General features: G+C 40.6%; 2 protein-coding genes across 4 annotated transcripts; one reads left to right on the plus strand and one right to left on the minus strand.

Moving 5' to 3' along the window:
• The first annotated feature begins 15,413 nt into the window (after positions 1 to 15,413).
• Positions 15,414 to 75,950, plus strand: KIAA0930 (KIAA0930 ortholog). Of its 2 annotated transcripts, none has more exons than XM_065742401.1 (10): positions 15,414 to 15,754; positions 45,193 to 45,341; positions 60,902 to 61,009; positions 62,238 to 62,315; positions 64,263 to 64,364; positions 64,810 to 64,950; positions 66,729 to 66,923; positions 69,095 to 69,257; positions 70,776 to 70,931; positions 74,671 to 75,950. In XM_065742401.1, exons 1-10 carry the CDS (start codon positions 15,607 to 15,609, stop codon positions 74,709 to 74,711), a joined length of 1,281 nt encoding a protein of 426 aa, XP_065598473.1. In that variant the 5' UTR covers positions 15,414 to 15,606; the 3' UTR covers positions 74,712 to 75,950. The 2 variants fall into 2 exon arrangements, with proteins under 2 accessions (XP_065598473.1, XP_065598475.1); XM_065742403.1 differs by having other exon boundaries at positions 60,905 to 61,009.
• A 10,213-nt stretch (positions 75,951 to 86,163) lies between these two features.
• NUP50 (nucleoporin 50) lies at positions 86,164 to 98,134 on the minus strand. Of its 2 annotated transcripts, none has more exons than XM_065742400.1 (8): positions 98,017 to 98,134; positions 95,376 to 95,454; positions 94,142 to 94,225; positions 91,965 to 92,157; positions 90,444 to 91,157; positions 89,422 to 89,500; positions 88,088 to 88,206; positions 86,164 to 86,544 (listed from the first exon to the last, which is right to left on the minus strand). In XM_065742400.1, exons 2-8 carry the CDS (start codon positions 95,442 to 95,444, stop codon positions 86,342 to 86,344), a joined length of 1,461 nt encoding a protein of 486 aa, XP_065598472.1. In that variant the 5' UTR covers positions 95,445 to 95,454; positions 98,017 to 98,134; the 3' UTR covers positions 86,164 to 86,341. The 2 variants fall into 2 exon arrangements, with proteins under 2 accessions (XP_065598472.1, XP_065598471.1); XM_065742399.1 differs by having other exon boundaries at positions 97,900 to 98,134.
• Positions 98,135 to 144,179: the final 46,045 nt, after the last annotated feature.

Here is a 144,179-nt window from a genome sequence, read left to right on the forward strand (position 1 = left end):
CTGCTCTGAGCTGCTTATCATAGTAGGGGTATTAGAGTGGGAAGAACTTCCTGCACTGTCCACAGGCTGGGCTTACAATATCTTGTTAGAATGTGAGACAAATGCTGAAATATCACTACAAGGCAGCCATGGCCTGAAACTGGATACAGTTGACTTCAACTTCAGTACCATAAGAGCACGCTATATTTCAGTTTTCTTTGAAACAGTAGGAAAAGATGCACATTATCCTTTTCAAATATTTTTATCCAGAGAATATGTCTTGTCAAGGCCTGGCCTCATTTCTTGTTACTGTTTTCATATCGTAAGTTCTGATTGTAAATGCAGATAATAAGTGGAAGTGTGCAGAACTATCATCCTCTTTAACAAAAAGAAGTCCTGTGCGGATATGAACTGGTCTTGGTTATACCAGTCTGGTAACATTTTTCTCCAGAGAAATATGTGGTAGAGAGATTTCCAGATCAGTAATGTTCAGGTAAACTTGCCTAGGCAGAGCATCCTGCTAATGTAGTTGAGCCTGGACTAGCTTATTTCTAACTACTTGTGGTATCTCTGTGCGCCACTGTACATTGTAGACATACTATGAAATTCTGAAAGCTAGGACTATAAGCCAGATTCAGCACTATTCTTGTATTTGATTCGTGCAGAATAAACATTTAACAGATATTTTGACTTGTTGCTACTTTCTGTCAACCTTCCATAATGAAAAATTGTGTACAGAAATGATAAACCATGCTTTGTTTTCTTTCAGCTGTTTGTAAACCTAAAACCTTCATGCGTTTTTCTCTCAACTTATATGAAATTGTTTCCCAAATAGACAAAATTCCAAGTTCCAGGTTTATTTCCATCTGAGTCAAGTACTGTCGTAATGAGGTCTGTATATTTTTTGAGGAATTTTGTTTATTCACTAATATTAATCCAGAAGTCTGTAAAAGGAAAAATAGTTAACTATTTCTTTGATCAGGGAGAACATCAAATGTGTTTTTCTGTGTTTTCTCATGCTCTTGTAAATGCTTTCCCAAGCCTTGTGCTGACTCTCATAGCATCTTTTATATACACTCTACTACAAAATATGTTACCATTTTCTACAATTCACACCAGTCAAGACTGTTTTCAGCTGACCTTTCAGAATTTGCAAATCTCTATCATGGAGAGAGAAATATTTTTTCTTTCTTTTTTAGTACATTAATTTACTTTGATCAGGTTTGCTATAATATTTGCATCAGATTCACTTAACATCTTTCAGAGATGCTGTTAAACAGATGCTGTTAGCATCTTTCTAATTTATTTCATCACAGTAATGCAACAAAGTGAATATATTATGTCACAGAAACTAAGGAAAAGCTTATATATAAACTCAGGTTCCATATGAAATTCTCACATGCTTAATCTCACCTTTAAAGAAGTCTTCCAACTGGCTTATTATCTTAAATAAAGTAGATTCTGCAGGATAGCAATGCTGCATCTTCATAGGCCTGCTGGGACAAATTAATTCCACTACTGCAGTATTTCTGAAGATAACCATGCTAGAATTTTCTGTACTTTCTTTACTTTAAAATAGCTTGTGTTATGTTAGCAAGCCAACATGGGAAATCTGAATAGTCATGCACCATGGATTGTCTTTGGATATCTGTCTATATCATTCAGTAAAATTAACGCCACCAGTGCTGTGCTCATTTTTTTTGTTTTGTTTTGTTTTGTTTCTAAAATCTTCCTCATTGCAGGAGTGAATACTAATGAATTGTAAATAACTCCCAAGTTTTTTCTTCCACCTCAGAACACTACTTCTTCTGTCAAGTGTTTTGGTGTTTTGAAACCAAGTGGAAAATATTAATGTGATGGATTCTTAACTCTAGAAAAGGGATGAGACATATGGATGCTGTTGCTTGACTAATACCATTAACATCACTTGTCATTGTAGACTCATTGTGAAAGCCTAATATAAGGCAGACCTACTTTCTTTATGCTTTTGAAAGTAGTTTCAAATCTCTATCTTTTTAGAATGGAAGAAGCTATCTCCCACTCTATTGTTAATCACAGGTTGAGAAGTCAGATTATTTTCTCTTCACTAGATTTGCCCTTAAAGACCAATATAAAAATAGATTGGTAAGACAAGTATGGGAAAACCTGTGACAAAATTTCCTCATATATATAATTCACTTCTTAAATAAAGAACTTCCTTCTTTTAATATAGTTATTACAACAATGTCCAAAGAGTCTATCGTGCTAAAAGACCTATCATATCCATATACACATATGTGAAAAACCTTACTGCTTACTTGCAATAAAAGCTTGAGACAGAAAAAACTGGACAGGAAACACAGACACATGGGTGTGAACTGACTCATACAGGACTGACCAACAGGTCAGGAGCACAGCCAGGATGTCTGTTCTAGTTTTTCTGCATTCCTGCATTATGAAGGTATCTTCTGACCTTTGCTATGCATGGTCTGCAGAGCCTCTTGACTTTGCTGTAATACAAAAAGTAATGATCTTAATATGCCCAGCAGAACAGCAATTGCTTCTGGGCAGCCAGCAATACCTTGGGAGGACTAGAAAATTCATAGAACTGCAGAATCATTAAGGCTGGAAAAGACCTCTAAGACCATCTAGTCCAGCCACCCACCTACCACCAATGTTGTCCACCGAATCATGTCTCTTAGTACTACATTTACAAGTTTCTTGAACATCTACAGGGATGGTGACTCAACCACCTCCCCAGGCAGCCCATTTCAGCACCTGACCACTCTTTCAGGTAAGTTCTTCCTAATATCCAACATGAATCTCCCCTGGCACAACTTGAGGACATTCTATATCATGCTATCTTTGTTACCTAGGAAAAGAAGCTGACTCCCACCTCACCACAACCTCCTTTCACACAGTTGTAGAGAGCTACAAGGTCTCCCCTGAGCCTCCTTCAGGTAAAACAGCACCAGTTACCTCAGTCATACTGCTACAATAAGTGCCAGCATCAGGTGCAGCTGGATAGAATGTGTAATTTCTGTTCCTCATTAGATCTGCAATCTGTGAGTATATCTGCCCTGAATATTTGCTCAGGCTATGCTAATGACCAAAAGTAACCTAGTACTAACTGCAAATTCCAATATAGACACTTCTGGATGCATTGTGATTTGTTGTATCCATGCTATTGTTTTGTTTGTTCATTTTATCTTCTGCTTCAGCTAGACTGTATGTTATTTTACTTTTCTTCTTTGATTACTTCATTCTATTTTATTTCTGTTCCATTCTGGAATAACTACTATTATGATGTAGGGTGATGGCTCAAAATGAATAATATCCAAACAATATAATCAAGATGGACAGTATATAATTGGATAGATTATCCAGATGGTATAAAGGACCCAATAAATTAGGAAGGGCTCACTTGGAACTCAACACAGGAGGGATCTCCAACAAGAGATCTTTCCCCAGTGTTGGTCAGCCCTTAAATGGGGTCTGGGAGAGGTGGAGCCAGACTCCACCCCTTCCGGTCACACAGTGCATTGCCTTCACCTGTGCTCCTGCAGCTGCCTCAGTGCTCACCTCAGGTGATCCATCAGTGGTTCAGGCCGTAATTCAACAGTTTCCCTACATATGGTAATAAAAATGACAACTTTTTCCATTACAGCTAGTGAATTTACTAGTGTCTCTCTCAAAACCCTCTTTTTCTTGTTCCTTTTTCCTTTCCTTCACCATATAATTTTCCTTATATAGCCTCCCATTTTAGTTGCTTATAAAAGAGTTCAGGATCTCTCTCATTCAATCATTTCAATAATTATCTCAATCTGTGACATGAGGACAGGCTTTGAAATGAAAACGCATGTTTTCAGAGCATTCCTCAGTCTTTCAGGATGCGCACTTTCAAACGTGTCTAATGCCATCTTATGGAGCTATCACCAAAGCAGAAAATGTTGAATGCTGCTCTGATTGAAAGTTAATATTTAGGTTCTCCCTCCTGCTGATGAGAGTGGAGAGGGGGGGAGGAATTAAGGGAGTTTCTGTGAAATGTCAGCTGTCCAGAAAAGTCCAGTGCAGCCACAACAAAAAGAAATTAGAAAAAAAAAATTATCTGAGTAACTAAAAGGAACTCTCTCCAAGACCATAGACCGGTGAAGGATCCCCACAGGTAGCTGTTGTCACAGCTCTGAGATGGCTGGATGCTCTGCATGAGGAGGGTAGCTCTGGGGCATCCCTGTGGGGCACTCAGGGCAGGGTTCTCATCAGCCAGAGTCTGGCTCACCAACCCAAGCAGGGAGCAGAGGAGGCTTAGGGAGTGCCCATGGCAGACACTGACACAGGGTATCATGCAAGTTCATAGTGACAGGTTGGGAAATCAAGATCACATGTCTGGGCCAGGATCAGCAGGGTACATAGCCAGGCACAGCTGCCGCAGGGCTGCAGCAAAACTCAGACTACTAAGTGTGAGAGCATCAGCTTAAAAGCAGTTTCAAAGAGATGTAAAGGAGAGATCTTGCTGAAGCGTTTTGGCAGAGGTGTTTAGGGAGGTCTCTGCTGAGGCTGCTTTCTTTCAGGGTTACCACCTACATTAACTATAGCCTGGCCTTGAGCCCAGGCACCGAAGCCCCTAGACTTTTAGAGTAGCTTCTCAGCATTTTCCTCCCAAGAATACTCTCTGCCTCTTTTCAAGGTTTTGCTGAGCCACACTTTAGCCCCTCAAGCTGTTAAGTCTGTTCCAGTCTGAACCTGTCAAGCCTTCATTTGCAGCTGTTGCCTTGGGCTATATTGTCTACTTTGCATCTCTGTTTTGCTCTCCAACAGCAGCTGCGGATACTATGAGACTGCTCTCAGCCTCCTCTTTCACAGAATCACAGAATTGTAGGCGTTGGAAGGGCCAAAGCAAGCTCCCTACCCCAGGCTTTTTGCTAGACTAAGCCAGACCAGCTCCATAACCAATCTGTTATTATCCCAGCAACTCTCTGCAAGATCTACACTAGTTTCTCAGAGCCATTCTGAGGCGGGAGGCCCCAAAAGTGGACGCAGAAATCTAGGGACATCCTCTCCAGCAAGAAGCCAAGCGTACGGTTTTCCTTATTCATGAGGAGAACACGATGCTGGCTTCTGTTTAGTCTGGTATCCACTATAACTTCCAGGTTTTCAGCAGATTTTTTAGACTTCAACCTCTGACAATACCCAGTGGTTTTGGGGTATTATTTTTTGCTTCTTATTGTTTGTTGTGTTTTTAGTTTGTTTATTTGTTTTCCTCTTCAGTTCAGGTATTGTTAATTGGACCCTGTAACAGCTATCATTTGGGATAAGAAATACTTAATTGCCTGAAATCACACTGTACCTAATTCTATACACAGAGCTAACATAACAAGAAGATAAAGTATGTTATATCTCTGATATATTTATATCATACTTACATATGTTAATTACATTATACTACTGCTCTAAAACTACTTAATCTTCTCCCAGAAAGCGAACATTTTGAGAGAAGAAAAGACCCTAGAAGGCTGATCCTTCAGTCCTTATTTAATTTTAATTTTCTGTTGAGCTGATTTGAAGAATTGCACAAAAAATTCCGTTAAGATATCCCTATAAACATAGCCACTGAATTGTTGTATAAATAATGCGTGCCTACAGTAGATGTTATGGATGATATTTGTGAGGGAGCCTTGTAAATGGAGAGGCATGTTGTAAGACTGTTCTGCTTTAACATGATACAAGTTATCACAGTATAGTTAAGCTTGCTAATGTTCGTTGATGGATACCCCTGTCCTGCAATTTGTTGCAATAACAGAAATAGATGTGTCTCTGAACCAAGTAGATAAGGAAGTCCTGCTGAGTCTTTGTACCAAGGAAATAGGAAGTCCTGCTTAGAATGGGTCACTGAATATGTAATGTACCTCTCAGAAAACTTCTGAATATGTAGCACCAGTTATATATATAAACTGAAGTTTGTTTAAACTATGCATGATTGGAGGATTACCCCCATGCATCCAGTGCTGCCAATAATAATACTTGCTCAACAGTAATAAAACCTTTGCTGTGTTTAAGTCTCTTCATTTTATTCAGAGCCATTGCCATTAGTTGGCATTATTAAGAGTTTAAGCTATTTTACTTTGCAGCATTCTATGAAAGAAAGAAGTTAAGGTTTAAATCCCACAGATTCCAGATGAACTCCTTTATTCCCATCTTTTCCTTTAAAGTATGCTTAGATAGGACCAGACACATCTCACACATTAGCAGCTTCCCAGTGTTATCATAATTCTATTTAACTGTCCCACAAGTCTATAAAACGGAGAAAGATATTAATTCAGAACCCTGCTATTGTCTGTTAAAAAAATATATTCTTAGAAGAAAAATACTTGAAATACTGATCTCTCCTTTTTTTCTTTTTTTTTCTGCCTATAGAGATCATGTAAAGTTTCTTAATTACATTCTATGAGTCTGAAACTGAATTTTCCAGATAAACAAAACCTGTGGACAGATGTTAGCGTTATTAATTGATCAGTAGTAAAAAAGCAGGATAAAAGGACCATCATTGAATAAAATCAGCTGGCAGCTGTATAAGGAATCAGCCTTTTAAAATGTAGTAGGATACATACCTCTGACGAAATGTTCCAAGTAGCTATATATATATATATATATACACACACATACTTTTTTTTTAACATACATTCTTCCAGAATGAAACTGGCAGCCTACTTCCTTTAAATGTTTTGGTTAAAAATCAAGCCAACACTTGGATGAGAAAAAAATACATTAAAATGGGAAAGCAAACTATGTTTTCTGAACTTGCAATAAAAAAGAAGAGAGAGAAAAAAAGAAATAATAAGGAAAAAAAATAAAAAATGAAAGAAAGACTAAACAAGGTAAGGATATGGGGATACCTCAGTTCAGCCTTCCAGTACTTATAGAGATCTTATTAAAAGGAGTGAAATAAATTTTTAACATGGGTAGGTAGTGATAAGACAAGGGGCTTGGTTTTAAACTAAAGAAGGAGAGATATAGATTAGATGTTAGGGGGAAATTTTTCAGTGGGAGGGTGGTGAGGCACCGGAACAAGTGCACAAGTTGCCCAGAGATGCTGCAGATGCCCCATCCCTGAAGGTACCCAAGTCCAGGTTAGATGGTGCCCTACTCTAGTGCCTGATTTAGCGTTTGACAACCCTACCTGCAGTGGGAGTTGGAATTACATGATATTTGAAATCCCTTTCAACATAAGCCATTCTATGATTCCATGAAAATGAAGTGTTAAGTTTTAACATTTTCAAATAGCTTTGAATATTTTTTTCTAACAGTACAAATAAGAAATGTATTATCTTTAAAATATTTAAAAAGCTAGTGGGAAAGGATAGGGGACATTTTTACTTCCCCTTGGAATAACAGAATAATTGCAAGTTGAAGAAAAAATTATTACAACCTGGAATGTTTGTCAGCATTAGGAGTCTCATATATGATTAGATGATAATAAAAGCACGCAGTAAAGAGCATCACAAGGACTTGTGTAACATTTCAATTTAGGAAAATGTTTTTTATATATGGCAAGTAGTGCTAAGTACTTCTTTTTACTTAGGACCTGTTAGGGTAATATCAGTTCTAGTTAACAACATGTTCAATATAGGTCACTCCGAAAGTAATGCCTCCTATTTTTCCCCATGGTAACAGCAATACAGAACACAAAAACACTTTGTTGGAGCAAATTCTTAGCCATAAAACACTATTTTTCAATACACTAGCTATGCACTTTTGTGAGTGTTAAACAAGAACCAGACTTCTATTGTGCCCTTTATATTTGTTTTCATTTCTATGGTAATAAATAGGAGGCATTATTTTTGGAGAGACCTACATATTTTATACGAGCCCAAGATGATTCCACTCAACACAGCCCAAGCAAGCAAAAGGTTGTATGCCCATGGACTATTGCATTGAACAGGCCAGAGACCCTTCTCTGTCCAACTGTATGGGAACTGTTGAATCACGGCCTGAACCACTGATGGATCACCTGAGGTGAGCACTGAGTCAGCCGCAGGAGCACAGGTGAAGGCAATGCACTGTGTGACCAGAAGGGGTGGAGTCTGGCTCCACCTCTCCCAGACTCCATTTAAGGGCTGACCACCACTGGGAAAAGAGACTGTTCCTTTGGAGTTTCCTATGGTGACCCTAGAATGCAAGTGAGCATTTCTCTATTTCAATTGTCTCTTTTCCATTTTAATTATCTATAATTACACTATCTAAGAAATATCTCAGCTAACAATGCCATTTGATGTTATTCATGTTGTGAACTTCGTACCTTAAACTAACAAGTCACCAGCATGTGTAATTCCTCAAGCTACAGCAGGAAATCATTTCCCCAGACTATATCAACACTTGGCACTGCTACAAGAATGGAATTGCGTTCAGGGCCAACTTTGTGTCTGCTTGGTTTGCTGGTACAGATGTAGTGAAACATGTCAGAAATGAGTAGACTGAGCTGTAAATAGGTTTTCTTTCTCTCATTGGTTGCAGGATTTGTTTGATAAAACATTTGGAAAGGGTGTTTAAAAAAAAAAAAAAAGCAAATTGAAACGACCATGAAGTATAGGTATAGGTAGGCAGACTTCGGTGGATGAAGTGTCAGGTCACATCCAAGTTACAGCAGAGCATCCCAAAGATACTTTCATCATTACAGTATCTTCATCTTGATTGCTGCCAACTTTAATCTTTGATAGGCTTTGAAAGACTTCTGATGTCTAATTTCCAAAGCTTTATGCATACATAATTAATATAACTACTTTTTAATCTCTTCAGGACAGATCTCTTCCTTTGTGTATGCATAGTAGTAAGATCCCCACATCATTTAGAGCCTGTAGGTATTGCATGTGAGACTGAAACATTCAAAGTAATATGTTTGGTGGGTTTTTTTTTTTTCAGTTTAACTTCAGAAAGAAAGATTATCTTTAGTATTTGTTACATACTGCCCAACAAAAGAATATTGTCTTCCAAAGTGGAGTAGTTTACCTATCGCAAAAATCTGCAGCTGCATTCACTTTTCTGAACATGTGGGCCTTACACTGCAAATATTGACCTAAGCTTACCTGCAAAGGTGAAAAAAGGCACTGTAATGCAGCATGTGACAACAGAGCATCTTGATAAGAGAAACTCTAGCAGTTATCAATTACACTACTGAAACAAAGCATTTGTTCGACTAATATATAGTCAAGCATACACAGACAACAAAGCACTATCTAATTACCTACCAAGTTTTTCCATTTAATTGATTGACTTTGGCAAGAAGATTAGGCATGCAAATTTACCATTCTACAGGGACTTTCATTTAGAGACATTAGTTCTTCCTGATAGGAAATTACTTTTCTCTCATTATGTTTCCACAAGGAAAAAAAACAATAGCAAAACAAACAAACAAACAAAAAAAAAACACCTAGTAAGGTGCAGGAAAATACTTCTGTGCATTTGGCTCTTGGTATTCATAAAACTCCAGCAGTGACAATATGCAGCTAAGATTAGATGTAAGAGTTGTTAGGCACAGCAAAGTTCTCCACCCAGAGCAGCCATGGCTGTGCTCCTGTCATTCCTGACCTCCAAGTTTGATTAGAACAAGGGTTTCCCAGGAGAGAAGTTGACAACCACATTATCTGTTGGATGGATTGAAAAGATGTCCGTAACAGGAGACACTCACAAGATACTGTTGTTTTTGGTCTTAGGAGTCAAATTCATGTTTCAATGGCCTGCCTAGGGAGGTGGCTGAAGCACCATCACTAGCACCGTTCAAGAAGCGTTTAGATGAGGTGCTAAGGGATTTGATTTAGTAGCTTAGTGGGTAAGGATGGTGATAGGAGGATGGTTGGACTAGATGATCTTGTAGGTCCTTTCCAACCTAATGCATCTATGAATCTATGAAGAGGGAAAAGCTTCTTCCTGAGTTCATGACCTCAAGTAATCACTCACCTCAAGTAAACACTATGAATAATTAGAACTATGAAATTCAAATTTATGTTCTTTAGTTCATGCTAATGCTACAAGAAGTCCATAACCTCCTCCAATGTGAAGAGGCATTCTTCACTTCCTGAAGTGACCCTTGCTGCCTGTCTCTCTGTTGCAGTGCATCAGGAAAAAAAGGCCCATTGCCATCTGTCCAAGGTAAGCACATAAGCTCCCTAAATCTAACAAATGCCACTGCATTTAAGCTAATCTGAGGAGCACTTTTCTTTGTCTAAAACATTTATCTGAAGAACAACAATACTGCTTGAGAGAGTGAATTGCTGGAGAAAAAAAACAGAAATTGTGTGTTGGTTTAGACTATGTCAACCACCTCTTCTCGTTCTCTGCTTCAGCCTGACATCAGTCTAATTCTTCTTCTCTCCTAGCAGGCAGAGATGGGCAAATAATCACAGTGGAGAAGCAGGGCATTTAAATTCAGGTAATAAATTAGCCTGCACTTGCTTTGTTTTTACTATTAATCCTGGCAAAAAAAAAAAAAAAATCTTAGCATTCAAAACAAGTATTGATAAGAGTTCTCAGAAGTAATATTGACTTTGGCCAAGAAATGCTGTACAAGCCACTGAATAACAGCTGAGATCATTTTCACAGCTGAAGTCTATGGCTACTCTGGCTAATCGTATTTGTACAGTTCACCTAGTTCACCAGTAGTACATTAACTTTGTTGGGAATAAAGGTCTCATGCAGACCACTGAGCTGGCTTAATATTTTAGCATCTAAACTTTATATTTTTGCCTAGAGTTACTTAAAGATTTCATGAATAGGGCAATCATAAGCACCAACCTAGCAAAACGGCCGATCTTTCATGTTCAAAAGAAAGTTCCAGTGTTTTCACTTGTTTCCTTCCCTTCTCCCGCTCCTCACTCACACCCTGTTGACCAGAATATGGATCATTATGTTTTGATTTGAGAGAATAAACATTTATCCTTAACTGAAATGAGTCTTCAGTTTTTTTGTTTTGCTCTGTAAATAAAATAGGCATCAGAAAATTAGAGATAGAGCTCTTCTTATATACAAATTACTTCATGTCTTTGTTAAAAAAACATTTACAGTCTATGTTCTACTATTACAAAGTTATGTCCTGACCCCATTGGTACCTTCCTTTGCAAATTTGAGTCCAGGTTTCACCCAAGATCATCTGGTCACACGCAGTCTCCTGGCTTTAAAGTTTCTTTAAGCAGGAAAGGATTTCTCTAATTTAAAACTTGACTGCCCTTATCTATTATTTACTTAATATTTTACCATATAGATATTTGAGTACCAGCATATTTTGCAAAGGTGATTGAGTACCCTTAATTAGATGTCAGGGTAAGAGAGTCTGAGCAGAGTTCAGCCATGTGATCTAGAGAGAAACTTAGTCCTAGAGGTAAGAATATAGAAAACTACATGATTTGTCTTGAATGTAGTTGCATCAATCAGAATGCTTACTTAAGTAAATGAATCCAAAGAACTGTACTGAGTTCTTTATCTATGGCTATTGCTTCTGACATTTATTAGAGCAGTTCCTGTAATTCTACAAATTACAATCTTTTGCTCTCCGTTCACATGCTCCCTTTTGTCCATAATTTAAAATATCAGTTAATTTCCACCAAAATACTGAAATGCTAATATAACTGTAAAATATAGCATAATTAAGATAACTTATTAAAATAAAACAATCAAATAAAAACTAAATGCAAAAAATAAACTTTAAAAATAGTCCTTGTTATGGAATTCTAAAAAAAATTAAACATTCAACCATTATAATTTGTATTCATACGATCATTTCCCCTTTTCAAGTTTTATTTTGCTCTTATATTTCTAGAACTGTTCACAAAATCTGTCAAGATTTTAAAACACCAGTTTTTAATTAAAATATTTAGGATTTCCTGCTGAAAACTCAGTTTTGAATGAAGTTATTGCATAATTTTACAATAAAACTGTTAACCATTCTTCATAAACTGTGTGTGACTGTTCTCTTCTATAACCAAGTAATTCTTTAAAACTTTCTATTGCTGCCTGCTAAGATTTAACTTTCTTTTTAGAGTGGGCTGAAACCTATTCTGTCATTACAAACAGATTTCACAAGCCTCTGACATTATTAAATGTTGGCAGTAGGCAAGAGATCTCAGCAGAGGTAACGACATAGGTGCAGCCATGTGTTACACAAGGTCAGTTCACAGCTCTGACTAATATTCCTGAGCCACTGCAGATGTACCATTGGTTCTCTTTAACCAGACCCGTCAATTAGTAACAACACACAAGGAAAAGCTGGAGGTATTCAGCAACTATTTTTCTCAGAGTTTGCTACTGACTGCTTCACACATGGCCCTTGAGTGGATGGTTCAGAAGGTGGGAAATGGGGGAGCAATGCCCCTCCTGCTGTAAGCAAAGATCACGTTTGTGACTGCCTGAAGAACCTGAACATCCATAAATCTGTGGGTCCCAATGAGATGTATCCCAGAGTCCTGAGGGAATGGGCTGACATAGTCACCAAGCCACTCCCAATGGTATTTGAAAAGTCATGGCAGTCAGCTGAAATCCCTGGTGACTAGAACAAAGGCACTGTCACACTCATTGTTAAGAAAGGTAGAACAGAAGACCTGGGAAACTACTGACCTGTCAGCCTCATCTCTGTGCCAGGGAAGATCACGGAGCAGATCCCCCTGGAAGCTGTGCTAAGGCACGTGGAACAGAGGGAGGTGATGTGGGATAACCAGCATGACTCCATCAGAGGCAGATCCTGCCTGACCAACCTTGTGGCTTTTTACCATGGCATTAACTGAATCAGTGGACAAGAGAAGAGCCACTGATGTCATCTACCTGGACTTCAGACACAGTGCCTGCCTACCTGCCTTTGACACAGTTCCCCACAACATCCTTCTCTCCAAATTGGAAAGACACAGATTTTGTCTGGATGGAGATCAGTGATGAAATGTATCCTTTAGGGGTCAGTACTGGGTCAGGTGCCCCTTAACATCTTCATCAATGGCACTGACAGTGGAATGGAGCATATCCTCAGCAATTTTGAAGATGACACCAAGCTGTGTGGTGCAGTCATCTGAGGGACAAAATGCCATCCAGAAAGATCTAGACAGGTTCATGCAGTAGGCTCGGTAAACCTCATGAGGTTCAATAAAACCAAATGCAAGGTCTTGCACCTGGGTCATGGCAACCTCTACTATCAATGCAAGTTGGGGGACAAAAGGGTAAACTACATGCTGCTTTCTAAAACCACAGTTGAGTTGGAGATTTTTCTTCATATTTTGGATGACAGTCCCAAGCTGCCAGAGTTCAAGGAGCATTTAGACAATGCTCTCAGACTTAGTATTTGGATTTTGATCCTGGGTGGAGTCAGGAATTGGACTCAGTGATCCCTGTAAGTCCCTTCCAATTTGGGATTCTATATCTCAACAGATATTTGGCCTGTGCAAAGCTTCATGTTATCTCTGCTCTTGAAAGCAGCTTCCTGGTTATCTCATCTCTTTTAGCAAATCCCTGTTATCTGACTGCAAAGCCATCTTCAGACTGGCAGGAATTACATTCTTTTGATTTGGCTTTATTGAGGGACTGCCTGTTTCCTCTCAGGAAAGAAGAAGCTGTATAAACCCAAGACTTAATGAATTTCTTCATGGACTTCAAATGTGCTAACTGATAGAGGGCTTGGGGAGGGTTTGTAAGTAGTGATAGGATACAGTGATACAGTAGCATAGACAATACAGATACAGTTAAATAGTGAAACAAGGATTCTGTCAAGCATCTTATAAAACCCAGGAGCCTGCTGCCACAAAGGCTGTGGTACACATCTCAATCCAATTAAGATAATTGCACTCTCAGGAAGAGCACAGGAGTAGCTGAGAATAAAAGGCACAGTGCTCAGTGTTTTTTGATGAAGAGGAGAGGGATGAGATGAGCTCAAAGGCTGTTTGTATGAGTTCAGAAGTTTTCACTCTTACAATTCAAAGCTGAGCACCTCTGGCTTCCATTCAGCCTAACCCAAGGCAGTTAACTAATGGAAGTAGAGACAGGTATGACAAGAATAGTACAAAGAGGGGGCAGAAGGGCAGAGGAAAGCTGAACAGATCTCTAACTTCAGAAATTTTGTAATATTTGAAAGTATTTTCAGAAGCTTTAATTGTAGGCTTCATCTTGGGAAAAGAATTAGTCCTGTGCTGTACACTGTAAGGTTCCAAAAGTAATTTTGGAGCATATTCCAACCTGCCAAGTTTAACACATTTCATAATGGGAGGCCCAAAGCTGCTGTTTCCTGAGACTAAATGCCTTGATGTTGTTGGGTAGGAAATTAAAAATGGCAGAATTAATCTTTGAAAACACACTCATTTGAAGGCCCACTGAACGAAGTGCATGCCTGTAGCAGAGAACAGCAAAAAATAATAAAAAAGAAGAGGTAATGGAGTTATCCCCATATAAAACTAGGACATGGTTAGGATTTTCAAGCAAATTATTTCTTCAGAACAAAGCTGCATTTCATGTCTTGTATCTGTAGAGTTGATCTAATGTTCATTGCTGTAAGCAGCTACAAAAAATACTGATTTGCAAAAAAATAATAAATCAAGAAAAATATTTAAAAGTGAAGGTACTTTTCATGTCTATAACAGGTGAGAAGAGTATTTCAAAACTTCAGACTTACAAAGGGATGCTCTTTTTTTTCTGAAAAAGTGCATAGCTTGAAGTATCTAAGTAATTCAGATCTCTAATAGGCTGTGTATAAAGAAGCTCTGAGAGTGCTGGCAATGCAAGGTAAATATAGTATTGTCTCACCTATTAAAATACATTCAAATACATTAAATAAGCTCACATCTGCTGACTTCTGAACCCTTTTTAATTGCTAGATACTCTCTGGTGGTTTTGTTAACATAAACTGCAGGCAGACTCTATTAGCTGCTACTAAAACAGGCCCAGCAAGAAAAATGCAGACTTGCACATAGCTGGAACAAGTAATTTATGTAGGCGCAGCAAAGCTTAACCATTATCGACTTATTCAAAAGATGTGCTTTACAGTGTTAACTCAGCTAGTGCTTACTCAGTTTAAGTATTACATTACTTGAGATTTCTACTCTAACACAGTGATGCTTTTAGCTGTCTGTCTCACTGATCAATGCACAGCTCAATGCAAGAAACCCCAGTGATCCACTATGAGGTCTAGGGTGAGACGGTCACTGGAAGCCACAGGGGATCCCAGTTCTGCAGGACAGGACCCTTAGCAAGCTGCAGTACCTGACTGAAGGAGCAGGGCAGTCTCGAGGCCATTCCCTCAGGTACTCAGATAGCAGTGAGACAACCGACTACCGGACCCTAGTTAGCAGCACAGGGGGCGGGGAGCTGCCCTAATCTCCTCCCTCCGCCGCACCATTGGTTGGTGCGTGTCGGGGCGGTGCCCGCGGCGGCCGAAGCAGGAAGCGGCGGGGCCGGGCCGTAGCAGCAGGCAGGGCGGTGCCCTGGGGTTGGACCGAGTAGGGCAGAGCCCGGGGAACTCGCTGTAGGCAGCCGCGGAGCGTCGGGCTGTGCGAGTGGCTCGGCTCGGCTCGGCTCGGCTTCCCTGTCGCTGCCACGGAGCGGCCTCCGGCTCCGCCCGCCGCCGCCACCGGGAGAGCCGTGCGGGCGGCGGGGGCGGCCTGACATGAGATCATCGCCGGCAGCGGCAGCATGGCCTCTGCCGGGAGCGGCGGCGGCCGCGCCGCACCGCGGGACGAGGAGGCCAACGGCGAGCTGGACCGCTCCCTGCAGCTGATGCTGCGGGCGATAGCGGAGGAGCGCAGCCGCACCGGCCTCCGCCACGAGATCAGCGGCCTCGGTGAGCGGGCGGGCGGGAGGGCTGCGGGGCCGCGCCTGGGCTCCTGCTCCTCCGTTGTTTGGCGTGCCCTTGGGCCGGCGGCCGCGGTTGTTGGGAGCACGGAGGTGTCTCGCTGGGTTTTTCCCCGCCAGGCGGTCCCTCCCGCTCCTCCGGTGGGCTCGCACCGAAACGTGTGACGTCTGCTCGGGTCTGGGCTGAGCCCCCGTTGCAGAACGGGAACCGAGTTGTGCTCCGGTTGACTTGATGCCGCAGCTGCCTCAGCTAAGAGCCTTTGGGCAGGGGAACTCTTCCAGGAGGGATTATGAATAGAAAGCACTTGTTGTGTGCGATGAAGAGATGGTGAGGGCTGGGTTCTGCCTTGTTCACAACTGCTGTGTGCTCTGTGCTGGGTGGGATGCGTGCTCAGCAGTCCCTGCAGGGTCAGGGCTTTAAATTGGGAACACTTAAGCGAAATTGTTGTTTTTTCTTCTGCGTGGCCTTTATTAGTGGCTTATCCTTCCACTCCTCATCAACAGCTTCCCAAACATCTCCGTCTCCACATCTTACTTAAAGACTGTGAGGTTTACTTGGATTTTACTGGTTTCTGCAGTACAAGTTGGTGTTGAAAACACTATTGGTTCTCCTCCTGTCCCCTGTGTACCGGGTTGTCCCCCAGTGCTTGCTGGGGTCTCCACAGGGAGGGGTGGGCACTCTTATTTCTGCCTTGCGTATGATGAAACCTTCTTCAGACACAAAGCAATGAGTCTTTCTCATTTTTTTTTATGCTTTTTCTGATGGTGTCGTGTCCCCAGGCTATACTGGAATATAGAAGTTTTACAGTGAAGCAAAAACAAAAAAATGTTTTACAGCCAAGTAAAGCCTTATGGCAAAGAAAATGTAAACAAAAGGGTGAAAATAGAACAAACAACAACAAAATAAGCCCAGACGCCTGTGAGATTGGATTTCTGGAAAACTTATTGCCACCTTGTGTTTGGCCATATCAAGTTTGAGTGAAAATAAAAGCTTACAGGAATCGAAATACTAACGCTACTTTCTTCTACTGAAGTTGGCTGTCTAGAATATAAGAATGCTTCCTAGCTGCTTGTATTTAAACGTGTATCTGCTACAGCTCGTGCTACAGCATGGCTTTTGGATGGCTGTGCGAGCCTTTGGACAGTATTACACCCTCAACCCCCTCTCACCCAGGCAGAGATGTTAAGGAAAGCTCTAGGGAAATGGCTGAGCTCCTTGCACTGAGGTTAATTTTGGCTGTGGAGGGTCTCCTGTGTGTGGATGTGCCTGTTTGAAACTAGGTCATATGTCAGCATAGGAGTGCTTTGTGTGTTCAGTTTTTAGCATCCATCTGAACTCCAGCTGCAGATGCTGCTGTTTGCCAGCCTGTAGCTGCTTTGCCTTGCCTACCAGCATGTCCTGCAGGCAGAGGGATGCCGACATACCAAGTGGGGCTGCTCTTAGGATCAGGTTGGGATATGAACATTTAAATTGTCACATTTGAAACAACCAGCCTTGGAGCTGTTAATGCTGACCTTGGGCGAGTCCCATGCCTGGCTGCAGGACAAGCATATCTGCAGCTGATTTTAAGATGGTGGTTTGTCTTCTCATAACAGACAAATCCTTTCCAGCGGTGACAGGAGTCATAGTAGACTCAATCTGTTGTGAGTTTGTCTGAGTGCTCTTGAAATCAGCTGTCAAAGGCTTTGATCCTGTTAAACTGTAGTTTCTTTTCCGACTGCTGTTAACCCCTTTATGGTAAATGGAACTCTATGGGTCAAATTTGTGGAGCTTCTTTCCCATTGTATGTTTTCTTTAAGTTATCCTATGCTCCCTAGTTTAAGGAGGAAAGTGCTGCTTTTGCTGGTGCTGGGTTTTGGTGTGAGGAAGTGCTTTTTTTCAAGAATATCACATCAGCACTTAGACAAGTGTTGTTCAAAACTGTGAATCCCCTCATAGGGATTTTCCTTATTTTCCTCTGTGTGTAACGTAGAAAATACATCAAACCCGCTGACATCACACTTCAGAATAATGACTCATGCGTGACTCTGTACCAGGCTGCTTAATAGCAATGGTGATGCCACTATGAGACGTCTCAGCTGCATGTCAGTGTCATCCAGCTGTACAAAGCATTGCACTCACAGCTGACTGGAGTGCGGTTTGGTACTGCATTTCAATGCCTTAGGAATTCTTAAGGGAATTATAGAATTGCTTTATGACCTTTATAAGAAAGTTTTATATTCTGACAGGTTCTGTATAATGTTAATTGTGTGGTTGGGCATACTGTACTCTTCATTTTAGGACCTAGTTGTTAAAACATAAATAATGTGAGCTGGGAACTTCTCAGCTGCTTCTTTTCTGTTGGAAATCCCTTCCTGTGCTGTGCTTGCTGTCCTCAACAGTGTTGAGTGTAAAACTCTGAAGTTAAATTGGCCAAAGCCCGGACCTGGTAGAGTTTAGGTTAAACCTGAAACTACTGTGTAGTGTTGTACATTGCTTAACTTCTCTGTCTTTCATCCCTTCAAAGTTGAGTTGCTCTGTCTTCAGTGCAGCCTAATGCTCTTGGATGGAGGTGTGACTTGCTTCTGGACTTTATAATTAGTAAGAAATGAAAAAAAAAATAGGTCTGAATACCATCTTGAACCATAGCTGATTGAGAACAGAGATGCAGCCAGGCAAAAGTCTTGAGGCAGCTGGCTCAGGACTGAAACAGCTGTCAAAAATTGCTGTTAGTAGGCACTGGTGACAGCAGCTGTAGTGGTTACAGGTGCTGGCTGAGGGGCCAGACCCTGCAGAAGGCATGATAGTTTTATCGCTAATTAAATGTTCCCTGTGGCTTCCTGTTGGGAGAGGAGATGCTCTCTTGCTCATCTGACCCTCAGTAGGAGGAGGGCAGGGGGATGCATGCTTGGTAGGGGGTCAGCAGAAAAAGGAACCTTTTTCTTCACAGCCTGAGGAGTATGTGAACTTGTTTGTGCAGCAGTGATCTTCAGAGCTTGTCATGTGAGTAAAAGCCAGAGGATGATTCATGTGCCGAATGATCATGATGAATAAAAAAACTTGGAAATAAGTAGGTCTCAAACCTTCCTGAGAGAAGGGAAAGCAAGGTGGCATATACTAAGTGTTTATGGACGTTGTGAAAATAGGATGGGAACGTGAAGACCTGAGTGGGAAAATGTGGGCAAAAAGGGTTAAGGAGAGCAAAACAGATGTTTGGAAAGCAAACTAGGTTAAAATAAAAATTGAGGAGAACTAAAAATAATTAGGACTTGAAAGTATTAAAATCAGACCTTCTGCATAGAGTGGTGGTAATGTTAATTAAATTATAATATTCAAAAAGGATACATTTGCTTCTGAAACTCTGAAGAAAATGTAACCACTGAGTAGGTGGAAGGATCTGCTGAGGGTTTGCTGAGCTAGTTTGACAGGAGTAATTTGGATGTAGAAAGAAAATATATTCTTCGTTCCTGTTTGTTCCTGGAGTTGGCTCAGTGATTAGTCTAGTCAAAGGTGAGGGACGAGAAAATCTGGAAAGCTTTGCTTTCTCTTGAACTTTGAGTATCAAGGTCAGTAAATCACTTCTGTTCTTCTGAGAGCTTGAGGGGCATATACAAGCAGCCAAATTCACTGCCTTAGAGATAAAAATCACAGAATCGCCAAGGTTAGAAAAGACCTCAAAGATCATCCGGTCCAACTGTCTACCAGTCACCAATGTTGTCCACTAAGCCACATCCCTCAGTATAACATCTAAATGTTTCTTGAGCTCCTCCAGGAGTTGGTGACTGTACTACCTCCCTGGGTAGCCTGTTCCAGTGCCTGATTAGTCTCTTGGAGAACTATTTTCTGATATCCAACCTGAATCTCCTCCACAGGGGTCTGAAGCTGTTCTTTCTAGTCCTATTGCAAGTTACGTGGGAGAAGAGGACAACCTGTACCTCACCACAACCTGAAGCTGTCAGCTTCTCCAGGAGAATACTGTTGGAGACAGCATGGAAGGCTTTGTTGAAGTTTAGGTAGACTGTCATCAGTCTTTCCCTCATCCAGCAGGCATGTCACTCTATAACATGTTGGTCAAGCAGGACTTGCTTTTCATGATCCCATGCTGGCTTGGCCTGATCTTCTGGTTGTCTTGCACATGCCACGTGATCTCCCTTGAGATGGTCTGCTCCATAACCTTCCCTGGCACTGAGGTCAGGTTGATGGGTCTGTAGTTCCCCAGATCCACTTTACAACCGTTCTTGTAGATGGGAGTCATGTTGGTGAGCCTCCAATTCCCTGGGACCTCTCCAGTTGACTAGGAATGCTGATAGGCAAGTGGCTTGGCTATCACTTCTGCCTGCACCCTCGGTTCGATTCTGTCTGGCCCCGTGAATGTGTGGCAGTGCAGGTGGACTAGTAGGTCTCTGTTTCCACCTGAATTGTGGGAGGTTTGTTTTGCTCCCCAGCTGAGACTTCCAGGTCAGAGAGTGGAGAACCCTGAGGATAACTGGTTGGACTTTTAAAGACAGATGCAGAGGAGGCATTGAGGACCTCAGCCTTTTCGTTATCCTCAGTAATTACATTCCCTACCACATCCAGTAAAGGATGGAGATTCTCCTTAGCCATCCTCTTACTGTAAATGTATTTGTAAAAAAGTTTTTTGTTCTCTTTCACCCCAGTGGCCAAGTTCAGTCTGGGCTTTTGCCTTTCTAATTTTCTTTCCACGTCATAACAACTTCTTTGTACTCTCCCTGTGTTGCTCATCCCTTTATCCACAGAAGGTAGATTCTCTTTTTCTCTTAGAGCCTCACAAAGAGCTTGCTGTCCATCCATGCTGGTCTTCTTCCCCTGCAACTCATCCTGCAGCACAAGGGGGTAGCCTGCTCCTGCAAATTTGACTTCCTTCTTTAGGAGCGACCAGCCTTTCTGGCCCCCTTTACCCTTCAGGGCTGAATACCAAGGGACTCTTCCTACCTACTGGTGACCAGAACAGCCCAAAGTCTACACTCTGGAAGTGTAAGATAGCAGTTTTGCTGACCTCCCTCCAGACTTCACCAAGAACTGAGAACTACCATTTCACTCTGTCCAAGACAGCTCCTGACCTCCACATCTCCCACGTGTCCTTTTCTGTGAGCAGCAGGTCTAGCAGGGCATCTCCCCTGATAGGCTTTCTTACCAGCTGTGTCAGAAAGTGATCTTCCATACACTCTGAAATCTCCCAGACTGCTGCTTCTGTGCTGTATTGTGTTTCTAGCATATATCAGGGAAGCTGAAGTCCCCCATGGGAACAAGGGCTGGTGATCATACAACTTCTGCCAGCTGTTCGTAGAAAGCCTCATCTGTCTTTTCATCCTGGTTAGGTGGTATGTAGCAGACTCCCCACCAGGATGTCTGCCTCATTGGCCCTCCCCCTGATCCTTACCCAGAGAGTCAACCTTATTTCCACACCTGAGCTCAACAGCATCAAAAAGCTCTCTAAGCTGTGCCACCACCCTTTCTTCCATGCCTATGCATTCTGAAGAGCTTATACCAATCCATTCCAATGGATAACAATCCCCTGTAATGAGTTTAATATACCTTTGTTTCTAAATTAGTTTTCTTTTAATGCATTTAGATTTTTTGAGTTTGTCATCTTTTATAGTACCTCAATATTTGTACAAATTGCTTTCTCCTATTTATAAAACATTTTGCAGCTAATACATGTGAAATGTTCAAGAAAGGATGAATATTCAAATTCTGAAAAAGGATGCTTATGTAAGTAATTTATAAATAGTACAATTAAAAAAATGTGCATAGAGCAGCTTCCTAATGAGTAAAAATAAGACAGTGTTCTAGCTAGAGAGAGTGTGTATTTCCTTCTAGGAAAGGTTCTAGAAAGTAAAACACAAACCAAGATTTAAATAGGTTATTTGAGTTTGAGCTAAGGTAGGTGGCTTGATTTAACCAGCTTACCCTAGGTATTGAATTTCAGATTTACATTGGAAAAAGCAAGCCAACTAGCCAACTGCAAACGAATTCTGAAGATTTTTTTTTTTCTTGAAGAGAAAGATAGCGTAGCCAAGAGAGTAATTGGGCACTGGAAGGGGCTCCCCAGGGCTGTGGTCATGGCCCCAAGCTGCTGGAGTTCAAGAAGTGTTTGAACAACACTCTTACACACATAGTTGATTTTTCAGTGGCCCTGTCTGGAGCCAGGAGTTGGACTCCGTGGATCCCTTCCAACCTGTGGTGGTCTATGATTTTTTGTGATAATTTTAAAAGCTACTTTCCTTTATTTTTTTTTTCTTTTTCTTTCTTGTATGGAAAGCTGGATGAAACCTTTGAAATCAAGCATGCCTGTATACATCCAGTGTGCAGTTGAGTGCTTGTACAGCGTGGTGCTGGAACCTTTGCTGGAGCTGGCTCTGAGACCTCATGGCTTTGGTCCTGGAGTGGGAAAGGGTTTGTCCAGTAGCCCTGCACACAGGACTGATGAAGTGAGGCATTTGCTCAAAAGCTCCTGCCAGAGATACTGCTTTTGTCCCAGCAAAGCATAGTGGAGAAGCAGTAGAATGTGACTGCAGGGAAAGGTCCTTTCTGGCAGGGCTGTGCCATGTGGCTTGCTTTTTGTTGAGGTTGTATTCTGTTGCTATCGCAGAGCGATAGGCTGTGATTTTTGCTGTGGTGTGCTTCTGTGCAATGGTGGTAGGATCTAAGGAGGGACAATTGAGACTTTTGCATTGGAAGTGGGAGACGTGATATTGGGCTAGGCTCGTGTGTGATTATGGCCAGGCACAAATGTTTAATTTTGAAGGCTGGAGGGAAAATATTTGCTTCCAAACAAGCTCAAAGATCTTGTGCCTTGTAAACCAGACCTGCCACATGTTCAAGCCCAGAAATGTTCAGGAGTAACAGCTTAGGATCAAGTCTGTAACATGTGTTTCCTCATCTCTTTTTAATATGCCCCCTCAGGACTGTTGTGTAAAATAGCTCCTGGGCTCTCTGAGTGCTAGTTACTTCTCTTTGTTGTTTCCAGCTTCTGTGCTGTGGAAAATGGCAGTTTAGGGTACAACCCCAGGGCTGTGGTCTTCCAAGATAAATACCTTTATTACAGATAATTTCTTTATTTTTAACTGTCATTAGAAATGTTTTTTTGGTTGTTTATTACAACTCTTCTAGCACTGTTGTATCTAACAGCGTTTGAGACTTTCCATTACGCACCAGAGTTTTTAGGGGATTTGTAATTTGGCTATGGAAGTTAGCTTCTGGCAGGAGCTTGACAGACATCATCCCATATCAATAATGTGATCTCTTTATTATAGCTTTTATGTATTTTTGAGCAGTTGGGTTATTTGTTTATTCTTTCTGTTTAATGGAGATGGTTTATAGGATTTCTATGACCTGCAGAAGAGTATACATCTTTGAATTATAAGAGACAGACTGGAGATGCTGAAATATGGAGGCAGATTTATAAAAAAACAACCAACAACAAAATGAAACAACAGCAATAGTGGAACTACCCTCTAGATCACTGTTGCCCCAGTGAAATAAGTATTTTAGGTTTTTAAACATGGCGTGCTACTGTTCGTTGGTAGCTGCTTTAAAAAAAAATAATATATATATATATACATATAGTATACATATTAATCCTTAAAGGGATTATTAGTTACAAATCCGTTTTGAAGTCTGCATTCTGTTTTGTTCTTCTAAGATGGATTGGAGGTCTTGGATTAAAATACGTTCTATCATTACAGTTCAGGATGGATCAAAGGATTTAACAGTGTATCTGCTTGGATTCTTTCCAAAGAAATGAAAATTGAATGTCCTGGTGGGTGAGGTATGTGGTTTTCCACACTCATCTTCCGTTTAAAACTCGAAGGATGCGAACTTTCCAACAGTTGAAATAGACTTTGTTGCCTTAATCTGCATCTCTGGAAGAGCAGCCCCCTGCATTTAACTAGTTAATGCATGTTGCACCTAGTTATCCTTGTAAATGGGAGGCTAAACAGTGTGAAGAAGCAGGGCTGCACTTTCTTTGCAGGCTTCCACAAAATGAATTAATTACTTTCCTTCATGCATTCAGGATTCATAAAGTCCAGAGAAATCATCATACTGCCTCTTTATAGGAGTCCTGGTATTGTGAGCATGCTTCAACTACAGTTCAGCTGGAAGAGCTTGGTAAAATGCAGCAGCTGTTCTTAGTAATTTTTTTTTTCCCCCTAAATCTTTATCATTAAAGGTGTGAATACTACATGTAAGTAATTCGAGGGTTTTCTGTGATCCTGTTACAGAAACAGTTTTAAAACTGAAGCTCTTGTCATTCTCTCTGTGTGCTGGAATTAAACAGAAGTTGAACCCTGAAAGTAACAGTAGTTTTATCTTCTTCAAACATGTAGTGAAGGTGGAATGAAAGCAGTAGAACTGCTTTGTTAGGTTTTCCTTAAACATTTCATTAAGGTTTCTGAAGTCAGATCTTTGAAGTGAATGTCTTGCTTTGCGGGCAGATAGCATGTTCTGCCATTAAAAGGAATTCATTTTGGAGTTGGTTATTTTGTTCCACTACAGAATTGTCCCTCATGTTAGGAACAATATCAAAACATGACAGGGATTCTCCTTGTAGAACCTTTTTCTCTTCTCCTTTTCCGAAGATGTGGGACTGTGGATCCCATCATCCCCTATCATGGAACTAGGCCAGATCAGGTTGAACCGTGGCAGATAGGTTTGAAGCCACCTCATCTGTTGCACTGTTGTGCCCTTCATGGAAGATTGCATCACTGGACTTGGGTCTTTCCCCTTTATCTATAATGTGCTCAGTCAGACTGACTGAGACTGCCCTGGCGTTGATGTTGATGAGCGGGCGATGAAAATCTTTACAGCTCAATCAAGACCTAGCTTTTTGAAGCTACCATTCAGAGGAGAGAGGCCATATATCAATGACTGCTGGAGGCTTCCTCCATGCCTAGATTCTTAATTTCAGGAGGCGTGCATGAAGTTAATGCTTCCACAAACAATTTTGCCTACGGCGTTGTCTCAGCCTTTGGATGCTGGGTGGTACTTCTCTTGATCACATGGATGTGGAAGAGGAGATATTTCTAATCATCTCTACTTAGAAGTCGCAGATAGTTCTGGCTCTCATCTCTGTATGTCTAACTAACAAAAAACTGGAAGGAAAAAGTGTGTTGGGGCTTTTTGGGTCTGTCTTACAGAGCCCTGTGTGGTAACCTGGAATGTGGGCGATGGATTAAAACAATGGTGGAGCTAGAGCTGACTCTGCATGTGAAGGGTTCTGGTTGCCTGAAGATGCTGAAATATCCTCATGGTGAGGGAAAAGGGAAAATAGATTTATGGTATATTCTGCTAAGGTACATGAAAGGTTGCGCCAGAAACGTTCCCCTCCTTGTCTCCCTGATCAGAGACTAAATACAAGAATTGTTGAGTGTCTGGCAATGTTAAATTTTCAATGAAGATTATTTATCACCTTAAAGGACCTTGGGAGTTTTAAGTTACCACAAATCTCACTGCTCCATAGGGTGTGAAGAGGTCAGTGTGATTTAAGTAATCAGTCTTAAGGAGATGAGTTTAATACTTGCTAAGCATCGCTCCTGCATGACTATTGCCTGAATACATATTTTCCAAAACAGAGGAGCAAGCTTATCGTGGTATGTCCTGTAGATAAAGCTCTGTAAACCCAGCACGCTTCTTAAATAATCATAATCCAGCTTTATACATTTTGTAGGAATGCTTAATTTATTTTTTTGCTCACTTTTAATGAGAAGTTTAGTTCTGCCTATATAATGATGTGAATGGGTGACCTGTGTTTTTCATAACAAGGGTGACTAAATTCTCTGTAGTCAAAGCATCATGTGAATTGTTAATAGGCCATGTTTTATGTGAATAGAGGGCACTAATTTCATCCACTTTGATCTTTTGATGCTAAAGGCACAGATTACATTGTTTTGTTATTTTTGGCCTGATTTGTGAAATATTTATCCTAGATTCTTTTTCATAGGTGGTTTTTCACCTTTAAGTTAAAATTGTAATAGATGTGAAGATGTGCATGATGTGCATGACAAGTTTTTCAAATGTTCTAGGATTAGAATAACAATTGTAATGTTTTCACTTCTGTTCAAGAGCTGTAATATTGATTATATATGTATTTAATTCACAACATTGACTCTATGACAACCATAGGGTCAGTGTGGAAGGACGATGCCTTTAGTACTTGTTCCATATTTGGTTGTGGCTGTTCCAAGAAGCTGGTGGAATAAATAGTTCTATGACAGGCAGAGTTTGAGGTCCAAAGAAAACTTTAAAATCTTGTTGTTTTGCATAATAAGGTTTCTAGGTATCTCCAATATGAAGAGATTGAAACATTTGGACTTGCTAGACCTTCCTTGTAGAGGCTTGCTGATCTTTTGCTCAAGGGCCTTGTAAGTTGGGTTTGTAGGTGATACTGGAAATGTTGACATCTCACCCTTAGCAGATTCATGCACATTTCTGTGTACTATGCTCCCCTCTGAAGGGCAGCCTGCCCTATGTGGTAGGAAGGACAGGAGCAGCATCTTTAACCAGCGATATTTTAATATTGGAAATGTTTTTTCCAGCATTGCCAGGGAATAGAAGACTCATCTATTTGATACTTGCTTGAGGTTTTGAGTCCTAAAGCAACATCTGGTAAAAACAAAGATAATAGAAAATGTTTCCGACACTAAATAAGGAGGTGGAGGTGTGAGTCATTCTCTAAACTAGAGCCTAGTTGAAATCTAACTCAGAAGGTATGCCCAGAGAAAGAATATACCAACAATTAATGCAGACATTTGAAGATCTATATTCAGTGTCTGTGTTCTAAGTAAGACTTGTAATTTTGGGCAAGTTGGTGACACTCCTTGTGCTTGTGTTTCTCCTCATGTTATTGGGTAATAACAAGGCATTTTTTAAGAGGAAAAAACTCTCCTATGATTAACAACTCTTCTAATTTCTTAGGGACAAAGGTAGCACCTGAGCTCTTCCTGTCAGCAGCATGCTAGAGGAGTGGAATAGGGTACCAACGGTGGAGTGCACCAGGGAAGGCATGGATGACCTCGTGTGGACGGTCCTCTTTGATTCTGAATGGTTCATTAGGCAGAAAGACTGAGCAGTTCAGATTATCAAGGGAAACAAAAGGCTAGCAGGGCAGGTTGTACGTTGCAGCATTCAGGAATGTAAAGGCTTTTTTCTCCGTCTGAATAAGAATGCATAATTTTGCTTTATTAACAAAACCCTTAAACTTGGAGCTGTCAGTGGCTTTTTTGGAGTAGAACTTGAGTTCTGAGTTTTAAGATTCTTTTTGACCTGAATTGTTCTGCGTGCTTATGTGCGTGTCTGATATGAAAAAAAAAGTCCACATTCAGATTTTGTCTCATGGTGTTCAGAATTGGGATAAAAGAGCATATGAATCGTAGACGAGCTCTTCTTTTTAGTTCCCTGGCAAGGAACTTTTAAAATGCATCACAAATGTTTCTTCAGCAAAACGCTATGGCAAATGCAGCAGTTAATGAAATGCTCATCTTGTACTTGTGTGCCACCCTCTCTTAATCTAGAGGTTGAGGATGTTTTCTAAAATTTAACAGATCAAAAAAGGGCAAGAGGCAAATCTGTGTTGCTGGAATTGTATCTTGAACTTTTATGTGTCTCTTCAAAATTATTATCTATGCTGCAGTGCTGTGACAATTGGATGGAGGACTACTAAGGTGTATATCCTTTACTAATGGCAGTTTAGAAAGGTAGTGAACTGTGTAATTGAAATAACATAGCAGGGAATTTGTAATGTAACCATTGGCCAAAGGTAGGGATAAGCAGAATATGAGATTCCACCTTGTCCTGGGAAATTCTTTGGATAAGACCTATCTTTCTCAATTCATATGCTCCTGTTGAGACTTTGCATCTGTCCTGAGGTAAGAGGTGGAGATTTCTCAACAGATAAATGTTGCAGCTGTTCTTGATTTTAGAAAACAATTTTTTAACCATTTACTGTCTGGAGAGACTGGCTACAGGTGTTTGGAGGGAAATGAGATGGGTCAAAGAGAGACCCAGGCAGGGAGAGAGGGCAAGAGAAACAGAAGTGTCTAAGCATAGACATGTCATGGGGTCAGATGGAAAGTTAGTAAGTCTTTTAAATGTGTAGTCCCTATTCTCTGGACTCCACATTTGTACACTTGTGAAAGCCTTCTAGATCCATAGAATTTTGTAGTTGAAGAAAAGTGTCATCTTTGGAGAAGAAATCAGTGGTGATGCTGGTTAGCAATGGAAAAGAATGGCATGTTTCAGCAGCTAACATATTAATGGTGGGCTAAACTTCAATAAAATCTAATAGTATCTTTGCAACAGTTGCTGTCTATCTTACTGTAGGGTGCTGTCTTTAGAGCAGTTAATATTTTGAGTGTTTTCTGACTGAAGTTAGTATGCCGTTGATGTTACTAAAATTCCTCTTATTTTTTTCTTCCCCTTTCTCTATTTTAGTTAATAAGAACTGTTTGTCAGAAATGCAGTCTCTTCCTTCTGTAAACTGGTTGTCTTATATGTATGTCAAACAGACTGGTGCATGTTTTTGTTTTGTTTTTAAATCTTGACCACATGGTAGTTAGAAGTGTTGGTCATCAGCTTTTGGAAGCAAAAATAGGCTTGTGGTTGGGAATGGAAGTGCGAATTGCAGCTTCCAGTACGAAATTGCTTAACACTCAGCTGCTAGCAGTGCATGGTAAGTGTAGGAAGTCTTTCTGCTTCCCTACACATTACTGTTGTAGCAATTGCTCTTCCACTCCTTTTTGCTTCTTCCTCACTAGTGTGATGCTAGCTAGAAGCATGCAGTAGGGAAATAGGAGAGAAGATGCGTACATGCAAACTCTGCATAGTTTTGTAAAGCTAAAATTCTGAAAAATTCCTGGTCTTATCACATCAACAACAATAGTTTTTTAGTGCTTTGACTGTAATGTTTATTATGAAGATAGGGATGTTAGATGCACCTCATCACGCAGGCTGACATGATTGAGTCGGCGAGAACAAGAATGCTGTGTACATATGACATAGAATATGTTTGTTCTGCTATAGACAGATTTCTGTACTCATTGGTGCCAGCATGCTTTAGTAGTCATCAGATGATGCCCACAGGGTATGTTCAAGGCTTGGGATGTTTGGGACTGTCGTTGGCAGATACTGGAAGCAGTAGTAGGACACGTGTAGCCACTTGTCCCTCTTCCAAGTTTTTGAAGCAGTTGTGCCCAGTGGAGTTGAGACTGCTTCTGCTCAAGGAGGAGAGCTGCACCTACATAAACTTTCCTCAGCTGTGACAGTTAAGACATTGAAGTGCTTTCTCCATTAGTTCCTTATGTGGAAAGATGATGTAGATGAATCTTCCCATGTTATCCTAATGAGTAAATTAAATGAGAGCAAGCTGTGGAAGCAATGCTTTAATCCCTGCTGGAGTTGATGGAAATTTGTACTCTGGAGTGAGTGAAGTTTGCATGCAGCTTCTGAGGAAGGTTCAGGTTACTTCCAGTGATTTCCAGCCTACTACAACACAGAGCATCTGTAGTTTACAGTTGGAGTGGGCCAGATGAATCTTAGCTGTACATTGCAGACAGAACTATTACATGATGCATATGATGACTGTTGGATGAGAAGGCATTTATTACTTTTGTGCATTAAAGTCTACTAACAGATAACTGTATCCTACCAATTGTGTTGGCATTTGCTATAATAACATATTTAAAATGAGCTAGTAGATCTCTGTAACAGGCTGTCTTCATTTGATAATTAATAATGACAATTATTTCTTTCTAAATTTAACTTCTATGATTGCTGTGTTTCAATATTTCTCAAATAACTTGCAGTTCAGTTTGAATTCCACTCTTTCAAAGGTAATTCTTCAAGTTCTGCAGAGTGGCTTATACTTTGAAATTCTATGGCTTTTGATTTCACATTAACTAAAATGTTTTCCGCGGTGTATGCAGTAGTAGAATAGAGAAGACTGTCAGAAAAAAAGGTATGAGCAGCAAAAATATCATTTACAAGTGTTCTTGGTTGGTTTTTTTTGTTTGTTTGTTTTTTGGAGGAGGTTATGTTTGCATTCTCAGCCATCATCATATCCAGTAGTATTCTGCAGTTGGAGAATATGGACAATACGAGAATGGCAATAGAAAACTGAGAAATGAGGGTAAGAGAAAGATCTCTCTCCACATTCCTCTTCGGAATAAATCTATAAGCCATGGTAAGGAAAATGAAAGAGAGAACTGCAGTGTCTGGGATCTATACACTAGTATTACTTAATTCTTTTGTGTGGCTAGCAGTTGTTTTCTTTTGTTATTTTTGTTACCTTCTTGAAATGAAATAAGAAAGAAGCATGTTTTTTTTTTATTTTCTAGTGGTGTTTTCTTTTTCTTCCTTTGGTAACAGTTCTCTGTGAGAGTTGTCCTGCTGTTCTACTGTTTTCCCTGTAGTAATTTGACATTGAAATGGCAGTTAAGTCTGTGAAGAAATTTCTTTTTTTGCTGTGTATTATTCTCCTTTTATGTCTCCTTTAGGTGCATCTGTAATGTATACCCAAAATAGATAGCTTCTGCAAATTGCTTTCCTCTTGGGTGAAATTCAATAAAACAGAAAATAGCTGAAAGGAGTGGTCTGAGTCAGTTGTATATGGCCTGAAGAGTAACAGTGCAAGTGGGAAATGTGTTGGTATATTGCTCTTCAGCACTGTAGATGTTCCTCAGGTGGATCGAATTGTTTAAGTTACTGTTAGTAGTCTTTTATGAATTCAGTCTTAGCTCAACATTAACTGTTTTAATTTTCTTGCCTCTAGCTTTGCGCTGTCCTTCCCCTCTGTCTTATGCCTTACTAGTGAGAGCTCTTGGACTGATTTTCCATGCTACAAAGTTACGTGGCTTCTAGCTGTTGTACTTGGGCTGCATTTCACTTTCATCAAAGTTTGTTAATGTGTTTCTTGTGCAGGAGCAAATTTTTAGTCTTAATCATTGTTCATGGCTCTGAGTGAGAGTCAGTGCTGCAAATTTTGTCATGTTTTGCCAGTACACGCAAAGAAGTAGTTCTAGACAGCTGATGTCATTCGTGCTTACAACTGGAGTTGAAATAGGTCTCCAGTATCTTTCCTATGTTTCTGTTGATACTTTTATCTTTGCTTATGCTTCTTTAGATTTGCCATCTAGAAAAATTAGAACTTTCTTTTCTTAGTAGGAATAAGGAATAGCTTAAAACATGTTTTTTTTAACTACAGAATAAATGTTTGGAGGTTTATTTTATGTTCTCATCTGTCTCAGTGAAGGGGTGAAAAAATTGCCTCTGTCCTGATGGATGGAGTTGAGTCAGGTGGGGCTGTGAAGAAACTTACTCAAACCACAGTGAGTGAGTGGCAGGGGAGGGGACAACCCTCTTCTGGGGGGTTTTTGACCTAAACTTTTTCTGAAATATTAGCCTTTTTTGAATAAATCTCTGACCCACATGAAGGGCAATGTGCTTCATTCAATTTCTCTGTTAACATGTTTGATAATAGACTAGTTTTTTTATCAAACACTTTTTTTTTTCCTGCAAAAGTTGCATTTTGAGTAATGTTATAAAAGCAACACTGAAAGAGAGCAAATACCAGATTCAGTGCATTCCATATAGAACAGGGCCATTTTTGAACACTTAACTTAGATATTAAGTGTGTAAATGAGCTCCTCTGAATTGGTCAGGTGCCATAGCTGTTGTGATCTTATTCTTTTCCCCACAGTTTTGTTTGCTTTAGGCTGCAAGACTTCTCTCGTGATTTAAGTGTGCATTCTCACCCTCCCACCCCCAACACCTCTCTGTTTTGCTGCTTGTACTAAATTAAATGTTGCTAAAAGTCTGGTTCCTGGTATATAAGCACCTTTCTTCACTTAGCCCTGTGCAAGTTTTCAGAGCCAGAACCTCTCTCATTGTTTCTTGTCTTCCTTTTGGCCTTTGCCATGTAAGTTAAAACTATCCTGAAGTACTGTATTATTTGGTTGTTAACACCTGCTGAGACCTTTCTTTTCCCAAACTGAATGCTGCATTAGACAAACTGTGGGATTTGTCCTTGTCTGAGGATTTTCTTTGCCTTTTTCCTTCCCCTTCCAAAAGCCTTTGAGTCCAGTAGTCATAAATTCTTTCATTACAGTAGGGGAGACTTGCAATAATTACTGCTATATTCTTGTACCACTGTTAACATATTAAGGGGAGTGCATGGTGGCATGATGATAAATCTGGAAGCTGTGGTTTGGTATTCTTCTGTTGAGTTTCATGGAAAGGAAGCAGTTTGTTACAAATTTAAACAGCAGGAGCTGACAGGAAAAGGTAGGTAAAGAAATTGTAGGCATTAGATATAGGAGTAGGATGGCAAGATCAACTTCAACAGAAATGTTTGAAAATTGAGTAACCTGCAAGGCAGGACCTGAGGTATGTGCTCTGGAAATGAAATGAGGATAATGTCTAGTTATACATTTCATAGGTAAGCCTAGGTGCCAGAACCATGTTGAAACACTTTCAGGTAAGATGAATGGAACAAATCTACCACTGTTCTTTCTGTTGTTTGCACCAAGCATGTCTTCTGTGAGAAAGAGCTCACTGCTTTCTCTGTATTTGGAGTATTCATTTCTGGTACTGTAAATGCATCAGAAGTAATTAAGTAAGCTAAACGTCTGCTGGCTGCTGATGGAGTACAGAGACAGACAAAATTCTATGAATCTATGAAAAGCAGTTGCACTGAGAAATGGTGCCCAGTTTCTGAGGCACTGATTCTGTCATTGCTTTTCTTGCTTTCCAGAGTCTTAATTAGGAGGTGCAGAGAAGGACACATAATGCATTACAGAGATACTGTAATTGCATCTGTTAGCATCTCTGTGTTAGATTAGCACTGGCCAATCCCTGGTGGCTTTCAAGGCCAGGGCAACCTGGAAGTGTTTTGTCCCTCAAGTAATCTCTGTGTTGTGAGGGACAAATTGTGTATGACAAAGAATGACACCAATCTGGTGAAAGATAACTCCTCCACATCAAAAGTCAACCCCAAATCTATTAGTTGTCGGATGATTTTTCCCTTTACACTGGAAACTTAGAATGTTCAGAAAAAAAATAAAGTTTGTTTTTTAGTTATGTGAATTAATGTTAGTTTTGCTGACATTTAATGTGTTGACTTTAATGTGTTGTAATTTCTCAGTAACCCTAATCACAAGAATGTACAAAGTGCTTGTGCTTCTTAAGGGCAGTCTCTAAAGTTCTGTGTGATCTTGTGCATGTGCACCTTGGCATCTCCAGACAGACCTGCTGAGGTAGTGTTTGAGCCTTAAAAGCTGAATTGTTATTACTGGCCAGAGGGAAGTTAGAGTACTCCTGGTAATGCTTTTTTTTGTTTGTTCTTAGCTTTTCCATGATTTTAATTGTTCAGGTCCTGTTTTGCTTCGCTGTGTGTTTTTATAAGGAAAATTATTGTAATGAATCTTTGAGACAGGGTTCTGATGAAAATTCTGGTACAAAGGCAGTTCTTTCAGTGCACAGATAGAATCTATTCACATGATGTTGGCCAAGGTAATGCATCTGGGAGGTGTAGGTCCTTTCTTCATCAACACCATCCTGATGTCAGAATTTGTGAGACAAGGACCCTTTAAAATAAAACTGGTCTAGGATAGCTCCAGTTTGATGGAGTCATGAGGAGCATCCCTGGTTTGTTACATCGATCTAATGTTCTTCATGTGGTTCCCTTCACAAAGTCCAGCAATCCTTCAGTATTTCTCTACATTCAGCACCCATTGCTGATGCATCTGGGCCTGATGGTGTCACTGGTGCCTGTGAACTCAGCAGCAGAACCTGAAGGCTGAAGAAAAATGAATTATTATTTTTTTTAATGTTAATTATTTGTATTAGGCTGCTTCTACTCTTTCAGCCTCCCTTCCCATTCTGCATCAATCAATGTTTTGGTATTAAGCCACAAGCTTGGTTGATGGACTCTGGCACTGTGGGATGGCTTTGAATTTGTATCAATGCATTTATAGCATGGAGCATAGACAGGGATATCCTTGAAATTAGCCTTGTTTGGCTGCAGACAGATTTCATTTTCTTTTGGATTTCTTGTCTCATCTCCATCTGTTTTCTGGATGAGCATTAAGGTTTTGGCTGCTGGAATAATATTGAGTTGAACTTATTAATTTAGTGCTTTTAATTTGCTATCTGTTCTGTGAGCTCTAGAATAAAGCTTTATTCTGTATGTACTACTTGTCTGTGTTTCTACTACTTTGGGCTTTTAGAGAACAAGTGCTAAGAACTAATGTGGAAAAACATCTAGTATATAATCAGCAGGCTCGTGATGAGAAGATTTAAGAGGTTGCCATCCCTAGCTGTGTTCACCCTACTGTCTGCTGAAGTTGACTATCTACATAGCACGGGTTGAGGCACAGTCTCTTGGTCTGTTCATAAGGTTCTCATAGCCTGGGATACTAACAAAAAGAAATCAGTGACACATTAATACTCTGAACTTACAACAGCTGAGGTACAAATTCAGTACCTGTTTTGCAGTCCCCCCTGCAGAGGCAGTACTGTATGGTGGAAGAAGGAACTATCAACTACAGACAACAGCTTTTGATTTTTTTTTCCAATAACAGTTGTCTATATTCGAAGAGCTTCTTGCATGTGTTCCTCCATGTCTTCAGGTTACCTGTTCAAATCTTAAACACAAGCAACATCTCAAAAGAAAATGTGTGATCCAAATACTGCACTAGGCTATCTTCAGTCGGTGCTGTGTTAGACTGTAGTATTTTGTTTTGCTTTTTTTTCCAAATTTTCTTTTTTGCACATTTCAGTCAACTGATTGGCTGTGGTGTTGTCTCATGCACTGAAGTATCTTCTGCTTTGCAATTTATCATTCTGACACATTGGGTATACGAATAATTTGTCTTTATTCTAGGTATTATAATTGTCCATGCCAGTATTTGGAGAGATAATTTTGTATTTTGCTCATGACTGACTTTTTCATTCTCTGCCTGGGAATCCTCTTTTCACAATCAGTTCTGCTATTTTCTTTTCCATATTTTAATTTGACAGAAAATTTCTGACAAATGCTTTCAGATGTTAAAAAGGGCAACAGTAGTGATGTGAATGTTAGGCATCCTGACAGCTTGACAACTGATACACTGTGAAGAAAGCTCAGTTGTGTTGGTTTTTTTTTTTCCTGCAGGAAAGAGGCATATGTTGAAGGTATTGAGATGTCACATTTCTTACATAAAAGAACTGGATGGGAAGGCAGTTATGACTTGAGATGTTTAATCTGTGAAGCACAAGTGTTGTGTCTAAGTGCTTATTCTTTCCACTTCCCACTTTAGGAAATGGGAAGCTGGTTATCCCTATTCTGTCCTACTCATTCTTTCTTCCAGTAGCCCTATGTACCCCAAACACCAGCCACTTGTTTCATAACATGTGTTTGTTTGTGTTCTGTAATGTAACAAAGTTCTTCTTTCTAGAAGCTAGAAAGGTTAGGTTCCTTTTTTACTAAAAAGAGAAGCACTTTTTTTTTTTTAAAAGACTATAGAAGAATTGTGTTCATGGCTCCTAATACTAGATTCCTCCCTCCTTAAATTATTTTTCATGTCTGATCTTTTCAAATGTTTGGAATCTTGGCTGAAAATAATTGACTCAAGAAATGCATTTGTTCTGTATAGCCAGGTGAAGTTGTGTCAAAATAGAGTTCAAAACCTGATGATGGGTTCCATATTCTTCCAAAATATGTAGGAACAACCATTGATTTGGTATCTGGTGAGGAAAGTGGATATTAAAATGCGTGGAGTATAAATGGATTTAATTTTTACTTTGCAGTGGTGTCGTAGATCTGGGCTTTATCTTGACAAAGCCAACAAATTCAAGTTAGAAAATGTAAAATTAATCATGTTGCCCTTTTTACTGTTTTTGATGTACTCCTTTCTACTTTTCTCCCTAAGCTTATGTTATGCTTGCTGTAGTACAGCTTGCTTCAGTAGATGTTGCTGTGCACTCTAATGTGCATTTTGGCTACCTGACAAACAGACTTGTGTTCGAGGCTCTCCTGTGTCAATCCCCTGATTGCTGACACCATCACTCGTTTGTATTTTATTCATGCTCTACTTCGTCTTTTCAGAGTTTGTGTGCTTAGGTAACATTCAAGCAGTGTTCACTAAAATCACACTAAATCTTAGATTTCGGGACACTTACACAGGCAAAACCTGTAAAGAAAGCTTGTTTCTGGTCCAGTCTAATAGCCATAAAGCTAGAAGGAAAGGAGGGAAAAGAAAATCTAGGAAGATTACATGTTGATTTCTTTTTGCAGCCTGAGTGGAAGGAATTTTATGCGGACTGGCATGTCCCTCCAGTATCAGTGTTGTGCTGCGAATGGGAAACAGTAATTAGTATGCCCCAGCAACTAGGGACAGAACATGCAGTCATCTCTATGTTACATAAGCCTTAACCTGGCATGGGTTCTCAGTTACTGACATCTAGGTAAGTGACAAATAGAAAAGGCTGAGTAGGATCTTAACTTTTTCAGAATGGGACTAACGTAGGAATGGCATGCATCTTAGTTTTCTAGTCAGAATAACTTCTGCTGCATGTGTTACACTGGGGGAAAATTCAGAAACCATTAGGGAATTTCAGAGCCTTGAAAAAGAAATAACAGAACAAATGAACAAAAAAAGAAAAAAAACCCACCAGAATTCCAGCTGTATGTTTGTAAGTTTCATAAGCAATGCAAACTACAAGTACCCCTTAACTTCTTTTCCTGAGATAGCCAGAGTTACCTGTGACCAATGAGCAATGCAGCCCTTGCTGTGATGTTAGCCCTGCTTGTTATCATCTGTTGTTTTCAGGTGTTCTTTCTTTCAGCATGGCTCGTGTTAATGGAAAGTAAGATTTGAATTATAGCATCTGAAACTGGATCAGTGCGGCCTTTTATTAACATTGGAGAGCGAAGGTATAATTGCTACCTTCAGCTAGCTGTTTGCTTTAAATGTAGCCTTTTTTTTCCTTCCTGAGATGTATCAGTGTGAAGGATTCATAAACACTGGCAGAAAATGGCTGTTTTACGTCTTTGTTTTTTCTGCTGCTACATCTAAGCATTTTCTAAAGGATTGCATGTTTGCTGAAAGTTTTTATGGATTTTTCTTCTTCATCTTAACAAATAGTGAAGTCTTCCTAACACTTAGTTTAACCTTATGATGTAGGTTTTCACTGTTCAGTTTCCACTCCTGATCTCAACATGTATGTATTCAAATCTCAGTCCACTTGAAATTCCTATCTGTAGCCAGAGGGAGTACACTAAATGAAATAAATTGAAAAGGTTGTTTTTTGCACACTGGTAATAGCCTACTACTATATTATAAAATCTGCCACATAAGAACAAAGTTTGTAGCTACTAGAAAGGGACTAGAGTTTAGACCAATTCACGTAATGATGGCAGCTTATGAAATCTGGCGTCATCTGTGAAAAGCTTTGTCTTGACTCAGTAGATCTTTAGCATTTCCATTAGCCTTTCCTTGTATCGTGATTTAGTATTTTTTTTATCCAAGCTACTTTCCTTTGCACTTAATAAATAAATAAATAAGAGCAACCATTCATTTAATGTATGGAAAAAGTGTCTAAAATAATTTTTAATGGAGAAAGTAAAGGCTTTATGGGGGAAGGAAGTACCAGCTTCTTGTGAGTGGATGAATTGAGGTATTAAAATATTATTTTCCATTTAACTGTTGTGTCTTAGTTAGCTGTTTTGATAACCTGATTTTGTTCTTTGTTTTTTCCTCTGGGAGATTTAGAATGGGAATTAAAGTTAGCAGGGGAAAATAAGATCTGTAAAATGTTAATAACAATTGTTATTATTGTTATTATAATGTAAAAAAAAAAAAACACCATATAACAATGTAACACTTAGAAAGTGTGATGATTAGACTGCATGTGCTTGCAATTGCTTGGAAATTGGAGTTGGATTTTGAAGTTGTAAAAATATTTTTGGTATAAAATACATCTGTCTCCCATTCTTAAGTCTGTTTTGTTATCTTTGTGTAGCCTAACATGTGCTTGGTTTGTACCCGTTAGTGTCAGTATGCAAATGGTTATCTGTCACAAAACAATCTGGAGATTTTGGTGGTACTCTAAAGTTTGTTGTGTTTGTCCATAGATATTGCCCTGGAAATTGTAATTCTACTGTTGGCTGGTATTGCTAATCCGTTCCTGTGATGATAAACTAGTTTACTGTGAGCTGCAAGGGGGGTTTTGACTTCTTCTGGGAACATTCCTACTCTAAGTAGCTCTTTTGGGATGCCTTTTGTCAAAATGGCAAAGTTGGCTGTTGAAATGAGTACTGTCCCTTTTTCTTGTATTCTCTCACCAAGTCTAGCTGTATGTATTGTATGAAATCAGTGAAAAGGGGAAAAGGAACTTTTAATGAAGTGATAGATGAGAGTCAGAAGTCAGACTACATCTCTCAATTCTGATTGATATTTTGATAAAGTATATTTTGTAGTGGCACAGTTAATCATGGATGATTCTGAATTGGAAAGAATGTGTACTCTTGAAAACATAGATATGGGGAAAGTTATTTTCTGCACTAGGCAGAAATGAAGAAATTCATATGACAAAGTGATTATACATTAAAAAGTATTGTATTTATTTTCTAGGGAAGTGGGAGGCCAGTCATAGTTGACATGCGTGCTGTGCTGAAGAAGGTTCTGAATCGTGATTATGAAGATGTGCTGTCAGAAATTTCTCTGTTTAGGTGTTTGGAAACTGCTGTATTGTAACCAAAGCCTTTTATTTTAACACTTATGACACTGTCCCACCCAATGAAAGTGCTTGTGACTAGGCAGTGGTATGGTTATGGGGCAGAAAATCTTTATCTCCTAAAAACCATATGTAACAGGTATCCCTGGATGGAGGGAGACATTACGTTGATTATACAGGCTATTGGACTTGAGAATCTAGATGAGCTCTGTATCTAATTGTATGAATAGATATGTTTGCAGGATCTAGGTAGTCAGGAGAAGTGTGGGAGCAGTGGAGGGTCATTGCTGTGGGATGTCGAATATGCTTTAAGGTTGTATTTTCATACTGTGAATGAAAAGGTTTTATATTTTGGTGTATGTATATATATTTTTTCCTGATGAAAAATCCTCACTTTGCAAGTGCAGGATAAGATAGGCATGTGATTCAATTGGCAGATATTTTATAGTTGTGGGTTGTGAAGTTGAATTGCTACAGTCGTGGCTTGACTTCATGGAGTGTTTCAAAGTTAAATCTCTGGTGTGGGAAGCAAGCTTTCACTGAGAAGGGTAAACTAACTGTGTTTGGCTTTTAGAGTATAATGGCATCATTTTTGTTCAGTGTAATTTGTCTAGTCTGCTCTAAGTCATTTCTTTGCTTTGGGAAATTGAAAATAAGCTCAATTTCTCCCAATCTTACGTGTTTTAGACCTGTTATTTCATGGAATTGTTCACGTGCCTTTGTGTAAGACTTTACAGCATTCAGCAGTAAAATACAGTGCTTTTTTCACCTTCTCCACTTGAAGGACCACATTTGCATTTGATCCAAGTGGCTTCTTGTCTACATTACTTTCAGCCTTTCAATGTGTGTGCGCTGGAACTATATACTGATCCTGAGGCTCATAGTGGGTGTCTGCAGTTGTGCTTTGTGAAGGTGAGAAATGAGAGATGTAGTATAATCTCTTGGCAAAAGCAATTGGCCTAATTTTCTTTCTTGGCTTTCTAACATAAATGACCCAGTGCTCAAAGCTTAAGTTTTGTCAACTCCCATATAGATGTACTGTGAACCCAAGTCTAAATTATCACAGTAAGAGGTCTTAAGTAGATGTGTATGTGACAGCATGATAGTATGTACTTTGAAAGTACTGTTTGATCTAGACTGTCTTCATTCAGCTTCAGTCTATGCTCGATCTATTCTTCTCTTTAATTCCCCTTTGTTAGTGGAAAACCATGTGGTATAGCTGTTAATTAGAGATAAAAGATGAAGAAAACGTTCTGCTTATCCTCTTCATATTAACATAATAATAAAAATAATAATGTGGTAGAGTAGGGGAACAGTTATCTCTGTTTTAAGGTAAGAAAAGAAGCATGCTGTCTATAGCAGAGCAGGAAAGATAAGCCATGGTGTCTATCTTGTCCCCGTTGCTGCCCTTACTGTGCTACCTTACTTTTCTAGCTGGAGTTCTGCCAGAGAAACTTAACACTGAAAGTATGTTGTCTTTTCTGACAGATTGAGGACTTCTGTGCTTGCAGAAGCATACAGTGCTCTGTCATTACAGCTGGTGTTCGTGGAAGTGCTCATTTCACAGTGCAACAGCTTCTGAGAGGAATATGCTGCAAGGGTTTGTTCTGGGGATCTCAGTTGGTAGTGTGTTTCCTCTGTTGCCTGATTGGGAATGGTTGGGTACTAGCAAGCTTCTGAATACTTGCTTAAGTCTGTGTTTGTACAAGGTCAGAATCAAGGGTTTAGATGTTGGCCTTTCATGTCTGCATGGATAGAAGACTGAACTTCTGATTTTGTGATGATCTGGGGCGCTGGCAGTTATCACAAGACAAGAGGCACCTGTTCTGATTTTATGCAGTGTAGTCAAAAATATTTAATATCCAAACGTAGCTTTAATCTATGTGAAGCACTTCTCATATTGTCCTTACAGAGTACGTGAACAAACTCGAAGTTAAATTAGTATGAATTGCTCAGAACTCATTCTGGGGCTGCAAGAATCTGCACAAGCATTTGATTTAACCCCTAAACATCTAAAGATGCTCATTTTGCAGATGATTGCACTGTGACAAAACTAGATGAAAAGAGTTTCATGATGTTTCACAGTTGAAAGTAGCTCATGGCAGTCTGGAGGAGTAAAGCACAGTAAACCCTGTCTAGCTGAAATTGCTGCTTCTCTAAGCTCAGAGTGGTACATGCTGGAAAGATGATTATTCACCAGATGTGAAACTTTCTTCTGTTCCTTTGAAGCAAAATAATACAGTGACACACTCTTTATCCACTGATTCTTTGGAAAGCATTAATGTAAAAAAAAAAAAAATTAAAATCCCCAGCTTATGTCAATCTAGAGTCAGTTCCCTGAAATTAATGTTCAATATAAAAATCTTAATAGGTAAAAAATGATTTATTTCATAGCAGCTGGCATAAATCTTGTTTCTAATGAGGATAAAATCCATGTAAATGAATCATTACAGTAAATGGTTGTAATTAGGATTTATTCATTTCTAAGGTCTCATAATTACATAATCAACTTTTAGTGTGTTAAGATTTATATTCTCAATTCTTAATTCCATTTTATTCATTTAGAAGCAGAATTGTTGGGGGAGGAGTGCTTTTAGAAACTGCTTGCTCTCAACTAGAAATGGAAGATGATATTTGAAAAGGAGCCATCTCATTCTGATGTTGTGAAAGGCTCCAATTCTTCTTCAGCAAAAATAAACCTTAGCATTTTGAAAGCTTCCAGCTAGCTGGAGTCATTGTGCCTGTCAGCTTAACATTCCCATACACATGTATGTGTACATCACCTGTGCAAACCAGTGATGGACCAGTGTGACAGAAAGCTGTTGCCAACTCAGGGTTGTCTGGACTATTAAACATTGTCTCTCCTTTTTGTTTCAGTCCTTACCAAGTAGATAGAAGTAGCATTGACTATAGTACTGGAGAGTTAAGGTCAGCAAACTGATTGAGAGCTGAGTCTGTCTACTTCTTTAGTGGCTGTCGCATGATGGGACCAAAACCCCTCTGAGCCCTGCCATCTCTTGTGCAGCTGAGTCTCCTTGACAGGTAACTGTGACAGTCTGAAAAATTAAGGCCTCTTCTCTGTCCTCTTTATTGAAAACAAGGATTTTGTTTGCTCAGCCACCTCCATGCCATTACCTAAAACAATTTTAAAAGCAGTTTCAGAGTTGCTCCTTTGCAGAGCTGGAAGGCTTCAAGTGATACAGTGTAAATTACCAGAACACTTGTATGGATGTGGCTTGCTTTGAATTGTTGAAGGCAAGACTGAACAGATTTATTGGATCTGTCAGTTTATGGCTTGAAATTGGAATTGATTTTTGGTTTGTTGTTTCTTTTTCCCCTCTGTTGAACTTTAGGCAGAATTGCAATTACAAATTTTCTTACTTCCTTTTGAAAGTTAATGCCACTTAATAGAAAATTGTAAAAGCTATTTCTTCATGTGCTGCTCCCCATCCTTCCTGCTTCTACTAAAATTAAATAAAAGCAGCTGTACTGCTGTGGTTTGGCCCTTCTTGTCTTCAAGAAAAGTCCCCCGGCTACTGCAGTCAGAATAGCTAGTACATCTTCAGGCCACTTTTAATGATACAGTAGTGTCTGAAAATGCTTCTGAAGTTCAGAGGACAGCTTTCTCCAATCTTTTGCAGGTAGGGTTTTGAACTGATGGCTGTCCAACATTGCTGTTGGGATTTTCAGTTTCTTTTCCCCTGTAGCATTATGCTGCAGTGCAGAAATAAACTGCCACAGCACTTCTGTCCTCTGGTTTTCAGTTTAGACTAATAAAAAATTCATTGAATTTGTTTTGTGTTTTCCAGCAAGGGTAGGAGCACACAAAGTCTTGGTATTGTCCTCTGTTCTGCCATTCTCCTGCACATGTTAATGTTCTGATATAGCCACCCATAAATCATTCAGAAAGGCTCCTGTGTAAAACACATATGATGCTACCAGCAGCTCTTCTCAGAATTGTGCTAGTACTGCCAGAATCTAAAAATTATTTACCCCTCATTTATAATGTTGAATTTAAATAACATGATTCTTCTTGTCTAAGGTGTAAGTAAAAATTCCCACTGATAGAAAAACTCTTCATTATAAATTTAGCAGCATCTTGTTTAGGCTTGTTTTGTTTTGCTCGCGTGTAAACCAAAACTAAAGTATTGTACTTCCAAACATAGGTCATCTTCAGAGATGTCTGTTTAAAATCCTTTGGTTTTATCTTCATTTTTTCCTAAAACTCATGTGAATTCAGGGCAAACATATTTTCTGCTTTTCTCTACCCCTTCCTCCTGGGCCTCATGTCGCTCCCCTTTAAATAAGATTCTGAATTCAGGTACTCAAAACCCATGAGATTTAATAAGTTAGGTTGTTGGGGTTTTTTTGAGACCATTAATGAATCACGCTGATGCATGCCCTGTTTCCTACTCTTCACTAAATATAGAGGCAGGACTGGGTCACAGTGTCCTCTGTTGTCACTGGTACCACATCAATCTTCTTAAATAAGTTTAGCTCTATCTTTACAGCTGTAGGGATTTTTCCCTTCCCTGTTACTACTCGGGAGGCTGCTCCTGAGGCTTGTGGCCTGAATGCTTTGGAATATTCTGAGTGTTTGGAATGTACTCCTCCCTTCCAACCTAAAGATATGAGTATGTATTTTGGAGCTCTTTATCCTTGTTACAGCAGTACATCATTAAGCCTGAATAACTCTTCTTAGTGTTTATCTAGTAACATATTAATTGATGTCAATTCTGTCTTTTCACAGCCTAGCTGTGAGAGTCTGAAACATATCTGAGACTCCTCTGAATTTGGTAGGCTCTCAAATACAGCTGTTTGCCATGCAGTCCTGTTCCCTTGTACCTAGGGAAGGGCTTCAGATGGTGAAGGAACATGCTAGATTTTCTTTCTTTACTGGAAAAAGATTAAATACAGCGTGGACTTGATTTTTACAACTGCACATTGTTTTTTGCTGGCTTGAGTAATCACAATGACTTCAGCACAGCTATGCAAATTAAGCAACTGCAGCTTGGCCTGAAAGTAACCTGTGCTGGAAACTTTTTGTCTTGGCCTTTTGCTGCTCTTCCGTAGCTTTTTCATTAATACTTAGATAATAATCAGCTATATACATTTTTCTGAATACTAGGTGATATTGATTTATTCTTTTTATGTTCTATCAACAAAATTTCATTGTGTTTTCAATATTGCTTTTGAATTTACTTGGAAAGTATTAAAAAAAAAAATCTCAGTTACTCATTTGTCTGCTAAAAGTCTAACCTCCTGCCCACCATAATAATTAAAGATTGGAGGAAAGATTTGGCTTAAAATACTGCACTTGTAATGAAGTGAGAAGATGTGCTGAGTTACGCTTGTGGATGAAAAGGTTGATTGATTTGCTTCATAAAGCCCTGAAGTTAGCCGCCAGTGCCTAAGAAAAATCATGTTCATTGTTATGGTATGTCAGCTTTCTTTTGCAATTGTCTGTGTTTAAAATCTTTTAAAGCTTAATTCATATATCACTGTAAATAAAAGTCACTTATGCAAGGTTCATCTCTCTGCAGCACCATTTATTATACTCAGTGCACCTCTGGGAGCGGAATGTACCAGTGGAGATGGCTGCTGGGCTGGGGAGTGACATATGTACAAATCTGTCAGCCACTTGCATAGCTTTTGGGGAAATAAGTTGCTGTAAGAGATGGTTGCTGTGGAGGCTGTGCTGTCAGCCACATGTGTATGCATGTGCACGTGTCTCGTACGTAACCCTACCATCCATCACCAGTTTCAGTTTTTTCTGTTTCTCGGCAATGTAGGATTTTCAGTGCCATTCTCACAGGTTTCAAAGCAGCCAGTCAGTGCCTAACAGCAATTCCCACTCCAGAGGGACTCTCTGAATGGGCTAAGCAGTGCTGGAGAACTTCAGCTCCACGTCACCAGGTGTAGATCTGAGAGACTTCTCTCTTTCTTTGTGTGAATATTGGTCTTTAACAGTGTGCAGACAGCATGACAGAGTTGTGACACTTTTGCTGTTTTTATTATAGTCAACTATGTTGAAGAGTCCACAGAATGTGAGGTTGCCTTTGCAGTACTTCTTTTTCCTGGTGAGAGGCCAACTGCCATGTTCTTGATGCTTTAATTTGTCCCTTTCCTTTAATAAGACTTCCTTTCCCAGTGTTCCCCTTCTCCTCAACTGGGATTCATGACTTCAAAATACCTTGTTTTGTTGATGTGGAACTGATTTAGAGGGTTAGAGGGTGAGTTATGGTAGCTCCTACCCAGGTATGTTCTTGTTGCTGTGTTTTGATTTAAGGAAGTGAACAGCTGCTAGCTTCTGTGAGTTTAGCAGTGCTCCTTGAGAGTATACAATAAATCTGCTGATGGATTCATGTCATTATCTTGAGTATATATTGACATCATGTGCATTTGGAACTATTCCTTGAATGCTTCTGAGAAATTCTGATAATCTTTACTGGTCCTGTACTTCTCAGTGGTACAGGCATAGGCGGGACATGCTTCTTGGCCTTGATTTGAATTTCTATAGTAGGGGAGGAGTCAGATTTGAAGAGGGCAATTTTGGTTAACCATGTACATCTGAGAAGATATCCTTGGAGCTGTACAAGTTTTTCTCCTGCACTTGTGCTTGACTGCACTATGCGTAGCAAAGACTGTGTGTGTCACATTAGGCTCAATAAATACAACTCGTTTGATGACTCTTATTTCTCCTTTGTTTCCCTTAGGGTGTTTCAAAGATGACCGTATCGTATTCTGGACTTGGATGTTTTCAACATATTTTATGGAGAAATGGGCCCCTCGACAAGATGATATGCTCTTCTATGTCCGTCGAAAAGTGTCCTATGTTAGTAGTGATAGTACAGATGGGAAAAAGGTGAGTAATGATATGTACTTTAACTTGGGAAGTTCAAGTTAACATGCTATTTGGTGTTCTGCAGAACCTAACTCATCTGAAGAACTGTGGACCAATGATGAAAAAAGGGATCCATACTATCATTTTCCTTTTCACTGATAATATTTTATAAATTGAGAGTTTAAATCTATGGGAAGAGAGGAAAAAAGAGGAGAAATATTTATAGAAAAAGGCTTCCTAAGGTACCAGGGTGGGATACATGCAGACTGCTGGAGCTGGAATGAGTGATAATAAGTGGAGAAACTACTTTATTTTCATGCGTACTTAAGACAATTTTCATTCCTGTAGAAGTACCATTTCTTGAAAATGTGTAGTCAGGTATCTTATTGTTGCTGCAGAGGCATTTTCTGTTTACAGATAAGAGAAAGTTCTCAACATGTCATGGCAGTTCCTACCCTAGTTGAGGGAAACAGAAGCAAGAAAAATCATAGTTTTACTGCAAATGAAGGATATGATTATAGGGGGTCAAAAGAAGGAAGACAACTGTGATAAGAAGAGACTGGGATTAATTTCCATACTTATGTAAATAATAAATATGTGAATGAAACACAGACATATGTGTAAAGTGCGAATCATTTGGTTCTTTGGGCGAAAATACTGTCTCAGCCACCACTGTCACTTCCTTGAAAAAAAATTAAAAAAGGGATCCTAAGAGACTTTCCAAAGGTGTTTTTTGGGGGACATATGATTAATGCAAAGTGTTATCTTCCTTTCCCGTATGCCTCGAAGTTCTATCATGACAACCTTTAAGAACGGGATGATGGAATATTGATCTTTTCCTGTTCCTTACTCTTCAGCTAAGAATTCAGGATAACATACTCGTGTGTGTAAGACTTGGAGGAAACTTTGATTTTAAGTCATTTGACTGACTACAGTCGTATTTCTCCTTCATGTTAAACAACATTGTGGCTTTGTTTAGCTAATAAAAGCATGGGTCATTTAACCTCTTACTCTTTCCCAACACAGAAGGTGAACCTCAGAGGAATTCTGATTGCTTAATATTCATTCATTGACTCCAGTCAAATCTGTTTAACTTATATTAATAAGTTCAAACTATTTGAACCTCCCTTGGAGAGAGGAAAGTGAAATAACCCTTACATTTGCTATTAGAGCTTTATTTAAGCCTCATAATAACCTCATAGATAATTTTGATTTGTGAGCTTTATTGTAAGTAGTAGTTATTACAGAACCAGCATTAGTGAATTGTTTCCCATAACTGACATGGAGAGCATATGTTATATGTAGCTCGTAGTCAGTGAGGTTTATAAAACGCTGTTTTACACCTGTCCTGTTCAGTGATATGCTGGATACCTCAGATCTTTGAATTATTAAGTAAACAGCTTTTGATTTGACTTTTTAGTTTTGCTATTTCTTTTTTGAAAGATGGTATCAAAACACCGAAGTAATATCATTAAAAGAGAAAAAGCTAGAGACCAGTTGTTTTTTTAGCTCTCACACTGACTTCAGACATCTCTGTCATCCACCAAGTTGTTTGTTCCCATTAACATTCCCAAAAGTTGACTGAAAAGGTGGGGAATGTGAAGAGTTTGGGCTTGCCTGGGACCACAGTGGTAGAATCAGAGCTGTGCCACTGGCACCTGCCTTGTGTTTAAGTGGTGTCAAACTGTCACTGATGATAGCTGTCAGAAATGATGACTTTTCCACTGGCTATGCAGAAGCCTGAACATTGGATATTCATAGAACTGAGTCTGTGTAACTTGGGTGTATGATGAAGCAAGTTCATTGTAGTTTTTCTGTAGATGTTTATTTGCCTGGCAACTGTCAGTTTTGACTGATGAATGCTGGCAGAGGGACATGTGAGGTGAATTGTTGTCCTCCGATGTCTCAGAGTATTAGTTTACGTTCATGAGAATAATACCTGCACAGCTTTGAGTGCAGCATTCTCCTGTAGGACCAATAACAGTGATGAAAAAAAATAGATTCAGAAGAGTAGCTGTTTGGATACCAACAGTAGGGATGTTTGTTTTCTGACATAATGAGCTCATGCAGTATGTTCATATTACATACTATAGTGATGATTCTTATCAGCGAGATGCAAGTGATGACTTAGCACACACATGCGTCTTTTGTTTGTTGTCCTCTGTGTTTTAAGTCATTCTTGCTTACGCTTTTTTCTGTACTCACTGTAGCTGAAGGCAGTCAGCAAAAATACTTAATGTGAAGTTAATGTTATAATTAAAAAGCAGAGAAAAACTGTTATGATCGAGATCAGTTGGTGGCTCGTTTTTAAGACTGAATGAGAAGGGCTTTGAATTCAGCTTGAATAGTGACAAGATTGAAGTAATAAATTTCATAATTCTGTATCAGTAGATGCTGACAGTGAACTGCTATCTGAAATTTCATTTCAAACAGCCTTTAAAATGACCTGCTTCATAGACCTTACAGTGGAATAGACTTTCCATTTGCTTCACTGTTCTACTTCACCAATTTCTAAGCCCTAGGTATGCAGGTGAAGCAGCAATTAAGCTCTTAATATGGTCTCTGCCACGGCAGAACTGCTGTTTCTTATTTTGTATTATATCCATTACAAGTTCTTGGATCCCAGTGAAGTGCCTTCAACTCTGTTTTCTTTTCATGGCATTTCACAGTAAGAATCTTGCAGTTCATTGTGCCAAGTTTTGAAGATGCTTTTTCTCTCTGTGTTTTGCTTAAAGCAAAATCATATATTCTCTGTCAGGATCAGTGGCAGCAGGGCAATGTGGAATGTAGCTCTTCTCGAAGTTTAGTGATTTACTAGGTTTTTAAGGTAAAATCCCTTTAGCCTGTAGCTCTTTATGTGCTATTAAGATTAAAAAAATCTCTTCACTGCTGCCTTACGTAGTAGCTAATATGAGCAACTGGAAAATACAAGCCCTGATCCTCACTTACAAAGAGTCTTCTACGTTGCCAAAACCTTTAAGGTTATACTGATTTGACTTGGGATTCTGACTTGAAAATGGCTTTAGATCAGAATTTAATATTTCTTAATCTTTCCAACGCTGTAGCTATTTATAAAGGATTATGTTTCATTACAGTTGCAAGCTTCTGATCTTTCTGTAGAAGGCGGTTTTACCTTCTTTTTGGGATAAAGAAAAATGTTGCAACAGTGTTAACACAGATAACCTCATAGCAGGAAAACTAAGGTAAAACCTCAGAGAGCTCTATGTACTGATAGACCTAGGTTGTACTAACTCCTTCTGACATTGTCATCTGGCAAGGGTGCTGTATTTATGAAGCACAGATGTAAATACAAATGAGCTTGTCTAGATTTTGGAGTAGGTCCTGTTTTCTACAGCATCCTACAGTTGTGAAGTGGTAGAGTTGATGCCAAATGCATGTGGTAGTCATTCAGACTGTTAATTCTTCACAAAGCATAAGCTACTGATGTGGCTGTGGCTTCAGAAACAGAACTGAGCAGGAACAATGGTTTACGTATTTATGTGCGTCTGGACTACAAATATTGGCTGGGATGGGAGACTAGTTAGTTTCTAAATTATGTTAGGCACATGACACCCACTGAAATTCACAGTATTTCTTAGCTGAATATCTAATTCACATTGAATATCTGTCTGGCTGGAAGATTTGACAGCCTGAACTTAGCATCTAGCAGAAATGCAATGTTTTAAAAGAATCTTACTTTTTTGTCCCTCTTGTAACTCTCAGACCAGTACTTTTTGAACCCTGTAAATAGGATGTCTGCTGTAGAACTACTTGATAATGCTTCTGGCAGGTCCACATCACCATCTGAATACAACAGAGAAGCAAATGGCCGAATTCTGAATCTTACTTGACAGATAAATTGTCATCTTGTGCGCGTGGGAACAGAGGATGTTTATGACATATGCAAGTCAGCAGGAAGAAAACTGTTCTGTCTCAACTCTTGCTTTGCTAAGCTTCTAGAGGTGTTATAGTGAGTAGGAACAGGGGCTTCTGCAGAAAAGGAGAAGGTAAACACATTGCTCTCCTTTTGAAATGTGAAAGAGGAACACATTATCAGATTAATATTATGATTTCTTGTAGGGAGCTCAACGTTTGAAATGTAAAGGTTTGGCTTTTATTTATGATTAACCCTCCCACATTCCTTTTTTTTTTCCCCCCGTTATTTTGCTGATATTTGGTTCTCTAAGTATATGAACATAAGGAAACTGCTACTTGATAACCTGTGCTCTTGTTGCATTTTTATCAAGCTACCTCTATCCTGTGTGTGCTGTGACTGTCTCATTGACAAAAATGAAGTGTACCGTAATGTGGAACAATATTTTTTCCTCACAGAACTGTCTGTAAGCTAGGACATGCTTGTGGCATATCTGGCAAGCTAATGAGCGTTAGCTTTGGAGATGCTTTTGTATTATGTTTTTATTCCTGTGTAAATTTGTGCCTGAGAAAAGCAGTCATGCAGCTTAAGTATCTTGGGGCCACAGCTCAAAAAAGGAGCTTGTGCTGCACAGGTGTTTTAGATACATTTCTGGTTATTGTTTCATGCATCTGAAGAACTCTTCTTATGGAGACGGAACAGGTAACAATAAAGCAAGTATCACAGTGAAATGTGATGACAGACTGAAATGTGTCAACTCTGAATTTTGTGGTTGAGGAGGTGCTGTATTCTCTGTGACAGAGAAACTTCATCTGGAAGAGCACTGAAACCCACTTTCCCCAACTGATAAAGCAGTAATTAATAATTTACTATCTCAAATGCGGTGTAGCTAAGTCACCAGGGAGTTGAGAGACAGCTGAGCACTGCTTGGCTGGGCTGCTCAGCCTGGAAAAGGTGCAGTATCTGCTTGGAGCTCCATGAAAGCCTCATCAGGCTGCTGCTTCAGCAGGGCATGTAGACTTTGTGGCTTATGCAGGAAGTGTCAGCTTGTTCATTAGAGTTATGAAAATGTCTGTTTTCTGTGTTGAAACTATTGTGCAATCGAACTGAAGCTCTAGAATATTGTAATCAAGTCTCTAATGACACTAGTAATTAGGACTTATAGGTTAATCTACTAGTTTTTTCATGTTTTCTGTTCAGTAATCCAATTTATACATTTCCACATCCAACAGAAGTGGTTTGAAATGTGATATTTCATTAACATTCTCTAACCTTATTTTTCCTGTGACTGCCTGCTGCCTGAATTAATGATGAGACTTACCTTCCCTTTTTTACTTTCTGCAGTCAGCACACTGTATGTTGCTTCAGGTACTTGTGCCTTCCTGTAGAGAACTTCAAAGAGGCTGTCAAATACAGTAATAAGGTGCTGATAAGCAGCCTGTTGCATCCAAAAATATTGGTTACTCCATAGTCTAAGGCCACATTTGATAGTGCTTAAATAGTCACACTTATGTCTATCCTTTCAGTTCTTGAATGCTGGTATAGCAAATTTATTGAGTATTGAACTGGGGAATTAACATTGATGCAATTCATGGAGTACAAGTGTTAGGTAGCAGCTAGGATTACTTTGGCAGTATATCAAATATAGTGATTTCTTGACTTTCTGATTCTGATTGGTGTGTTTTAAACTCCAGATTTATCTTGCTTAGCAACAGTTAGAATGGCTTTTCAGTGCCATAGCTGTGCTGAGGGAATGTACTTGCCGTGTCCTGCACATGTTGTGATTTTCACGTTGTTTTCCCCTCAGTTGTTTGATAAACCTCAAGCATTCGGAGTGTTCCAATAGTTGGAGTGCTTTGCAGTTTTATTTCTGGATCTATTATCTGTATTTTAATACATCTGAATATGTGTAGATTTGGATCTATCTATACATCTTTCAGATCTATTTATATCTTTCTTGCTATAATTAAAATTGTAAAGAAGAAATGGACTTCATGTGTTTTTTGTTTTCTTTTTAATGTAAACTACATGGTTGAAACCAGCTTTCAGCTCTGTGTTCCATTAGCTTTTTCCAGTCTTCTAACTTACTCATTCCATTACATCAGATGCAGCTTATTCACATTCAGTATACAGATATAGGAAACAGTAAGGTGTATTGGCTTGTTAAGTCTTTTCTGATTTTGACTTGCTGATCCAGAATCCCTTGTGCTTCTTGAAAAGAACTTAATATATTTTGTAGGAGTTCCTTGTGATTAAGAATTATTTGTTACAAGAGCTATTATCAATTTTAAGGTGCTTCCTTTTCTACTGGGGTATAAATTATCCTAGTAATTAAGAGAGAAAATAAGAATCCATTGAGAAAACATCCTCTGTGCCTTCTGCTCCTGTTTCATAGGAGCTCAGTGGGGGTTTACTGTTCAATTTGGAACCAGTAGTAAAACAAGTTCAGTTCCTGTCCCAGGTGTTCTGTTGCGTTGAAGGAGATGATGCAACCAGGTTGAAGTTGGGCAGGCAACATTTGCAATGATGCTTTGTCTTTTCTGAATGGATTTGGAGTAATGAGCAGTGTAATTAACCTTGAATTTCAGGGGGTCAGACCCCACAAATTAAAGCATTTCTCACTCTAAGAGACACTAAAATGTGGACTCTGATGCAACCTTCTGCTATTAAGCTGTCATTTGCAACCAGATCAATATATGACAGGGGAGAGATTAGGCTGTAAGGAATTACAGCTGCACTAACACTGATTTGAGTAGTGAGGATAGCTCTGCAGAACTGAGTGTCAGGAAGAAAGGAGGTGGGAGAGGATGAACACTTCCGTATAGATTGACTTTGTTGTTTTCAAGCTCGGATTGCAAGTGAGTTTATTCAGTGAGGGAGTGTAATAAGTGAGCACATCTGCAGATACAGTTACCTTTTGTTATCCTCCAACCTCAGCCTTTCTGCATTTCTGCACTTTAATTAGTGGAAAATACCTGAAAGTTGTGTAATGGAATGGTACAAGAGTAGAATTTCAGCAAATCTTGCTACCCTTGTTTCTGCTGGGATATAATTGATTTTTTTTATTTTTAATTTTTTTTTATCCATAGCATCTGATATGATGCTATGTTTTTGCTCTGGGAAAGAATCAGTGTTCATAATAGACCCATGTTTTAGTTGTTGCTCAGCAGCTTCTTGTTCTGTCCTGCCAGTGCAGAGGGGTGATGGGGCACAATGATCTGGGAGGGGACAGAACCAGGAAAACTGACCTGAACTATCTGAAGGAATATACTATGTGATATAACATAATGCAAAATAACTTCTAAGAACAGAGGCAATTTGGCTGGCAGGCAGCTGCTGCTCGCTGACTGACTGGGTATCAGTTGGTGGGTGGTGAGCAATTGCGTTGTGCATCACTTGTTTTGGAGATACATATCGTATTATTATCATTACTGTTGTTTTCCTGTTCTCTTCCTCTTCTGTCTTATTTAATAGGGTTTTTTTTTTTGTTTATTTTTTTTAATCTCAGCCCACAAGTTATATATATTTTTTATTTTTTTATTTGTTGATTCCTTCCCCCATCCCACTGGGAGAAGGGAGTGACCAAATGGCTGTGTAGTGCTGGGCTGTTGCTGGGTCAAACCACAACACTTCATCAGGGCTTTCTTTGTGAAACATCTTGAACAGAGATATGAGGTATCTGATTAGACAGAAGGGAGAAGGAACATTCTTCTTCTTAGGAATTAAGTAAACGACCCATGTATTTTTATACCCTGCCTCTACCCTTTATCCTGTGTCAAAGAGCACTTCAGCAGCATAGTCAAAACACTAGTATGGCAAGGTACAAAGCCCTGCTTTGCTCTATGAGGCTTTGTCCCTAAAAAGTTGTTAGTTAAGCACAAGAAGAGGTTCCTAAGCCACCTGGTTTGTAGTCATGGTATTACCTGAAGTATTTAAATCCTGTTTCTGTGCTGAAAGAGTGAACAGTCATCCTTGTCATCTTGCTTTCTTGAAAATCCCAAGGTATCTATGGAAAAATGAATGATGTTCTTCTCTTTGTTTAAATGTAAACTTGAGTGATTCGGAACCATGCTAAACCTTATCAGATGTGGTGAAGTCACCAAATGGGTATTAACCGCCTTAACTGATACAATCCTTAGGAATAAAAAATAACATCAAATCATACGAGTGATTTCTCTTGTAGTGAGTTTCCCAGATGCATCTCTCCAGCTCCTTAGTAGAGTCATTAAGTGATATCAAAATATAAATTAATTTTACCATGTAGTATTTTACTGACACTTATTTTGTACCAAATAGAAATATTTTATGCAATCAGATGTTTTCTTTCAGCTTCCCCAGCACTTACTACTTCATTTACTTACAGTTGCTTTATATATTCCTCAGTCTCCTGTGAAGACTAATAAATCTTGCAAGGTCTGCAGCTTTTAGTGGCATGGCTGCAAATAGGGTGATAAATCTAGCAAATTAACTTTGGTCCAAAAGAAAAGGTCATGTGTGGGGAATCTTTCTATTAATGAACATCACATGTAACTATTCCTCTCTGAAATCTGATCGTAGTTTTAGTAGCTTGCCTGCTTGTTAAACGTTTCAGTCTAGATTATTGTGTATATAGCTTTCTGCAGGTAAGGCTATTGACTATATTGAAATGGTTGTGGCAAGGCAATTCTAAGTAGTATTAAAGTTCTGTTAAAAAATTTATGTTTGCCCGAAGCTGAATTTTGCGTCTTACACAGAGCAGTTCACAATCCCTTTACTGCAGTGGGCTTTGTTTCAGCTTTACAGTTCAGGTGCATGTCTGGTTGCCGTAACTCAGGGGTGTTATGCTGCCTTTTATGTGAACTCCAGGATGTGTTCCAAGAGCATCAGGTGCAAGTTCTAAAAAATTAATAGTAACTGGGAAAAGAGAATTGGAATCTTGTTTTGGAGGGTTTTCTTCTCATTGACTTCTTTCTAGAGCTGCTGCCAACGAACATTATGGTAGCTGATAAACCTAAGATGAAAACTCCATGTTACATTTGAAATAATCCTTCTCATTTTAGCACAATTGCACTGATAACTACCCTTGTCTCCTTTTAAATATTGTCTTGGATATAAATATTCTAGGCAAGAGATAGAATGTAATCTGTTGTTAATGTCATTGTCCGTTCTGTAGCTACTCTGTTTGACAGGACTGGGGACGCACCATTCCCATAGGGCTTCTCTGTATGCTCAAGCAAATGCCAGACTGCTTTGATTTTCTTTCCATTTAATAGAGACAGGTCTGTCGGTGCCAGGCGGATGAGTGAGCAGATGGATTTTCATGGGTGACTTGGTCAGATCAGCTCATGTTGTCTTATTGGATATATACTCCACAATGATGCTTGACTGCCTGTTAAGAAACAAAAAATGTTTATGTCTTCATGTACATGTCTTCAACTTTTCCTTTCCTGTTAAATACATGTGAAATAAAAATCTTCAGAAATGGGAGTAGTGACCTTCATTCCACACTTTGAGATTTCTTATTCTGCAAAAATCCCTTATTTCTGTGTCAGAGAGTCCTGGGATGCTGTCTGTCTTTCCCTTCTGAATTGTGTCATGTTGCTGATTTGTTGTTGCATGCTGACAAAGAAGCATGGAATGACCTGCATCTCTGTGCTTTGGAGGGGGCAGTGCCCAGAGATGAAACACTGCCATAAAGGCTGCTGGTTCCAGGCAGTAAGGAAGGCTTGGGTACATTTTGGCAGATTTTTTTGGCCTATCTGTGTAGCCAGCCTTGAGTCTGAGGAGCTGGAGGAATTGCTAGGGCCAGAGCCTTTGCAAGACTTTGGCACTCTGTCACCTTTCTAAGAGCAAGATGAGCAGACGTCTCTGCACACAAACCCTTTCCTGGTACTGAGCTTTGACTCAGACTGAATTTACTGCCGAATATCTGCTAATTTCAGTCATGATACTTTGTAGTAAAAATACCATGAAACAGACAGAGTGATTTGAATTAAATCAAGGACCTGGAGCTTACTGATTTTTGTTGTGGTGTTTTCTTGTTGTTGTTTGCGTGGTTTTTTAGGTACAGAATTCAATATAAGCCCTTTCTCTTCCATCACCATTATATTAAATTAGCTTGAAACTTTGTGATGCTGATTCAAAACTTTGGGTCCTGACATCTTTAGCTTTCAGAACCATTTAAAGAATGCATGCATGTATTTTGTTATTTTAGTTAAAACAGTTAAGAGCAAGTTTACTGGGATTTAAAGTATTTCAGAGGTACAGTGGAAGTAAAAATAAAAATTCTCATAGAAGTCATCTGCATTTCCTTATAGCATAGTGACATTAACTTCCATAAGAGCACTTGTGCTTGGATTTTGCTCTTGATGCCTTTTTAAAATTCATTCAAGTAGCTTATTACAGCTTGAGTGCTGTCTCCAAAGTATATTTGTAGCAATGATAAATATCAATGATAAAAATATAAATATCAACGATAAGAATATATATAAAAATATCAATGAAGTTAGTCATGGAGCTGATGTGGAAGTCCAAAATTATGTATGTTTTTGGAAACACATTGAAGTAGTGGTAGTGAGAATTTATGTCTGCATAATTTGGAGAAAAAACAAATTGCCTTTTTTTGGTGGAAAGATCTAAAGATGGCTCTTGCAACCCCAAAGCTTGTTCTTGCTGTCTGACTAATTTGTTCTAACAAGAAACAGCTAGAGCAACAAATTCTGTATCCCTTGCATCCATAAATTGCTCTAAATTTCCTTGCTATATTAACACCACTATGCTGTGTGAAATATTTCAAGTTACTTCTTATATACGTGTTCAAAGGGTTCGTGAGGAAAAGGGGTTTTAATGTTCTACCCAGCTTCGAATGTAATTAAACTTATGGTTACCTAACTGCAACATTTATGTAATCTTTTTTCTAACACTGCTTAATAACTGATTTAAGTGCTTAGAACTGCTTCTTTGTTCTTTCTTTTAGCTGATCTTTTCTTTTTATGGGTCTTTCATTCTACTGTGTGAAATGTTTTGTTGTCTTCTTTCACTGTTTTGCTGAATTAAAGCATAAGGAGGGAGCAGAGCAAACTAGGTCTGTTTTTGTAGAGTGAGGAGGGAGGAATCTGAAGCACAGGAGAGAAGGATGTAAGTTCCTATGGTCGGTGAATTAAGATTCTTCATTAGTGCGTGTAAGGCTCCACTTCAGAATTATGTGAGTTTGGTACAGGGGAAGCTAGTAAAGAAACAAACTAGGAGTGTTTCCTGTTCAGTTGTTCTTCCCCTGCTGCCCAACTAACAGCTTGTATTGATTTTGATTAGATTTCTTTTCAGGAGTTTTTCAAAGGCTTATGAGCTAAGTTGTGCAAATGAGGTGAAGTTCAGTTCACACAGGTGTCATCAAATAGCTCTAATGCATTGGCAACTGTGTGTTTTAAACAGAGATTTCAAGAAGATTCTGGTTTTCAGATGGGTTTTCTGGGTTTTATGTTGAAATACTTTAGTTGTTTGTATAAGTGTATAACTAAAGTATGTGTTACACTGGTTTCCAGAGTAAGACCTTTCTGTCACTTGAGTTGTCCTGCAAAACATACCAGACTGTATTACATCTCTGAATGGCATGTTTCTGTGAGTAAAACGCATCAGTGTTCACTGTTGGTAGATGCTTTGTTCCTTCTCACTTAGAATGTTCTTTTGTGCAGATCATCACTTCCAGCAGTTCCAGTAATACTGCATGTTTCCTTCTGCAGTAACTTCCTGCTAGCCCTGCCAGTGCCTCTGGTGTCTCAGCAGCATAGTCATAGGCACTGCATGAAATCCTAGAGATGGACCATAGCTTGGCTAACGTGTGAGAGATGGGCAAGATTTTGCCAGGATTGACAAAGAAACAGGGTGATGGGAGGATTCTGAAAAATGAAGTCAATAAAGTTGGGGAACAGACAGCAAATCAAGGTATTAGTGGAGAGGCTTAGCAGGGATCAGTGACCAGGAGGGTAGCATCAGAGCAGGTGCAGATTTCTAGATGACACTGGTTGTGCAAGAATTATAACTGGGTGTTAGACATTTTACCATTACTTCTTTATGTGATACACAGATGGTCATCCTAGCTGATGCAATTCCCCTTTCTAGCCTTAACTCAGTAGCTGAAAACTGTATGAAGGTGGCGTAACGGTTATCAGCTTGCTCAAACTGCGAAAGGATGTTCATTTTCATTTTGACTTGAATGAGGAAATTCAGGTTGGCTTTAGGATTTTGCTGGGAATAGGTAATTATTATTTATGCTGTTCTTTCAATTAACAGTTTTTTTTTTCACATGCAGCGAGGCATGTTTAAACTAAAGCCAGCCAAGAATCAGCAGCAGACCTGGAATAAGACCCAGCATCGCCTGGATCCCAGGCTGAGGTAGAGACGGTTTCTTGAGAGGACATGTCTGTCCCTGAAAGCCAGCATGTTCTCCAGTCTCTATCATTTCCTAACTCTGGAGAGCAGAGTATGATAATATAAACTAAAGTCAGATCACAGAACTGTTCATTAAAACCATGGGATCCTGATAAATTTTATATGTATGCACACACTTTGTAGGTCATATACGTATACACACACACACACTGTGTATATCCATATGTACAATTAGACATATTTATATTTGTGTGTTAAACAACAACAAAACAAAGGTTCATGTTTGCCACCCACCTTCTGTGTAAATCTGAGGCAAGTGTGTATCTTCAGTCATTGAGCACTGTGCTTAGCACTGGCAGCACAAACTTAGCTGAATTCCAGTAGTGATTTCTATCACTGGGGACCTCTTGAGATTCTGACATCTCTCCTGTTTGAATGCTTAGAGGTCAGAGCAGTGAACACGTTGATCTTTTGTTTACCATACTTTCAGTCCCAAATGTCTTCTAACAGTGTCACTTAAAATATTTTGCCTAAATACAGAAGATTAGTACTTACCCTCTGGTTTTTAGATTTTCTCATTAAATTAAGAAAACTTTTAATGCCAGTTGAAATGCAGTCACTTCTATAGTATTTGAGGTAGGATAACTGCAGTTTTTTTACACGTAAGTAACCTTACCAAAAAAAAATGGGGCCATTTGGGTGTTTCTGGCTTCTATTTTACATGCGTGGCATCTATGCTGCTGGTATGTAGTACCAGGAAGACAAGCATAGAAATGCTTGAGTTTCTTAAGGAACTGAACAAATTGGATCAACCTGCCAAAGAATTTACGTTGCTGATTTTAGACAACAGCTCATAGTGTGTATGAAACACTGAGAATTTGTGTTTAAGGTTCTTTGTGGGTTGTTTTCTTTTTTTGCTTTTCTTAAAATGAATTATTTATTTACATATTTTGAATATCTTCTTTCATAGAGGCTAATGCTGAACAAATGACTGCAAGGGTTCAAGTGAGTTCAGCCCCAGTCGTCTTTCCAATGCACTAGTAGCATTGGGGTGGTATGGTACAAGTTGATATGGGAAATAAATCTACAGGCTTAAATCCAGTGGCCACTGTTAACTTCTGGCAACATGGCAAAAGATGGAGATGAAGTTAATTTGTGAGCTGTCAAAGAAGACTGCCTGTGTCCTAGGTGGTGTGACCTTTCTGTGACCCATTTAGATGTGCTTTATTTCCCCAGCAAAAAAGAAAAAAGAATTAATCCACTTCCCCTAAATAAGTTTCCCATTACGTTATGGTGAAGCTCAAGTGCTAAACACCTGAAGAAGGAATTTGCTGTGAGCTGCAGTGTCCTGACCCAGAAGTTGTGCTGCTTGGAAATCATGCTAAATCAGTGGGGAAAAATCTCCCAAACCTGGGAAAAAAAAGAAGCCATAGCTGATTAGAGAGAGACCATTGCCTGTCAATATATATATCACGGGATGGGAGTGGTGTTACATGAAAAAGCTGTGGTCAGATGTCTCTGATCTACTTTCCCTAGCAGTGTGTGAATTCATTTTATGAGTAGGGAACATTAGTGGTCAACTTCTGTAGAGAGACATTTGGACTTCATCATAAACAGATGATTCTGCCTGGGTTTGCAGAGTGGGGGTAGAGCATTCTTGAGATAAAGGCTTTGCAGACGTGGGGGTAGAATGGACTGCGGTGGTCTGCTGTGTGTTTCATGCTTGACCTGTTGTTAGCTATACCTGGACTTTTACCCTTTAATTGTTCAATTATGTTCAGTTATGCTTGCCTTCACCCAGTCTTCTTTCTTTTCTAAACAGCCCAGATTTGTCTCAAGGTATTTATGGCATCTTGTGACTATGAAGTGTCCATGCTGTTAGGCACAAAAGTACAAATAACACCGTAGTTTATTTGGAGTTTGAATTTAGATGAGGTTATTGCCCTCAGCTGCTCACAGCTTGATCTTAGATTTTCACAGTAACTTGATCTGTGCAGTTATGGTACCAATGAAAAAAAACCTCAAAGGAGCTGTGGAAATAAATAACAAAGGATGTGTCTAGTATTTTTAGAAGACATTTGTAAGGAAAAAATAATAACAAAATAATGCATTTCAGTTTTTATTGTACCTGATGATGGTATCAGCCCTGAAATACTGCAATATTTTGTTAATATTTGGTATTTTTCAGTCTTGTAGCTTTGTTCTTCTTGGAGGATTTGAAATAAAACTGCAGTTACTATGAGGCTTAATTCTACTCTGATTTTGTTCATGTTGTGAGTGTTTTATGATAATCTGTTTTATAATAAGCTAGGTCTACTTTTTTTTGCTCTATCCAAACAAAATGGTTTCAGGGATTACCCTGTTTTTATCTGTGTTAAACTAGTCACTATATTCCAGATATCTCAACAGATATTTAAGAAATGTTAGTGTTAACTAAAAATATTTATCAAAAAGGAAGAAATACTTTTCCAGGTGTATCAGGATAGTACATAGCTTTGATATGAAAGTGTGCTGCCTGTCTCTCTCCTTTGTTTTATGCACCATTAACAGATAAAGCTGTCCTACAGATTTTTTGGTGAAACGCTGAACTTCTGTTTAATTGTGTGCACTTTGTCAAGTCAGGTTTCTTATTTCAGCTGCTTCAGTTTGTTAGCATTTGCAGAGTTGTTTCTACTTTATGGGATTTCTTAGGGTTTGTTTGTTCCTTTTTCCATACATGAGAATCTCATACGTAACTGGGTCCAACCAGTACTGTCAGTGTGAAACTTGTAGAAGTAGGATTAAAAAATAAGATTTCTGAGGGATTAATTAGTGAACTTCATCCTACAGTCCTCCCCCTGCACTTGGGAACAAGCTCAATTCATTCAGATTTGTTGGCTTTTGCTTGTTTGTTTGTTTTTATCCCTGATTGCATTCTGCCATTGTGGGATTTGTCAGAGAGCATTTTAGCTTTCTTGAGCTACAAATCTCAAGAGTATTCTTGAGATGAAGGTTCTCATTGCTGATATGGTGGCTTTGAGTTCCAGTTCTTGCTACAAACAGCTACTACCTGGACAACTGTGTGCATTAATCCAGTGTGTTTGGTTCCAAGGGATTATGTTAAGAGAAATACGTGTTAGTGTATGGATAGCAAACTTTATTTCACTTTTTCTAAAACATTCCCACACATAAGGGATAAATGAAGCTTTGCTTCCACAAAAAGTCTTGGTCAGCAAAATCTGATCCTCACAAAAACACGTCAGAAATCTATATTGGCAACGTGTAGTTTCTGGAGTCAATGTGAAGTATGCATTTGGTACTTTTAGATAGTATTTTTCAAAGAGATTTGTTATTTTCTTAGCAGGTTGAAGTTGAAGTTTATCGGAGAGATTCTAAGAAGCTTCCTGGACTGGGAGACCCTGACATTGACTGGGAAGAGAGTGTCTACTTGAACCTCATTCTGCAGAAGGTAGCAGTGATGCTTGCTTAATTTTCATGTGCTGTTCATGGTGGAGAGGCTTAAGGGAAAGCTTTAGTCTTCTCGCCTTTCCTCTCTAGCATTGGGGGGAATTGAACATCTCTGGAAAATGGAAACAAACCATTTTTTAATTTTGTTTATCATAGTTGGAATGAACAAAACCAGTAATAATTATTATTTTCCAGTAGAGTCTTAATAGCTTTCTTCAAAATCTTTGACTATATATGGTGAAGAACTGAATATTATCTGAAAGTTCTGCAAAATGGAAGGCTTTGTCAAGTGTAATAATTTTTGAGTGTGAACAAGACCATTAGACCAGCACTGATTTTGTTAGTTTGCAGTACAGCCAAGAGAGGAAACTGCTAAATGAAAATAGAATGGGATTTTTCTGCTCTATATGTCAGAACTTTATTAAGGCTTCTCTTTCTGTTGGTGGAAAGGTGAAACTAGCACATCATATTTTTGTAATTAACTCTTGTTTTCAGTTACTGCGTGTTACACTGGTGCTTTGAGAAGGCAAATGCTACTGGAGTTGTTCCAGGTTTCTGAAAAGATTTGTTGATTATGGTTTTTAAATGAGGCTGTTGGCTCATTGCACACATCCTGGAGAATAAATTTTTTATTCTCTCCACTTCCTCCCAAAACTGAAATCGCAGAAGTTCCCTGCAGGGAGTGGTTTCTGTATTTATTTGGTGTTGACTATTTTAACACTACATTCAGGATTCAGAGATGCTGCTGCAACTGGACATTGCACCTTCTAAGTGTTTCCAGGTTGTTTGGTAGGCAGCATTAATGCTTTCTGGTCTCTCTCGTTTTTCACTCGTGTTGATGATTATTTTCATTTTTCCCTTTTTGAAAGGAGGGAATGTATTTGCCATTTCTACTGCAAAGTGTTCTGTGCATCGTGTTCATTCTCTGCTTGACCAGTAACCTTAGTGTTAAATAACACTGACAGGTGTTTCTTTACCCATAGGTTGTGCACTCCAGCAAGCATCTATGTAGAAGATTAAGTATTGCTGAGTTAGCCCACAAATTTGTTTTGTTTTGTTTTTAATTAAGAAAATTTAAGGATGGTGAAGATATTAGCAATACCAAAATACTTCACTTCTTACCCAGAGAACTGAAAAAAGTGAAGATGGAAAGTGTTCTGCTGTGTGCATTTTATTTTTATTTTTCTGACTCTAAAACTTCATTTCTCTATCTGGTGTCCTTGCTTTAGCTGGATTATGTGGTGACGTGTGCTGTGTGCACACGCTCTGATGGAGGAGATATTCACATTCACAAAAAGAAATCTCAGGTGAGATTACCCTGTTTTTTTACTGTGCATAAGAGGCTGGCATCCAGGTCTGCCTGCTGGCAATCCTGCTAGCCAGCTAAGTGTGGGATCTAAATGTGCTTTTATAGCCCCTCTCAAAAAGCCATAAAAGCTTCTCTCTGCTCTCAAGATTTATGTCTGTGCTTACTGGGTTTGTGAAGATCTGGGAGGAGTGTCTGACTGTTAGGGTGAAATCAGAGGTTAAACCCAGTTTGTACAAGACATGAGTTATAAGAAACCTGCAGGATAAATCTGTAATGTAGCAATGTTGAATGGTAGGCAATTTACTGATTGGCATCTTTTTATTGTTTTTATGCAGTTCTTATTTTCTTCCTTAAATTGCTTATTCCTTCCATCAGCCCACAGAGGACATTTATCACTCATATGTGTGCAGCATACAGTTAATCCAGGGTTTAGCACAGGGGAGGAGACTGAATGATAAGGATGAAGTGGATAGGAATAAGGAACCCTAGACTTCTTTCCTTATTTTTCAGCAGTTCTTGCAGTACCTTCCCCTAATTGACAGAAATTCTACTCTAAAAGGCTCCCGTTGCATCAACTGTTTGTCTCAGAGATCTCAGCTTTTCCCTCAGCTGCTTGTGTGGCTTTAGCCAAAGTAAGACAGTGTTTTAAAATCCTTTAACCAGTTTTCTCTCACTGAAATAAATTATTTTGCCTACAAAGAAAATCAGCAGTGCCAATTGTGGTATTTATTTGCTTGTTGGGCACAAAAATCGCTCCTAGTGCTGTTAAGTTACCACATTACTGCATTGACAACAAGTCTTTTCATTTCTCATTGCTGTGTACGAGTCCAAATTTCACCCTGAGTTAAATTCTGCAAAATTCTTTTGAGAGTAAGAAAACTGTAAATATTGAGTGTGCCTTTGAAAACTAGGAAGATGAGAATAAGAGGATTGCCCAAAGCACTTGTGCAATGTTCTGTGGAAGAGTGAGGTCTTCTGTTCCTCATTTCTTGAGGCTCAGAAAATGAGGCTGCTTACAAATTTTGCTTTGTCTCCTGTTTTCTAGGAGAAACTTGCAAAATGTTAAAATTCACCTGGGCATCCTAATTTTATGAAGCTGTTGTATGGAGAGAGGAAAAGGGCAATTCTCTTTACTGTAGAAAGCATATGACATTTCATTGAAAAATGCATAAATCAACTTCTAAAGATATTGCTCTAATTGTTGTTGCTTTAGAAAGCATCTGTTACCCTGCCAGTGTGCAGATAGATATTGAGCTGGAAGAAGCCCTGCTTAGAAGTATGACCTGCTGTACTGCTTCAGAGCTGGGATGGAGCTACTATGTTCATATCAATAGATAGAGTGCCTAAGGGGTGACTTAGGCAGATTGACTTCCTTTAAATGAACAAAAGGGATGAGAGATTGCTTCACAGGGAGAGGACTGAGCTGCAGGAAGTGTGGTGGTTAGGGAAAGAAACAGAAGTGGAAGATGGGGATGAGAAATCAAGTTTTTGTCCTCTTGAGAGCCTCATGTCTCATTACTGAGTAGTACTGATCTCACTGTGAGAATGAGGAAACAATATTTGTATTCAGACAGTGTCAGATCAGCAGCTCCAGAGTGACTCTCTTGCTGTGTGTGCTTTTACTGTAAAGCAGACTGCAGTAACTTAGAGACAATTTGAGACTGTTTTCTGTCAATGAAAAGCATTACCACAAATTGGTGAGAGCTCAGATGCATTCAGAGGCATCTGCTGTGGATTAATCAATTGTTTGCACATGAAACCTCAAGGATTTCATGAGTGGAAGTATGTAAGTTGTAAGATGAGCTTTAATGTCCAGCTTAAGTGCTGGTTTTGGTTGATTGAGCAGTGTTGACCATGGTGTGTGTTTGGCCTTGTATTTGGTGTGCCTGTTCCTGGACACGTTTAACTGAGTGGTTGTAATTGTCTTTATCAATATCTTTCTCAGCAAGTGTTTGCATCTCCTAGCAAACACCCAATGGATAGCAAAGGAGAAGAGTCAAAGATCAGCTATCCCAACATATTCTTCATGATTGATAGTTTTGAAGAGGTGAGTTCATTGCTGCAGTGCGGTTTTGTCCTATACTAGTCTTATATCCTGAGTAGTTGTTTTCTGGCACTTTTGAACAAATATTTTTTGGGCATTTGAAGGTTATATTCCAGGAGAACTTATTGTGCAAGCCATAGTGATTATATTTGATTATCCTAATTCTTTAATGTGTGTGAACTCTGGATTTAGAGCTGGATTTTGGTGTAGGTCTTCATGAAGGGCTGAAGATCATTTTAAGAGATGCTTATCCTAATGCATGACATGCAGTGGGTACTGTCTAGAGTCTGTGGTCTTTAGAAAGACTGGGATGGAGCCTGCAGATTCCTTGCTTTTTCTCATTGATATTGAAACTGCATTAGGCACAAGGAGAATCATGGGTATCTGAATGTATTTGAAGTTTGACAGCTGCAATTTTACTCAAAGTGTTTTGTCTTGCATCTTGCAGGTTTTCAGTGACATGACTGTGGGAGAAGGAGAAATGGTCTGTGTGGAGCTGGTGGCCAGTGACAAAAGCAACACTTTCCAAGGGGTCATTTTCCAGGGATCCATCCGCTATGAAGCACTCAAGAAGGTCTATGACAACCGGGTAAGGTGCTCTGAACAACAGCATCTTGCAGCAATGATGCTAGCCACAGTTTTGGTACTAAGACTGTTGGCTTTTTGTCCTGCTAAATCTGCATCATGATTTATCCTGTTTGGCTTGGAAAGCTGCTCTGAAGTTAGTGCTTTTTGTCTCAAATGGCTAAGGTTGCTCAGATCAGGGTACATTCGTCTTGTATTTGCCAAAGGGAGTAAAGCTGATAAGCATGGCAATGTGACACCATTTAGCAGGCTTAGCGAAGGGTTGTTAGAGTTAGGATAGTGTGGTTAGGTTGTGGTTGGACTCTATGATCTTTAAGATCTTTTCCAACCTGAGTGATTCTATGACCAGAGTAGAGCTGAATGACAAAGTTCTGGGAGCCCTTTCATTTTTCTGAAAGCTCATGGGTTTTTTTACTTACTTCTGAGAAGGCATGTTTCACAGGGAGATATTAAACTCTGATATCTGTTATGTTTAAAATGTTTCTGTACGCAAGTACAGAGCACGCTACACTGAGTTTCATTGCTGTAAAAGAAGTTTCCATTGTGTTTGGTAGCAATGTGAAATGCCATCACTTGCAGCTTCAAATTCAGTACTTAATTTTGAAGTTGAGAGGTGACAAGAGCCATTAAACATTACAAAAGATTTGCTGTGAAGCAAAGAACGTTAAACTAAAGTTTTCTCTATCCTGCCATCATCTTATTGTCTGAAATTATCTGCAGGTGAGAATTCAGAGCTGATAGACTAAACAAGAAGAAAGTCTTGCAGTAGAGAGGGAACATTTAATGTGTTAGTGTCATCTTATAGCTGAAAAATGTCCAGTTTGACCATGCTGCAGTTTTGTATTGTTTATCAGATGAAAAGTAGAACAGTTTGCTTAAAGACTGGCCTTTAGTTGTAATCAAATATTAAAAATCTGACTTCTTTGTATTGTCAGAAGAGAACAGTGGTAAGCTATGGGTACTTTTGAAGGTTATGTGGTTTTAGTTGTCTGCTTTAGTTCTTAGTCTAGTATGAGCTGTTATATTATCAACAAACTTGACCCCTTAAAGGGTTAAAGTGCTGAAAGTTGTGAAAAACCACTGAAGCTTGTGGATAGGTCCTTCTTATTTCACTTGGCAAAACCTTTAGCATTTTCTTAGTGTTCTGTTCTCTTTTCCATTTCTCAGTTCAGTTTTCAGTTCAGTTGTGTTTAGTGGAAACCAAGCCCTTCTCTCTGCCAGGAGTTCAAAAGTTGTCAAGGCTTTGTGGCAAGTGATGTTGTGGTTAAGGTGTTAGTTGTGCATCAGGACTCTGTCTGTACACGTTGGGCTTGACAATGTGAATATAAAAATGTCAGAATTGTGCTTGCTATAAGGTTGACACACAGCCTCATTCTGCACAAGTTTAGTTGTGTCTATTGTTTTGACGCAAGCTAACATCCCTGCACACCTGTGAGGAGCTGTGCATGTACCTCTCTGTGCACCAGTGTGCCATGGTATGTGGGTAAAAGATTATTTCATTTCAATGTGTTGTTGAGTAACTCTGCTTTTTGGATAGGTAACTCTGCTTTTTGGATAGCTGAAGGAATTGATTCTTCTCTGAGCCACTATTTTTAAATCTGTAAAATTGCTTTCCCTTTAGAATTCCTTCATATTGTGGCTTAAAATGCTTCTCAAGAATCAAGATAATGACCATTACGTGCTATATTTTTACTTGTACTTCAGTAACTGCTTTCAGCAAACATCATATTTTATATTTGGAGATGAAATTGTGTATTTTTTTCCTGCCTTGGTGCACTGTAGGTGAGTGTTGCAGCAAAGATGGCTCAAAGGATGTCCTTTGGCTTTTATAAATATAACAACATGGAGTTTGTCCGAATGAAAGGACCCCAAGGGAAAGGACATGCAGAAATGGCAGTGAGTAGAGTTCCTACTGGCGACACTTCACCATATGGAACAGAAGAAGATTCAAATCCAGACTCCCCAGTGCATGAGAGAGTAAGTAGACAGAAATACTGAGCTAAGGTTAAGCATGGATATGTTTTACATCAAAGTCAGTGAATGGACTGAAGCTGGAATTAACTGGCATCATGTTTGTGAACTTAGTTTTGCATGTGTATATTCTGAATATATTCAATATATGCAGATGGATTTTTATCGTAGTTCTCCTTGAGCAAATAACTGAGTACAGAGATGAATGCATGATTCATATTTCTGGAGGAGTGTTTTGTTGAAACAACAGCAATGTTGATGCCAGGGAAAATGATGGTTCTGCCTATTTTCTGTGAAAATTAATACGTTCCATTTCTGTACAAGATGGGGTTTACCTAGAAACAGGAATTCGTATGTGGTGTAGCTTTCTTACTAAACCTCACAGATAATTTTTGGGGAGTTTTATGGAGAGATTTCGCCAGTGGTGGGAAGATTATAATATTAAAGTTAGAACCATGAATTCTGGTGCAGAACTGTAATTATGCTTAAGCTCAATTCTAATGCAGGCACAGTAAAGTAACTATTAAGTCCAGAGATACTGATTTGGCCCTTATTCAGTCCTATGCTTTGTTTTCAGTTATGGTATTTAATCTAGTTAGCGGGAACTGGACAGCATGCCTTTAAAATATCTGTATACAAGCGTTTAGATCCAGGCAGTGTGATTACTGATTCCTGTGTAATGTCACTAACTCAATAGTTCATAGGCCAACAGAACTGCTTCCAGAGGTGTCTGTGCAAGAATATGACTTCTGGATTCCTAAAATATCAAGTGAGCAGTCAGCACTGAGCTCATTAATTTAATGTGTATGCTCTGTAGTGCAGAGATAAAGCCTGAAGAAGCCATGCCTTGTGGGACTTCCTGAGCTTTTAGCTACCAGGCCTCCAGTGTCTTTGTTTCATCGTTGCTCTTTGCTAATGGCTTTAATGGCGATTCGTCTGTTCCTGGTTTTCCCTCCAGGTGTGATATGAAATGACTATGGAATTAAAAATAAATTGAGACAAGCTTAGATTAGAGATCAAGTGCAGTTACAAGAGGATCGTTTAGGTGATAGAATGTTTGATTTTTTTGTTTATTTTATATTAATGGCAGGGGGATAGCATAAAGATTTCTTCGGTGCAACACCAATGTGGTTTGGCTGTCATCCTCAGCTGTTTTTGGGTGTCATCCTCAGCTGCATATCACATCCCTCTGTATTTGCAAGGACAGATAGAAGCACTGTCAGATCTCATTTTAGGGAAACATTGTGGGATTTTTAAATCAACAGCGTGAGAAAGGAAGGCTGAATTACTAACTCTTTTAGCAAAGTAGTTGCCTCTTTTTTTTTTTTTTTTTCCATTTAAAGGAAACTATGGAAATGTTTCTAGCAAAACCAGTACACAATTGCTGCAATTGAAGTGTTTTCAGAAGTAGTTACAGCTAACTGTAATTGTGGTGTACTGGTGAGCAACTGCTGCTCTGAAGGAAGAGGGTCTTTATAGATCTGTGCCTAACCTGTGTTTCAAAACAGACTATTATATCCTTATATTTATCACTTGAAAGTCCACTGATTTGTTTTTTTAACTTGTCTTCCTTCATCCTACAGTGAAATTATTTCTGTAGAGAAGTAATAGACATAATATACATACAATTCAGCTGATTTGGCTTTTGTGTCATGCTGTTGGGTTAGGTAATTGCCTTGTGACCCTGCTTCACAGACAAGTGACATTTGCAGTGATCTCATGTGGCATCTGTTTAACCAGGGAAACAACTAACTTTTGCTTACCAAAGAAATGATAGTGGACACAAAATTGTGCATCAAGTGCATTCTTAGCTTATTAAGTCCTGCATTTCAATGTTTAAAAATAAGATTGACACTCGTGGTGACTAAATAAATTGTGGCAATAAATCCTTGTGAGAAGTGATCATGTGACAGCTCTGACAAGAAAGTTTTCTGTTTTTCACATAACAGTTAAGGGTGTTGATGCATCAAAATATCTTCATTTCCATGAGCATTTTGAAGCTATGGTGACTGCAGTTGACGTTCTGTGACCACTATGCTAAAGCTTGCAGCTAGATGCCAGTTGTGTTTGAGTTTTAAATTTGGCTGCCTTGTGACACATCTGAAACTAAAAAGTTTTATGGTTCTAGTAAGACATAAACAAAACTTTACATAGCATTTCCTTGATTTCTCTTTCAGCTCACGTCTTTCAGCACACCACCAACCCCAGAACGAAACAATCGCCCATCCTTTTTCTCCCCATCTCTGAAGAGAAAAGTGCCCCGAAATCGAATTGCTGAGATGAAAAAATCCCACTCAGCAAATGACAGTGAGGAGTTCTTCAGAGATGATGATGGTGGAGGTGAGAGAAGTAACATCAGCTAAACAGACTTTCAGAGAGAAGGGGAAACACATCTGTGGAAAGGGATCCCAATGCTGGATTTTTCAAAAGGTTTGCAGCATGAAAAACCTAGCTCCACAGAAAGTCCAACGCTGGTGCCACTCTGAAACTGGGGATATTTCACAGGTTTAGCATCTATTTGAAGGCTGGAGACCAATTTGTCTCCGTGTTTAATTATACAAAGGCTACAGTGTGGATCAATTACTATGTAGTGTGATGAGAAGAGCCACTTTCCCAGATGGAGTCCTGCTGTCCCAATTCATTTCCCCTGGAGGCTGTAGAAGATAGGCTGAGGTTCAAAGTGTTTATCCAGCAGCTCTCCATTAGTGGTGATCTGCCCAGTATAGTTTTACTAGGTCTGATCCTAACATACTTGACCATAATGATGAACAGCCTTATTATTTCCATTATCTTTTCCTTTAAAAATATTTGAGTGAACAAATTACTGACTTTCCAAACATTTAGTAGCATACAAATAATAGGGCACACGAAGTACTGAGATGTATGGTTTTGTTTACAGTTGTAAATGTTTTGACCTGATTGTTCCTGGACCTTATTATATATATATATATATATATATATACTTTTTAAAATGGGTATTTTAAGGAAGTTTAATTTACTCAGGGATGGGCTTTCTAAAAGGAGAAGTACCCCACAAGAGTTCAAACAATTAGATTTCTTAATAAATTGCAGAATCCTGGATGTCTTACTAGTGTTTACTCAGACACAGCTGTAGTGAAATTCCACTTTTTTATCTCCCCAGGAGGGGAAAAGCAGACTTCATTTCTGAGGGATGGGGGGGGAGGAATTCTGCTGTATCCTGGCTTGTAGATGGAGAATAACTGGCTTGACTGAAGGTCAAATAGTGTCCTGGATCTGGTGGCCAGTGCTGCTGCAGACCTGATCCTAGTGCAGACAGACCTGATGTGGACAGGAACAGCCCAAGAGACTTCACTTACTTTTGCTTCACTGACTTTGGCAGAAGGATCCCAAGTTTGCCTTGGTTTACACATGGAGATCTCAGTGAACTTGCTTACTAATACTGACTCTCCCTGCATCTTGTAGATAAGCCTTCTTCGTAAGATGGAATTTTCTTTCTGTTACACTTCCACATGAGTAACTACTTTCTGTTATTTTATATAAAAAGGACGGCTGGAGTAGAATTTTGCTTGTGTGAATTCTTAATTCTTCGCTCTCCTCCTCCCTCTCCTAGCTGGCCTATTAGTGGATGATGGTTTACTACTGCTGCCAGCTGTTGTTACTGTTCATTGGCTTCAGTGTAAATGGTAAATTCTGTATTGGGCATACTCAAACTAGTTTAAAAATAAGTGACATGCATGTGTAATTTCTCTCTCAGCAATGAATAATTGGATTTCCTTTTTTTTTTTTTTTTTTTTGACTTTGAGAAGCTTTCATTGAATCTTACAGTGAAAAACCAAGTACAATCACCTTGAAATTGGCTGCTTTCTGCCTTTACAGATCTGCACAATGCAACAAATCTGAGGTCACGTTCCTTATCTGGAACAGGACGGTCTCTGGTGGGTTCGTGGCTGAAGCTGAACAGAACAGATGAAAATTTTCTACTCTATGCACACTTAACTTACATCACTTTGCCACTGCATCGAATTTTAACAGGTGAATTTTAAGATACATTATCTATAAAGAGTTATTTGGTTCTCCCAGATTGCTCCTGTGTTGTGGGATTTTGCTATTAAGATAGAGGAACAAGCTTATCTCTGAAAGGAAATGAAACTGAAACAAACCCCATTTGCTGACTGTAGCAGTGATTCAGTGTAAAAAAAGTGGAATGGTGTCAGATTGTTTTCAGGCTTAGAGCTGGTTTTCCTTTGTTGAGGGTTCAAACAAGATAGTTTTTACTTCAAGAGGAATGTTAGTGACTTTTAATATTGAAATATAAAGTTCATCTACCTCCTGAGTGCAAGGCAATTCATTGTGCCTATCCACTAAGCAATAGATGTAGCAGAGAATTATGACTGAGAGGGCTATGGAAAGGTAGCTTTGGAATGTAGTGGCTTCCTTTGCCAATGCTGAGTCCTAGATATGTTTTCCAAATGTGATTTTTGGATTGATCCAAGAGCCCGTGCTGCCCGTGAATATGTTAGGCACCCAATTTCTTTTCATAAAAAAATCAGTCCTGTGCTGATGATCCAGCTCTGGCAATTACTTTGCTGGTGACAGTCAACTCTGGTTTTGTTCAGCTGGACTTTCAGAGTGCACTTGCAACCCTGAAGGCCAGCTGTATCCTGGGCTTCATCAGAAGAAAGGTAGCCAGCAGGGCAAGGGAGGTGATTGTTTCTGGAATACTGCATTCAGCCGTGGGACCTGCTGCACAAGAAGGATGCAGAGCTGTTGGAGCAGGTTCAGAGGAGTGCCACAAAGATGATCAAAGGGCTAGAGGATCTCTCTTATGAAGATGAACTGAGGGAGCTGATCTTATTCAGCTTGGAGAATAGAAGGCTCCAGGAAGACCTCACTGTGGCCTTCCAGTAGCTGAAGGGAACTTAGAAGCAGGAAGGGGAGTGACTTTTTACATATTATGACAGCAATAGGACAAGGGGAAAAGGCTTTAAACTAAACGAGAGAACATTTTGTTTGGATGTTAGGAAAAAGCTTTCACTCAGAGGGCGGTGCTGCACTGGCATAGGCTGCCTAGAGAAGCTGTTGATGCTCCATCCCTGGAAGTGTTCTAGGCCAGGTGGAATTAGGGCCCTGGGAATCAACCCTGTCCGCAGTAGAAGGGTTGGAGCTCCATGATCTTTAAGGTCCCTTCCAACCTAAGCTATTTTGTAATTCTGTGACTACAATATCACAGTAAGTTGTATTTTACAACCTGAAAGCAGGTAGTGAGGTTTCAATTTTTCACCCAGGTAATCCTTGTATGTCTGAAATTACAGGTGAACCAAGGAAAACTACTCGTGTTTAAAACTTTAGCAATCAGTAGGCATGCTAGCCTCTCTGGAATGTAGCTTGCAGTGTGAAGGGAGCTCCTGGGACTATGGGATACTTCAGAAAATTGAGAAAGCAACAGTGTTTAAACATTCTGTTCTCTGTAAATGCCATTACAAAGACAGCGGTAATTTCTTTTATCTGTACGTTACTAGCGTTACTGTCCACTCTTTTCATGCATTTTAAGTGAAGCCCTGATATGTCTTCTTTATGAAAATACACACTTACTATTTCAGATACAAAGAAACTTTGATGCAGATGGAAAATAGCAGAACTATACCGAACTGTAAATTCTAGATTTGATTTAAGTCATCACCCCCTGCAATGAGGTTGATCATAGAGCAATTTAGTCCTGTCTCTAACCTTTGAAGAGCCTTGTAACTTCATCTGTGAATTTAATCTTTCTCTTCCCATCCACTGGGTCAGATGACTTCTGAGAAGGTTTGTGTAGGCTTTTGATTGGTGCCTGCTTTTTCTTGCCTGGGTCTGAAAAGAGAACATATATATTACACAGTGGTTATTTCCAGACTGTTCCTGAAAAGTAACTAAGATGAAAGGACTTGTTAATCTGTTGTTGAACAGGTTAATCATCTGCTAAAGCAGATGGGAAGAAAGCATGGGTGTGCTATTAATGTCATTGGTTGTACTACAGTGGTGTCATAGTAATAGCTGCAGTCTTCATATGCAGGCTGAGATGTCAGACTCTTGCAAAAGTAGGATGGTTCCTTCTCCACAGAAAAAGAAAACCATAGCTTAAGTTATACTTAACAAAGAGATGCTTCTACAGTATTTACCATTTCACTGTATAGAAGAAACATTAGAAATAACTTCACAGTTTAGAAGAAATAAAAAATTCCAGTAAGAATTGTTCATTTATAATTCAAAGATGATTTTGATTTGTTTCAGCAAGATATGTAATTATTGGTTATGGTAATTCTGTTGATACTGTTACAGCTAGTTAGCTGGGGTTATCAAGCTTGCCCTCTCTTGCCACAGGCATTTTAGAGTTTTTTCTAAAAAAAAAACAAAAAAGCATTGTTCCTGTTGGCATTTAAAACTTGCTCAAGTGAGTGCCACAAATGCCTCCATGCTCAAATATTTGCTTTTATCTTGAACATACTTTCTGAGACTTAATTTGTTTAACTGATGGTTGCAGCATTCAGTGTGTGTACATCAAGACACATAGAAATAGGACATAAAATATCTGGGTTATAAGGCAGGATTTTAATCTGCACTTCTTTGCTGTCTGTGTTTACTTTAGCCTGGCACATCAGGTAGAGCCTATTTGCAGTCCCTGTAGTTAATGCATTAGTGTCAGTGCTAGCTTTCCTGCAGGAAGGAGTGTTACACGTGGAGCAGGGTGAAGTGGGAAGGACAGAAGATATTCATTTCCTTGAGTAGCTGAGGGAAGCCTGTACTGCAAAATTAAAATCCTAGGGATAGTGATCAGAGTATATTCAAAAATATCTGCACTTTATGTGTATTAATAAGGCTTCCTCTGCTCTGGGCCTTCCCTGTCTCCATGCTGAACAACCCAGCTCTCAGCCTTTCCTTGCATGTCAGATGTTTCAATCCCTTAATAGTCTTTGTGGCCCTTCACTGGATTCAGTCTGCTGCATCTCTTTTAGAACTGTGACTAGAGCCCTCTTGAAACTATGGATCATTTTTGTCTCACGTCATCTTCTTTGTGCAGATGTGTGTGACCTGCCTCTTAATTAAGCATGCACTCCTTTGTCCCACATTATTTTCTCTCCGTGTAGCCTGGAAAAAGACCTAGCAGCCCAGTTTCCAGATGCTTCTGCATATTTCCATGCCAACACTCTAGTTTTATTATTTGGGAAGACGACTATGATTAGGCAGGTATCTTGCAAGTTCATATTCTGTCACACTTGGACAGTATGGAACTGAGCCAACAATGGGGACTACTCCTTGGAGTGCAGGAATATCAAATTCAGGCTATAAAATGGATGAGACTGTTAAATTGCTTGTATGCATGTCTTCAGAGCCAACAATCTTAAAGTTTCTGAGGATGGTACATTTCTCCCTTCAAGAAGGGAAAAAAAGCATTGGCATATCCTTTCATACTTAAAACTTTTTTTGTCCGAAGATTGCCACTCTCTCCATGTCTGAGCACGTGTTGTTCCATTCACTGTTAGTGATACTTAGGTCACGTCTATGTGATGGGATATACTTGAGGCTTAGCATCTTTCAGCTGAGGAGGAATTATATCAGTCTTCATTTATAGGCAAAATCTCGTGCTGGTTGTGTTTTGTATTCCTCTAGTGCTGTAATGAGGGGTCTGTGCTGCAGTCCAGAATTGCTTTTCCAGTTCTCGCTTTCTTATGCAGTGGCTACTTCCAGGAGCTTCTTAAGTGTGCTGTTTCTTGTTGTTTCTCTCCCTTCCCAGATATCCTGGAAGTACGGCAGAAACCAATTCTGATGACATAGCAGAGAGCAGGCACAGCCATGGAGCCTTGTTGCCAAGTGCCTAACCTCAGCAGTTTTCTGTGCTAACACTACCATCTAGTGTCAGGAACATAAACCTCTGCAGAAAAAGGGAAGTCAAAGAATACCAGCCGATCAAAAGTGCCTCTTTCTTCCTTCCTCTGCTGTCATACACCATATGCACACTTGCAGTACGTCACTTGAGTGTTTCCGACTGGAAGAGGATTTTCAACGAAACAAAAGAAGGGGCTGTGTCTGAAACATGTCAATGCTTTATGAACAGTTTATTACTGTGTTTACTTTATAACTAAGAAACCAACAACATGTACAGAATGTGTTAAACTTTATATTCTTTGGAAGAAACAATTTCATAATGATGTACTAATGAACATTGTTCCATTGACTCTCGCCCGTACTCTCCTTGTTGGATTGGCTTCGTGCGTGTGAGCGTGTGTACGTGTTGAGATTGAAGGGATAAGACAGTTTCCTACCAAGGGAGGAAAAGGGAAAAGATGCTGCAAAAACACATTGCCGTTTGGTTGTGTGCAGCAGGTTAGGTCAGAGATTGAAAGAGGCTTAAAATGTTCCCATTTGTTCATGTGTCAGTGTTAGAACAGGAGAACTCTGCTGACAAATTCCTGTATCTACCAAAGAACAGCAACATTTTCATCCTCAAGAACTGGTGAAGAAACTGAGCCAGGGAAAAGAAGGCTAAAATGTGCTGCTATAGCAAAGCTGAGGTTCATATCCACTACTAATGCTGCTTATCTCTGTTAGCTGAGTCCATGTGAGTCGGAGACTAAAGTGAAAAAACTGGAAACCTCAAGTGGACTCCAGAAACTTAAGCATTGATAACCAACATCCTCCTGCATGCACTGGACCGTAGTACAGAAAGTAGTCCTTGTGGTAGTGTTTGTGACCAAGGAGGACACGAGAGCTCATAAATGTCTGGGCATCTTTCCCAGATTCTTCTTTTCCTGGTCACATTCTGCTGTACTGTTACATGCTGAAGCACAAGGAGTTTCCTTTCACGGCAGAAGGTTTACATGTGATCCTGCTCTGAAAAGTGACTAAAAATGTCATAGTTGGAGGTTTGAAAGTTGTATCAGGAGCTCTCAGGAAAAAAGCCTTATGTTTACAGGTAAAATGCAGCTTTCTCAAAACAACACCATTGCTGTCCTTGACTCGTGAAATCTAAGTGATGGAATGTTGTGACTACTGCAGCTGGATTCGCCACACCAGTGTGGGTCACTTTATCAATAGCTGCCTAACTGGTGGAGCAAGGCGTGGGGTAGCACGTCTCTTGGGGCATGAGGCACTCTGATGTACGCACAAAGATCCATAGAGAGTGAAGGTGCCATTTTTGTCACTTTTCAGACTCTGAGCACCTGAACTCTAATGCTGGTGCCACACTTACAAATATGATGTGTGCTCTGAGCCTGGACTTTTTGTCTCCCTCAAACTCAAACTTTCCCAAAGTGCTGTGTTATTCTCTCAGTAGCATCTGATGACTTAACCTCTCAGATAGGACTTTCTGCTTTTTTCCTCAGACCAAGTTTCATGGGAATAGCTCCCCTTCAGCATTAAAAGCAGATTAGCTGTTACTCAGCCCAGTATGATGAATCCAGTGCGGTAAGATGGTCTTTTCTCGTTTGAGGCTAGACCTGGAATCAGTCACCTTTGTGCAGAGTGATGACATTTCTGAAACTGGCAGCATCAATGCATAACGGGAGCATCTGACCAGTTTCTGCTTGCTTCAGGTGTTTTGTGACAGCACTATTAAAAAAAGAGTTCACTTTGTCATTGCCAGCACAGCCACTTAGCATGTTGCAGACTGAGTTTTGCTGTGTGGGGCTGTGCACTTTGTGTGACACTGTCCATGCAGTTTAACTGGAGGCATGCAGTATTTGGGCATCTTGGAGAGGAGGATTCCTGAAAGAGCAACTGAAATGCTCTCTCAAGAGGCTTCATAGGCAGCCAGGTGCTTGCTTGAAATTCCTGGCAGTGTGCCTAATGCCAGTACAAATACTCTCCCTCCCTGTGTCCATGCCAAGAAGTCTTCAGCTTGGAGGTCAGTCCTACTCTGAAGTTGTTCCATATTCTGCATTTTCATACTGGGATGGGAAAGCAGTGCTGTTTCCTTTAGATAGTCACAGGGGAGGGAATGGAGAGTGTTAACATTTGTACTGCTACTGACAACTGATAAGTTCAGTTAAACAGAGAAACAATAAACACTGACTGGAACCTGAGTGGTAGGTGTCTGAGTACTGTCTAGTCAAAAGTAACTTTTAATCTATTTGCTGCATTAAGTTCAGACAGCATGATTTCATGTGGTCTGAAAGACTAGGCAGAACTTGCATAAGATTTTTAAGCAAATGGCAAATGAGAAAAGATTCTGAAGTAACAGAAAGGCAGTGTTACATAGAGGACAGTGCAAACCTCAAGTCTATTAAGCAAGAAATATCATCTGCTTTGTTACATTACGTGGATGAATCTGATGTCTATTTTTTGAGGGGCTGAACGTAAAAGTCCAATTGAAGAGTAAATTGATGTATTTTAACCTGCTAGCTGATGTGCTCTATGTATACTGAAGGGCTACAGGTGTGCCCAGATGGATATTGCTGGAGAACAGTGATCAAAAAGCTTTTTGAATGTCTGATACTTTGAGAACAAATTGCATTTACCCAGTTCTCAGCTATTCACTCTATAAACAACTGACTTACAGTTCTTACTTGTGGTGAACTTCCTTACATTGTTATCAGAGGAGAGAGGAAGAATGACTGTGTTTTATTTTGCTTTTAAGTAAGCCCTAAAAATTGTAGCGTATTGTCCTCATACAGACAGACTTGACAGGGAAAATGATGCAAGTTTTTTTTGGGTCAGAGTGACACAGCTGGGCCTTTAGCTTGCTATTGCACAATGCCAAAAAATAAAAGGGAATGTTAGATAGAAACCTCTCACCCTTTTAATTTGGGGGAGGGGATGATGGTTAAATTCTATGCTCTGAAGCACTAAACCAATAGATCTGAGCCTCTGTTGGCCAATTTAAATTGCTGAGGAATGAACTGGAATGTTCTGCATGCTGTAAGGACTGCAGCAATGTATGGCTGTTGATGTCCTTACTGTTGGAGTGCAGTGGTTTTCATGATATTTATGTAGATGCTCAAAAACAGCTCTGAGAAGGCAGCACGAATTTGTGTTGCTTTGCCAGAATCATTTTATTTATTTACAGAATCTCACCATCCCTCAGTACCAAGGTAGCTTCCCTCATTCTGCCCATTCCCTCCCCCTGGAGACCTGAGGCTTACCACTAAAACTCTTCGCTGATGTTGCATTTGACATCTGCCAGTATACAAGGCTGTACATTTTTTCAGCCTGCATGGATTTTTCACTCTTAAAAATTTAGCATGTAGAAAGCCTTTGATAAAGAAAGCTCTTAAATTACTTATTTTATATTAGCAGATTATTGCTTTGCCTTAGAGACCACAGTGTATGTAAATTCACATTCTCTTAGTGCCAGCCAGTGCAGGATGGGTTCCAAATCTCCTTTGAAAAGAAGCCATTTCTAAAAATTCAACAGATCTTTCAGCTGTCTGGCAAGTCCAGTTTGTGTGGGTTCACGTTCCTCCTTTTTGTTCTCTACCTTCATTGTTTACGAGGCTTGAGCATGTTGGGATATGAATCTAAGTTACTTGGGCATTTCTGGGCACAGTGTGCTTTCCTGAAAATTGAGTTGTTTGCAAGTTTTTTTGTTGTTCCCCTCCCCCCCCCCCCCCCCCACAGTAAAATGTTTTGCCTGAAGTGTATTATTTTACCGTGTTTTAATTGAACAGCTGGGTCAGTGGTTTGGCAGACAGATTTCTTCTGGCAGACCTTCATGTGCAGAGTCCCGTGCTAGTCACTGAGGTTCTCTGTAGACACAGAGTCTGCATAAAGAGTCTACATGTTTAGACTATTGAGCTGCTACTTGCCAGTCGTGAATGCCTCACTTCCCAAATGATTGCTTGCCCTGTATTTTGTAGTCTAAAGCTTTCCCTTATTAAAGATGTAAAATCTTAAAAAGTGCCTAAGTCCTGTTGCTACCCAGTGAGATTTAAGAATGAGTTTTTATTTAGGAACAGAATACTCTTAAATTCTGCGTGGTGTGTAGCAGTATCAGGAAACGATAGGTTTATAATTCTTGGAAGATCTACCCATCTCCTACAGACTCGCCCTTCCTGTTAGGTTCTCATGGTCTTCAGAGGTCATGGCTGAAAGCTCTGGAAAATGGAAATCTCATGATCAGAGCCGTTGGATGTCTGTGAATGCCTTATCTTGTTCTGTGCGGTATGACTGAAAGTGTATGGTGTTGGTGTGTAAAAAACATCTGTGTCGAAAATAGATGCAGTAGAATCCCGTGAAAGGCGTTGTTAAATAAGTAGCTTTTACACCAAACTTTATGAAACGGTATTTGACAGCAGAACATAGCTGTTTGGATGCTTGGTCAAGAAGGTTGCAATGTTGAACGTTCTCTGTCTGTATATATATATATATATATAAATACTCTCAGCTTAATTTTATTGAACACATGTTGCATGGTTTGGTTTTTTGCCTCACGATCATCAGTGTTGATTAAAAGAATGCTGGGTTGGAAATCATGCTGGTACTGTATTGAGCCCTTGAAACAAAAGTGCAAGGAGAACCTTTGTGCACCAAAAACAGAGTTGATTTTGCATATGGCAGCAGCGAAGAAGGTGTTGGACCCTGCAGCCAATAAACAGACCTCTTAAATGACCGTGAATTTTAAGTGTTTTCTCTCAACCATGCCTGCTAGTTTTTGAGTTTGATTGTATTCTTTACTGGTGGCACTCCATGGCATTCGTAATGTGCATTTCTCATGAGCTTCTGTTTGACAAAGGTAGCCTGTTTACTCTTCATTCTCTTTCTACTTTGGCCAAAGCCTAACTTGACTCTGCTTGCTGGATCACACTGTATGAAGGGAAAAAAAGTTCAAGTCACTGTGCTCCTGATTTTGTTTAAAACGTCTGTTTAAGTTTTCCATTAGATGGCAACACTTAAAATAAAAGCAAAATGAAACAAACAAAAACCTACTGAAAATAACCCACAGAAAATAAACAAAGAAACCCAACAACAAACCAAAACCAAACAGAAAACCAGCCCTTCTAAACAGGTGTTTTCTTTTAGAATAAGCTAGGTAGCCATAAATTTTTAGGCTTGACTAGAGTGCAATATTGAAAGGTGGTTAGTACAGGGATTTCTTCCTGATAAATTTAGGAAGAACTTCAGTATGGATTTGTATTGTTAAAATGAGATGGCATTTTAGCTCTTACTTGCTTATGCTACCTTAAGGTGTACTTACCAACACTGAGTCATTTTTTTGTTTAAAGAATTGCAAGGCACTACGTCTTCCCTCTCCAGCTGAATTTTGTGACCAACGTTTCACAGAAGGCTGATTTGAGGGGAAGGCTTTTACATAAGAATAGTTAAAATAAAACACAAACACCAGTTATTAGTTTAAGGTGGTGTCATTGATGATTTCATGCAAACTTTGATGAAAGCATTGGTTTTCATATCTATTAAAACCTGATGCCGCCTACAAATAGAGTGCCTTATGCCTGCACTAAAGCTGGGTGCGTTGCTTTGCCCTTGAGGATGAGGAGGTTGCTGGAGCCCACTCTGCCATCCCTGCTTTTCCCTGCAAGCGTGTCATTAAATTGTGCTTGGAAGAAAATGATGGATCATTGAGGAACAAGAAGAGTTGTTACTCAAGCTTGGTTCTACACGAGGAATTCTGAATTGCATACTTCCTGTTAAGTTAACCTGCTGACCTTCTCCTTATATACCAGCTATAGATGATAATTCTCAGCAACCATTCTGACTTCATTTTAAAGGTAAGAAAACACTTTATTTCATAAACTGACAGTGATGTTGTGTTTGGTATGTGACCTATGGTTTTCTCTTCAGTATTGGATGTTCGTTTTTCGCAGTGGAGGGGCCCTCTGCAGGTTTTCAGTGGGATTGTTTGTCAACAGAATTAGCATTTGCAGGTAAGAGGATGATGTAAAATCTTATGTCACGTTACATCATTTATGATAGAAGGTAGCAAACTGAAATCAGAAGCTTCTACACAGAATTAATTACCTGAGCAGGCAAATTCCAGCACCTTTAAAGTCTGTACTGATTGGAATTCCAGAGATGACCAGTTTCTGTGTGACCTCCCAGTAAAGGCTGTTATGTTCCTAGTTGTAATTCCCTCAAAACTGGTGTAACTTTGATTACAATGCTTACTAACCTTCAGGATGTTTGGGTGCTAATAGAAGGATTTGTATCTTCTATCCTTGAAAAGTGAACAGCGTGTTACCACAGCAGAAGCCTGCCAGAAACTTGGAAAGGTCTATCAGTGACTGTCAAACAGTGTAATTTTCTTGTAGCTGTATTCTCATGTTGTGTAGCGTCACCATCCTCCTGTTGGTTCTTTTGTGCCACTCCTGTTTGTGCAGCTACCTACCATAACTTGTGGAGTAGTGCAGAGGTTTGCCATCCACTTGCCACCTACTGAATAGCCCAGGAAGTCTGTTGTCTTCTGTGCCTAAACTTGGTCGTGTGTCCATTCTTTGAAGCGAGTGTTTTGCCAAAGCGAGTCTGAACTCTTACAGTTTCAGCTGTTGTGTCATCTGTGTTAGTCAAAACTGCTTTATTGTCTGTTGCTCTTAATTTGGCTTTCAGTTTGTCTTTAGCACTAGAATGATGAGAACCCATCATCTGCCTGGGGTTGCATTGTTTTTATTGTGGTAAAGTTTACTTGTTAGCTTCACTTGTTTTTATAGCACATAATATACACATACCCTTTAATTTGTACTGAACGTGCATTTTGGATGGATCTGTTCTGTATGACTCAGTTGCTGTGACCAGTCTGCCCTTAGAGGTATTTCCCTGCTGGACTGGGCAAGAAACTGATTTTGATAATACAGACTGTTGTTGAAGTGCAGTGCTTTTAGTCTGGATATTCAGGAGTTGCTCTCTTCTTCACTATCTTGTTGTTTGCTGGTTTGCAAGTCCTAAAATCTTTGGTTTGATTAGAGTTCTGGCCACAAATTCTCTAGAAGACCCGGAGGATACTGCCATCTTTCATTTTCTGTTTTTGTCATATGGATTAATTTGCACTGTGGAAGCATTTACTCTTTGTATTTTCCGTGCAACTTTTTTTCTGATGTTACACGCTTTCCAATAGAGACATGCTAGTAGAAACCTAATCCTTTTGCCTTGAGCCAGTACTACACTACTTTTGCTTTCTTTCTCACTCATCTAGAAGTTCGTGGAGTCTTGTTGGTTGGTTGTTTTTTTTTATCACTGTGGATACACTGCGGCATTATGTTCGGTAACCCCTCGGGTTGGAGGATGAAGGGAAAGTGCAGGAAGTTATCCATATTTTATGAACTTGTCCAAAACTGACATTGGGTAACTTGTACAAATGAGCATGAAATTCTGTGCCGGGTTAGGAACTTCATTATCTGCATTACAATCCAGGTAGCGTTTGCTGACCGATAATTATATCCTCATACAAGAAGTAGCTCCTGTGTGTGGGAATGGACAGATCCAGAACTGCAGAGAATACAGGTAGGGCTGAACAGCACAGCAGCAGCTAATGTGGGAAAGCACAGCTGTATGATGGTCTCAGCAGTTCACGGTCCATTGGAAAGTTGATGTATGCACTTTGCTTGTCTTTACAGGCGATTTTTTTATTAGTTATTTATTTTGGTGTTTAGCATATTGTTGCAGAACAGTGAAGCTAAGAATCACTGTGGCCTTGTTTTTGGGTAGAGCTTGTAGGCTTGACCTAAGAATGTCACATAGCAGCTGCTGTCAGGCAGGGATGACCACTTTTCATCTTAAATCTGTCAAGGAAAAGGCCACTCTAGCTCTTCCTTACCTTGCATCAGGACAGTGTTTTGCTGACTGAGCCTTTGGTGAAGCAGCTGGACGTAAGATCCCTTCTATTCCTAGTGCTCACAGTCCAAGAGAAAGCCATACACACGGGAGACGTCTCTCATTCATTTATTCACATTTTCCATGGGTTTTTGTACACTTCCTCAACACGTTAGAACTAATGAAAACATCGTTACAAGTCATGTGAAAATTAAGTATCTATCGAAAAAAACCAAACTCGGAGCGGTTTGAAATCAAGTGCGAGATCATCACATTCAGCATTTTCATTGAATTTATGCTAACTCATGCCGCATAAAATGACAGTAAATTTTTGCACGCAGGCACCAGCTACAAAATTTTAGCAGATGCAAATAAGTTAAGGCATCGGAAAGTAAGTCTTTAAGAACATTTTAAGTGTTACAGTGCTGGAACGGGAGCTGAACTAGAGTTCATGCTACTGAAGTCTCACCTCTTAATTGGTTCGTATTCTGCAACACTTTCATTCAGACTGCACATTTGAGTTTTCGTGTCCATCGGCAAAAAGTTTCTAGGAAGATGCTGTTCTGTTCCCAAATAGATCATCTGAGTGCATTACAAAAGACCTGCAAATAGCAATTTGGCATTTTAAAAGAAAACTCCCAGCAACTGTAGTAATCCCTCTTAGAGATGGTTCTGAGTGCTAAAAGAAGCTGAGAGCTTCGGTTTCTTCTTTTTTTTTGGGGGGGGGAAGGTGGAAGGGAACAGGCTTTCAAGCTGCTGAAATGGCAGAGTCGCAACCAAAGGAAGAACTTGCATCATCCATCAGACAGTCCAACACCTCTGTACAGCCTTAACAGTCTAGGTGTTAAATCAGGGCAGGAAGCTTGGATCTTTAATGTCAGCCACCTGACACCTGGCTGTCAAATGTGTCATCAACCACAGTACAGGAACCACTGAACTGCAGCTCTGATCCAAGTCCTTCCTGGTGTGGACACTTAGTTATGAAGGCATACATTGATGTCCGTTCTCGCTGCTAACTTGGCTTTTAATAGTCCTTATTTTTCTAGGTAAGAATCCCTGGCTTTTGAAAAATATCCATTGATTTTAATCTTTAAATACAAACTGAAGCTTCATGGTGGATTTGTTTTACTAACCATACTGAGAAGGGTTGTGCTTTATAATTGAACAGAGTGAAACGTTTGGCTTCTTTATACTGCTTTGTAGTCCAGATCATCCCAGGGTCAATATCGATATCAAATTTCAACATTCCCATTTTTAAAACCCTGTTTATACACATATGTGGCATAGTAATTAACACAAGATTTGTCACCTTTCCCTGGGCTTTACTGATAAATAATGTACGTTGCTCACGTTTCATCTCTGTTAGCCTTCCCCACAGCTAGCAGAAGGTACGGCTTGCTGCCACAAATACTGTTCCTCAGAACAGCCACGCTCAAAAGCACGACGAAGATGCACACTATGCAGTTTTAGGATTGGGCCAAAGCTGTGTGCAAAACCCCGCGAGCGCCCCGCTGTGGAGGTGAGCCATGAAGGATACCTGGGACCTGGGAAGTTCAGTTTGTCTCTTAACTGCTTTCATTGGTCCACGCTTCGGCGGATATGCACCAAGTCGTATACCCACGGGCTTCAGGGAATAATAAGACCCCTGAAGCCATCCGTACTGAACTACTGTTAAAGTGAGATGCGTTAACGAGAGCCTGCCCCACCCGGCCATCCAGCCTGTGAGCACTGCTGCGTGGAGACAGGTTTAAGATGCTACAATCAAAAGACAAATGTGAGATTAACCGTAGCCCTTGGGCAGTACACCTGAGCCTATAGTAAACTTTCAGGCAGTAGCTCTGTTTTTCCACTCATAGTTACAACAGCCTTCAGCTTTTGGCCTCCAGTGTAGGTATCAGCAAGACTTTAGAAAAATAAAAAGTCGAGGAAAGGAACCTCAGTTACTTCTAACAGTTAAGGACTAAGCTGGGTGCAAGAAAAAAAAAAGGCACAACTTTATATCATTTTTTGAATAATACTTGAAACAGTACCCATGCTCCCCTTGAGAGTTAAAAATGCAATTCCAGTGATCTCAGTGAAGCTGAAATGTGAATGAAGGCCTTTGTTTTTGAACTTTGGTTAACAGGGATTAGATCCTATAGTTTTCCTCCTTTTTAGTAAACAGGGGAGAAAAAAAAAGGCCTTAACCTGAACTGTGCAGTAAACTAGGACTGAAGGCAACCGTTTGTTCACTCGTGGAGAGCAGGCAGAAAAACCTACTCAAATGGCACTACTGCTTTTTCCCCACTGCAGGTTGCCACCGTTACACATTTAGTATCATCCCCTGTGAGAATTACATCATGCTGCTGCATTAGTGAGCGTTTGGTTTTTCCCTCTGTGCCTTATTAGCCAGAAGCAGGGTGGCATGTTTCTTCCAAATCCCCAGAGCTGGTCACTGTAACAAATCAGAGGTCAGCTCAGATTAAACACTACTGTCCAGCTCTTTGATAGCTCTCAGAGATAGAAGTGAAGCAGAAAAAGTACCTATTAGGAAGTTGCAGCTAACTAGGACAAGATTTGAAAAAGAAAAGGATTAAATAACTGAAAAGGGTCTGATGGAAGCTGAGAACAAAACCAAGTTCTGCTCTGCGGATCTGTGAATCACTGCCACGTGGCTTGTTTCAACTCTGCTGAAAACCTCTTACAGATGAACTGAGTGCTCCCCAGTTGTGATAGAAAGCTATTCCTGAAGCTGTCAACTACTGCTTTAGGCAGTGCAGCAATGCACCGTAGTTTGAGCACGTGGGAAAGATACTTACTGACATACAATGGTGCATGCATTCTTGCTAATGGCCAGAGGCAATACAAGGACTTATAAAAATCCTCAACTTGGTGAAGAAGCTATCTTCAGTAAAGTACTAGCAACTAGCAAGACAAGGATGCTTACTGCTCTGCCTCTGCTGCATTAACCCAGCAGATTAGGAAGAGTACACACGAGCCTCTGACTTGTCAGAAGCCAGCAGATGCCAGCTGTGGTTGTGGTCCAAGATAAACAGTCTTCCAGTTGTCTGCTTAATTCTATTGCACATCATTAGCTTGTCGCTACAGTAAGAACAGAACTGACAGTTCTAAGAAATGCTACTGTCAACAAGACTATACAAGCTAACTTTGTATTAAATAGCTGGAGATGCAGTCTCCAAGTCTGAATCACACAAGTTTGTAAGAGTTAAAACACAGTACAATAATACGTCGTCGTCGTCGTTCAGGTACATCGTCAGCACTGACAGTTTGAAAAGTTAGTCTCACCAGGATGACAGACCAATTAAAAATAGAAATCTTGAGTAGAGAAACAGTTTCAACATTTGAATATCCTCTCAAAATGGGAGGCTGTTGCATTGCACCGCAGTCTGTGAGGAGTCTCTGGTACCGTATTTTACCCTCTGATTTCAGTCCATTCAGTTAAAAACATGCTGTAATTTAAATCAGCGTGGTTTATCCAGAAGAGGTCCTGCATTTAGACGTTGGAAAATGACGGAGCACAGTCTAAAACTTGTGTTCTATTAAAACTTTTATTAGCCAGTTTACCTTTTCCTCACAGATATTTCCAGAATTTCTATAGTAGTTCTTAGTATCAGAACAAAGAGTTAAGTGTTCAGGTGAAGATATGGAAGAAAAACAGAGCAGCAGCAGTTTGGCAACGCTTTCTCAAATCACCGACTGCAACGCACTTAAGCCTCCTTCTTCTCGAGTAGGATTTTGTGCAATTCGTCTGCGTCCTCGCTTGTTTTCACCCTTATTAGCATAGTGACAGGAACAGTGGGGTTGCTCTCATCAGTCGGTGGGTTAGGAACGCAAACTATAAGAACGTTGTTTTTTCCCGTTCTTGTACATGGCATCTTGGGTGGGATCAGAACATTCAACAGTATGTTTCCTGCACGCAAAGGGAGAAAAAAATGAAAGTCAGCCATTCTCCAGCTTTTTTCATGACGGGGATGTTAGTATACTTATTACATAGGGATTTAAGCCTGCTTGGAAGGAAGGCACTTCCATCCAAAGCGTCAAATATGCTTTTCTTATTCTTCTTTAAGCATTGGCTCATAGCCCCTGTTCCTGATTTACTTCCTCAGTAGGAAGGAGGAATCTCTGACAATACTGTGTCCCCCTGCTTTAAAGGGAGGGAGCTGAGGAGCATCAAATGACAGCAGAGGCACGCGGGGAAGAGGAACAAGGGAGAATTAGAAAATAAGGAATTACTCACTACTTATTTTATGCTTACGCAAGTTACTCATTCTGAAGCACAGCTCATAAGCAAAAGCAAAATGTTAGCTTTAACACTCATACAGACATATTAATCTGAAAATGGACAAGCTATTACAGAATAAACACTTTGTATCCTCAAATCATATACCACAGCTGATGCAGTCTGCTGCTTTCTGATAATGGATCTGTGTCAACTTGTTAAATTCTGTAGTGAGGTTGAGATGCACAGTATTAGTGGTCTATTAAAACAGTTGCAAACAAACTCAAATCTGCTTCAACAGAAGATGCACACGTTTCATAAACCTGGTAAATAGTTCAGAACACGGAAGTAGTATTTAGGGAAAAGTCAGTCTTCGCCTTCCTTTCCAGTTCAGTTTTTCAAACACAGTGAGATTTAAGGAAAGTAATATAGCACTGTGTGAAGATAGCAAAAAGGAAAGCGTGCATCACTATGACTGTAGCTGCTTGTACAAACCAGTGCTTGGAGTCACCAAGCATAAGAGAACTGCCTTTTTTTTCTGGCAAACCATGTCTGTCTCCATCAAAAGAAGTCACCAATTTAGGAGGGACTGACACAGGAGTTCCAATCTCACCACACATTTGAAAACTTTACCTAACAGGTCTGAGGGAGCTTTTTACAGACCTGCCAGAACATCTAATAAAGTGAAACTGAGATAAGGTTTACCAGCGGTCTTACAGGCACTGCGTGGCTCAACTTCTCACATCTTTTATAAGCATAATTTATTGTATTTTACAGGAGTTGCCAAGTGAACGTGAAATCCATTTCACATTCATTGAAATGAGGTAGTGAAGATGTAACAAAGCTCAATATTTAATATCAAAATGTTCAATATCAAAACAGGTGACAGCTGGCCTGTATCATAGCAGAAATTACCTTCACCAACATTCATCACCTCTCTGATACTAATACACTTAACTGTGGAGTCCTAAAGCCAAGCTGCACAGCTTCAAGCTTCAGCAAGTCAGAGATGGAACAAACATAAAACAAAAGTAGGGAAAAAAGTACCCAAGCATACGCCACAGCCTTTTACTTCATGTGTATTATTTCAGAATGATTGCTCAGAAGTGTCCAATTGCTTGAAATTATTCAAGAGAAAAAAAAAAATCAGTAATCAGTTATACTATATAACAAAAGCCTAATGCTTTGCAGAGAATCATACATCAAGACCTTCTACTAAAAGAAATTTACTTACCTAAACTGGTATCTGCTCGGACTAGGAGTTGGGTTTTCTCATTTCCTGCTGGTTTTAAGTGCAGTGTTCCTACACCTTTTTCTTTAAATTCATTATCCTTCTTGTAGAACAGTTTACATCTGTGCACAAGAAAGCAAACCTAGTTTGTACAGAGATTAAATAGCAGTATCCCCCAAACACAGACACATATCTATGCCCACATGTCTGACTTACAGTAAGCCAGCAGTTTAACAATAATCAGTTAACACTCCGGGCTATGAGCAATGAATCTTCATTTTCTAACAGAGTAGCTCAGTTGGAAGAGACGTTCAAGGACTATTGAGTCCTTAGTGCTTCAGGGCTAATCAAAAGTTTTAGGATATTACTGAGGGTGGTATACAAGCACCTCTTGAACACTGACAGACATGAAGCATCAACCACGTCGCTAAGAAGCCTGTTCCAGAAACCTGACCACCTTCATGGTACATAATTTTTTCCTAGTGCCCAGTCTGACCATCCCATGGTGTAGCTGTGCCATCCCCATCCTGCAATCAGTTCACAGGAGCAGATTCCAGCACCTCTTTCTGCTTCCACTCCTCGGGGAGCTGCAGAGCAATAAGATCACCTCTTGGCCTCCTCTCCTCCAGCCAGGACAGCCCAGTGGTACTCAGCTTCTCCTACACAGGATATGCCCCCCTGTCCTCTTACTGGCTTTGGTACCCTCCTCTGGACACACTCGAAGATGTGAGTCCAGATCTGCACATAATACTCTCCATGAGGCTGCACCAATGGTGGACATACCAGGAGAATTGCCTCTTTTTTTCAAACTACGTTGTTTTTAATGCAGTCCAAAATGCAATACAGTGATACGTATCAGTTCAGAAAAAGGAGGCTATTCCTTTCAGTACTGAAATGACAAGCATTACTTTCAGGGAAAAAAAACAAAAACAAAAACAACAACATACAGTGACTTGTATTCAGATCTACGGAATAACTAAGTATTAACAGTTGTAATTATTATAAGGCATTATTCAACAATTATTAAAACAAAACCTACAAACTTACAAAGGCAGAAATTTCTTCAATCACTATAAAAACAAACAGTAAACCTACAAAGAATAACCCTTACCACAAATAGCTATCAGTGCTGTGTTCAAGACATGAAAATATCAGAAATATCCTACATGTATTTGTAGTTGTTTTTACAGGCAGAACTTTCCATTCTACATAGCTTATAAGCTAGAAAGTCAACATACACATCATTAATTTTTATACTGCTATGGTTAACTGCAGAATGTAGATGTGAATTTTATTTTCAAGGTTATGATTCATTATTCTAAGGTAAAGACACTTACTTCTTTGAGTAGAAAGCATCATCCTCTTTTATTTCGTTAACAATGACTTTTAGTGGCTCTTCTTCCTCCTCTTCTCCACCTTTAAATGAAGTTTCAATACATCCCACATGTTAATGTTATGAGTATTTAATCTAGAAGGTATTTTGGCTTCTGTTAAAACTAGTTTATGCATACTATGTAAGCTATATAAACACGCATAGACTGTCAGTGATTGCCTCAATTAAATCAGCGTGGGCTCTTAGGCAGCTTCACTTACAGAAAGTCTTTTTTTCCAGCCACACTTCAAGCAACTCTATGCTCACCTTCAATTTAAATGAGATGAAAATATCAAACTCCTAACAACCAATCAAAAAACATTAAAACACAGCAAGCAGAGCTTAATGAGTCAAACTAAGTTACAACCTTTTCACAGGGGAAAAACGGTTCTAACATTTCAAAAAGTAACCTTCAGTAATAAGTATGTGAGAGCAAGTTTAATTTGGTACTAAGAAAGGCTGCTCAGCTTGCAGATATGACAGGCAAGAGAGGGGCAGGATTACGCCATTCCAGTCCCTTCAGCTTCTACAGCATTTCTATCAGCTAACTACATTCAACTTAACTAAAAACTTCCTGACAGCAAGCAGCTTTATCTCTTGCAGTCTTGCCAAGTAAGATGCATGAAAACATTCGCTATCTTATGTATTTTATTGAGGCATTTTTTAATAAGGGAAAAGCAACAGGATGCCCTGCAGGCTCGAAGATGAACACAGCAGTTACTTTAAATTTCACTGGTTTCAGTCTTGTATTCAGCTCTTCACAGAGAACAAGCCTGACAGATATATATAGGTTTTGATAGTCATACATTTTCAGTGTTACGTAAGCAGTATGCAATATTGAGAGTTGCACATTGGTAGCATCATTCTGCAGCTTTCAAAGACAAGAACTGTGACCTCACTCAACTTAGTGCTACTTCATCTTCACAGTATTCTTAAGTCACATTCACTCACAGGTTACTGTTGAAAAGACTTTTAAACAGTGTTTACCTTTATCATCACTGTTCCCACTTTCTGTCTGAGCTTCCAACGCATTGGTGGATACCGCAGTGACATTGGTGGATACCGCAGTGACACTGGTGGATACCGCAGTGACACTGGTGGATACCGCAGTCGCCTGGTTTGCATCTTTTCCAAACAAACCTGAATTCCCAGGAGAAAATGAGAAACTACGTGTTCCTGAACCAAAGGAACTCAAAGCCGAACTGTGAACACTCTTGCTGATATTAAAAGAGACAGTTGACGTAGCTCCTGTCGATGGGCCTCCTTTTTCTGACGCAACTTCAGGTTTTTTGTCAGAAGCATCCTCAGTTTTGTTGTTAAATAGAAAAGTTGATCCTTGCTGCAGCTTTGAATTCCCAAACGTGGAAGTGGACTGTGTGCCAGGTGTCTTGTTGCTTTCGTTTTCAGAGCCACTATCACTACTGTTTCCATGTTGCTGTTCAATAGTTGCTAAATACTTCTCATAGTCTCTAAAGATAGGTGTCAGATCACATAGCGGGTTGGTGTTTACATGCTTAACTATCCAGTCACGCACAGAACAGTTTAAAGCTGCTAGCTGTTTGTGATAAACACTAGAGCTGGAGACTTTACTCTGAGCACAGCCAGATGATGATGATGGCTGGCTGCCACCATTAGCTTTTGGGCTTGCAGCCACCTTCTCCGTAACTGTGGCTGTGGTCGGACCATTTGACATGGGGGATCCTATTGAAAGGAAAACATGGTTTAGAACCTTTTCTAAAAATAGGAACAGAAACAGTTCTCATAAAATCTTAAGCTAATGCTTTCAATGTTTCTGTATCAAATCACTTACTTGTTCAGTTATGTACAGTGCATTGCATCCCAACACCGGGTGCCAGATAGCACAGGCTGAGTAAACAATTCTATGAAACAGATCTAAGCTTGCTACACTGACAGAAGTACTTTGTAAGGCTTGTAAAGATAAGGGACTAAACACCAAAGCACAAGGCTAGAGTTAGATGTGCCAAAATATCTAGCATCTTACAATATAGATATAAATTTAAGAGATAAATTTCTTACATCACGATCAGTTTTACTGCATGTACAAGAAACAAAGCTTAAGACTTTTTTTTTTTTAAAGTAAATAAAACAGAAACAAGACCTTAAAAAACAAAACTAAACAAACCTAAAAAGATGGCAGTCCTACTAAAAGGATATTTTCCACTAGTGATATTTTTTTTAAATAAGAAAGTTCAGATAATTGGGATGACTGGATAACTGGAACACCTTATCAGATCTTTTACACTATTCAGCAGACTGTAGGCAAATGTCTTCCATTCCTTTGTCTCTAAAAAGTTTTATCTCCAGTATTAGATCCAACTGCAGTTTCTACCTCTTAAAACTGCACTTATTTGATAACACATCCCTCTACCAGTCTAAAATCTTTAAGAAACAGAACTACAGGGTTATTAGAATTTGTTCATCATTATTCAGTTAACTCTACAAACTTTACGGCTGAACATTTTGAATATATACTTATCCAAAGCTTACCAAATGCAGATTTTGTTTCAGACGTTGTCTTTAAACCACTGAAAGAAGTACTGAAGATATTGCTGTTTCCATTAGACAGGCCTTCTAAAGGCTTTATTCCTGCACCATTACCAAATCCACTGAAGCCACTTCCTTCTCTTCCAGATGTCGATACAAAGCCTTTAAACCCTTTAAATGCTCCTCTACTTTCAGGCTGGAGGAAAAAAAAAAAAAAGAAAAATAAAGGCAATCAGTTATATGCATCTCAGTGTTTCTGAAGCCACTGGATATTAAATTTCAGTGAGTCATTTCATGCCTTACGTCCCTTACTCTAAGCCAGCTATGTAAACAGGATTAATAGTTTCCCTATGACTACTATTTTTAAAAGACTCAAAGGATTGGAATGAAAATAAACTATTTACAGGAAGTGGATACCTAGAAATTGTTCAGAGCAATAGATGTGTCTGTCTACCTGTTCACACATTCATAGCATCTTCTTTTCTTCAAATAATCATGAAACAATATATAACTGCAGACTTATTTTCAGGAACATTCACAATTAAGAGTCAAGCACTCTTCAGACTCGTCAAAACAGCATACTTTGAAGTTACCTGTGTAATGTCTAAGGGACTTAACCAAAATTATTCCAACGTGACCGATGGGAAAAGCAAAGAAAGACAAACTGTGTTATAACGTAACACATTTGCTTTCCACAACCTTTATGTCACCCAGTTCTGAACACTATTACCATAGTATTTTGTGATGTAGCTTCTTGTATATTTTTAAAAGACAGTTTTATAGCACATTTAACACCCAAACAGGCACTGCCACTTTTAACTACTATGTATCTTTTGAGGTAATGAGCACTTATTACTAAAGTAGAATTTCTCTTCTTTCAGTGTCTCTGGAAAGCCATCAGTGGAAAAGGAGAAGGTCTTCTGAGGTTCATCTGTTCTTGTCACTGAGAAATAGCAGAACTCAGCAATTTTAGGTTTACTTTCACTATCTGGCCCTGCAGGCCTAGGTTCTGTTTCCCCTTGTGCTTCAACTTTACCAGTTCAGTCCTGTTTCTCATTTTTAGCTAGCTATTTTTATCCTCTTTGATCAGTCCTACCTCTCTCTGGACAACCCTGTTAAATTGCAGACTCTTTAGTCTTCGCTTCTGCTTGTCCCATTTATGAACTTCATTAAACTTCATCTTTTTGTGAACGTTCCACAGGTTTATTATGTAGATTTGGCTATCCTGACATCTCTTCTGCTTTTTATAGACTTTGTCTAGCCTATTATACTTCTTCGAGTTCTGGTACCTGACAAGTGAATCCCAGCTGTATGACCATTTCTTCTGCAATCACCTGGTTCCCCTTCTTAACCAATTCTGTCTTTCCGTTTTATTGTGCCCTTAAATCCTTCCTGTCCAAGGTGCTATTTTCTGGGATTTTTTTGTTGTTGTTTTCTTTTTAATACCACTAAAATCCTCTTTCTAGCAGAGTTCTTAAAGTAACTTCATCCTCTACCACATCTGTGGCTAAAACTACCATAGGCAAAAGGGAGATGGGACAGCTGCCACATTTGTATTGCTTGGACAGAAAGGAAAAGTAGAGTGTAAGAAAAAACACTGTAGCTCACAACCAAGCCTAGTCTTGTCTTGTCTAAAAGCAATGCAGATGGTAGGTAAAAACTGTCCAATTCCTAACATAGGGTATGCAATCTTGAAAGAAAGTTTCACAGAAAGAAGTACGACAACACATCTGTTGAAGACTCCCAAAAAAACTAAACTTTGGTTACATTGGTTAATGCTTTCATAGGATCTAAACATGTAAGAAAGGCCAACTTCATTTCTGCATTCAACTTGTTATTGCAAAAAATATGTCACAGTAAAGGTCATCAAGGGGAAAAAGTACTTCTGTTTTTAACAGAAGACATTTCTTTCACTCTTAGACCAACTTAATAATTTGGCTTTTATGGCCTTGGACATTCCCCAGCCCTTCAGTATAAGTAACTAGAAGCTTCCAGGCTACATTTTGAAGCTCCTAGCTCTGCCAGGATCAGAAGTGGAACAGTTGGCTCATTGCGTATACTTTTTAAATGATATCTTTATATAGTATTGTTACGAGCCTAAATAAGTCAAGTCTTGAACACAGAGGTCATATTTTGCAACTGACTCAAACTATAATAATAATCTTCAGTGATTACATTACCTGTGATCCAACATTTTGACGCTTTGCTTTTTTAATAGCTCTGTTTTTCAGGACTTCCTCGCTAGCCACTGAGAAGGTTCCCACCTTTGAGAAAAAGTTATGGAATTATTAGCAAAACTCAGAATACACATTGTCAAAGTCTGAAGAGATAACTGAAATCCTGAGATATGTTTCTGAACACAACTGTAACAATTCTTCCTAACAAGTAAGAGATGAAAAAAAAAGGAATATTACAGTAGTACTATTAGCTTGCCAGGTGGCTGGATGATTAGTTGATATTTCACAGCTCTGTTTTCTGTTTTTCATTCCATTTCCCATTACATAGACTGCAATCCCAATTTTACTTTTTTTTTTTTTTAAACATATACAAGGAAACTAACTGCTGAAACAACAGTTCCACTGTTACAAACAATATTCAGTTTGGAAAAGGTATATTGAGATACACTATCAGTATTCCACAATTTGCAGAAGTTTAAGTATTAGTGAAGGTAGCTAATGACTAATTACTACCCAAAAATAAATAAGGAGGTTAAATTTTCTTATATCAGATTTCTGAAAAAGTACTGTCAGTTCTCTTACATTCTATAAGCCTAAGCATTTATTTTTTCTAGTAGCACAGGAACTAGCTCAGATTAGAGATAAAAACATGTGCCTTAAATAAAAACAAGATACTAAACAAAAAAAGTCTCTTTTTACAACCAAATTAAATATGCCATTTGACTGTTAAGTACTTAAGTCCTGTGGCTGTGTAGAGAGTTTCTGATAAGCAATATCAGAAATATGTTAGTTTGGAGTAACTATTACTGACCTACTTAAAAAAAAAAAATAAAAGGCCAGGAAAGATATGAAGAAAATATCTAGACTGCATTATGTCCATGAAGCTTAGAGTCAACTATTTCAAGAAATTAAAGCCATTTTCTTGTGAACTGCATAAATGCCCACCATACACCTGAATGTTCAAAAGTATTAGACATCCTAACAAGCCTGGGTTTTCCTTTAGAGACGTGAAGTTCATTTCCTCTAAGCTGGTGACTGTTAAAAGCTGCTTTGCCACATGGTCCGCACATAGTGCAAACTTTAAAAACAAAACAAAACAGCAACGCCCTGATTTCTACAAAATCATCTTTACACTTACAACAAACTTTACCGTAGATTTTTCCCACAAGATGAATAAAATGTACATGTAAATGACTATCTGCTGGGAGCAAGGGTGAGGAATCTAGTATAGTTTTACCTCTTCAGCTTCATCTTCTTGATCCCAGTTTCTGTCAGTCAGTTCCTTTTCTGCAATTCTCTTTGCCATTTTTCCACACCTGTAGAAAAATGTTCAGAAATGCACAGAATCAATTGCCCAGTAATTCTAAGCAGCAGAGATCTTCAACTTATTCAGAACAAGTAATTGGAAACAGTTCATGTGGAAGTAAGTCCGAATTGGAACAGCAGTTGAAAAGCAAGTGTTTAACATCTGTTGCAACAACAATCAGTGCAGCATATGAAACTGGGGTCGTGGTTATTAGCCATACTTGATACTAAATTTAAGCAACAATAGAAACATGAAGTCCAATCACAGAGTAATTGTTCTTTAGCAGCGAAGCAGGTTAGAAACATTCCTTTCAGTCCTGTGTTCCATACCTTGTCACCAATTACACTGATGGGCTGTAAAACAACAACAGAAACTCATAAAAGGATCTAGTTAAAAGATTACATCTCACATCAGGACACCCAGGTGTCCTAATCAATCCAACAGCCTTGTAAGAGAAAAGTTTCTTGACAGCACCTGAAATCAACACTGATAACAACAGACTAAAGCAACTGGACAGCCAGTCCACTTTGGGAGAGGACAAAAACAATACCCTCCTACAAAGAACCAGATTGCTAATGAGAATGCTGAAAAATTCTATTGCAAATAAATCAGACGATTTTTCTTCCAAAGGATACTAAAGCGTATCAGGGGGTTTTAAAACTATTAACTAACTGTTAAACTGCAGCTAACTGTAATTTTGCTAGTGAACTGCAAAAGCAACTTTGGGCTTCCATTTCTGTAAAATCATCAGCTGTGTTAAAAAACAAAGAATGAACCTAGGTACGTTATTTTATCTGAAAGATCTGGCAAGTAATGACATTCAAATTTGATATGGAAAGAAGTTTTGATGATGATTTTATCTGGCATTATATATGAAACCTTTTCAAATATGTAGCTCCGTAGCAATACAAGTGTTAAGCAAGAAATAAAATTCCTCAAAAAGCCCTCTTAGACTGGTCCAGAAAAAAACTAACTCCACAAATAGTTGAATTTCAGAGCCAAACATGATAACGTGTGATTACAAAACATCTTGCTTAGCCAATTATTATTATCACTATTTTTTAAGCATAACAGTAAATCCAAGCGCATAGCAGGCTTGCAGAGGTCATGACTGAAAGCCATGAATTTCACAAGTTATTAGGATCTTTTAAAAGCACAAACAAAAAACCGTTCTATGTAAACGCTTTAAAATGGCATAAGCACCACTCTGCTGAAAATAAATAAATAAATAAAAGGAGGTCCTACCATGCACTACGTGATTCTCTGCAGAAGAGGTAACTTCAAGTAATGAAAGAAATAAAAATACTTATTTGAAACTTGGCTCGCCAGTGCAGTTTCCCACAAGGGTACATAAACACATGCCACCAGAGGAAGGCAAGATTGCGTCTCATTGGCAGCAGCCACAGCTCAAAGGTTCATGAGACTAACCTACAGTTACTCCATCAGATTCCACAGAAGATCACGTTACCAGTCTTAATGACGGCCACTGAAGCATTACAAGCACTATATTAACCAGAAAGCCTGTTCTCCACTATAAGGAAAAACTGGCAAACCAATTGGCCCATGCTCCAGGTTCTTTATGTCTGCCTGTCTTCACATGATTTCTCTAGGTCAGCTCTGAAAATAGGAGCTGACAAGAGAATCTAACCTATATGAGGACAGCAGCAAGAGGATTCTAGGCATTTCTAACCTGTGAAACGGGAAGCAATCCAGAACAATCCCTGTTATCTTTTAGGTTCAGCACAACCTTCAGGAGTTTTGTCACAAGTGTTCCATACAGGTCAAGATGGGAGGATTATGAGAAACAGTTTTTTATTTAAAAAGCACAACGCAGATGTTTTGTTGAGCTACTGCAACCTACTTAGTACCTATGGCATTACTTAAACATGAGAACTTTTCTTACGTAGTTTCCACAGTAGGGGTTAAAAATCTGCACTGTCACAACCTACAGCGACAGAAGGCACCGACGTCTCAATAGCACTCAGGAGCCTTAATCCACCTAGCGTGGGGATGCACAACCAGCATTACGGAGCTGCTTTCAGCCCTGCTCTGAAGCAGGAAGCTGCTGCCGCCTTCCATCAGGAAGTCACAGGGCGCGATGCAGCTGAGCCAGGCTTGTCTCTTCCTCACACAGCGTACCATTTCAACACAGCTTCCTTCTGTTTAACAGCCCAGCGTCACTCCCGCCGCCAACACCAAGCCGCTTTTCGATCCTATCGGGGTGACGTATCCGACCAGGTCACCCCTCTCCCGCCCGCGTTCCCGACCCGCTCGCTCCCACGCGGCGAGGCCTGCAGGGCCGCCGGCAGCCGCCACGCCCGGGTTCCATCCCGCCGGCAGCAGCACCCGAAGCCCCGGCCTCTCCGCGCCGAAACGCCGCAGGGCCAGGAGGTCACAGCGGGGCCGTGCGCCCAGCAGCGACCGCGGCCGAGGACGGGAGGGGGCTGCCACTCACCCTCGCGGCCCGGCGGCTCGGCCCGATAACTGTCGCTCGCCGTTACGCTGCGGGGCCAGAAGCTGCGGCTGGCAAGCAGAGTCACGTCGCGGGTCGCCGGCTGCGGAGCCCACGCACCATCCCACGCCCGGGCACCTCAACCGCCCGTTCCCTCTTCCCGCAGTCCGGCAGCCCGGCGTCAGGCCGCCATTTCGCGCCGCCGTGAGACGTTCCCCAGCACACAGACGCCGGCCCTGCGGTCGCTCAACCACGCATGCGCAACAATGCAACGGCCGATTGAAAGGGAGGCACGTGACCGCCGCGGCCCAATGGGCGGCCTCGCCTCGGCGCGTGGTTGGCGTCTCGTGCCGCTTGTTCAAGATTCGCTGTCACGTGACACAGGGACGTTATTCCCGCTGCCGTTGCCTTATGGCGCCCAGAGCGCGCGTGGCCGGACGTGTCCTGCAGTCCCCGGTGCCGGGTGCAGTTCTGCTGAGTCACGACTCGCTGTACTCAAGTCCGGTTTGGGGCAGCGGCACTTGTTTGTCCGGCCGTGTGCTTGATTTGACCTATAAAGCTCGCTTGTTGCCTCACTTGTGGCCTTTTCTCCCCGTGGGGTGACAGTAATTGGATTAAATCCAGCGGGAAGTAACAGCCTCTCCTGTAGCTTGTCAACAGTGTCTCCAAACGAATTTGCAATGCAGACGGTGACTGTATAACCTTAAAAGAGTAACTTAGCCTGAAAGCACTCAGAGCCTGCTCTTCTATTACAAATTCAATGGAATTCTATTAATGTAATTATATCACAATTCAGCAGAAAATAAAAAAGACAAAAACTCTCCCAATAGATAACACTGAGTTTTATCCTATCTGGAACCCTAAGATCTGAAGCAGAGTGCTGCTCTGCAGTCATGTTACTGAAGTTTCAACCTTGAAACAGCGTGCTTTTGTACCTTAATGCTGTCCTTTATGAAAAGAAAGAAAAATATTTTGCTCTGTTTCTGCGAGATAATTTGGAAAACTCATTTTACCTGCTCTTCTGGGGCTCTAAATATGCTGTTCTACAGTGTGGTTTGCTGCATAGTGGTGCCTTGACTTTAAAAGGACACCCTTCCCCAGAGTTCAGGTGTACACTGCTTTGCCCCATCACAGCTGCAGAGGTAGTCAGAAGATAGAGTCTTTAGAAAAGAATTTAAAAAACATCAGCAGTTTGCTTCTGTTTGATAAAATAAACATTAAAAATATGCAGGGCCCTTACTACAAACTGTCATCAATATCATCCAATTTCGTGATTTTCAGATCTTTGTTCCTGCACTTCGCTCTCTAAGCATGGAGGTTTTTCCCTGAGATCGTGTTTGTTTGGCTTGCTTAGCCCCAAGAACACAGAAGTTACTTCCTTCTGCAAAGCAGGCTCTTTGGAATTCCTTTTTGGTGAGTTTTTCCTCTGTCATTTTTAATGACTGTCTAGATACTAGTGTTTCCTCTTTGCTTTTTACCCCATTTGTCTGAAATGTGGGAAGAACTCATCTCCATCTGGCAGTAATGACCATTTAATACAACCATTGCTTTACCTCTTCAGTTGCTGAGAGCTTTTAAATGCTCCTTCCTTTGCACCCCCCCTCTTTGCCCTTAAACTCTCTACACAAATAAGTTCTTCAAGGGCAAGCAGAAAGCAGTGCAACTAGGAGCAGATAAGCCTAACCCAGCAAAATTAGCAAAAAAAAAAAAAAAGAGAGAGAAAAATTCTGTTCTCTCTGAATTCTGGATCCAATGGCTATTTTTGTTACTCTCAAAGAATACATACTTCTCAGTTGTCCTTGCTAGTAACTAGGCTCAGTGTGTCTGTAGGTGAAGTCTGCTTGATTTACCGTGTATTTGCATTGAAAAATGGTGAGATGAGAAAGAATCTGTATTGAGAGCCAATAAAGTGTTCAGTGGAGCAAATTTGTGTGACTGCAAGGCATTAATGGCTGCAGAAACAAAGAAAAGCAAAGCACTTTAGGCATTCAGAAAATAATATAATTTTGGGTGTTACCTGTCCTATCTTGGCTGGGTCAGATCTTATTCTTTCTTTTATAGTCTCTGAGCTCTATTTCCTTCATCTCATTTCATCTTCATCTTCATTCCCTACCCTCCATCTGTTTGCCCTATGGATTCACAACTGCATGTCTGCCAGATTCCCTCAGGACTTTACACTGGACCTACTGATGGTGAAAAATTAAATGATTTATTTAAATTACACAAGTAACAAGTTTGGAATTGCCACTGATATATGCGCTAGCTGCAATAGTGCTAATGTAGCAAAATAGGTGCTATCCTGGGTATTCTTCACCAAGATGTGAGGTGCAATACTTAGAGGTGTTTCATCTCTTACTCTCTTCTCTCCTTCAGTCTCCCTTCCTTTCTCCTCTTCTCTGCTCTGATCTGCCCCCACAAGGTATTTTCCTGATATCCTATACCTTATCTGTGTCCCTCCCTGGGGTGATGTTTAACATGATTTGAGTGGACAGTCAAGTATATAGTCATGTATGTTTAGCATGTTCTTCTTAGAGCTTATAAGCATACTCGGGTGTTAAATTTAATATTAAATTTCACAGTTAATTAAGTGAAATGTATAACTCTGAGCATTGCAACCTTGGAGATTTTGTACTAAAGCTGTCTATCTTAACATTTAGCCAAAACAGAACTATCCTGCCACTGCAAGACTCCCACTTTTGGCTACTTTTCATGACAACCTTGCAGATCTTCATCCCCAAGGTCTAAACAAGAGATTAAGCAGGCTCCAGCATTTTTAACCCCTTATGTGCAAATCCCATGTTATACACTCCATGACTGTGGTCACTTGATTGAAGATCCAAATCATGTTCACATAAATTAAAACACAGAGTTATCCTACATATCTGAATTTTCTTCCTCTCTACCTGGATGCAGCACAGATTCAGTCCACCTGGACACCGTGCACACTTGATGAGTTAGCACACTGGTTAACACGGATTTGGCACAAGCAAAAAATATACAAAATATAATAATCACAATGACTACTTTTAATAATAATAATAATATGAATATCATAAATGCAAATTGTAGTAAAGAAGCAAGACATCCTGATAGTGAGAATCTTATCAACAATGTTGGTAACACACTCATGATTTAGTTGTTGCACAGACTGAAGTACATTTCAGCTTTTCCTACTGTCCTGCCGGTGAGGGAGACTGTGGGGGAAACAAAGAGCTGTGAGAGTACAGAACCAAGACAGCTGACCTAAACTGTTGCATACAGTATGACATAATGTGAAAAATTTTTTAAAAACTGTGTTGGTCAGGGATCAGCTGCTGCTCAGTGACTGTCTAGGTATCAGCTGGTGGTGAACAATTGCATATATTTTCGTAAATATACACTATATTATTGTCATTACAACAGTTATTTTCCTTTTCTCTCCCTTTTCTGTCTTTGTATTTATCTCAACTCATTAGTTGTTCTTTGGGTTTGTTTCCCCTGTTCCCACCCCACTTGTCTGAACTTGTCTGTTTAAAAGAATAGAGCATAAATTAAAGCTAAAGTAACCTGGGAAAACAAGGGCTGATATTTTTTGCATAATTGAGTAAAAATATATTTTTGTGTTCTTGCAAACCAGTCATGTAAACAACGTTTTCAGGAATGGTGTTGTGTGAGTCTCTTGCTAGATCCCAATTTCTAGTATTCTGAACACTTACAGATAAGGTGGCCTGGCCACAAACAAGTAATTCAATGTCTAGTCAGCTTTTAGATGTTCATTTATGAATACATTTTATCTTGCTTATATTCACTTGGTAGTGCAGTCGGATGGACAGTTGCATAAAATTATACAGCTACCTATTTTTAAATAACTTTCAGTGTAAATTTAATCATCTCTGGTTTATGTAATGTATGTGTTACAGAACATGAATGGTATATACCATTTTCTTCCCAGAGTGCTTTCTTGCACCAAGTCTTGCCGTGCTTCCACTGAGCACATAATGCAATTTTACTGCATGCAATAGCACTGTATTTAAGTCTTGAATTTGCAGTGCTGACACATATGAGGAGTCTTAAATTCAGTATCCTGGATAAAAGCTATGGGTGTTTCAGAGGCTCAGAGTCTTACTTTGGGAGACTCTGAACTGAAATGAGCTATGTAATTGTTGTCACCTGTGCCCAGATGACACTTGTAAAAACGACTTGTATGGGCAGTATCTTTTTATTTACGCGCTTTTCTTGTGAAGTAAAGAAGAAAACTCAAGATTGGGTTTGATCACACCTTCTTTACTCTTACAGGAAAGTACTATAGTCTTGTTACAACTTGGTATGAGTAAACTGGATACAAAAAACAATACCCTTTTGAGTAAAAAAGTAAATGTCTTAGAGACCTTGCAGTCCTCTGTACAGGAATTCCAGCCTCCTTGATTTTCATGGAAATGCAGAACATTTGTTGTATTGGTTTGAAGAATTTGCCAGAGATTCCTACCAGTACAGTGAAAGATATCTGAACTGTCCTGGTTGGATTTAAACCACAGATCACTCCCATGCTTTTGTAATGGCTGCGTAGTTTCCAGCATGGGAAACCCAAGAACATTAAATGAATATACTTTTTTGCTTGTTGGGTGAGCTGAATTTTCACATTAATTTTCATGGGAGTGCTTGTGTTTAAAACCCAGACAGTCCACACGGTTCTTTTAAATTAAGAATATTGTGCTAGAAAAGCTTCAACATCCTTTCCTTTCATTATTCTAACAGTTCAAGATCAGAGTCGTTATACCTCCAGCATAGCCCCTCAGAGACATCACAGCATGTTCAGATAGAGATTGTGTCTGACTGCTTCCTGGCACTGGTCCTCCAGTGAGCAGAAAGAGAGAGGAGGGCTGTTTGGGGATACCTGCCCTCCAGCCAGCCTTAGCTGCCAGCTGGCCCACTGGTTCCCTCTGCCAGCTGGCACAAGCACGAGCAATCCCATGATTCACATGTATGATGAGGGCTCAGGGAACCATAGCCTGCCCTTAGCAGATTTTGGCACAGGAGAAATTCTGACCCGTAAAATGTATGAACGAACTCATTGAAAAGCACAAGGGAGCAGAAACAGTCCTGGTGATACGGGAAAATTTCCCCAGAGAGTTTGTGAAACATTTAGAATGGTTCCAATTAAGACATAAACTGAAGATATGCTGTAGAAATACTGATTCGCTCCATTTTTAGTTGAGCTCTTTGTTCAGCTAGGTTGAGCCAGGACTTGAGACTGCGGCTACTCCAGAGCACTGAAAATATGAGCCAGGTTTCAGGAGAAACAGGTATAATTCAGGTCCCATTCTAGAAAACGTTAAATAATGTCTTGTTCTAGCAGCAAAAATAATGAGAAATAACTGTATGTGACAAGACTAAAGTCATCTGCAGGCTGGGCTTTATGTCCAACTCTGTCTTGGGCCTGAAAGCTGAAAATAAGATTGTAATTCTGTCTCAGTAGGGGGCAGAGAGCATGTGAAGAGGAACTGAAAGATGAATCCAGCGTTGTCCTTGAAAGACACTCTATTTAAACTGAAAAGGTCACTGCCCATGATTGCATCATCCACCATGCCAAGTCCACGTACGATCTGAGGCTTTGACAGGTCCTCTGTTTTTAGAGATGAGGGGTTTCAGGTGTAGTTTTCTGGCAAAAATCCCAAAACATGAAATACAGATATGATACTAAAAAGTAATTATTGGGAAAAAAAGAAAAGAAAACATAATTTTAAATATGTATTTATTAAAATAGATGTTTTCTCCACTGTTTACACATTGTTTTGTCTGTCAGCTCAAATTCATTGTAGTTAAAGCACCCCTAGTGATTAAGAAAAGGTCTGTTTATAAAATGCTCCTTCGATAGGAATTTTTCTGGGGTCACTTAGTAGGATTCTAGGCATTTACTGCTTCTGTTTTTCATGCTTGTATGGTTGGACATTTTTGTCTGAAAGGTTTCTGAGTAATTTCTTGAAGCTATTTTAATTGAAAATGTTTCTGTTATTCTATACTATGCAAAAGACTCAAAGATTGATTAGAAATTATCTAATGCTCTGTAGTTATGCGGGTGTTGTAACTTACAGTTGTTGGCACTTGACAAACTCAGTCTTGGTCCAGAGCTGCAGCATTTTCTTCTTGTCATTGTCTCAATTTTGCAGTGTTTATCTATTAAACCTCCAAGCACCTCAATATAGCTGTCTACAAAATGGCTTGGCTTTCTTGACTTTATTTCTAGTCCAAAATAGTAAAGAGGAAATTAAAGAAATATCTTCCAGCAGTGGATTATGTTTGCTAAAGTGTCACCACTGATCTCATAAGTAGCCTCTCAGGATACTGTGTTGTCTGTTGATCTTCAGACAGAAAGAATATGATTAGAAATGAAATGCAGTTTGTACTACTCCTGAAAAACTAAAAAACATAATTGTGAAGTCAGGAGTTACGTGAGAAGCTGCATTTTAAAATAGTGATTTATTTAGAAATGTGAAAGTTGATGAAAAGAATGAGAATGAAATATAATTCTTACAAAAAAAAAAAAAAAGATTAAAAATGAATTGCACATGTATATCCAAACTTTTTTCATTACTACAGCTAAGAAACTGCAAAATTTCTTCCAGCTGTTCATAAGGTGTACTGACTAAAGCTGTTAGTCGTTTCCCTTTTAATTAACCCAAACTTACCACTTTCCAGGGTTTCAAAAGTAATTTTTTGCGGTTCTGTTAAAACCAATGTGCCAATACCAGTACTGAGGTGATACAATACAAAGCACTGAAATATTTTGTCATAGTGGTGTATCTCAGCACTCTTGTGTGTGCTTGAAGTACTCTTCATTTCTATTTTAGCTGCAAAATAGGTCAAGACTGTCAATTTTTGTCATTCTCTGACTACCATGCAAATTCTGCTCTACGAGACTTCAAACAAAAGATTAGTTTGTACAGACTTTGCAGATCTTTGTAGCAGTAATTATCTTAATTAAAAAAATACTAATTACTTGAGCTATTTTTCACATGTAAGGTTTTTTCTCATTTTATAAATGGATGCCATATTTTTGGCTGCACTTCCATAAACTTTTAGGAAACCATCAGGTTTATTAACATTTTCTATATTTATAGAAACCTATTTCTTTTTTAACATCACATTATATTATTATCTGTATATGGCAGCTTATAGAAATACAGAGCCTAATTCTGTCCACAGTGAGACGGTGAATATGTGAGTGTTATAAGAGCGTAGCTATAGAGAAGCATTAGCTCTGTTTTTCTGTGTCCAGATGGCTAGAATGTTTGTGTGTTGGTTTTTTTTTAATTGTTTTTGCTGCTTTCCATCTTCTCAGTTGGAAATAAGAGTTGTTATTCTAGGCCTATTCTAAGCCTTTAGTAACTATTAGGAAAAATGAATTTCCATCTGTTATTGACTGAAGGAGGATCGAGCTAAAAGTCAGCAGAAAACCCCATTTGCTTGGTAGTATTTGTTGCTAGTTCTAAACCAAAAAATTCAGGACACTCTGCATGAAGGGCTCTGGATAGCTGGTGACATAACCTGCTGGACAGCAAGGCAGATGCACATTTATTTATGAATCGTTAGGTTTTTATTATTATTTTTTTGTTAAGTTCTAAGTCTTAATTCTTAGCCACAAGGCTTCTAAATAATGATTTTATATTTTTTTCTATAATAAGAGCAAGTTTACCATTCAAGAAACTCAGACTTTGTATATGCATTTAGGTAAAGACGCTGAAAGAAGGCATAGCTTCTCAGTACATAAAAATACCTTAGCTGTCACATGTTGCCAAACTTCCCAAAGCCCCAAGTATTTTGCAATTAGTTCAGTGCAAGTTGCTGAACTCTCATTTTTTTTTCCATTAGATAAGGTCTTGCTTTCAGGACTCTGTGTGCACTTTTGGGTGGACTCACAGAACTCTGGGGCAGAAGAATGGCAATGACTCTTTTTGTCAGTAAATTTCTCCATTAATATCTTCTGTGATCCCTCATTTTATGTAATGTAGGTAGTCCTGTGCTGCGCCCTGCTTGTCCTTAGTGTTTTCCTAGCTTCCTGTGGCTGCAACAGTCTGTAAGGCTGACCTCATAAAACGCTTAAATCAAAATTGTTGTTGGTACATACTTTTTGTGTGTTACATAAACCTTCTTTCATCATCATTACCCTATTAATGATATCACCGTTAAATTGTGTCCTGATGATTTTGGTAGTACTGTCAATCACTGAAGCCTTTTATGGAGATCTTAGGGGAATTTTAGCAACTGGACACCCATGGACTCAGTTATCAGTTCCACACCCCAAATAAACATGTATTTGTCAGTACTTATAACTCCTCCTGTATTTCCTAGAACTTTAAACCTTTAACACAGTCACCAAACAGTCTGACAAGCCTCTTTTCTCCTTAAGATCTTTCCTCTTCAGTACCTTTGCTCCTTGCTACACAAACATTCTTCCCTAGCAAGATTCCCGGTGAAACCAAACTCACAAAGGGACAGGTTATGTTGTTTCTGTGTTGCCTGCATAGACTGGTGTCTGTAAAAGTTTGAAGACGTGTGATTTTGTCCGTAAACCAGTAGACTTCCTCTAAAGAAGGTACACATTATGGGATACATACTCACTGATGAGAGAGGTCCGGCTCTAATACATTATGTTTCCCTGTTATTCATACCTAGCTCACATGGGGGCCCTCTGCTTTCAGGATATCTAAGCAGTTAATTTGAGATCTTAAGTCACTATTGAAGAAGATGTCTTGCAAAGCCGATGCAGTAAAAGTAAATAAGAGAAGCTAGCAAGCTTTAAATAAATTAGTTATTCATTTTGTTTTTACAATTGTTTATTTCTGTCCTCATTTGACTTTCTTCTGCAAAAGTAGTGATAGGAATTTAGCAAGGTGCTTATGCATATTTCAAAGCCTTGGAACTAGATCTCTACATGATAATTAGTATTTTATCCATCATCCAAGAGCAATGCATGTTTCCCTACAGTAACCTATTTACTCTATTAATAAGATCAATCCCAAGAACCAGAATCAAATCAAATACTTATAGGACTTATAAAAAATCAAACTGAGAGACATAGTTAAAAATTCAGGAGCTTGAGGAGTTTGGTGATAAGGTTCTCAGTAAGCATCATGTATAGTGTCATCTCTTTCCATTAGTGTAAAGTCAGTCTGATTTTGATTTATCCATGAGTGGATTATCTAGGTTCCTCGGTAATTTGTACTCCTTGTATGCAATGCTCAAACTTATCTTGCATCTACAAGCAATGTATTTTAGTATTTTCATTTTGCCATCTGCTCCAATTATCTAATTTATATAAGTGTCACATCACCTGTTTTAATCTACCCTATGCAAAAGTGAGCTGTAATGACCGATTTTGATGATGGTTAAGAAACATGGAGTTGGAAAGGAGATAAGTGATTTGATAAAAGAGACATCTAAAACCTGTGATTTTCTTTTTTCTTTTTTTAAGGTTTGGCTTTGATTTGTTTTACAGCTGCTAATATTACTGAGTATGTCATATATTTAGGCACAGTGAGAACTCGGTTAATACAACCACAAGTTCTTGAGACATCCACAAATCATAATCTATGATCTGTCAATGAAAAAAACGAGAAAGATACTAATAGTGTTCACTTGTAAAAAATTTGCACTGAGTGTTTTGAGTAAGACTTTATAGTTTTCAAATGGACTTAAAGCCTCACATTTTTTCATACATAAAATTCACTGATTCAGTGATTGTTTCTGTCTGATTACAGAAATAGCAGTTTGACCCTTATATTTCAAAACTGCAAGAAAGAGGCTGCAAGGAAGCTGCCCAGTTCTACAGTAGCCTCTAGAAATTGTATTTCACAAGATATTCTCCTTGCTAGTCTTGCATTCTCTGTTAGAAGCTATGCCTCAGTTCACCATTTAAAATCAGTAGATTCTTCTGATTTCAGGTCTTCAGCTGCCCCTAATATCACGCTCAGTATCTGCTAGATATTTGTGAGAACAAGTTCAGTACTCGAGGCAAGCAGGTACAAAAGTGCAAAGAAATACCGAGGTGATAAAAAGTCAAGGAGAAAATTAATTGTTTTATTTTTAAAGCAGGATTGGAATAGGCCTGAGTCATAAAATGGGGGGAAAATCAAGTGTTAGGAGAGTATATCCATACTGTGTGCAGAGTGAAGTAGGTTCCTGCTGGAAGTAAATCTCAAGATGTTATCAAATGTAAGGGAAGGTACAATTTTTTTTTTTCTGAATGGAAATGCAGGGTATTTATAATATGCAGTAACTGTCCTTTGATGCATGACAGCTGTTTTCTATAAGGAAGTGAACATAATGGTGGTATAGAGGACATTACAGGGTATACACTTTGTGGATAGCGTCTGCTGTTATACAGATAAGCAGTGCACCACATAAACTAGTGTGGACATACTTTCAGCTGATAAAAAAATCCTGTCAACAAATACTTGATAAAATATTTATATGTACTGTTTCTTGAAAGTAACGTGCTTACAGTCCAGGATGAACGGTCTCCAATTCTGTTTTATAGTAAAACTATTTACATTTGTCTTGTCTCTGAGGCTGAACAGTGTTTTATAATACATACTTTCACGCTTCTTTTTTTTTTTCCAGTGCTTTTTGTACAATGTTTACACAGACATGTTTAAGTAATGTTTATTCTGAATTCTGTAGCTAAGGATTTTTTTTATGATGAAATAGACATTTATTTGTTCCTAGAAATAATAGTGCATCCACAGCCTTAAATACTCATTTTCTTGCTTTTAAGTACTTGACTTTTCTAAATTTGGTGATAGATATCTCTGTCATTCACACAAATATGATGGCAGGGGTCTAGATCAGTGCTCTGAAGTTCAGTGTAATATTTTTATCTGCATTTAATCTCACTACAGAGATCTCTGTGGATTTGAAAAATGTCTGTGCTACTAACCTGTTTTATTATATGTCTGTATAAATACAGTGTTTTCAGCAAATGTAAATGAATCACTCTATATATATCCTCCCTACATTTCTTCCAATGGATATATTTTTGGCAAGTCATTCAAATACCAAGGAGGGAGGGAGGGAGGGAGGAATAATTTTTTTGTTATCAGATCTTGAAATATCCTTCCTTTTTTTAAATCTCAAAAAGCAAACTAATTTTAGTTATAATTTTATGACTAAAAAAAATCTTCTAATGAATTTCAAACTATGGAGAATGTTTTAAAGCATTTTATCCATACTTGGGAAACTAGTTTCTCTAGGCGTTGTTATCAAGATGCAGCCCTGTTTTGTGTTATGGTATACCTCAGTATCAATGAACAGAAAGATGATCAAAGACCTACAGGACACAACAGATTAATAACAAGAGGTGTACTGTAATATATTTCAACTTTAGAAAGGCATTAAACTTTTAGAACACTCTCCAGTTGTCACAGTTTTGAAGATACATGCTGGATGTTTGGAGTTTTTATTTGATCTCTTATGTTCTTGGAATACCCATATGATCTCCATAATAGTCTCCCCTACTTGTTAAATAACAGCATTCGTATCACCCGTGGGACTGGAAGTCCATTTTTCAATTTTTATTTTATTTTTTATTCTTTTGCTAAGAGAGAACAAGTGAAAATCTGTCTCTTTAGTTTGAACATAAAGGAATACTTCTGTGTTTAAATAGTTGCACTTAACGGCAACTTCACACACACTTAGTGGTAAATGTCATATTAAAGTAATGGGAGACCATATTCCCACATCCATCTACTATTCATTGCTCTAAATGCTCCTCACTTACACTTGAGGATAGTGGCAGTAGCTCAAAATGCTTCTTTAAGTGAAGTTACTGAAAAAAATACGGTAAAAAAAAAAAACTTGATATCACTATGAGTTGTACTGAGTTTCTGATTGTCCACAGAAAAAAAATCTATAATGGTTTTGTTTTTCTGTATCATCTTCAAATAGAGCTGACAGGTGAGATTTTAAGGAGATTTCACTGAGATGGGGTGGGAAGGAGCTAGGAAGGAACATTAACAAGATGTTTCTAAATCGGTGGAAAAGAAAAAAACAGATTTTCATATTTCTTAGAGATGATCATTTTATGACTCAATAGTGTGGTTTTAGACTTTGGAAAGTCTTTACTTTGTCATTCCAAAAACTATGGTATTTTTCCTGGACTTCATAATGGAAATTTGAGCTGATTTAGTAGTTACATATCATCACTGTACCCTCTGAAACACCAGTTTTCCCTAGAGTCTCTTCAGCGAAGTAATGATTTAGCCTACTGCCTTTAAATCATTAGGTAGCAGGCTGAAATGTTGTCCTTCTATTAAAAAAAAATAAAGTACAAAATGTTGATCATAAAATATTGAGGATAGGTCATTCATCCTGATCTTTCTCTGGTATAACTCTCTTCTGAGAGTTTATTGCCAGATGATATTTAACATTTTGCATTTCTGCAGCTAGCTTCACAAGTCTTGCTGAATAGGGCAGACTATGGTTTTATAATCACTTAAATTGGCACTGCTGCCAAAAAGAAGAAAGAAGTGGTCTTACTACCATTCACAGTTCAAGCTATTCCTTCCTCTGGGTTGGCAGATGTTTTCTGCAGCTGAGGTTAGAGAACTGGTGTAGACTAATATTAGCTTCTATTTTCTTATCAGGTTGGTTTCAGTTTCGATGAGCTTCCTAATCCAGTTCAACATCCATCTGTAGAAACAATTCTGACAGCTCAAGAGAACAGCAGCACAAAGACCAGAATTAAACCCTACACTGAAGCTATTTTTGTTGAGTGGCAGGATTGCCACTAATTAGAGTGGAATGAATAACAGAGGCTATATCTAATTTGATTTGGTGGGTGTAGGAAAGATCACCCTCTGGCTTCCAGGGCAAAGAGCATACCATGGATTGGGATAGATAGGACTGGGATGGATAGGTTATGCCTGCTCTGCATCCCGATCCTAGTGCTCTACAGCTCTGAAGGTATCTCATAAATGCCTCTGTCATTTGTACAGGTTTCTCTAGTGTGAACTTGTCTGCCTCAGTCATTCTCCTCAGTGACCCGATATGATATGTAAGGAATTATAGCACATAAAAGCAGCTGGATTATTAGCCAGCTTTAGCCACTCAAAACACATTATAGGGTTTTCTATGTCTCAGTGACCTGCACAGTACAAGTGATTTGTCTGTGGGACAATGTCAGAGACTCTAACAGGCCTTACTGGCCTTGCTCAACCCCACCTGGGACACTCCCCCATCCATGCCCTTGGCACAGGATCCCATTTCTGCCTCAGCCCAGGGACGTCAGTCCCTGCCCAGCCACACCACAGCAGTGCTAGAGTGCAACCCTGCTGTTGACTTGTCCTATCACTGCTCCCATGGAGGAACCGGGTTTCCAGATCTAGGTCTTCCTTTGCTCTGCTGCCCTATGGGGAGCTCCTCTGTTCCCAGTGAGCTGCCAACTGATGTGGTGCCCTGACATCTGGCACCTCTCAGGGCTCAGGTGCAGGCTATGAACTACACACCCCAGACAGTAAGGCACGTGAATGAGTAAAGGAGAAGGGGAAAAAAAAAAAAAAAAGAAGCCATTAAGAAAGCAAGAAGAAAGGCAACTAATTTTCTGGCGAATTAAATAGGCTGAAATGAGGTAAGGCATAAATGTCAGAAAAAAGTGAGAAAGCTCATTGTCGGCCAAACCTTTGTGGCTGAAATTCAGTTGTCAGTAGGAGGACAGAGATGTTCATAAAAGGAAAAGAAATGAGACAGCAGTTTTATGGGCTGATGCCTGGCTCCCAAGATATGAAAGGATAGCAGTGAACATGGTTTGTCAAGGACGCTTCCTCCCTTGCTTGCATCTACACCAGCTGCACTGCTTCTCTTAAGGAGAGACTTAAAGATCCTGGAGGGGCAGCTGATGTGGAAGGGATATAAATTTACATGTAAAGGCTACAAAAAGACACTGAATTGTATTTTAAGAAAAACACAGATTAGTGAGGAAGATGTAGAAAGCCAAAAAGCAATCATGAATTTCTGGTTCTGGTTATGTATTTATAACTAAATCCACCTTCAAAGCCAACAGAATACATGTTTAATATTAAGTTACAGTTCTTCAAAGCCTCCAGACTGTCTTTTGTTTCCTCCTTTAGAGAAACTAGAAACATTTTCAATTCCATTATCAATATTATTTTCCACCTTCCTGTGCTTAGGACAAATGTCCTTGAAAGGGCAGCCGTTTTGGATTTGTTGATTGTCATGTAGACAAGGATGTTTTCAAAATAAAGGCACACAATCCATTTGTAAATCTTGCTGAATATATGAAAGTCTAATCAGGCTGACTCAGACAGCCAAACTATGGCACGTCTCATTTGAATTTTCTCTTCCCCCAGGCCTTGTCTACAAGAAATATGCATACATTGTTTTATAAGTAGAAAACATGAATGATAACAATTCTCAGCCCTGGTGGAGTACTGAATGTTTTTTTTTATTTTTAAATGCATCTGAGCATTTACCTTTTTCATATGCTGCATGTAGCTGTTACACACCTTACATAGTGTCTATTTTTTTTTTTTGTAGCCAGACAACATGGTCTTGAAGCAACACGTCTTTGCTTTGCCCCCTTTTTCCTGCTCCTAGCTGACAGTGTTTCCTGCAGCATTTCCAGTAGATACGTAGTTAATGATTTAGTTGATGAACTGTGATCTTTCCTGCCCTAGTCAAGTGAGTAGTTTGTCCTTGCAGAAAAAGGTTCTGTTGAGTACAGCTGTATTATTTGTGTATGATTTGTGGGTCTTTTCTTCATTTTAATCACATTTTTTTATTCGCAAAATCACAGAATTGCAGAGGTTGGAATAGAGCTCTGGAAATCATCTAGTCCGTGGCTGTCCAATCCTTTTTCTTGCCTAGGCTCCATTGAGTAAAGAGGAATCATCTTGGACCACAGGATGCTCTGAAAGTAATGCCTTCTATTTATTTCCTTGGTTGCTGCAACCTATACAAAGAACTCAATAACACTGATTGATAGAGCATATTCTTGGCTACATAACACTGTTCTTCAGAATACTCAGCACTGTTAGCTATACATTTTCATGCCATGAAAAGGAGCTTGCATGCTGCACTCATCAGAATCTGAACTGGCAGAGATGATTCACTGCTCCACTGCTGCTATGACAGCATTGTTGAAAAGACCCACTGTCTCACTAAACTCACATCCACTGTTTGGTCTCACAGTTTGGTTCAGCAAGCTCTGATGAATGTCAGTGGGTGCTATTTTTTTCCACGTGGAGGAATTCAATGGCACACCTTTGCTTCAGATACACTTCCATGTAGGACACCATTTTCTCTGACTGCCCCTCTGTAGCTATCACAGCAACACAGTATAATGGAATATTGTCAAGAAGGTTCAACTTTCACTGCTGTAACACCAGCATCTGCCTCTGATGCTGTGGGACACCGTAATAAAATAGGAAGCATTACTTTCAGAGCAGACCGTGTAAAATATATAATTTAGTTCTTACATTTAAGTAACAAAACTTACATAAATCTTTAATTTTTTTATTAAAATACAAAACTGAGAACAGCAAAAACATAAAACTACTGGGATATTTGACCTTTTTTTTTTTTTTTTTTGTAAAACCAGTGCATCAGATTGGCTCTCTGTGAGTAGCTGCATTTCTTACTGGGTTCTCGAGATGCTCTTCAGAGATTTTTGATGGAACTTTACTCTTCCTGTACTTCATCCTTGAAAACAGTTCTTCACAAACGTATGTACTACCAAAAACTGTTGACATGAAAAAGGCATGATGGTGAAGTAAGGCATATTTTTCTATGGTAAGAGAGGTCTATTTTATGTTGACTAAAAATGGAATCACAAATATACAAAAAATTGATGACTTTTTTAGAATCTTGTAACCTATTCTCAAATTCTTTTATAAGAATGAAAAGCAAAGATGCCTAACTTTTACTGTTGACAGAACTATGCTTAGCCAGTATTGGAAAAAATTTGCTCAGATAGGCTTGTTCAATTATCTTTATTCCAAAAATTGTCTTTGCAAACCTTTTCTAACATAGCCTTTATTATTTATTCCTGTGTAGTTCAGGGTGCGGACGCATGCCTTAGGGCTGTTATCTTCTTTACCTCCTGATTTCTCCAGTGGTGGAGAGTACATGACTTATCATGCATCTTACTGGGCCCATATCTATCATGAAAAAGCAAACCCTGATCAGTAACATTGTTCCAATCTTCACCAGCCAAGCTCCCCATCTAGCTAATCCCAGTGACTAGAGAAGGCTGGATAATCCCAGTGACTGGAGAGCCATTCACCCTCATCTTGTTCATGACTTTCCATTAAACATTCTAAATCCTCAGTCTTCCGCTCTACCAACTAGGAAGTATCACTAATATTACAGCAACACATTCTCTCAAATTCCTGACTCCCATGACTGTGCTTTAGTAACAGATCATTAACAGTAGCTCAATTTTGTAAGTCAATATGTCAGATTTTTCCTAATTTCTTATTTCAGGCTACAAGTAAAATGGCTACAATTTTCAGGTTACAAGATGTAAAATTTATTGTTTTTGTGAGGGTACAAGTTTCAACAGTAAGTTGCTGTTGGTTGTGGACTGTTAGTCCTGGGACACTCACTAAAGATACAGCTAGGGCAACTGCCTTTCCCTTTGACGGTAGGTTTACATTACTATCACAGTTGAGTGCAGAGCCACCCATTTGGATTGCCTACCTCTGTAGATACAGGAGTGGTCATCTCCAGGCTGAATACCATGCACCATGAAGTCCTAGGGAAGGGTTTGTGCCAGCTGGCCTCCTGTCAAAGAGATTTGACAAGAGACTGTATCTTGCCCACATATTATCTTTGGTAAATTTCACTTATTTCTTTCTGTCTTCCAAGTTGGGATCTACCTGGGTAAGGCATTCTGAACAGCAACTCATAGGGGAATAATCCTATGTCCCCTAATAATCCCCTAGATTTTACCCTTATTTGGGCCAGGGCCAAAGATAGCAATCTGCTCCAAGTTAAGCGAGTTTCAGAAGCTGCTTCTTTATTTTCCTGTTCATCTGTTCCATCTTTCCTGAAACTTAAAGTTCCAGGGGGTCTGCAAGTCTCATTATGTTCCCAACACAGTCATGATGATCAGCAGCACCTTCCCAGTGAAATGAGTTCCTCTGTTTGAATCTATTGTCTCTATTATCCCATACCTAGGAATTACTTTTTCCAGGAACATCTTTATGGCAGAGTCAGATATTGTCAAGGCTACAAGAAATGCTTCTGGCCATCCTGTAAGCTAGCATCTTATCCCTAGGAGGTATTCAGATCACAGAGCCCTGGTCATCTAGGTAAAATCGACCTGACACCACTGTGTTGCTCTTCTCAGGGTTGGCCTTCTTTTGCTTTTTGCTTTTTTGTTTATTATTTACTTTAGCACATATCAAACATCCCTCAGAGGCTCATTTTGCTAGGACAAATATCCCTGTGATAGCAAACATTTTCATAAAGGCATCTGCTAATCCTTTGGAGCCCTAGTAGCTTCCCTCATTGTTGGGAAATGGCTGCAGGAGCAGGGAGGTCACGGTGATATGTATAAGCATAGTTTGCACAGCAGCACGGACTATATGCTCCTGGAAAAGTATTAGATGTTGATAGGAGGTCATGATGTCCCTGGGCCAAGTGACAGACTACTCAAGGTGGACATGAACTGCTTCAGCTGAGCAACGCAAGTTGCCAAGACGTCTATGGGAAACTTCTGTGATTATGTTGTTCAGCCTGCCTTCAGCGAAGAGAGCCTCACAGGACTGCTGATAATTGTCACTATAGGTATTTTTTAGAGTAAGCTGTCCTTGGTAGTCTATTCTGTTTAGCTAGCAGGTGTTCCCTTTGTGCTCTGTGTTATGCACTGGCCACGCTGATACGGTGCTCAAAGGAAACTACACTGTTTGAACCTCGAGAAAAATAAAGCGGGAGATGGTCTGTGGTGAGTGGGAGAGGAAAAGTGCACTTTGAAACAGGGGATGCCCTGCCAGCACTGCCTTTTGCATCTGCTGCCCGACGCATTCCTGCCTGGTTTCTTAGGATTAGGATGATATCAAAAGTCGCCTCCTCCAGAATGTGTTTCTCACTGCTGTTAATTGTTGGGAGTTGTTTTAAAGTTGTTTTTCTCGAGGCTCTCTACCAATGATTGTGTGATATTTTCTATATGCCCCTGTCTTAAACACTGTAAGAATAAGGCTGTCTGGGTAATAAACTGAAGCCTGAAGCCTGATCACTCATATATTGAGTCCTGTCATGCTTCCCTGCCTGAGAGGAATCGACTCGAACCCTGATATCTGCGGCACCTCATGAAGTTTTTTTAAAACTTGTAGAGCCAGTGATTTTGGTAGCCTCTGCTCACAATCTCTGGTGAACCAGTTATTCTTTCTCTCTTCTGCCCCACTATTCTTAATTATCTCTAACTCTTCTGATGGGAAACATTTTGAATAGCAGAGGCTGGGCCACTGGGAGTAAGGGGAGGATCTTAGATAATTCTGGCTGCTTCTCGAATGTCTTTGTCTGCCAACCAATTACCTGTAGACTCCTCCAAAAATCCTGCCTGATATATTATAGACACCTCTTGTGGTAGACTCATCACCTTCAATAGGAGAGTAATTAAGCCCTCATGGTCTAATGCTTTTCCTCTGCAAGTTAATAACCATTTGATCTTTTAGTACCATTCAGCTTATACACCTTAAAACAAACATAAAACAAACAAACAAAAACAAAGAACAAAAACAAAAACAAACAAACAAACAAAAAACACTGGCTCATAAACCAGAACTGAATACAGTAATTTTATGATCAAACATAGGCCAAATAAGCTTATAAAACTGCTCTCTTTAGAAACAAGTTTTGGTTTAACTGTAGCAAAACAGACCTGGCCCATTTTTCTGCAATTCCATCACACTCGAGTGCCTTGTTATTCTTTTTCTCAACTTAACAAAAGGTGCTAAATAAAATGAGTGAATTATCTGGAGGACTTGTGTTATCAAGTACTGTGTCCACTTCAGCTTTCATCATCTTTCTCCAGCCACATCTTATTATAACCAGGGGCTCATCTGGGAATGACTTCTCCGGCCCCCATTGTTGACTGAGGTGCGTGACATTTGCTACAGCTGGAGCCTTAGCCTTATCCTGTGGACTTTCCCTTTTTAATTCCCAAACACTTTGCAAGTCACACAGTGATCTTCTGCCAAACAGGGTCTTCTAAAACAGAGTACCCTGACTCTTCTCCCAGTCCCTCGCCCCTTTCTTCAGTGTTTCAGTATACATTCTCATGAAGAGTTCTTCAGAAATGACCCCCTTCCAACAAAAAAACAACATTCTATTTCCCATTTTCTTACTTAATTTTAATCCTTTGAAAGAAAGGTGCAAATTTTCATTTTCCTGTGTGACAGAAAATTTGTTCACAGGACATTTCAGGTATTTAACACGTGACACATTGCCCCCACATAAACTGAGATTTTAATTTTCTTTGCATTTTCTCTTGCTCATCCTCAGGGGAAACCCAAAACCTCTTCCCTGATAGAAGATCTGTTCTTGAATTAATACAACTACCAAAACTGTGCCATTTTCATTCCCTTCCCTTCAATTTCCCTTTGTTTCTTCCATTGTTATCTGACAGAACCCACAATTAATCACCTTAGCTATCTTGTCTGGGTCTTCCCTATGCTTAAACCAATTATTTCCATGATTGCAGATCCATTATGGCCACTGGGTCATAGCACTCACCTCAAAGGTGCCTATCATACTTCATAGAATCTTAGAATTACATAATGGTTTGGGTTGGAGAGGACCTTTAAGATTGCCTAGTTCCAATCCCCTGCTGTAGGCAGGGACACCTCCAACTAGACCAGTTTGCCCAAAGCCCCATCTAGCCTGGCCTGAATGCTTCCAAGGAGGGGTCATCCACAACCTCACTGGGCAACCTGTTTCAGGGTCACAGCATGTATGAGGTCACACCCTCACAGTAAAGAATTTCTTCCTGATATCTAGTCTAAATCTACCCTCTTCCAGTTTAAAGCCATTTCCCCTCATCTTGTTACATGCCCTTATGAAAAGTCTCTCGCCAGCTTTACTGTAGGCCCACTTTGGGTGCTGGAAGATAGAGCCTTCTCTTCTCCAGGCTGAAAAGCACTGACTCTCTCAGCCTATCCCTGTATGGGAAGTACTCCAGCCCTATGATCATCTTTGTGGCTCTCCTCTGGACCCACTTCAACAGTTCAGTGTCCTTCTTGTGCTGGGGGGCCCACAACAGGACACAGTACTCCAGGTGGGGTTTCATAAGAGCAGAGTAAAAGGGCAGTATCCCCTCCCTTGACTTGCTGGTCACACTTCTCTTAATGCAACCCAGGATACAGTTGGCTTTCTGGGCTGTAAGTGCACATTGCTGGCTCATGTTTAGCCTTGCATCATCTGACACCCCCAAATTCTTCCTCAGAGCTGCTCTCAAGCCATTCTCTGCCTAGTCTGTATTTGTGCTTGGGATTGCCCTGACCCAGGTGCAGGACCTTGCACTTGGTTTTGTTGAACTTCATGAGGTTGGCACGGACTTGTCTCTCAAGCTTGTTCATATCCCCCTAGATGGCATCCCTTCCCTCTAGCAAGTCAACTGCACCACTCAGCTTGGTGTCATCTGCAAATTTGCTGAGAGTGCACTCAATCCCACTGTTCACGTTGCCTATGAAGATGGCATCAGTCCCAGCACTGATCCCTGAGAAATGCCACTCATCAGCGTCCTCCACTTGGACACTGAGCCACTGACCACAGCTCTGACCCAATTCCTTATCCCACAAGTGGTTCATCCATCAAATCAATTTTCCTCCAGTTTGGCAATCAGGATGTCATGCAGGAAAGTGTCAAACACTTTGAAAAAGTCCAGGTAGATTATGTCAGTTGCTTTTCCTTTATACAGTAGTGCTTAAATCATCTCTTTCTGTCTGTTTTACTTCATCTCCCTCTTGCTGACTTCATTCTTGAATATGAGTTTCCTCTGGATCAGCCTGTATGCATAGTTTCTCAAATAATGTCTCCTTTCTCCTTATCCCCCACATTGGTCCCTTCCTGACTTAGATCAGGTTCTACTCCCCTTCAGGGGTCACTCAGGGTCTTACTGGTCCCTGCACCTCTCCTTAAGGAGGTTGGAGGAACTGGGTCATCTCACTAGCCCTCACTTTTAGTTTTTCATCATACAGTCTCACATCCCTGGCTACTCCAGAAGTTCAACATCGTTCCTAAGGGGTTTGCCAGGGGTATCAAGGGGTCATCATCCCCCTTGCTGAGATCCTTACCTTTCCTTGACTTACCTCTTTGCCTCCCCAGGCATCCTTCCCTTTTTACTCCCCACAGTCTCCATATCAACTCACCAGTGAGATTTCTTCATGACATCCTAAGATCCTCCTTAACTCTCTTTCTTTCTTCACAGACGTTCCTGTCCATTGTCCCATCTGTCTCTGGGTTGGTCTGGAGAGCCCAATCAATCCCCTAGTGCTGACAGTCCCCAGAGTGATAAATGAGCGAGGATGCCCATCAGTACATCCAAATGCTCCCTGATCCCAGAGGGTGTAAGGATCCTGGACAAGTCCCCAAGTTGTTGGGAGAACATTTTCTTAAATGGGCTTGCTCAATTATTCTGAAAAGAGATAGAGGAGAGTCTTTAGCTTTCTTTATTTGAATGAAGGGTGAGTCCATGGGAACAGTCCCTGCAGGATCTCTCAAAGTATTGGAGGGAGCGGAGTCCTCTTATCCTTACTTCCGGACTGCATTGTCTCCTCCCCTTTCCTCTCTGGCTGAAGTACTTGGAGGTTACAGACTTCCCAGTTTATTGAATATGTGTTCCTCTTTTTATGTGATTCCCTTCATATCATGTATTGCATGCGTAATTCACTCCAACTTTATTGTGCCCAGGGTGATGTTAACATTAACTAGTGTATAGATCTGCACAGTAAGTCCAAAGTTCATAAGTCCAAGTTGTTGATGGACCTTTGTAACTGGAGCCCTATTTGGTGAGAGTTTACAAAGTAAGTACTGACATCAAGTAGAGAGGAATTTGCAAGCCCCTGCACGTGTTTGCAAGGGCATCTTGTTTGCAAGCCTCTTTTATCTCAGGCAGTGTATCAAAATGTACATAATTATTTGCTATATCTTGAGTTAGCACACACAGTGCCTCCCCTGTGCTTTGGTTTCAGCCCAGGCAATGTCAACTCCACACTGACGTTTGGTTGTTGCTCAGAGATAATTGCATACCCGGGGCCCAGCTGGGATGGGCAGAGCTGGGCTGCTTATGGGCTGTGCTTGGCTGAGGATTGGACATACCAGTTCTTCCACTTACTTGGAGATTACATCCACAATAAGCTGCTTCATTACCTTCCCAGGGACAGGGGTGAATAATTCAATTCAACTAATCATTTGCTGCTTGTTATATATACTGAACCATTACTATTATCTTTCATAGTCTGTATGTAAAGAGACCAGTTCTCACAACATTGAAAACAGTGTTCTTCATGGCTGGCTCTCTTATATTACCTATGGGTAATGTCTTTCTTAACAGTGACAAGCATTTGAGGAAATACTGCTACACAACTAAGCAGCAAGTTCAAAATTGCTGATCAGTATAGGCAAAATGAAGTTCTGCCACTCTCAGGATGAGAGAAAAAGTAGCTTATGTGACCAGCTTATGTGCTGGTAGTAGTAATGGTCATCTCCGTGGACATGGCTGGGTGGTAGTAAGAGGTGGATCTGAAACAGGTTACTTGGGCTTTGGAGAAGTGAAGGTGGGAAATGTTGTCCTAGTAGGATTGGAAAAGTCTCTAGAAATAAAATCCTATTTCTTTCACTATAGTCTGAAGAGTGCAACTTGTTTCCTGAGGGACTTCGTGGTAATGATCATGTTTATACTTCTCTGGTACATGCCCTTTGATTGTACATGGCCACCCTCTGAAGAGCAGGTTGTTGTTAGAGGTTCTTCTTTCCCAGTTGCTTCCCTCAACTGTCTCAATGACCCAGAGACCCTGTCATCTCTTCATGTCCTAACATAGGATCTGAATATGCTTGTATATTTTGTTCTTTCTACCACTTTTTTCTGTCCTGCATGTGCTAAAACCTTAATCCAGTTGAAGTTTTGGGAGAGAGAATAAAGATAAATCAGCAGATATTACACTTCCAGCCTCTCTCTGCTTTCCCAGAAATGGGAGGAGCAGCTGGAAGCAGACTGCTCTCCCTTTCCCCTCCCTGCTCTTCTTCAGTGAGCTCACGTATTCCACAAAGACAGCAAGTCATGGCTGCCTTAAAGTTGACATTTACCTGCAAGACACTCACCTGAGAGGGATTCGTGATATCTCTCATGTCATCCCTGCTGCACACTGTGATTGTGGAATGCTTTTTTTTTTTTTAATATATATCACTGTGAGCATTTTTTCTCTTTACTATGCATTGCTTTTGCATAAGTCCATTAACATTTCTTAATTTGTTTGACTGCCCAAGGGGCTATGAAATAGTCAAGAAAAAGTTAATAGTTTTATTTCTTTATATTTTAAATGTGCCGCTATTGGCAGTATATTTTGTGCTATCATGTTTGGTCCATACCGAAGGTGCACACTTTATACTTGCTTTTTGTTGTTTTGTTGTTGTTTGTTTTCATTGTGCTGTCTTCAGAATCTTCTTGTTCAGAAGTCCCAGACTTTGCCCTTATGAAGAAGTGAGAGAGATCTGAGGTCTCTAAAATATTTGTGGATGGGGAAATATTAATTCTGAATTTAATAAGATACATGTTTTTACTCTTATCGTAGCATTTCAATACTACTTTGCTAACTTCTCTGTATGTTTCCATGTTACCATTGCGAATTTCCATTATAGAGAAGAAATGACAGAAAGATTGACACAGTATCGTTATGTAAAAGAATGTCCACTCGTGCCTTGTTACTGGCAATTACTGCACTCCTAAGAGTAACATTTACCTTACTATTAGAGATGACTAGGCCAGATGCAAAATATGAGGGAATTTGTATCAAGCAGTCTTATAAAATGTGTTTTATCATGCCTCCTAAATATATCATGGACTAACTGGATCTTTCCACTACAGTGAGTTCATTTAACACCAGCCAGAAAGCACCAGCTGCTTTTCTGAGTTAGCAGCCATTTCATTTTTTTCTTTTTCTTAATAAACATGAGCTATACTACAAATATACTTTGGCCGAATTAAAGATAATTAAGGCAGTGTTGGCTGTGAGACCTGTCACCCTTAACTCTGTCTACAGCAATAAACCTGCTTTTTCTGCACAATTGATATGATGTGGTTCCATTGCCTTTTCCTGAGAAGAGAGGCTTTTTCAGGAGCTGAGCTAGTTGTAGAGTCATTCCAGTGTGTATAATTAACAAGTGTCAACAATGAGGCAAATTATCACTTCAAAGTTATTTGCGGGGAAAAATGAGAAACAACTTTGAAATCAGTGTTAAAGAGAAGACTCTAAAGGGATCAAAATATAAGGGGGGCTATCTGTAATATCTGTATCAGTTGAAATAGCAATTCACTTTTGTTGGAAACAAGTATTCCAAGAAAATGTTACTCAAAGCTATTGTATAAGGTATTTTTTTAAGTCCTTGTGATACGAGTTTAGAAAAAAATGTCAGGAAACATTATGATTTGTTCTCATCTTTTTTTTCTTCAGAATCTTAGACAGTAAAGCCTTCATTTCACATCTAGAAATACTTGAAATAATATGCTCTTCAGGGGGGAAGCAGTCTGAACAGCAGTTAAGCTATTATTTTCACTAAACCAAATAATAGGCTTTAATAAAAAGCCTCTTCTCAGCAGTACTGTCCATTAGTAACATAACTAGATTGGCCCTATAATATTCTTATTTCTAAAAGACTCTTGATAATGCTTTTTCCTCAAGAGAGCATGTTAATCTATACATTAGTAGCTGACACACATGGCTGACTGTGCAACCAATTGTGCCTGCCTGCAGAAAGCTGTTTTTTCTATGTCTAGCTGCTTTTTGTTACACAAGGAAGATGTCTCAGTCAGCTGAGACCCCTTGGTCATCATGGTGGCCAGTCATCCCTATTAAAAGAATATGGAGACTTTAATAGCCTGGCAAAAAAAAAAAAAGAACAAAAAAAAGAACAAAACAAAACAACAACAACAAAAATGTGGGCAATGCACTTGAAGTTGTAAATGCTTTGAATTCTCAATCTACTTGAGAGCATTAAATGATACTAAAGCAAATGGATCGTTGCTGCTGGAGGAGGGGAACTGTCTGTGTTTAAGCATAGCTAAAATACATACTGAATTTTCTGAAGACAAATTTTCATTTTGACTAGCATTAAACTGCCTTCACACATCCCTGTAGCGAGGAGATCCTGGATTTTTGTTTGAAGGAGTAGAGGCCACTGATTCTTACCCTCTGAGTTCAGAATCATGCAGATTAGAGAACTTCCAGAGTTCATGCTAAGGTGCCCAATGGCTTCTCTAAACCAATGTTTTTATAGCTGGAGCAGAACAGAAGAAAATGGAGAAAATGGCATTTTAATGCAATGAAAGAGCTATGTGCCTGTCTTTCTTAGCCTAAGGCCTTTGCCCTGTGGTACAGTCACAAAGGTTTTGCTTCTTCACATCCCATGGTTGAATCAATGCATTTTATTCTCTGCAGAATTTCTCAAGGGAGATTAGACTAGCCCATATCTTTTGTTTTTAACTGTTATTTTTCTTCTGGATCACTTTGCTTCCACGTTGGCAAAACCTGTTGTGTTAACTTTATAGTCTGTCAGAGGCTGGAGATTATTACATACTACTCCACTGTCAGGGCTTGATCTTGTTTCTGTAGTTACTGCTTTCTTACTAGGAATTATTTTCAGCTAGATCTTTCTCTAGATCTGGCCTAAAGTGCAGTCTCAAAACTATTGATGTGGTAATAACCTTTAGAACTAGGGAAGTCAGGGCTGGGAAGAATAGGTATGAATACTGATCTATCAGTCATCAAATCTACCAGTTCCAGAAAATAAATGTGTTTAACTCCATCTTGAATGCAACATTTTCTCAGATAAATGCAAAGGTATTTCAGTGATCCTCCACTCTGTTCACAAGAATACAGCTTGTCGGAAGCTATCAGATCATGTAATTTGTTTATCTAGACTGTCTGTCCTTTAATAAATATAAAAATATTTAAAACATTTGATTCCCTGGTACAAAAACTGATATTTAAAAATTAGTTTTATGTCCCTTATAGCCTATACAATCTTGAAAGTTATTAGCTCACTTAATTCTTGCACTATTACTTGTAGCCAAATGCCAATAAGAAGGGCTGCTTAGAAGTTCCATCGTGCTTTGACAAACATCCTGTCTAAAGGCTAGGTATTAAATTTATTTTAATTTAAGGTAAACAGTTTAATCACTGGAAGTGTGCCTCATCAGTCCACATGCAGCTTTGAAAGCCACAGAGAGTTTTGTGCAAGGAATATGTTTCTTACCAATGCAAAATTTACCAAGATGTCTTCCAAATGCAGGAAGGATGTCCATAGTTGCTAGTTTTTCGTATGTCACCCTGAACCACCTTTGAGCTACGTGAGTGCAAGAAAAAAAATGCTTTTTTCTTCTTGTGAAGTAACAGTTCTAATGAGCTGAGGAGCACTGGACTTGGATCCAAAGTCAGCAACAGATTAAATTACCATAGTTTTTCAGCCATCATCTTAGAGCTCAAAACCATCAGTGAACAGGCTGGAGCCTGTATTTTTATGACTAAACTATACTGTGGCTTTTCCTGTCTGATATTTTCCAATTGGGAACAGATATAAAGGATGATTTATGCATCTCATTACTATAATTATAAAAAATACTTCCGGAGGGCAGACTTTGACCTGTTCAGGACACTTGTTGCAAGGGTCCCTTGGGACTTGCTCCTGAGGGGTAAAGGGGTCCAGGAAGCCTGGATGCTCCTCAAGATGGAAATCTTAAAGCCACAGGAGCAGGCTGTCCCTGAGTCTCATAAGTCAAGTCGGAGGGGAAGAAGACCAGTGTGGATGAACCGGAAACTTTTGTTGAGACTCTGAAATAAAAGAAGAGTCTGTGTCCTCTGGAAGATGGGACAGGCTACTTGGGGTGACTACAGAGAACTTGCCAAGATTTGCAGGCAGAAAGTTAGAAATGCAAAAGCCCAGCTTGAACTTAGACTGGCTACTGCAGTAAAGGAGAACAGGAAATCCTTTTACCAATATATTAACAGCAAGAGAAGAACTAAGGAGAATTTCTCTCCTTTACTTGATGAGGCAGGGAACGTAACCACAGATGATAAGGAAAAGGCTGAGGTTCTCAATGCCTTCTTCACATCTGTCTTTAATAGACAGAGCAGTTATCCTCAGGGTCCTTTTTGCCCTGACCTGGAAGTCTGGGACGGAGCACATAATACACCCCCTGTGATCCAAGCAGAGACGGTCAGAGATCTACTCCTCCATCTGAACTGCCACAAGTCCATGGGACCAGATGGGATCCACCCAAGGGTGCTGAGGGAGCTGGCAGAGGTGATTGCCAAGCTGCTTTCTGCCATCTATCAGCATTCCTAGTTATCTGGAGAGGTCCCACAAGATTGGAGGCTTGCTGATGTGATTCCCATCTACAAGAAATGCCATAAGGAAGACCTGGGGAACTACAGACCTGTCAGCCTGACCTCGGTATCAGGGAAAGTTATGGAGCAGATGATCTTGAGGGAGATCACACGACATGTGGATGGCAATCAAGGGATCAGACCCAGCCAGCACGCCATGTTCTCAAAGGGCAGGTCATGCTTGTCCAACCTCATCTCCTTCTATGATTGAGTGACCAGACAGGTAGATGAGGGAAAGGCTGTTGATGTAGTCTACCTGGACTTCTGCAAGGCCTTTGACATGGTCTCCCACAGTATTCTCCTGGGGAAACTGGCAGCCCGTGCTGTGGACAGGTTCACTCTTCTCTGGGTGGAGAGCTGGCTGGAGGGCCGTGCCCAGAGGGTAGTGTTTAATGGAGTTAAGTCCAGCTGGCGTCCCGTTATGAGTGGTGTCTTCCAAGGGTCGGTATTAGGGCCCATCTTGTTTAATATCTTTATTGATGACCTAGACGAGGGGATTGAGTGTACCCTCAATAAGTTTGCAGATGACACCAAGTTGGGAGGATGTGTCAAACTGCCTGAGGGTAGGGAGGCCCTTCAGAGGGATATGGGTAGCCTGAATAGCTGGGCTGAGGTCAATGGCATGAGGTTCAGTAAGAACAAGTGCCGGGTCCTGCACTTTGGCCACAATAACCCCATGCAATGCTATAGGCTTGGGGCAGAATGGCTTGCAGAATGTAGAGAGGAAAAGGGCCTGGGGGTGTTGGTTGATGCTTGGCTTAACGTGTGCTGGCAGTGTACCCAGGTGGCCAAGAAGGCCAACGGCATCCTGGCCTGTATTAGAAATAGTGTAGCCAGCAGGAGCAGGGAGGTGATCATCCCCCTGTACTCAGCTCTGGTACGGCCGCGCCTCGAGTACTGTGTTCAGTTTTGGGCCCCTCACTACAAGAAGGACATTGAGGCCCTGGAGCGTGTTCAGAGAAGGGCAACAAAACTGGTGAGGGGTCTGGAGCACAAGTCTTATGAGGAGCGGCTGAGGGAGCTGGGATTGTTTAGTCAGGAGAAAAGAAGGCTCAGGGGAGACCATATCGCACTCCACCACTTCCTGAAGGGAGGTTGTGGTGAGGAGGGGGTGGGCCTCTTCTCTCACATTGCATCGTCCCCTCCACAGGGCTTTGGTTTTGCCTGGGGGGAACGATGGTGAGTGCCCCCTGGCAAAAGCTCCCTGTCCCACACAAGGGCTGGGTGACCGCCCTGCTGAAGCAGGTGCACTTTTCCTCTCTCACCCATCACAGGTTCTCTCCAGCTTTTCCTCTTTTCAGGGTCTGCAGAGCGTTTTCCATTTGTACGCTGCATCCGCGGTGCCAGCGCGTGACACAGAGCCCAAGTGGAACACCTGCTTGCAAAGCAGAAGAAACTATCGAGCTTAGCTCTCTCTAAAGACACTTCTAGTCATAAATATCAGTTGCCTTAGAACTATCAGAATACTTTGTTCCTTCCCAAGATCGTTCTTCTGTCAAGGGCCTTTAGGTCCCCGATATGGGTGCTAATGGAAAGAATCAGTGAACTTAAATTTACCTGTTGGGCAACATTCAAGAATTCTCTATTGAAATCGTACGTTGAATTGATGTAAGACAGTGTGAGCCTTTGTCTCAAGTGATGCGTAGTCACATTTTTAAAATTCTGATCCGTGGATGAAAGAGAGAGAATTGTTCTATGGTACAGGGTCATCTCTTTGCCTGGGATTCCTTTCCAGGTTTTGTCTTGACAAACTAAGAAAAGGCTCATGGGTAGGCTAAGAACATCGTAACCGATGGCGAAAGGATAAAACTAAAGTAGAAAGGTTATTTCCATGGATTCCAACAGTGGAAACATCAAATCCTGTTCATTTTTATATTTAATCTACCACTAAAAATAGAGAAAGCAGCACACCACAACCTAAATAATACCTAATAATTCTAATTCTTCAGGCGACATTGGTAACACAGAAAAATCACCCGTTTTTGTCCTACCACCGTCAGTGTTACTACTGAGATACCATCCAGAGGGTAATCCAGCTGTTTCTCATCACTCGCCACGGCATGCCTAAGTTATCTACAGTACAACAATTGACAAAACAGTCAGTCAGAAACACACAATCCCAGCTATTTTGAAGGCTGGATGCTATTTTTTGCCTTGAGATGAGGCCGAAGGTATCACGCTGGAATCCATACAGGGCTAGTGCCCGAGGAAACACACGGATATTCACGAGCCCAAGTTATCAGAGGTGAGGGACATTCCCAATGCCCTGTGGCCATGTTCTGACTGTTAACCACTGGCCGTTCCTTGAGCACCGGGGAGGCCCCAGAAACGGCAGTCTGCTCGAGGCGTATCGAGGCGTAAATGACAGTGTACTCGATCTGTATGATCACGATTGAAAAAATTCAGCACGAGCCATGGAGATGCGGGGCCGTTGCCCTCCGTCCCGCCGTTGCCCCTGCCGTCGCTAGCCGGTCGCGCTGCCCCGCGCCGGACAAGCTTTGTTACGGCACCGTCGCCCGGGACACCGCACTGACGCTGCGGACCAGGATGGGGCGCTGCTTCTCGGCAGAGCGCTGCGAGGACCGCTCGGTGCGTGGGGAGGTTGTTAGCCCTCGTGCCGGGAGCCGGGAGCTTGCGGCGGGGAGGAGCGATGCTCGGCGGCGCGGGGCGGGGATCAGGAGCCTCTGGCGCGCTGTCAGCAAACGTGCGGAGGTGAGAGACGTCCAAGAAGTTTGGTGAAGTTTGGAGAGAGGTCGGGCGGCCCCTACCTGTCGTAAGGGCTTAGCTCTGATGCTCCTTAGAGGTACCTAAGTCGGATCATAGCAATTTTTTCTTGATTCCTGCAATGAAGGACTGGGTACTTGCAGGCTCCTTATAGAGTCTGTGGCCTTTTCACCCACTGGAATCAGCTGTAGCCCTGGGGTGGCAGCTGAGCCTTGAAGCCCTGCGTTGAACATGGCCCTCAGTCCCCACCAGCAGCTCTGCTCCAAGTAGTGCCCGGGTGAGGGGAGGCTGCAGAGCTCCACAGGTCTGCTGAGACTACAGGGCACAGCCTGCGGGAGAGCAGGCTGTGAAAGTGCTCATCTGGGATAAACGCAGGGACTGTATACATATTACTCTCTCACTCTATTTTTTTTTTTTTCCTTAAACAGAAAGAAAATGCTCTAGTGAAAATCCGCGAGCTAGGAGTGGAGATTGAAAAGATTAGGGAAGAAGTTGGTAAGTAGCACGAGCAAAGTAACACCAAATGTGTTCCTCAGTTTACCCAAAGTCAGGTATTCCCTATGATCTGATCCTGGGTAGCCTGCGTACATGGGACAAAATATCTTCTGAATCCTGGTGGCAAGGGGATTCTGTGATTTCTTTTTGTTGCTGTTGTGCAGACAAGTCCATCACCATGCACTGAAACTAATTGTATATCGTCTGCACTAAACAAGCAGCCCTTCGTAAAGCCACCTGAGGGTGTCCCTTTGGCACCTGAAGGGGAACTATAAGAAAGAAGGGGACAGGCTATTTATCGGGGGCTGATGCAATAGGACAGGGGGAAATGGTTTCAAACAAGAGAGGGGAGGTTTAGGCTGGATATAAGGAAGATGTTTATAGTAGCAATGGTGAGGCACTGGCACAGGTTGCCCGGAGAGGTGGTGGATGCCCCATCCCTGGGCACATTCAAGCTCAGGCTGGACGGGGCTCTGAGTGACCTGACTGTGCTGTAGGTACTCCTGCTCACTGCAGAGGGTCAGACTAGGTGACCTTTAAAGTTCTCTTCCAACTCAGATGATTCTGTGAAATTGTGTCACGTAGTGGGAGGATGTCTTGGTGAGCCCAGAGTGGCTCTGCCTCCCCTTGAGGGAGACAGGGCTGTAGATCGTTCCCAACAGGGGGGGCTGTGCTTTGCCTTTGCATTGCCTCTGACAACCCAGTGCAGAAAAGCTGAGCACAGCCCTTGTCTGATGCCCAGCTTTTTGCGCTCCCTGCTATACCTTCTTGGCTGATTTGAGAGAGGGATCTTTGTCCCCACTGCCACAGGATACCGTGGCAATAGCAAAATATTACTTTCAGTTACATCCTGATATTTGACTTCATCCATCCTCAGCATCACTCTCCCAGAGGTGCTGCTTCTCCGAGTGCTTAGGAAGGGCACAGCTGAAGCTCTCTGCTGTGTATTTGCTTCTCAGTTGGAAGCCCTACCTCTTGGATTTGCTCTCCATTGAGTTTACAGCAGAGGGAACAGAGGCTCAGTCTGCTCCCTTACTTTTGTGATTGGTGCTATGAAACCAGATGTGTTTTGAAACTGCAAGCCAGCTGCAGTAACCAATGCCATGTGCGTGAGATCAGTTCTTGTCAGTGAGTTCTTCGCTGTCTTTAAAGCAGAGCAAGCTTTGGGTGGTAGTGGAGATGTATACCCCACCTGTGTAATACGAGGGTTATGATGTTCCGTGTTCACAGAGCCTGACTATATGCTCTTGTGTCCTCAGCCATCTGCACGGAGCAATGGAAGAAGACTGAAAATGAGAAGGAGGATCTGGAGAGGTACATCGAGCAGGAGGCGACCAAGCTTCGCTCACAGCAGAAGGAGGAGCTGCAGATGCTGGAGCTGCGTCTGCTGGAGGGTTACAACAGGAAGTTGAAGAACCTGCAGAAACAGCAAAAGCTGCAGCTGGAGCTTGTCAGGTCTCAGTACCTGTACCAGGTCTGTTCTATCCTGTTTGATCCTGAAAAGCAGACCATGCCAGTACTGAGTGGGTTTGGGTAATGAAACACACTGGCAGTCTTCAACATGAAGACCCTGCTAGCAAGCTGATGACTAGAAGAAAATATTCCAGACTATCTTTATGGCATTTTCCTCTTATTGTTAACAGTGTTTCAGTAGGGTTGCATTGGCCACATGTTTTCTTGACATGCTTCCTGATGTTTTACAACATCAATATTAGCTCTGCTCCCCACACCTGCTTGCTCCCCACCCAGCCTAGAGTCAATTTATATGAAACCAACGGTTGAGCAAGAATCTGTTATGCAGAAGGATGGCCAACAGGACCCTATCCCTCATTCTTATTGCAAATGCTGCCTCTGATCCAGTGAAATGATGGGGTCCGTGTAACACACAACCTAACTATCAAGTGGACGGTTGGACTAGGTGATATTATTGGTCTTTCCAACCTTAATGATTCTATGAGACCAGTAGGTCGGAGCTCAGCAGAGGCTGCAGTCCACAGTCTTAGAGCTCAAATATTTGTGAAAAGGGAAATGACCCCATTTGTGCCTTGTAAAACTCCTGAGAAGGGAGTGAAACTACAGAGATGATGACAATTGTATGTCACTTGTGCTATGTTTACAGCATAATGCCAGTGATAAAGCAGGGCTGGTACACGGGTCAGGCAGCCACGTCAGATAAGCACAGCGCATCCCAGGGCCTGTGCCCCTGCTGTCCCACGTGCCACCGTGCAAGCAGAGGGGACAGTAACGCTGTGTGCCACTGGGCTCTGTGCAGCGGAGCAGTGTTAAGGGCTCCTTTGTAGCCTTCCCTCAAAAGGGAGCTGCAGGCAAAACCTCCCCTGCCCAGCTCTCCCACCCTGAGCTGCCCGCTTGCTTCCTGCTTGTGTACTCGGCTGTCAGTGGACCCATAATCTTTGACAGCTGATTCCAGCAAACGTATTTTTATGGGGACATTTCTTGTAGTTTTTTGTGCCCTACACAAGAATTTTCACAATCTTTCTCAGGAAGTGCATAGTATCTGTTCTTGAACCGTGTCTCTTGGTTCTCATTTTGGTTGTTTAGTTTAGTTTATTTAGTTCATTTAGTTTAGTTCAGTTTAGTTTAGACTTGGCTGAAGACGCATTTGTGGCTGACACAGACAAATTGCTGGTATATTTCCTAGATGGCAAAAGCTTCACGTCTCCACTTAGAGGAAGATCTGAGGAGCTTCAGACACATTCAGAAACTGAAGAACCATCAGATCCATGAAAAGGACAGGAAGACTGTGGAGTTAGAGGAACTAGTGAGTTGTCATTTCTTTTGTTTTGGAGGAGAGGCAGAAAAGTAAAAGCTCGGTTACAGCAGGTGAATTTAAAAAGGGTGACGTGTCGGAGAGACAAGGTTAAGTTGGTTCCTGAATGGCTTCACAAGTCTTCTTGTGCTCTTCCACAGCCAAGCACACAGCTTCTTCCACTAGAGCATCTCAGTTTTTCACTTAGAAATTGGGATCTTTCCTCACCCCTTCACCTACCCACGATAACTGGACTTCTCCCACACATCTCTTGGCCTGTATTATTTTCATACCTGCTCTGCCTGTGCGTTAGATTGTGAGGTGAGGAGCATAGGAAGAAAGGAGGAAGGAGAGCTCTGTGGTGCTCCAGGGCTTAATGTTGCACAGCAGCCTGCACTGTACTCCCCTGCAAGAGCCAGGTGCCTTTTAGGACTGGGAAAGGCAAGGGTGGGGAGGGCTGAGCCATTTGTGTCCTGCCACTGCTGTGAAACAGCAATATTTAGCGAGCAGTCCCTAGCAAAACTCACACTAGGAGAGCTCTCTCCAACCCTGAGTTAATGCTTTTCTGCAGCCTACGCCGTTTTCTCATCCTTTGCTTGTGGGGATCCCTGATGCAGAACTCGCTGGTTCACCGTCAGTCATACTTTTAGTTGGAAAGGGGATTCATTTTGTGAGGAATAACCTACAGTGACAATGAGAAGAAAAAAACAAAACACAGAGCACCTGAGGCTGTGGTGCATGCCTCTAACTGTATTTGTGATGTAATACACTGCTGGTGACATCCTCCAACTCTGTCCTTGGACTGTCATCAGCAAAAACTGCTTCTGCTTGGGGTGGGATCCATTTCACCTGTTTGTAGCTGCAACTGTCAGCAGCAGGGAGATGTGTCCGCAAAGGGCACCACAGGGGTTATGTTTTATTTGTGCTGGGCAAGACTAGGAGCCTTCTGCCCCTCAGCTTGAAAAAAAAAAAAAAGTGCTATTTCAGTTCTGCCTCCTGTTGGTGCTGTGTTTAGTTGCCTCAAGTACTGTGTTTAGTTCTGGGCTCCTCAAGAAGGATGCGGAGGCCCTGGAGCATGCTCTGAGAAGGGCAGTGGAGCAGCAAAGGGTCTGTAGCAAACAAGTCTGGAGGGGAGCGTCTGAGGGAATTGTTCAGTGTGGAGAAGAGGAGGTGGGAGTTGGCCTCTTCTCTTGTCTCTCTGTTGGAACAGGATGTCCAGGGAGGTGGTAGAGTCACTGTCCCTGGAGGTATTCAAGAACCATAGAGACGTGGCAGAGAAAGACATGGTTGGTGGGCATGGTGGGGATGGGCTGATGGTTGCATTAGGTGCTCTTAGTGTCTCAGTGGTGTTTTCCAAGCTCAATGGCTCTGTGATCCTATGATTCTGTGAATCAGTTCTGCTGATGGCCACGCCAACTTCACCAGAATGAATGGGGTGAGTCACTTCTCTTAAGCCTCGGTTGCAGTCAAGATGACCATCTCCATCCATCCATCCATCCATCCATCCATCCATCCATCCATCCATCCATCCATCCATCCATCCATCCATCCGTCCTCAGATTTCAGAGGTTGCTCTGGGGCCAAATAAAGAACGCATCTTCTTGGAGTAGGCTTCGGGATTTCTTCAGATGGAAAAAATAACCTAATTTTGTTGCAGGTTGAGATAAAATTGATCCTGGAAAAAAAGATCAGTGTGCTGCAAGAGCAGAATGAAGAACTCAGAGCCAGGATTGATTAGCAGACCATCGTGACAAGGTTTGCTGAGATACTTGTACTCTATCTGAGCTTGCATAGAGGCTGCAAATTTTAACTGCCCAAGGCTGACACTTATTTCAGAGAGAGAAGAATTAAGTATATTTCCTCCTGAAAGCGTACGGCTGTCCTGCTCTGCCTGTTTTATTAACAAATCAGTTTTATATCAGGGTTTGTTTACTGTAAGAGGAGTAAGGTCGCCTCTCTATAAGAAATTATTTTCACCTGACTTGAGTGGCAAGGTTCATTGTCAAAGGAGACATCTGCTTTTGGGCTGGTTAGAAAAGGCTGTAGGGGGGCTTTGGGTATCACGTTTATGGCCTGTCTTGTTGGGCACTGCAAAAGAAAAAAGTAACTCCACGTGTAGCAAAGCTTTCCGATGGAGCTATTTCTCCAGGGTGTGCTCCCTGCAGACTTTCTCATGCTGTTTGGACCATGAGCTCACACCACAGCTGTTTCTCTAATGGGATCGTGAAGAGGATCTTTCTCCTCTAGTGGGCAAGCAGCTTTCCAAAATCTTCTACCAGCCCATATCTTTTAATCTTCCGACTCGGCAAGAGCTGCTTTGTGGTTCCACATTGACAGAGGGAGAGAAGCAGACATACCTGCACCATCACCTTAGCCCTGTTGCTCTTTGGCTTGGCCAAAGCGCCAGCGCCCTGGAGCGGACGGAACGGCACAAGGAGCACCTCTGGGTTCTAGTGTGTCATTGGGCAAGGGTGGATGGGAAGCACAGGTGTCTATGACCACTATGGCACCAGGCTCCACCCCAGGGGTGGGTCTGGAACCTCTGAGGTGAAGGGCACAATTCTGGGTAAGAACTGCTGCACCAGAGAACAGATTGTGCAAACAGAGGCCACAGCACCGTGCTGGGCACCTGCATCCCCCATGCGCTGAATGAGGGGAGAGAATGATCCAGTGAGTTTCACTGCTCTCGGGGCTGAGCTGACAGGGATGAGGATGCCTGCAGCCTCTGGACGTAGCCACATCCCCAGGCCAAGTACTTGGACAGCTGTGTCCCAGCTGCAGCCCTGGGAACAAGGTGGGGTGTGGAGGGAGGTGGGTGCCTCCTGCCCCTTCCAACCTCACACGCTGTCTGGCTTCCCTCCCCAGGAAACTGTCGGAGGAGAACACCAGACTCCAAGAACACCTGGAGAACGAAAGGAAGAAGAGGAGGCTGAGCAAGACAAGTGCGGAGCTGCCCTGAAAGCTGCAGGCAGGAGATAAAATGAATTGCGTGTTCCGAATTTGATGTTCTTAATTATATTGTTCTATATTTTTGGATATACATCTCTTGCATTTATATTCTCGGATATATAATTCTTTCTATATTCCCACGAGCAAGGAGAGAAACTGACCCTTTGTGTTCAGAGCTTTGCGGGCCCAGCATTAGGCCGAGCTGTGTTGCTACCGGTTGGCCAGACACAGTGCAGCACAAGGCTCAATGCCCCCTCCGTTCTGGACATCCCCAGCCCAGGGACAAACGGGTCGGACATGCAGTGTCAAGCGCCGAATTCCAATTTATTGCCGCGCAACAGAGCTCCTTGTACCGGTACACCCAACCGCCCTGGATACCCCTGCCACCCTATTTTGAAGTTCATCTCCACGACGTGGCCCGCGTGACCTGCACGTTGGACAGGCTGCCGAACTCCAGGAGCTTTCTCGGTGTCCGGGTCCACTTCGGTGATCCAAGAGCAGAGACCTCGGGCATGTAGCTGTCCCGGCGCTCTATCTCCTCGTCCTCCCGCAGCTGGATGGAGATAGCCCGGACCGGGCCCCGCTGGATGCGCTTCTTGCTGGGGATGATGGCCATCTCCTCACACAGGCACTTGTTGGTGTGGAAGTCGTTGCCCAGGCGGGTGTGGTGCTTTTCCCTTTTTTCTTCCTTCTCAGCAACATTCCCAACAACAATCAAACAGACATATAACCAGAACGATCTTAACAACTAACTAACTAACTCTATAAGCCCATACCATCCTACGAACTAAGTTTGAGGCCCGGACGGATCAGTAGAGAGACGCAGCGAACGTTTCCACGGCAAACATTTACAAGGACAAAAAATGAATGTCAGAATAATAGCCAGAATAAGGGTGAACAAGGCAAAGACAGCAACGTGAATGAAGATTAGTATCAAGGTGTGATCCATAATTCGTCGATTATACCGCAAGTTGAAGTCCATGCCGTCCGCTGCTCTGCTCCACTGGGGTTGGGATCAGCATGCGCAGCAGGAGAAGGGCTTCCCACCTCCCCCCTGATCCTGATGCGCATGCGTCGTCAGGGCCCAGAACATTCTAGGAAACCAAAACATTTTATAAAGTTGTTTGGGGTCCAAGGGGAATAACAAAAGGATTAAATGGTTGGGGTCCAGGAGGAACAGCAAGATGATCAGGGGAGACAGCAGGAACAGCAGGAGGACGCAATGGACATAATCGACATTCTGTATCTGTATGATACAAGAAACATTTAGATGAGGTGCTAAGGGATTTGATTTTGTAGCTTAGCAGGTAGTGATGGTGATAGGAGAATGGTTGGATTTGAGGATCTTGTAGGTCCTTTCCAACCTAGTGTATATATTAATTCATTTTTTCTTTAATTTTTTTCCTTTAATAATTTTTCAGTGGTAAAGTATACCAGTAATCTTTGCATTTCATTAGAAAGAATTTCAAGGATAGTTTGCTAAGATGTTTAGAGCAACTCTATTCTGTGCTCTTTGCACTTGCGTGGTAGGATTTGCTATGATGAACATTTCTCAGCATCTCCTATACCATAACATAAAGAACATGGGCTGATTTCTAAAATATAAAACTTTTCCTTCAAGAAGGGTCATAACAATACACCCTGGCAGTAGTATGGTTATAAGCTCAGAATTAAATTATAATCGTAGTGTACCATCCTAGACATCATGGTCTTTCTTACTCCCATTGGAGATTTTGCTTAAGGGAGATTCCTGTAATAGACGGATGCCACATGCATTTTTTTAGGTTCTGTACCTGAGGTGCTTGCATATGATGGCATACGTATGACTGTAGTGTATCAGTCTTTCATACTGGAGAGATTTCTTCATAATTTTCTTATTCTAAGAGGCAGATATTTCAGGTGAACATAAATATGTTAGAAGAGTAGGTGGAATTTCACCTTTTTCTTTTTCTTTTTTTTTCTTTTCCGTTGCAAAGGGAAGAAGAACATGGAGGAATAAGGTCTTTCCCTATATTATGGCCAAATTTTTTATGCTAGTTCTACTTCACTGTATTTTTAAAGGGAATGTCAGAGGAACTACATGACATAGGTAAAGGTGATAAAACTTCCAGGAACACAATGACTATGCAAGCAGTTGGGTGCTTCTGGATTTCTTGAGTGTGGGAATGGAGTGACTGTTTTTTTTCTGGCTCAGACTCTGTGACAACTATAAGAAACTGTAACATTGCAAATTCTCGCTCGTTTTGTCTGGTGAAGAGGCATAAGGCTGGTAACTGGTAACTAGTGGAACAAAACTGCAACGATCTTGTGACGCCTCAGAACAAAAACTGTACTATAACACTCTTGTGAAAGGTTGAGAACAAACCTCTGTTGTGCCCAAGTACAATAGAGAAACCAGGAGTCTTGCTTAAGCTGGTCTCAAGTCCTGCCCCACAGAGTCCTGACTCCACAACCACAGTGTGAAGGGGGAAGCATGCCTGGTATGGCATGCACACAATGGATGAATACCAGACACTTTCCACCTGGCAATAGATCCTGGCCCAATTGGAGGGGGCCCATCATATGGCATAAAAGGTGTTGTGAATCCCACAGCTGCTGGTGTTTACCCTATCACATCCTTGATCACCCAAGAGGAAGGAGAAGGAACCCTCAGGACAACACAGGATCTGCAGTAGTGTCTTTCTTTCCTCTCCCTCTCCCCCTCCCCCTCCCTTCCCAATCCCCCTCCTTCCCCCCTCCCCTCCCTCTCCCTTCTCTCTTTCTCTTTTTTTCTCCTGTTTTTTTTTTCCATCTTGCTTGCCTGACTTTTAATAAATAAAGGCACACCCTTGACTCTGGAGTCTTAATTCAGAGAGATTGGAGTCAGTGTAACAAATGGGAAGTCACTGTGGCTTGCAGAAATGTGCAAACTGAAAATCAGAAGAGCAAAAAGGAGTAAGAACTTTAGCAGATTTTAGCACAGGAAAATGGACTTTAATATGCAACAGTTGTAAGCATTACTGAAGGGACTTCCTGCCCATGGAATTTAAAATGTAATTAAATTATGCTGTGGTGGAATTAAAGAGGAGGTATTCAGGGGAATGAGAGAGAGGGAACAGACATTATTAATACTCTAAAGGTGAAAAGAGTATTAATTTCCTTGTTTCTTTTAGCATTCACTATTCTAAAATAACTGTGGATTCTGAGCAGTAACTGTGGAGCAAGATAAACAGCACTAGAAATCCATGCTGAGAACCAAGAACATTTCCAGAAGAAAAGAAAAACAAAGTCAAGTAAGCTGTGTGATAATGACCCTGAGTTGAGGAAGACTGCCTGGCTATGAACAGCTCATGACCCTGATTGGAAAAGTGCCTGCATGCATGGTCAAGGAGTGTTTTTGGAGTGTTTTTGGAATGTTTTGCTGACAGGTAAAGGCAGGTGGGAAATAACCATCGAGGCATGTGCTGGATTCTGATGGACAGCCCAAATTCTAAGCATGGAGATCCCTTTCAAAAGCCATCCAGATTCTTCCATTCAGCCAAAAATTCTAATATGGACCATAAAGTTTATGCAGCGTCTCCACCTATGCACTGATGGCACATCAAATTTTCATGAGACTAGAATGGTAGGCTTTATGCGGATAATAGTCACTTTCAGTTGCAAAGTTAAAGCTCTAAATTCTGTGAAACCTCAGTTACAATTCTTATCATACCAAATAATTGCTTGCAAACAAGACTGAAAATACATGTTAGGTGTTGTGAAGCCTATGGTTTCCTTAGGCATAGTCAGGAGAGTCTTTATATGTATATATATATTTGCCAAATAATGAGTGTTCTGCTGAATACTGTGAAACTAGAAGCGATCTTCTGACACAGATGATTTGGAAGTCAACCAATCAATAAATAGCGCTCAGGTAAACACTTTCACATCATCATTTATTCCCTTCAAACATTAACAATAAGAAATGTTCTAATAATTACTCAATGTCATGGCCTCTAGGAAAGAAAAAAATGGACTAGGTTCATCCCTCATGTATCCACAGTTAAATCTGCCTTTTGCAGTTATTTAAAACTTGTTTTAGGGAATAGCAAATTGAACCTGGCATTGCATTTGTTCAAAGACTGGATATGAGAAAGCTTTTATTTTTATCTATCCTCTAAAGCCTTCTGAAAAACTGGCATGGAGTACCATCGGTGTTAAATCATTCAATCTATCTCTAAACACACTACATCTATTTCTATAAACTTTACTCAGTTCTCTTCAGTCTGATTTTAATTTGAGTCCAAATGGCAAGAATTTATTTTCTGGATCTCTGTTTGTTTCAGCAAATAATGATACAGAAGTTATGCTGGGAAACAAGTTTAATTTCTACCAGAGCAATTTTACCTGTATCTAAATACTTGTTAACTAGGCATTTAAAAATACTTCTGGCGGGCCATTTGTTAGTCTACCAGAATGTTGATCAAAAATATTTTGTGATATTCTTATTGGTTTACTAGAATCTCCTTTTCTCAAATTCATGAGAAATCAAAGGTCACTTGAAAATTGCTTGTTCCAGAGGCATCCATGACTGCCTTTTATGCTATACATAAAGAAGCCCCAATCAGTATTACATTATTTTTACTTATTTTATTTGTAGACAGCCTAATTTCTTATGGAAATGTAAGAAAATGAGATTTCAGTGGAACAAAATGAATTTTAATTTCTGCATGTATTCCTAATATAAGTTCATAAGTTCATAAGTTCATAAGGTTGGAAAGGACCTATAAGATCATCTAGTCCAACCATCCTCCTATCACTATCTCTACCCAACTACTAAATTAAGTCCTTTAGCACCTCATCTAAACGCTTCTTGAACAGCGCTAGGGATGGTGCCTCAACCACCTCCCTAGGCAGGCCATTCCAGTGCCTGACCACTCTTTCAGAAAAGAAATGCTTCCTGAGGTCTAATCTAAATCTTCCCTGGCGCAACTTGTGGCCATTCCCTCTCGTCCTGTCATTACTTATCAGGGAGAAGAGGCCTACCCCCTCCTCACCACAACCCCCCTTCAGGAAGTGGTAGAGTGCAATAAGGTCTCCTCTGAGCCTCCTCTTCTCCAGACTAAACAATCCCAGCTCCCTCAGCCGCTCCTCATAAGACTTGTGCTCCAGGCCCCTCACCAGTTTTGTTGCCCTTCTCTGAACACGCTCCAGGGCCTCAATGTCCTTCTTGTAGTGAGGGGCCCAAAACTGAACACAGTACTCGAGGTGCGGCCGTACCAGAGCTGAGTACAGGGGGATGATCACCTCCCTGCTCCTGCTGGCTACACTATTTCTAATACAGGCCAGGATGCTGTTGGCCTTCTTAGCCACCTGGGCACACTGCCGGCTCATGTTGAGCCGAGCATCAACCAACACCCCCAGGTCCTTTTCCTCTCCACATTCTTCAAGCCATTCTGCCCCAAGCCTATAGCATTGCATGGGGTTATTGTGGCCAAAGTGCAGGACCCGGCACTTGGTCTTATTGAACCTCATCCCATTTTGCTCAGCCCAGCTGTTCAGCCTATCCAAATCCCTCTGAAGGGCCTCCCTACCCTCAGGCAGTTTGACACATCCTCCCAGCTTTGTGTCATCTGCAAACTTACTGAGGGTACACTCAATTCCCTCGTCTAGGTCATCAATAAAGATATTAAACAAGATGGGCCCCAAAACTGACCCTTGGGGGACACCACTCGTAACAGGACGCCAGCTGGACTTAACTCCATTAACCACTACCCTCTGGGCACGGCCCTCCAGCCAGTTCTCCACCCAGAGAAGAGTGAACCTGTCCACACCACGGGCTGCCAGTTTCCTTAGGAGAATACTGTGGGAGACCGTGTCAAAGGCCTTGCTGAAGTCCAGGTAGACTACATCAACAGCCTTTCCCTCATCTACCTGTCTGGTCACCCAGTCATAGAAGGAGATGAGGTTGGACAAGCACGACCTGCCCCTGGTGAACCCGTGCTGGCTGGGTCTGATCCCTTTATTGCCATGCACGTGTCGTGTGATCTCCCTCAATAACATCTGTTCCATAACTTTCCCTGATACCGAGGTCAGGCTGACAGGCCTGTAGTTCCCCGGGTCTTCCTTACGGCCTTTCTTGTAGATGGGAGTCACATCGGCAAGCCTCCAATCTTGTGGGACCTCTCCAGATAACCAGGAATGCTGATAGATGGCAGAAAGTGGCTCGGCAATCACCTCTGCTAGCTCCCTCAGCACCCTTGGGTGGATCCCATCTGGCCCCATGGACTTGTGGGAGTTCAGATGGAGGAGAAGATCTCTGACCGTCTCTGCTTGAATCACAGGGGGTGCATTATGCACCCCGTCCCAGACTTCCAGGTCAGGGCAAGTACCATTTGGATAACTGTCCTGTTTATTAAAGACAGATGTGAAGAAGGCATTGAGAACCTCAGCCTTTTCCTTATCATCTGTGGTTATATTGCCTGCCTCGTTGAGTAAAGGAGGGAAATTTTCCTTAGTTTTTCTCCTGCTGTTAATATATTTGTAAAAGGGTTTCCTGTTCTCCTTTACAGCAGTAGCCAGCCTAATTTCAAGCTGGGCTTTAGCATTTCTAATTTTCTGCCTGCAGATCTTGGCCAGTTCTCTGTAGTCACCCCAAGTAGCCTGACCCATCTTCCAGAGGACATAGACTCTCCTTTTCTCTCGGAGTCTCAACAAAAGATCCCGGTTCATCCACACTGGTCTTTTGCTCCTCCGGCTTGACTTACAGGACTCTGGGACTGCCTGCTCCTGTGCCTTTAAGATTTCCATCTTGAAGAGCATCCAGGCTTCCTGGACCCCTTAACCCTTCAGGAGCAAGTCCCAAGGGACCCTTGCAACAAGTGTCCTGAACAGGTCAAAGTCTGCCCTCTGGAAGTCCAAGGTAATAGTTTTGCTAGTCACCCTCTTGACGGCACCCAGAATAGCAAACTCCACCATTTCATGGTCACTCTGGCCAAGACAATCTCCAACCTTCACATCCCCTACTAGTCCTTCCCTGTTAGTGAAAAGTAGGTCAAGCAAGGCATCTCCCCTGGTAGGCTCTTGCACCAGCTGAGTCAGGAAGCAATCATCCACACATTCTAGAAATCTCAAGGACTGCTTCCTCTGCGCAGTATTGTATTTCCAGCATATATCAGGGAAGTTGAAGTCCCCCATGAGAACGAGTGCTGGCCATCGTGCAACATCTACGAGTTGTTTATAGAACATCTCATCTATTTCTTCATCCTGACTAGGTGGTCTGTAACAGACCCCCACCACGATGTCACTCCTAAGGACTATCCCCCTGATCCTAATCCATAGACACTCTACTTTGTCATTTCCAACCACTAGTTCTTCAACATCAAAACACTCTTTGATATAGAGAGCTATGCCACCACCCTTTCTTCCCTGTCTATCCCTTCTGAAGAGCTTGTAGCCATCAATCCCAGTATTCCAGTCATGGGAGAGGTCCCACCATGTTTCTGTAATAGCTACAAGGTCATAGTTAGCCTGCCTCACAATGGCTTCCAGCTCTTCTTGTTTATTGCCCATGCTGCGTGCATTGGTATAGATGCACTTCAGTTGAGATATCTGCCTCACCCCTTTTTCCAGCACAGCCTCCTTAGGCGCTTTACTGGAGAGCCCTGTTTTATCCCCTTCCCCCGTCACAGCTAGTTTAAAGCTCTCTCAATGAGTCCAGCTAGCTCCTGTGCTAGGATTCGTTTCCCCCTTTGGGATAGGTGTGTCCCATCAACAGATAACAGGCCAGGAGCCGAGTAAACTGTCCCATGGTCAAAAAACCCAAAGTGTCTATCTCTACACCAACCTCTCAGCCAGTTATTCATCACTTGTGTTTTCCTAGCCCATTCTGTGTCCTTCACCGCCCCAGAAGGTATGGAAGCAAACACCACTTGTGCTCCCACCCCTTGAACTAATCGCCCTAATCCCCTAAAATCTCTTTTCATAGTTCGCAGACTTCTCTGAGATATTTCATTGCAGTCTGCCTGAACTACTAGTAATGGGTAGTAGTCGGTGGGGCGAATCAAGTCCGGGAGTCTTCTAGTAATGTCCCTGATTCGAGCCCCAGGGAGACAGCACACTTCCCTGCGGTTTGGGTCTGGTCTGCAAATGGGGCCCTCAGTTCCCTTTAGAAGGGAGCCACCCACTACGATCACCTTCCTTTCTTTCTTAGTAGCGGCAGTCTCAATGCACGGAGGTGACTGCCTTGCCATTGGTGACCTCCTGCGGGAATCTTCCTGCACTTCACCCCTTATCACCTCTTCAACTTCCAAAGCTGCAAACCTATTGCTTAGGGGTATCTGGGGGCACTGGGGAGGCAGAGGGGGAGATCGCCCACGGCACCGAGTAGGGACTCTCTGCCAGCCCTCCCCATCCCTCAGATATCCCCCTTCTGCCCTACGGGGACAGGTCAGGGAGTCCACCAGAAACTGTGGGGGATCTCCCTGGTACCTTTCTCTCTGGCACTCTAGGGAGTTACTCCACCAGTCAATCTCCCTCTCACAGTCCCTGATGGCCCTCAGTCTCTCAACCTCCTCCTTCAATTCAACCACCATGTTAAGCAGATCTTCCACCTGCTCACACCTTGCACAGGAGAACTGCTTAGCACCCTCATCTAGTAGTAGCAGGCTCTGACACTCCTTGCAACCAGAGACCTGTGTAGCCACACTTCTAGGCAGACCTTCTGTCTGGGTCGCCACAGCCTTCTTAAGGCAAGCCCTCTGTCTTGTAGAGACCATGACAGAAAAAAAATAAAAAAAAGAAGCGAAAAAAAAAATTGAGAGTAAATAAATAAATAATGGTTTATAATAATATATATATAGATATGAATTGTAATGTGATACTTCGCGGCCCTCCCTGAGCCCTTCAGGGATATACCCCTTCAGCCCTAATCAGCTGAGGAGTGTGGGTGAGGGCGCTGAAACCCTGGCAACGCCTATGCCTCGTTAACACCTACCTCGTTAACACCTGCGCCTCGTTAACGCTTCGTTAACCTCTCGCGAGAACAGCCGTTGGGACTAGCTGCTCTCACTCGGTTCCCGAGAGACTGGAACCTCCCGAAAACCCACCCTGTACCTCAATCAGCCACTGCAGCTCCGGCTGTGCCGACTCCAAAGCAGTTGATCACGAGGACTGAGCGGTACTTCCGGGTTCCGATCGTTTTAAATCCCCCGCCGTTTCCCTGGCAACGCCTACGCCACGTCAGCCTCTCGCGAGAGAGAGCTGCCGGGGTCTGCCGGGACTAGCTGCTCTCACTCGGTTCCCGAGAGACTGGAACCTCCCGAAAACCCACCCTGTACCTCAATCAGCCACTGCAGCTCCGGCTGTGCCGACTCCAAAGCAGTTGATCACGAGGACTGATATGCTAATCACTAATATGCTCTTTACAATTTGTTGATAATAAGGACTAATATGCTCTTTACAATTTGTTGATAATAAGCAAGCTACTAGTACAAGAATTCTTGCAAGATGGGTGAAAGAAACATAAGTTCTATGACTCCATTCAAACTTGTATAATCATAAATTTGGTGCTCACCATTGTCAATTTCTTGATAAGGTTGGTAAGGGCATTGAGTCTTCAGACTTTCAGTTTCATTTGTATGTTGTATTTAAGTCCTATTTCCTTACTTTAATCAGATAAAATTATTATGGAGAATGTGTTTAACAAGGTATTGTTTCTTCTTACCAGGTACTGGAAGAAAAAGAAAGGGACGTGAAACTAGGTAAATGTATTTATTCTGAAAATCAAGATTTTG

This window comes from Cyrtonyx montezumae, unplaced genomic scaffold (genome assembly GCF_038088225.1).
Source record: "Cyrtonyx montezumae isolate F1298 unplaced genomic scaffold, pur_monq_1.0 scaffold_3, whole genome shotgun sequence".
Taxonomy (NCBI): Eukaryota; Metazoa; Chordata; class Aves; order Galliformes; family Odontophoridae; genus Cyrtonyx; species Cyrtonyx montezumae.

Bases quoted from the DNA above. Each gene is read 5' to 3' on its own strand.
- KIAA0930 (XM_065742401.1), top strand. From the start codon at position 15,607: ATGGCCTCTGCCGGGAGCGGCGGCGGCCGCGCCGCACCGCGGGACGAG. The intron at 15,755-45,192 runs GTGAGCGGGCGG...TGTTTCCCTTAG, and splicing joins CCACGAGATCAGCGGCCTCG to GGTGTTTCAAAGATGACCGT. The intron at 64,365-64,809 runs GTGAGTTCATTG...TGCATCTTGCAG, and splicing joins TGATTGATAGTTTTGAAGAG to GTTTTCAGTGACATGACTGT.
- NUP50 (XM_065742400.1), bottom strand. From the start codon at position 95,444: ATGGCAAAGAGAATTGCAGAAAAGGAACTGACTGACAGAAACTGGGAT. The intron at 91,158-91,964 runs GTAAGCTTTGGA...TCCTTTCAATAG, and splicing joins TGAAACAAAATCTGCATTTG to GATCCCCCATGTCAAATGGT. The intron at 89,501-90,443 runs GTAAACACTGTT...CTTCATTTAAAG, and splicing joins TGGGAACAGTGATGATAAAG to GTGGAGAAGAGGAGGAAGAA.